The sequence below is a fragment of the Vombatus ursinus genome, unplaced genomic scaffold (genome assembly GCF_900497805.2).
Source record: "Vombatus ursinus unplaced genomic scaffold, bare-nosed wombat genome assembly UNPS02005459.1, whole genome shotgun sequence".
NCBI classification, from domain to species: domain Eukaryota; kingdom Metazoa; phylum Chordata; class Mammalia; order Diprotodontia; family Vombatidae; genus Vombatus; species Vombatus ursinus.
The window spans coordinates 3,579,089-3,723,267 of record NW_020945237.1 but is presented as its reverse complement, the minus strand read 5'-3'; the positions used below and the strand labels follow the sequence as shown (position 1 = coordinate 3,723,267).

General features: G+C 38.8%; 2 protein-coding genes across 5 annotated transcripts; both read left to right on the top strand.

Moving 5' to 3' along the window:
* Nucleotides 1-17,444: 17,444 nt before the first annotated feature.
* STEAP2 (STEAP2 metalloreductase) lies at nt 17,445-57,617 on the top strand. Of its 4 annotated transcripts, XM_027847985.1 has the most exons (7): nt 17,445-17,745; nt 21,004-21,093; nt 24,658-24,738; nt 38,944-39,461; nt 48,727-49,254; nt 50,287-50,451; nt 53,280-57,617. In XM_027847985.1, exons 4-7 carry the CDS (start codon nt 38,970-38,972, stop codon nt 53,562-53,564), a joined length of 1,470 nt encoding a protein of 489 aa, XP_027703786.1. In that variant the 5' UTR covers nt 17,445-17,745; nt 21,004-21,093; nt 24,658-24,738; nt 38,944-38,969; the 3' UTR covers nt 53,565-57,617. The 4 variants fall into 4 exon arrangements, with proteins under 4 accessions (XP_027703786.1, XP_027703784.1, XP_027703788.1 ...); XM_027847983.1 differs by lacking the exon at nt 24,658-24,738; XM_027847987.1 differs by lacking the exons at nt 21,004-21,093; nt 24,658-24,738.
* Nucleotides 57,618-63,106: 5,489 nt separating this feature from the next.
* On the top strand, nt 63,107-136,052 carry CFAP69 (cilia and flagella associated protein 69). The gene is made up of 23 exons (XM_027847918.1): nt 63,107-63,400; nt 70,086-70,148; nt 71,942-72,007; nt 74,996-75,105; nt 78,008-78,084; nt 87,234-87,332; nt 91,451-91,600; nt 91,728-91,905; nt 96,499-96,622; nt 98,744-98,792; nt 98,922-99,043; nt 101,216-101,432; nt 102,785-102,949; nt 105,955-106,067; nt 106,766-106,884; nt 108,296-108,377; nt 109,306-109,498; nt 113,369-113,506; nt 117,459-117,535; nt 120,204-120,401; nt 122,215-122,301; nt 123,721-123,825; nt 135,561-136,052. Exons 1-23 carry the CDS (start codon nt 63,107-63,109, stop codon nt 135,729-135,731), a joined length of 2,997 nt encoding a protein of 998 aa, XP_027703719.1. The 3' UTR covers nt 135,732-136,052.
* Nucleotides 136,053-144,179: the final 8,127 nt, after the last annotated feature.

Sequence of the window (144,179 nt, the reverse complement as noted above, 5' to 3'; positions counted from 1 at the left end):
TTTCCCCCATGGTGGAATATGTGTAACATCCATTTGCCATAGAGAATTAGGAAAAAGTCCTCTAGGATTGATACCAGAGCGAAGTGATGGTGAATTGAAAGGGACACATTGAGTGCACCTTTTCACTATATCTCTGGCTTGTTCTCTGGTTATGCCATAAAGGCGACATAGAGACCTGGCTGACATATGATACTTACCATGTCCTTGTTGTGCTTCTTGACAATTGCCTATAAGCATAGAATCCACAATATTATTCCCTGAAAATATGGGACCTAAACCGTCTGTATGGGATCTTACATGCATTACATACAGAGGATGTTGTCTTGATCTGATGCATGATTGAAGTTCATAAAACAATTCTGTTATTGGTGAGCCTTCAGGTTGGATATATGCTGTTTTGATGTGAGAAAGCACACCAGCAGCATAATGACTGTCTGTAATAATGTTAATAGGTTGAGGTATTCTGCAAGCATGTAGAAGAGCATATAGCTCATTCTTTTGAGTGGAAGTGTATGGAGTCTGTATAACTGTATGAATGTCTAAGTCAGGACAATATATAGCAGCTTTCTTTTCTTTAGTAGCATCAGTATAGACATTATAGCCATCAACAGGTGTATTCCTGACAATCTTGGGAAATATCCATTGCCAGTTATTAAACCATTTTGCAAAGGAGTATTTTTGTCCTGCTTGAATATTACCTAGAGTCAATAACAGAGTCCAATTGTCATCACAATATAAAAGGGTCTCAAGTCTTTCTTTTGTAACAGGGACCCACAAAATGCCTTTCTGTCCACTAAAATGTAAAATGCGAAGAAGTGCCTTTTTAACCAACATAGAGGCTTCTTCTAGATAACTAGTTAAAACTCTTTTATTACTGGTTTTGCTGTATAACCATTCTATAATGTTTTCTTCTTGGTGAAGTATAATGTGTGGATGTTGCTGGGCCATTATCAATGTGGCTTCAATCTCCTTCTGTGGAGATACCCAATGGGTGTGATTTCCTAACTTCCTAATGATTTGTTTTAAGCTTTGTTCAGCCTCAGGGGTCCATTTTCTAGGAGAATTTAAGTGAGGATCCCCTTTTAAGATAGAATATAAGGGTTGCATCTCCTCATTAGTAATGCCTGTCTTTGGTCGTATCCATTGAATATCTCCTATCTATTTTTGGAAATCATTTAAAGTTTGTACCTTGTCTTATCTAAGCTCAGGAGGTTGTAAAGAGACTTCCTCCAAGTCAAGCTGAAATCCCAGATATTGAAAGGGAGGTTGTTTTTGCACTTTCTCTGGTGCTATCTGAAGCCCTTTGTTTGTCAAAATAGATACTGTTTCTTGGACCATTTGCTCAAGGACTTCTAAATTGGCATGACTACAAAGAATATCATCCATACAGTGCACTAAATAGGCTCCTTTATATTTGATTCTTAAAGGCTCTAGTAAGTCTGCTATATATCTTTGGCAAATAGTAGGACTATTTTTCATTCCTTGTGGTAAAACTTTCCATTGATATCTCTGAGCAGGAGCACAGTGATTTAGTGTAGGTATAGAAAATGCAAAATATTTACAATCATCAGGGTGCAAGGGAATGGAATAAAAACAATCCTGAATATCAAGGATTCACAAGGGTTGATGTCCAGGGATCATATTAGGTGAGGGTAGTCCTGTTTGCAAAGGACCCACATTTTCCATTCTTTTATTTACTTCCCTTAAATCTATTAACATTCTCCATTTTCCTGATTTTTTCTTAATGACAAATACAGGAGAATTCCATGGACTAGAGCTTTTCTCTATGTGTCCTTGCTGTAATTGCTCTTGTACTAAAGAATGTAAAGCAGTGAGTTTCTCTTGTGTCAGGGGCCACTGATCAATCCACACTGGCTCTTTTGAAAGCCAAACTAATTTATGTGCTGTTAATGAAACATCAGTGGCCCTTATGAAAAATCCGTGCTGATTGTAACACCCATGTCTGTAAGAACATCACGTCCCCATAAAATAAGAGGTAATCCTGCTGTGATATATGGACGGAACGTGCCACTTTTATTGTCCTTTTCCCATGTGAGAGGACGTGTAGAGATTTCTGTTTCTTGATTGCCTCCTATACCTCGTAAAAAGGTATAAGCCAATTCCTTAGGCCACCAAGGTGGCGACTGGTCTGCAGGGAATACTGATTTATCAGCCCCAGTATCAATTAACCCTGTAAATTTCTGTTTTTCTACACTTATAGTACATAGGGGACGGTCCATAGAGACAGCTTGTGTAAAAAATGCTCCTGACCTCCAGCCTGTCTGTGGGCTTTTTATTATGGTGGGATCTTCTATGTGGAATTCTGCAGTGATGGCGATGGCTTGAGCCACGCACTGCCCCCTTTCAATATAGGTATCATCATTGTTAGTGTTAATCAAGGTGAGGTGAAGGAGGGAGCCTTTATACATTTGAATAACTGGAACTGCATGTGAGTAGTGCTGATTTGGGGGTGATATGGTAATTAAGGAAAATTCTGGCCCCAATTCCTGTTGGTCCATGAGTGGGACGTTACAGACAGCATGGGGTGGCAGTCTAAAATTATCTAAGCTTCTCAGTTTCAATACTCGAATTGTTTTTCTTGGGCAGCTAGAGTCATGTACTTCTTTCCCCATTCGTTTGTGAGAGGGTTTGATTCCTGTACTGTCATCCCCATGGGATGAGTATTCGGGGCTCCCGCAGAGCCCCTGCGCCGTTTCCCAACTTGCATTCAGAAGCCCAATGCCCTAGCGTTTTACATTTCAGACAGGGAGTGGCAGGGCGTCTTTTGTTTGACTTGCAGTCTTTATTAAAGTGCCCTTCTCTCCCACATTGATAGCATGTTTTCCCTGTTTTTTCCCCTGACTTATGCTCTGCTAAAAATTGATTCATCAACTCAAAGTGAAAACACTGAGTCCCTACCTTTTCACATCTCCTTATCATTTCCTGTAAGGTCACGTCCCATGGCTTTCTTACAGTCTTCATTGCAGTTTTCTCTAAGTAGTGATTTTATGACTATTTCATTCCCTTCTACTTCTCCCATTGTTCGTGCGACTAGTTCTTGAATTCTAGCCACGAAATCAACAAAAGTCTGAGTAGGTTTCTGCCGGGCAGTGGTCATAGACACCTTTGCCTGCCCCTTTTCTGGTATCCTAGACCAAGCTTTTCTAGCTTGTACTGCAATTCTATGATAGCCCTCCTCAGCATATCCTAGCTGTTGGGCAGTAGTAGCAAAATCCCGTGCCACTCATCTGTTCAAAGAGTGCTTTTCCTTGGGGTCCAAGTGCCAATTGGTATGAAACCATACGGCACTGATCTACAAATTCAGCCATCCAAAAGACAGCAGCTCCGGGCATCAGAACTGCACAGGCTATTGCTTTCCAATCATTTGGACACAAAATAGAGTTAGAGATAACCTCTAATTGATATATTACAAAAGGTAAAGTAGGTCCATATTGGGCAACTGCTTGTTTTAGCTGCAGCAAGGTTTTAAAAGGAATACTTTCATGCCTCCTCCATACCTGTCCTGGGTTAAAAGGATCAGGTTCTTGGATGACTGGATAGAGGTCAATATCCCATTCACTAACATCCTCACCCTTTTCTTTTGCTTCTCTGATGCCCTTTTGTAATGGTGATCCCTCACTGCTGGACTTTCTTGTGTGCGCGCCAAGGTGGCCACACCCACTTCCCAAAGTTTGTGGCTCAGCAAAGAATCTCTTATCTGCTCTTGCAGGGGGAGTTGTCGGTGGGAATTCCTCACTATCCTGCTCCCGCAATCCTCGTTTCTTGGGAAGGGTAACTACCAAGTTTTTTAAAGTGTCTTCTAACTCCCCCAAGTTGGGATGCAAGTTTGAATAGTGTCCTGGGGGTGGCCAGGGAGGGAGGTCTGCGGGACCTTCTCTTAGTTTAGGAGAGCAAGGTCTGCTCGCAGAGGGAGAGGGGAGGGAGGAACCTGTCTGAGTACAGACTGGAAAATTCCGGACTTTTGTTTCCTTTTGATTCATCAGAGCTTGTTTTACAAGATTGTAAATGGTAGAGTCTAAGAGCCTAACTTTTCCAGGGCAAGTACCATCATACGAGGTCAGCTGCTCCCCAAAAATCGTCCATCTCCCTGGCTCAAAGCAACCCTGTTCCAGGAGCCAGGGGGATACCTGAAAAGCCAACCTCACAAATTTTCTAAGATCTTTTAAGTGTATCATTATTCCCTCATTCTTTGCTACCTTATATAAAGCTCTGGCGTAATTCTCCTCATCTGTGGGAAGGAGAAGCCCTATATTTTGCCCCATTATGTAAAGTGAAACCTTTACCTTCTCCGCCCCCCAAGGACAGGAAACGTCTCGGGGACCCGATTCCGTCGGGCTGAAAGCTCGAAGCTTGCTGATGCGCTATTCATGGAGTTTTTAGACTCCGCCCGTGGGGTATCTGTCAGGCCTGTCATCGAATCTGCCCCACGTTGGGAGCCAGTTGATGCGGCCGCTGCACTGATGAGCATGAGACCAGCTCAGTGCTCTGTAACCCGGAGATGCATGGATGAGGCGGGAGACAGCAAGGTGGCAGAAGTTCCGTTTATTGAGTGCAGTTAGCTGTCTTTTATGGCCCTAGTGATGCATGTTCAAAGCGTGATCCCCCTGTAATAGCCAATCATCAGGTCTGCTGGAGCTCGTGTCAGGACTCATCTCCCATTGAGAGGAGAGCCAAACCAACCGTGGGAGCTGCATGTCAGCAAAGTAGAGGTCCTGGGAGACTTCCTTATTTTTGCCACGCAACTATGTTGTGACCCTCAGCTTCTACTGATAGAAGCTAGAACTCCCATGGGAAAGTTCCCTCAACAGAGCTCTCATGAGACCGTGAGACATTCACCCTAACATCAATGGTCTGACTGCATACAAATAAGTGATTGGGGAAGATGTGCACATATATATATATATGTGAGATCCATTCTATTTTAGTAGAAAGAAAATGACCAGCTATATATATATATATATATATATATATATATATATATATATATATATGCAATGATCAGTGACTTCACAGGACTTGTGGTGAATGAGGCACACCTCCTACCCCTTGTCAGAGTGGTGATGGACTATCGGTGCCGACATGGTTCACCAAGGCTCACAACCTCGGTTATCCTTGATTCTTCACTCACTCACAGTCCACATCCAGTGAGTTGCCAAGTCTTGTGGATTCTGCCTCCAAGATATCTCTCACCTTCATCAGCTTCTCTCTACTCATCTGGCTATGGCCCTCCTTCAGTCCCTCATTCCTTTTCACCTGTTACATAAGCTTCCTCATTGGTCCCTCTGCCTCAGGTTTCTCTCTTCTATGATCCATCCGTGCAGACTGCCAAAGGTCTGACCCTCTCATTCCCCTGTTCACCCATTAGTTGCCCATTGCTTCCAAGATAAAATACAAACTGCTCTTCTGGTATTTAAATCCCTTCCCAGACTTATTACACAATACTCCCCTTGGTGAACTCTATGTTCCAGCCAAATTGGTCTCCTTGCTATTCTCTATACTTACCTCACATTCCATTCCCTACCTCTTACACCTTTGTACCAGCTGTCTACTCCCCTACATGGAATGCATCCCTTCCTCACCTCTACCTTAAAGGATCTCTAGGGCCTTTCAAAGCCCAGTTCAAGCCATCTCCTAGATTAAGCCTTAGGGATTGCCAGGTGACACCATAGTGCATAGAGCTCGGGGTCTAGAGTCAGGAAGACTCATTATCCCAAGTTCAAATCCAGCCTTGGACACTTACTAGCTGTGTGACCCTGAGCAAATCACTTAACCTCTGTTTGCTCAGTTCCCTCATCTGTAAAATGGAGATAATAACAGCACCTACCTCACAGGGTTTGAGGATCAAATGAGATAACATTTGTAAAACACTTAGGACACTCTGTGGCACATATTATCACAGAATGACACTCTCATAGCTGGAAGAGGCCTTCTTTTCAAAGTTGTGTCTGAACAGGAAGTCATTTTGCAACATCCTGGACAAGCGGTCAGCCAGCCTTTGCTTGATGTCCTTAAATATAGGGAAAACCCACCTGTTCTCAAGGCAACCCATTCCATTTTAGGATGGCTCTAATTGTTAAGTAGATAAACATGGTATTCTTTTTTATACCACAAAATCATGGAATCATAACACCTTAGATCCAGAAAGGATCCGAGATGTCATCAGGTTCAATTCCTCATCTAATGAACAGCTTCCTTGGCCCAAAAATGTCCATTCCTCTCTCATAGTGCTTCTATTAGACCATTTGTTAGGTTTCATTACTACTATTAACCAGAGGATCATAGAATTCGAGCCAGAAGGGACCTTAGTAGCCCTTGAGTCCGTCCCCCTCATTTTATAGATGAAGAAACTGAGGGACACAGAGCTAGTAAATTTCTGAGACAAGATTTGAACTCAGGTCTTCCTGAATCTAATTCCAGGATTCTATCCACTGCACTCATGCCGTCTTTTCACCTTTAATTAGTAAAGGCTATAATACCAGAAGAGTCTCGATATTGTGAAACTCAAGCCTATTACGGGAAGAGTACTGACACTGTTATGGCAGCTATGACCTTCCCTCCTCTTATTAGCATGTAATTAGAACCTTAAGTCAGTTCACAGATGAAACAAAATTGTATTCTTATTCTTTGGCTAATGTTTGAAATGGATTTTTCTATTTTACCTCCTTAGCCAAAAGAGATTATTCTTGATCAATAAAATTCCCTAAAATTCATTCCTCACTTCTGGAGAAAAAGTTAGTCACTGAACATCTGGCCCAGGAAATTCCAGAAGAGCCTATGAACAAAATGTGATGGAAAGACTTTCATCCAAGTCCCAGTCATGTTAAGCACTAAAACAGGCATCAGCAGTCCATGCCATGGAGGAGCAGGTGAGAGATTCTTTTCGGTCGCATGGGGAATGTCTTTGGCACATTCTCATGGCCCTTTCTTCCCCACCCGCTCTTGCATCTCCCTACTTTCTCCCTCTTCTCTCTTTCTGATCTTCTCACTCCCCTCTGATGACTCTCAGAACCCTCCCTTCAGCATTCCACTTAGGTCTATTCTCCCCACCACCACCACCATCCTCAAATGTAACTCTTATTCACCCCATACTCACCCTTCCACCACTACCACCACTCCATCCCTTCTTTAAAGCTCCTGTTCTTATAGAATGGGATCAGCTAAGAGGAAAGTATTATGACCATCTGATTAATTATTATCTCTTGATTCATATTAATTACTTGATCCCTGGCCATTAGGCTGAACCATTCATCCATCTACTTTCAGAGCTGCAGTTTTAAAGCATCATTTATGAATCCAAATCAATTTCTTATTAAATTTGTGGAAAAGACCACAAAGTCCTATTTTGGTGATCCATCATGACATGGCTCTAACTTGGAGTTTTCCCAGGCAAAAGCTCAGGCAGGCTCTCTTGTGATGGAAAAACTTCAAGTATGAATTATGACTGTGTTTTGAGCACCAGCGTAGCTAAGTATAAAAAAATTCATCACTGGCTTGACTAGCTACTTGAAGGCAAATTCTTTGGCCATGACAACCAGGAAACAAAGAAAGATACCAAATGGTTCTTGGTCTCATGTGGTCTTCTTCTGCATTAAATCATTAATTAATAAATGGATGGTCATTTGGCTTTCTCTCATAAACCAAAGATGAGTCTTGGGAACCTCTGAATCCTTAAAAAAAAACCTTTAGAAAAGGGGGTATACCTGAGGGTGGAAATCAATTTTGATTGATTAACAATCAATGGGGGGGTGGACATGTTAATGGGGAGATGGGTAAAAAGTCTTCAGCTCCTCCTGCAGAGATTGTGACCTAATCATGAGACTCAGTGGCCTTCAGCATTCTGGGTAAAAGAATCCATCTCTACCCAGACCTCACTGATTGGTTTTTCCCTTCATAAACTAGGTCATCCTAAATTCTGATGGAAAGTTCCAAGGATAGACAGGGGCTTATTTCCTAAGGGCAAGATCTCACTTAAACTGGATTCTGTTTCTAAGGTCTCTTAGTTGGGCAAAGTCCCATCAGAGATCAAAAAGCATGTACCCAGAGGACTTGAGTGATCTCATCTATCAGCAACATTCTTCCAATGCTGGCTGAATAAACTACAAGGGGCTGATTTCTGAATGAGGAAATAGAAAAGGGAAAATCTTGATCTCAATTAACAATTAATTATTAATATAAGAGAGAAATAGCCATTTCTCTTATTTCCAATATAATTGGCTTCCTTTATGATCCTATATATTTTATTTTGTGCATTTAAAATTCTAAGAAGGAATTCAAAGACTTTGCAAAATTGCCAAAGGGGTCCATGACACAAAAAAAGCTAGGAATTCCTACATGAGAAGAACTGAATCACATAAACTTAGACGTTCTTACTGGAAATAAAACCAAGAGACAAAAAAAAAAAAAAAGATTGCAGTTTCTCCAAGAAAGGCAAAAAAGGAGTTGGTGGAGTTGGTTTTGTGATGTATCCAAGGGCAACATGACATATCATTTCATGGGACATTTGGTCATTGTGTAATGCTGTTATCGTGACATGCATTTGCAAGAAGACCATAAAAATAATGGCAGCTTTTGTAATAACATCTGTTAGAAAGCAAAGGTTAGAGAAATTCAGTAAAGTTGATAAAAAAAACCCTCCAAATTAAATCAACATGACTTAATATGACATAATACTCAGTCATTTCAATACAAAGGTATCCCAGAGGAGAATGGCACAAACATTTTTGGAAAATATGGTTTATGGGCAAAAAAATAAAAAAATAAGAGAAGTTAGAATCTTCAGGCTAAAAAGAAGTTTACCTATACACCATGAATATTTTCTTCAAAAAGAAAGTCAGGAGACTCTGGATATGACAAACACCAAATAATATAATAAAAGTGACATCGATTGTACAAATCTGCATATTTTAGTGTTTTTTTGATCCTCTTTTTTGTCACTCTCCCTTCCCAGTGACTGCCTCCCCCCATTTCCATATACAGAACCCTCTCTTGAACAAAGAAATACGATTATCCAAAACTAGAGGCTTTTTCCTTTCTTTCTTTTTTCCTTCCTTCATTCCCCCCTCTTAGAATCCCTAGTTTTTCTTTCAAAGTTCAGTTCAAACATCATCTTCTACATAAGGTCTTTGCTGTTTATAGTCATATGTACTTATTGTTTGTCATAACAGAAAGTAAGTTCTTTGAAGCTAGGAACTGTTTCTTTTTGTCTTTGTATCCTCAGTGACTAGAACAGCTACTGGCACACAGTAGATAATTAATAAATGTTTATTGATTAACTGGTTGATTAGCAATCATTTGTAAGATCTTATGGAAGAAGATGGTGGAAGATTGTGAATAGCATCACCTCATGAAACAGCAACAAGCAGTGGAGGGAAAATTTATGGAAACCTTGGTAATGCTCACTTCAGCAGCATATACATACAAATGGAAAGTGTGGTGAAAGACCCAAAGTAGAAAAGTCACCCTAAGGGCATTTAAGCACAAACAGAAAAAAAAACCTCAAATGATCTGTAAAGATTTTTATAACAAATTCTTTTCACCATTTATTACAGTGGATCCACCACATTTGGCCTCTAGTAGAATGGTCCTAAATGTGGTACTCAAGGAAGTAGGAATGATACTTGTCTTGTTCAGTCATGTCCAACTCTTCATGACCCTATTTGGGGTTTTCTTGGCAAAGATACTGGCCATTTCCTTCTCCAGCTCATTTTACAGATAAGGAAACTGAGGCAAACAGGGTTAAGTGACTTGTCCAGGGTCACACAGCAAGTAAGTGTCTAAGGCCAGATTAGAATTCAGGAAGATGAGTCTCCCCAACTCTAGCCCCAGCACTCTATACACTTTGCTACCTAGCTGACCCATGTATCCTCCCTGGTGGAATGTAATGTCCTCGAGGGCAGGGAAGTCTTCATTTTTATTTTTGTATCCTCAGCACTAGAATATAGCTGGGATTCAGTAACACAATTCAGCAGTTTGAATTTGAACTAAACTATACTAAAGAAGTGAATTATTGTACATTTCCAACTGGATGTCCCATAATCAACAAGTTAACAAGTATGTAAGTGCCCACAATGTGCCAAGCATTGTGTTAAGCACTGGAGATAGAAAGAAAGGTGAAAAATCTCCAATCTCAAGGAGCTCACAGTCTATTGGGGGAAAACAACATGTAAATTAAATTCTTCATGTCCACATAGAATAAAGTCACATTCTTTCTCCCTCTTCCTAATTTTCCTGATTCTATCAAAGACACCACCATGCTTCTAGGTACCCAGAGTCACAGTCTTGGCCATCCTTAACTCTTCACTTTCCCTTTCCTCATATGTCCAGCCAGTTGCCAATTCTTAGCAAGTCTACCTTCACAATCATGTTTACAAACATCCTCTTTTATCCACTCATCAGCCATCACCCTCATTCAGGCCCTAATCCTCTTTCACCTGGAATATTGCTATAACCTTTTCATTGGTCCCCATGTCTCAAGACTCTCCTTACACTAATCCATCCTCCACAGAGCCACTAAACTGAAAACTCTACATCACAAGTCTAACAATATTGCCCCCTACTAGAGAAGGTTCAGAGGTACCTTTTGCTGGATAGAATGACAGAATAAAGCTCCTCTGCTTGGCATTTGAATCCCTTCACACTCTGGTTCTATCTTGCCTTTCCAGGATAATTACACTTCACATCCTTTTACACACTCTATAGTCTGGCTAGATTGGCCTTCTTACTGTTACTCACCCATAACATTCCATCTGCCTTCTCTATGCCTTTGCAGAGGCCATCATCTAGCTTATGAGCCTGGAATGCACTCTATCCTTGCCTTCGCCTCTTAAACTCTAGTTTCCTCTAAAGCTCAGTTCACATGCCACCTCTTACATGAGATCTTTCCTGATCCTAGCTGCTAGTACTTCCCACCCCTCAAAAAAATTACTCTCTTAATATATATTATATATATATACACACACATACATATATATATATACATATACATATATATGTAATGCACATATTAGTATATACTCATGTAGGTGTGCTCCCTCAGGACAGGGATTATTTCCTTTTTTAAAACATTTTTATTTAAAGTTTTGGCTTCCAAATACTACCCCTTCCCTCCCCACTCCTTGAGATGGTAAGCAATCAGATATAGGTTATACATATGCAATTATGGTAAAACATTTCTATATTAATCATTTTGTATAAGAAAACTAGAACACAAGAAAAATGAAAGAAAGTGAAAAATAGCATGCTTTGGTCTGTATTCAATCAATATGAGTTCTTTCTCTGGAGGCGGATAGTATGCTTCATCATTAGTCCTTTCGGATTGTCTTGGATTGTATGAGTGAGAATAGCTAAGTCATTCACAATTCTTCATCAAACAACATTGTTGTTACTATGTAAAATGTTCTCCTGGTTCTGTTTACCTCACTATGCATCAGCTCATGCAAATCCTTCCAGGTTTTTCTGAAATCATCCTCATTGTCATTTCTTACAGCACAATAATATTCCATTACAATCATATGCCACAGCTTGTTCAGCCATTCCCCAATTGATGGACATCCCCTCAATTTCCAATTCTTTGACACCACAAAAAGAGTTGCTATAAATATTTTTGTACAAATCATCCTTTTCCCTTTTTTTGGATGTCTTTGGGTTATAGACCTAGATTATTTCATTTTTTTTTTCGTATTCCCAGTGCCTAACAAAGGTCCTTACACATAGTAGAAGTTTAATAAATGCTCATTGATAAATGGGTAAAATTATCTGATTAATCCATGGGGAATTAGAAGGACAGCTATAGGGGAAAAGGGGGTTCTGTCCAGTTTTTAGAACCATCTGAAGTGTTAATGTAGTCAAGAAACACAGAACTATGGGAGGAATGAGAGATAGCTACTGCCTTCTGGGAGATGTTAAGAACTGTGAAGGGGAGACAAGAATCACCTGCTGGTAACTATGGAGAAGCCAATAGGAGCCAATCACTAAGACTGAGAAGTAATATTTCCTGGGCATCAGCTGGGTGGCAAAGTGGACAGAGTACAGGGCCTGAACTCAGGAAGACTCAAGTTCCAATCCAGCCTCAGATACTTATTAGCTGTGTGACCCTGGGCAAGTCACTTAGCCCTGTTTGCTTCAATTTTTTCATTTGTAAAATGAGCTGGCGAAGGAAATGACAAACCACTCCAGTATCTTTGCCAAGAAAATTCCCCAAATGGGATCACAGAGTCAAACAGGACTGAAACGACAGAACAACAACAATACTTTCTGGGAGCCCTACATAATGCATGACTATAAACAAGCAAGGCTATCTAGGTATAAAGAAAAAGGTTGCCCACTAGTAGTTGTCCATACTTTCCATGAGATGAAAAAAGCTGTTTTTTTCAATCACTCCAAAAAATTTATTAAGCACCTACTATATGCCAGGCATTGTGTTTGTAGCTTGAAAATATTTTTCCTTGAGTTTTTTGAACTGCATGCTTGCAAGGGGAGTTGGAAGTACTATATTAGATGATTTCATGTAGTTTAAGCTCCCACTTTTTCTGGATGGAGGCAACAAATCAAAGATGTGGGAAATCTCCCAAATTGTACCCTGCGTGTTATAAGAGAGCCTCTACTTCAAGAGCTACTGAAGGAGTTACAGACTTCTTGTGAATTGCTTTTTTTTTTTCAACTTAGAATCATGGATTTAGATCTGGAAGAGACCTTACAGGTCATTCAGTTCAACCTATTCATTCCACAGATGAAGAAACTGAGACCCAGAGATGTGACTTGTTTAGGTCATACAGGTAATAAAACGCCAAAGACAGGACTTCAGAACCAAATTCAGTGCTCTCCACCATACCATTGTGGACTTCCACTATAGTCTTATGTGAATTTCAATGCCCTTTATAAACATGGATAAATGCAATAATTAATTCTTATAATATCTTTGGAGAAGATCCCTAGCTCTCTCCATACCCCAAGACTCTGGCCTGGGCCCTCTTTTCTTTTCTCCCTGTACTCTCTCACTTGGCAACCTGGTCAGGCCCATGGTTTAATTATGCTCTTTATGCAAATGACTCCCAGATCTATGTTTCCCTGCACTAGCCCTGGGCCAAAGGATGTTCCCTCCAGGATCAGATATCAAACACAATCCTGAACTCAAGCACTATCTTCAGCAGGTCTTTCCCAGTCCCTCTAGTTATCAGTGCCTTCCCTCCAAGGTCACCTTGTATCTTCTCCTCATATAATTTGCCTATACCTATACAGGAGCATGCAGGTCCCCCATTAGAATGCAAGATCCTCCTGGAGGGAAGGGGCTGTTTCATTTTTATCTTTGTATCATATAACACAGCGCCAGGCATGTGGTAGGCACTTAATAAATCCCTGTTGATTGGATCAGTGCATGTCCATACCCAACAACTATTTCTACTTGACTTAAATGTATTTTAAGATGTATGTTCCAAGCAGAACTAGATCAAGGAAAGAACCATCTACTTTACCATTGTCCAGGATTCCAGAGGCTTAAATGGCTCTTGCTTTGGCCCGTAATTTCTTCTTTCCAAGTAAGACTCCATTCCCAAAGACTCTGATTCTTTCAGCAGAACTGGAGGTTAAAGGTTTATGTTCAGAGTTGTTCCAGCTGTTGAGTCAGGCCATCTGAAGCCAGTGTCTTTTGTCAGTTATTGACAACAGACCTTGCGCTATTCTGCTGACTCAATTATTCCAGAAATCAGCACACTTATGTTAAAAATATGTGTTTAAAAATAAGAAAATTTTAACCAAAAAAAGATACAAAATTAACTTTTTTGTCATTTTAAAGGAAAACTTCATTTTAAAGAATGTTTTTGAGCACTAATAATTCAGTTTAAAATTGCTTAAGACTTTTAGGATCCCCTATAGAAAACAAAATAAAAGATAAGTACTAGACTGAAAATTATGTGACATGCGTGAGGGCTTTGTTGACATTTTAAAATAATCCCCTAAATACTTTTTCACTGGAGGTACAAAGTTGTTTGGAACAAAACTCAGGATCTCTTGTCCTCTTTTCACCTTTTTGTTCATAAGATGGTACAGCTGGCTCATTAATGCTTCTTTAGGGTTTCCGATTCCCTGAAAATAAAAAAGAAGTTGTAAAGAAAACAGGAATTCTTTCTCTGAGTCTGTAGAGCCAATTCTCAATCATTTCAGGAGCTGATTATTCCTTCTGTCAATTACCCATCTGTCCCTATTTCTATTCTTCCTCCCTCCTACTATTTTAAGCATCTTTATTGCAGTTTCAAACTGACACCAGAGGGTGGGAAAAGATAAGCGCTTGAAGCCAGAGTCTCTCTCTCCTCAGTGCCTAAAGTCACTTAAGAAAAACGTTAAAACTTTAAGAGACATCAAACTCCCTTTTAGTCTGTGAATTCTCATTTATTGTATTATTGCTGTCGTTCTTAAAAGCTTAGAGCTAGAGGAGATCTTGGGGAATCATCTTTCACTTTCCATATGAAGAAATGGAAGAAAATAGAAGTTAAAGGCCTTGTTAAAGGTTAGAGGACCAGACTGCTCAGACACACAGGCTAACAATCTCCCTACTCCTCTCTCAGAGCTGTCTACTTCTCCTAGTTGCCTTTCTCCTACACTGAACAGACCTCCCTTGGCCCCTAACCAGCTGCCAGGCCAAAGGATGTGGCTAAAAGACCTAAGGTATAGATGGCACAGTCAGTTTTTGTTATTCTGGCTAAGTTAGACTGAGAGCTGTAGGGTAGGGTAGGAGCACGGTACAGAGAGGAAAGCTTTTCCTTTGTCTCCCAGAATCCACAATGAAGGCAGCTCTGGGACTAAAACTGGAAAGTGCCTTCCAGGTCGTCTGGTCTAATTCTCTTGTTTCATAGAGAGGGAAGTAGGCTGACCAAGATTAAATGACTTCCCCCAAGCTCATAAAAGTAGCAAGCAGAGGGGCGATAATTCAAACTCACCTCCTCTGATTCCCTAGAACATCACAGGACTAATAAAGCAATGGAATGTAGAAGAAAGTGGAGTGCAAAGGTGTTCAAGTCTCACTTCTGACCATTACTAGCTAGATGACCTCAAGTAAATCACTCTCTGAGCCTCAGTTTCCACATATGTAAAATAGGGTTATATCATATCTATCCTTACAAGGTTATTGTGAAGATCAACAGACTCAGTAAACCATACCGGTTGGTTCAGAAGGGGACTAGCGCAAAATAGCTGGTTAACATCTGCTGGCACTTGGTACATTTTGCCCATCAGCTGGCATTTGGGAACATGGGTCAAAGCTGCTGAGGACAAGTAAAGATGGACAACCACAAAGCCTGCCTTAACTCACATGGGAGACAGTAGGAGTGGCTGTCTCCTTGCTCAAAAGCCCCACAAACATTCTTCACAGTTACAGTCATTTTGAAGACTAACCAGTAAGACAAAACCGTTCAACCTTATGGTAGTATTCTTTCCAAAATGCTGGTTTTTTAGCATATGTATGCCTCTAGACATCCCTAACTTAGGAAAATGTTTATCATATGCTTAAATCTCAGATCATGAAACTATAAACACTGATTGTTTTGATTCCAATGAAATCGAGATAAAAGAACTCATCAGTGAGACAGATATCAATTTAGGACCTTGACTCACTCATTACAAAGTGGCCCAGGTGGCATTAAAAAGATTTAGGGACTTTTCTGAAATATTGATAAAAGATATCCCAACACTTTGGTAAATCTGTGATTTGGGCCACGTGAGTGCCCCCTACACTGGTGTAGATCTGAATTCTTTCATGCCTTCTCATCACATGCAATTCTTGCCTGTGTTGTCCTTGTTAGGAATCTGACCGATATGCTGGGTGCCTTCCTCTGGTTCTGGCATTCTGTAGATACCAGTGCAACAAACACAGGTGCAATCCAAGTGACATTGCGTGGCTATGAGGCACGGTCCACTCAAGCCTTACTCAGGTTGAAGATCACACAACAGGCAATGTGACCACTTTGGGTGGACGTGAACAGTCAGTGACACATTGTCAACAATTAATTATGTAAGATAATCAGTGAAAAATATGTCATAAAAGAAATGTATGGTCAAAAAAGTTAGGCTGGTCTCATTATAAGACCAAGAGATAACCAATGGATGGCCCATGATGAGAGGGCTAACAAGGGTGGTAGCCATTTCTTAGAATACCTAAGTGGCAGGGTTTAAAGAAAGGTCTTTTCAACCGCATTGTCTGACCACCAGCGCTTCCAAAGAGGGGATAATGGGACATTTATAATGGTTAATCTGCAAGTGGTCACCTGGTGAAAACTGCAATGCCTGAGATGATGGAAGAAGACTCCTTTTCATATTCCTGGCCTAATAAACGACCTGGAGAGGTGATTTTAAAAATCTGATCCTTTAAACAGAATGGGACTGATCAATACAAAGAAAGGAGCCAAATCAAAGAAGTACTGATAGATTCTTGTTAGAGGATTGATTTCTGTTCCGTATGGAGGCTTCCTAGTACATAGATGGCAAGGCCACACTAAAGGAACGAAGGGGCAATCAGTAAACCACCTGACAATCTCAAGATCAAAGCGCTCACACAAGAGCTGGAGTCAAGGTCATATCGCCGAGATGCTACTCTTGAGCTGGGCTGCCAGCTTGGGGAACCCCCTGGCCCAGCAGGAGTTCTTGACCATTATCTAGGAAGAGGCAATAGGGCAAAGAGCAGGCCGGGGTGGAGGCTGGGAGGATGGGAGCATGGTGACAGACGAAGCAGGAGGATGGAGGATAAGAACGAAGTGAGAAGATGGAATTATAACAAAGCAATCGAGGCAAGGCAGTAAGGAGAAACCGCACGTCACTGAGAGCCAGGCAGGGCAGAAGAAAGCGCAGCTTTCCAAGGGACCCGGAGTCCCCCCTCCCTGGGCCCGGGAGGCTCGCAGGCAGCACAGGCTTTGGATGGCAGCTCCGAGCTGCTCTGCACAGGGCTCTGCCCCAGCCAGCGCGGCTTCCCCTCGCCTCGCCTCCTGAGGACGGACGGACAGACTGACGGATGGACTGACGGACGGAAAGTCCCCGTCTCCCTCCCTCTAGCACGCACAGCCTCGTCCAGCGCAGCGGCCGCTGTCCCCGTGGGCTGCGCAGCCCAGCCGCTGCGTGGAGGAGCGCGGCCCCCTTCCCCTGCCCACCTCCATCTCCGACCTCCCTCCGGCTCCAGCTCGCCCTCCTCCCCTCCGAGCGCTGCGATCTAGCCGGAGGAAGGGGAAGGAGCCAGGGGCACTGCAGAGCCAGGCCGGGCAGCCACCTGGCTACCAGCGGGCGGTAGGCCCCAGCCGGCCAGGTGCACCCACCGGGAGGCAGAGCACCCGGGGGAGGAGCCTGAGCAGCAGCAGCAGCAGAGGGGGAGGAGGAAGAGGAGGGGGAGGAGGGGGAGGAGGAGGAGGAGGAGGAAGAGAAGGAGGAGTGAGATGCAGCACGACCTCCAGCCTCTGCCGCTGCCGCTACGCCTTGGGGAAGAGAGTGCATCTATCCTGTCTGGGCTTCCACTCCTGGGGAAGGAGCGGGGCCACTAATTTCCTGGTTCATTTGGGGGAGGAGAAGAGGGAATTCCCATCCTACTCCTCTCCAACCGAGGGGACCCTCGGAGAGAAATCACCCAGGTGGAGTGCACCCCCCCCCCCATCACGGACATACAGGTTGCATTCGCCTGCATGATAAATACTGTACTACTTTGTGGGTAAAGCTCCGTTCTTCGGGATATCACTGAGAGTGCTTTGCAAACAAGTAAGTATTCTAGTAAATATTTTCTCTGTTATCCGGTAATGTGAGAATGGTCTTTATGCCATCTTGTGTTATGAAATCATTGGCCAGCCTCTGCACTGACTGCCCTAAATTATCTTTGAGTTCTGTATTCAGGCTAATCCAGGCTTCTTGCAAATTATGCCCTTAAAATAGAGCAGAAAAAAAGAAGTGTTTTCTGAAGGCTGCTCCTTATTATCTCTTCCGATTCCACGGGGAAATAGAAATTGGGGGCAGTTTTTACTCCCTTGGCTCTTTAGTTCCTGTTTGGAAAACTTCTAGGACATGGTTAAGAGGGATGCTAAAGAACTCTGAAGAATGAGGAAAATCTGCTACAGAATAATTCTTTAATATCCTTCTATGTGAAAAAAAATGAATAAATGGTTGAATTCAACTTTTAGGAACAAATCAACTTTGTGAGGTTTTTTCCCCACCCTTGCTTCTTTACATTTCATTCTATTGACCTTCATCTTCCTTCATTTTTTCTTCCTCCATTGGTCATGTGCATACTTCCCCCATCCCTCCATTTATGGTCTCAGACCATAACTGTGGAAAGAACACTGCACCTGGAGTCAGTCAGAGGCCCTGCATTCAAAGCCTACCCAAGTGACCAATTATCTATGTGATTTTAGGCGAGTCACTTAAATTCTCTTATCATCAGCATCTTCATCTTCCAAATGAGGGGGTTGGATTAGATGGTCTTTGAGGTCCCTTCCAACCCTAGGCCCTATAATATAAAGAGAAGTAACCAGCATAAGTGTTTTGCTGCTATGTGACCTCGTGGCTAGCAACTGTAGACTTAAAAGTCTAGTGAGGACCTGAATCAGAATCATCCCTCAGAGGCTTGCTGGTTTGTGTGACCCGAAGCAAGTCACCACTTTTTTTCAGACTCCCATTTTCTCATCTGTAAAATGGGGATAATAATACCACCCACCTCACAGGGTGGTTGTGAGCATTAAATGAAATAATATATTTTAAGTGTTTTCAAACCTTTATAAATGTTAGCTATTGTTATTATTTTGCAGAATCTTTAGCAATTTAAGATCTTCCAAATCAGACATTATTAGTATTTCTACATGTTTCTCCCACCTTTTAGCCAAGGGCAATATCTAATTCCTAAAAGGGAAGGAGGGAGAATTATAATCCAGCCATGATGAGTTTATGCAATATAAATGTTACAGGTGGGCTGGATGGAAGTTTATTTGCTCTTTACTTTTTATCTGTATAGATCACTGGTGTAGTGGGTGGAGAGCTAGCCTTAGAGTGATGAAGACTTGGGTTGCGCTAAGGAACTCTCAGGCTCTAAATGGAAGAGCTCATGCCATTCTCCATTGGTAGAAGCAGCTCCCCACGGTGACGATGTCCTAGGTCCAGCTTAAAAAAAGTCATTTCAACTCAGAAGTGAGGATTTAAACATGCTACAGACATACCCTCACTTCGGATGTCAATTTGTTCTTTGAAAACTCATGGTTAGGCAAAATAATATTACATGGGGCAGTTAGCACTGTAGGAACAATGTTATAAATCTTGGGAATGGTTGGATAATGGCACAGGAGGGTCTTATAGCATGGGAAATGCATTTGTGGCAAAAGATTGACTGGGTTGTCTTGTTTGTTAATGCTGAAAATCCTTTGGCTCAGATAAAATAAAAGTAAGAAATAGGAGAACTTGAGAGAAGCTGGAGAGATGGGGGGAGCAGGACAAAGAACATGGAAAAATAAGTTCTGCCACATTTCTGTGTGATCTGGGAGGTAACCTGGTGTAGTGGGAAGAGGCCTAGCCTGGGAGTCAGGAGTCCTGGGTTTAAGATCTGACTCAGCCATTAGTTGTGTACTCTTCAGTAACTGCTGAGGCCTTCACATGTTCATCTGTAAAATGAAAGTATTCTGCTGGATAATCTCCAAGATTATTTACAAATCTAAAATTCTCACATGCATAAAAGCTCTTCAACCACCCACCTCTTCAGGCTAGCCAATTCCCTGGCCACTCTACGGGGTTCAGAGAAGAGGCCTGTCTGCATTGGTTGAGGAATTTCCCGACCAGGCATTCCCTATACAGAAAAAACCACAAGGTCTGGTCCAAAAAGAGCCAATTATTTGCTGTCCTAGAAGCTCACATGCAAGGGAAAAATTATAGATCACCTTTTGAAGATGATGAAAACACTACAAACTGACAAGCTACCCTTAGAAAGTGAAAAAGAACCCCAAAACAGAATTCAGTTCAATTCGGCAAGCACTCACTAAGTTACAGCTATGTACAAGGCACCATGCTAGGCCCTCGGGATACAAAACCAAAACCAAAAAAATGATCCCTGGGTCCTGCTCTCACGGAGCTTACATTCTACTTGGGGAATATAACATTTAAACAGATGAGTAAATAAAGTATCATAAGGAAATAAAGTAGAACATATTAACAATGAGGGGCATCAGAAAAGACTTGAAATAGCAGCTATAATAGAGGTAAAAAGGAAGCAACGTTTGAGCTTGTAAAAGGCGCAGAGGTAGGAAATCACACAGGATCCCATATTCAGATCTGGCAGGGTGCTTAATGCATCTAGTACAACCCTTTCATTTGACAGGAAAGTGACTTGCCCAAGGTCACACAGGCAGAAAGAAGTAGAGATGGCATTTGAGCCCAGGTCTTCTTAACTATGTGTCCAGTTCTCCAGCCACTGTACCATACTGCCTCAGATGAAATGCTGAGTTAAGAGAAAGGTAAAAGCAAGCTCTCTGGCTGGAGGAGAGACTGGGAGAGGGAAGAGTATGGACTAAGTTTAGAAAGATAGGCTGAAGACAAACTGTCAGGAACTTTAAATGCCAAATGGAGGAGTCTGTATCTTATTCAATAAGGAATCACTAATGATTCTTGAGCAAGGGAGTGGCGTTGTCAGACCAACACTTTAGCAAGATTATTTTGCTAGCCCTGGAGAAGATGTATTTGGAGAGAGGAGAGACTGTAAGTCTAGAGTCTGGACAGGAGACTACCCCAGTTATCCATGTTAGAGGTAATGTGGATGGGGACTAAAGAAGGAACTATGTGAGTGTGAAGAAGCCATTGAAGGGAGAGATGTCTTAGAAGGTGAATTGACAAAACATGGCAACTGACTGGATATGGAATGAAAAGTTAAGGATGACAATGAGATTGCAAACTTAGTTTTCCTTGACGTAGAGGAATTTGGAGGAGGGAAAGCTTTGGAGGGAGAAGTAGAGAAGATGAGTTAATGTCAAACATGTTTTGTTTAAGACAGGTCCGAGACATCCATGTGGAGATATCCAGCAGACAGCTGGTGAAGTGGGCTGGAACTCAAGAGAGATTGGTGCTGGATATATTGAGGTAGGAGTTGTTTCCATAGAGGTGATAACTGAATGTGTAGAAACTGGTAAGATCACCAAGAGAAAGAATACAAAGAGAAAAAAGAGCCCAGGGGACTCCCATGCTTGGATGGTGAGACATGGATCATGAAGAGGAAGGAGAAAAGGAACAAGCATTTATTAAGCACCTGCTGTGTACCAGGAGAGGCAGCTAGATGACTTAGTGGATAGAGTGCTGAGTTTGGAGGAAGACCTGAGTTCAAATCCTGCCTCAGACACTAGCTGTGTGATCTTGGGCAAGCCATTTAACCTCTGTTTGCCTTAATCCACTGGAGAAGATAAGGGCAAACTATTCCAGTATCTTTGCCAAGAAAACCCCATAGACAGTATGGTCCATGGGGTCATGAAGAGTCAGATACGACTGAATAACAACAGTGTGCCAAGTACTCTGCTAAGTGCTTTACAAATATTCTCATTTGATTCTGATGACAACCCTGGGAGTGAGAAAGGGAAGAAACTAAGGGAAACAGAGGTCTGTCCAACGGTCAGACAGCTAGTAAGTCTCTTGAGGTTGGATTTGAACTCAAGTCTTCCTGACTCCAGACCCAGCGCTCCATCCACTGCCCTGCCTAGCTACCCAGTAAAGGAGACTAGGGAGTAATCAGACTGGAAGAGAACCAAAAAGTAAGTGTCTTGAAAGTGGAGGAAAGAAGAAGTGTCTGAGACAAGACAGTGATCGGTTGAGCCGAAAGGCTCTTTGGTTTAGCACTTAAGAGATCACTAGTAACCTTGGCTGAAGTAGTTTCAGTTGGATGGTAAGGAGTGAAGCCAGATCACTAGGGGTTGAGAAATGAGTGGAAAGTGTGAAAGTAGAGGCAATAAGAGTAGCTATTTTTTCCTGGGTGTTTAGCCGTAAAAGGAAAAAAAATATAGTCCAATAAATTGAGAGATTGGGAGGATGCAATGAGGGGGGTGTACAAATGGGGGAAACCCAAACATGGACAGGAGCCAGCAGATATGGAACTGTTCATGAAACCATAGACCTTTATGGGGCAATCATTTCCACTTAACAAGCATACATTCAGCTTTTGCTATGAATAAGGCATTATGCTAGGCACTAGGGAAGCAAAACTGAAAACAGCAGTTCCTGTCCTCAAGGAACTTACATTCTTCTGGAGCAGGGAGATAACAGATGTCTATAGATAATTAAATTCAAAATAAATGACATAGAGTTGAAACTTAATTGAATTATTTAATCTTCTTAGTTCATTCTTAGTTACCTAGATAGATAATGAGTCAAACATCAATTTTAGAAAACCTACAAGATACCGGAGTGGCCATCAGATCATGTGACATCAACCGAGTATTTTGTTTTTAGAGAGAGCCCATCTCTATAGATCAGTGGTCACATCTAACATATGGTATGGGACTTGAGATTTACCGTAGATGAGACATGGAGGTAATAACCATCAGCATTACCTAGGAATTATATTTTTAGCATTCCCTAGAGCATTGAGGTTATGTTTCATACAAGCCAACTCTGCATAAGCTGACACTTGCTCGTGGTTAATTGGAGACCAAAGGCATTGATCAAAGAAATTCCAAAAGGACCCCTTTGAATGCTGACCTTCGTAAAATAGCAAAAGAAGATAAAATTGTCTATACATGAGTGGAGGTGGAATGTCACCTACTAAGTAATGTCCTAGGTAGCGGAGAGAGGTCACAAAATGTAAGTTCTGAAGTCTGACTGTAGTTTCTGAAAACACTGATGTTAGTACACCATCTCTGTGTCCAAGAGTATTCAGTAATACCACCTCGGAATGTAAAGCACCAAAGTCTAGACAGAGGCAGGAGTGAGGTGTTGAGACAAAGGCTCATTCTAAAGCTCATTCCAGGCTTAATCTGGCTCACTTAGTGGATGCTTGTAAAACACGATAGGTGCTGAGATCTAAGTAGGCTGTGCAGTGTAAAAAGTATTGGAATTGCAGTCAGTACCTGAATATGAATCCTGCCTTCATTGTTTATATGTGTCTCCTGGGCAAGTCACTTACCCCCTCCAAGCTTCATTTACTCATCCATGAAATGGAAGCAATAATACTTGAAATACTTACCTCACAGCAACCCTGTGAGGATCAAATAGGGCGCTGTGTGTTAACCAATAAGTGCTATATAAATAAGGGGGAGAGACTGGACCTCTGGTTTAATTGGTATTGGGAACTCCCATATAGGGAAACACCCTTTACCAGTGCAGTTGGCGTTTTCTCTGCAACCTATAGACTCAGAGAGTCTCCCAGACACTGAGCAGGTAACAGGCTAGATGGCCTATGAGAAGGCAGGCTTCTGCCACAGAGGAAAAACTCACGCTTCCCTTGCTGCCGATGCCATTTTCTCCTCCTCAGAGAAATTGTCTGCAGCCCTTCTGTCTATGTGGGGATCCAGCACCCATTGCTCTATCTCAGACCCTATTGAATAGGAGAGGGAATGATCCTGTGCTTCTTCCCCCTTCATAAGGGGCAAAAAGCAATTCTGGGTAATCTTGCATATACATGAAAGGAGAATGACTTGTTTTGGTTTTGATTTTTTTAATCTGTTGAAAGTACAATAAAGCTTTTAACTGGAGCCCTTGGGGAACAGTGTTAACTTTTCTGGTTAAGTCTAGCTTAGCCAGAGAGCTTTCTGTGTAACTCCCCTTCATGTCAAGAGTCTCTTTAAAATATACATATGCACCCTGCATAAAGTGTCAGGTGCCAGAGCATTAGACTTGCAGTCAGAAAGAGCTGAGTTAGAATCCTGATTCAGACAGTAGCTGGGGGGAGTTTGCTTGAGTCACTTAACTTCAGTCTCAATTTCTGCAACTGGAAGGTAGAGAAAATAATGGTACCTCCCTTTACTGGGTTGTTGTGAGGATCCAAGGAATTATTACACATAAAGCACTTTGAAAACCTTAAAGTACTATATAAATGTTAACCATGATCATTATTATTAGAGCATTATCCCAACTAATGTCATAATAATAATGCAGATCTATATAAAACTTCCTCCACAATAACCCTGTGAGATGGATGGTGTAAGGATTATCATCCCCATTTTGCAGATGAGAAAACAGAATATTGTAAAGGTAGTATGACTTGCATGAAGCTTATAAAACTGGTAAGCATAAGAAGCATGATTTAAACCCAGGTCTCCAGTAAAACCCAAGTCCAGCTTGCTTTCCATTAGATCTTGCAATGTCTTTCCCCTTGTCATAACATAACCACGTTCTATCCTAACGTGCTCCTCTCCTCGTCCCATCCCAGCCCCGTCAGACAAGGTTAGGATCATGGATTGAAAGGTTTAGAGCTGGACCTCATTTTACAGGTGAGAAATCTGAGATACTCACCAGTGTGAGAGGTGCCAGTCACCACCTAGGCTCAACTTGGGAACCTACTTTCTGCTTCTCCATGCCCCTCACCTGCCATACGCTGCCAGATGTAGCCTCCATCTAAGATAGATTAAGCCCTGCCAGCTTCCCTCACCCGTCCCTAGTAGCTCAGCCAGTACAGAAAGGATGGTTACTAATTTTATCTCTATTTTGTTTCCTACTTAGCTGTCCCTGCCACCTTAGAACTGTCTCCACCTGGCATCTGATACCCTTATTTCCTCCCAAGTTTAATCTCCACTGGAGAAGGTAGCTCTTATTTTCTTTGTCCCTAATTCTCCCACCCCCATTCTCATCTCCAAAGTGCTCAGTTCTCGTGAAACCTACTGGCCCATATAACATTGTTTCACCTAATATCATGCTTTTGTAGCATCAACTAATGACATTAGACAAGCTATACCAGTATTGGAATGCTTTCACACTTTAAATGTGACATATTAAACATGGTATAATGGGAAGAACACTAGATTTAGAATCAAAAGATTTCAGATCCCAGCTTTGCTATTTATTATCTCTGTAACTTTTGACAAGTCAGTTAACCTTGGGGGTAAGGGGAAGTTTCCGTAAACAAATTATAGGAAATTGGTCTGAATGTATGTATACCAATCCCAGGAAATACACTAAAAGCGGCTTCTCTTGGACAGCTCTAATATTGTTTTCTGGTCATTTGACTTTTTTCTCCTAAAAGATGATTGCTTTAAAAAAAAAAAAAGAATATTTGATAATTGAGCACTCTAGTCGGGTTCAGTTAAGTGGAGTATAACTATAGTATAATTTTATTCTTCCCTTGAGATTATGTATAGAACGAACCAAAGTAATTTTTAAAAGGAGCTAAGGTATATGTATACGAACCATTAAGAAATTTTCATAGAACCATAGATTTATAACTAGAAGGGATCTTAGAGGTCCTCTAGTCCTATCTAGTGCAACCCTTTCGTTTTTCGCCAATGAAAAATTCTTATAATAGTTTGCAATTATAAAAAGTTTAGAAATTGATATTGTTATGATAATGTATTTTCATGTTATTCTTATAATTTATAAATGCTTCACTAGTTCAAATTATTAATGATTTTGTCTGTGTGGCTTGGTATCCGTGTCTCTGATGCAAATCACAACCCTTTTCTGAACCTCACTAGGCCGGGCCTTACGTGACAAACATACTGCTAATAGTCACTGAACCTTCACTGAAATGGAATGCTCCTCTTCATCTCCACCTCTTGGCCTTCCTGGCTTCCTTCATGCTCCAGCTAAAATCCTGCCTTCTGCAGGCTGCCTTTCCTGATCCCCCTTAATTCTAGTGCCTTCCTTTGATTAATTACCTCTAACTTATCCTGCATATAGTTTGTACATATTTGTTTTCATGTTGTCTCCCCCATTAGACTGTGAGATCCCTGGGGGCAGGGACTGTTTTTTGCATTTTTTTTTTTTTTTGGTATCTCTATTGCTTAACCTAGCACCCAGCCCTCGGTAAGTGTTTAATAAATGCTTATTGACCAACTCGAAAGAAACCTTTCCACGTGGTGTAGGGCCCACCAAAGTTTGTGCTGCAGTCACAGAGAGGTTGTGGGAAGACGTCAGAGTAGGACTTGAGTAGAGGAATTTTAAAACTTAAATTTAAGGGAAAATACTTAAAGTGAGGATATGTTGTAAATTACCAAAAAGTGTTGGCAGAGTCAGAGCATTTCGGGGTAGCTAGGTGGCGCAGCGGATAGAGCCCTGGCCCTGAGTTCAAATTCGACCTCAGACACATAACACTCACTACCTGTGTAACTCTGCGCAAGTCACTTAACCCCAAATGCCTCACCAAAAAAACAAAAGCAGAGTCAGAGCATTTCATAATACAACTTTCATAGACTTGAAACTGTAAATAAAAAGCCAAGTAATAGAATCTTGCTTCAGCACATCACATTTCTTATTTCCCAAAATGAAATTCACTGTTGTTCTTGTTTTATGGAAAGTGTCTGTCTTGTTAACAGATTTATTCTCACAGGTCCATAAATCCTTTACTAAGACATTAAGTTAATTTTAAATTAGTTTAATGTCACAGGTGTAAAAACTCACTTCATGTAATGGGTGTAAAAAGGCATTCAGCTCCAGCATAGCCCCAAAATTACAGTGCCCCAAATCACCATCTACCCATAGGGAACTGTATCAGAAAACGATTCTGTCAGTTTGGGATGCATCAACCTTCACTAGAAAATCCCAGAGTACATACCCCCTCAATCTTCCCTAATTACCTGAGGGAAAGCATTCAGAACCCTTGAGTCAAAAGGTGATTCTTTCCTCTTAATTAGAGGCTTTCATTAGAGCAAGTGTAGGAAAACATTGCCGCACACTGAAAGCTTTTTCCAAGGTCTAAGGCATATTTAGCTGAGGCTAACAATAGCTAAAACTCACCGTCCTGGGTTGGATCTTGAAATAAGATTTTAATGGATAGTGAGTGGTATGACTGAGAGCCCACCCCAAGCTTGGGAAATGACATGTAGAAATGCCCAAAGGCAGGAGTGGCAGGACAATACATATTGCTGTGGCGCAATTAAATTTATAAAGTGCTCTCGTCATGAGAATTGTGAAGGAAGAAGTGTGATATGATTATCCTCATGTTACTAATGGTCTTGGGAGATTGGATGGCTTGCCCATGAGCACACAGCTGTGAGACCAGATTTGAAGCCAGGTCTCCTAACTAGAAGTCAAACGTTCTCAGTTACCTCCATGCGGCCTTATGCATCGTCAGGAGAAAACAAGATCAGGGGATGGTGAGTAATCCAGTTTAGCTAAAACAAAGAAGGGAATAGTATGAAATAAGACTGAAAAGGTGGGTCAGAACAAGATTTTAGAGGGCCGTAAGTGCCAAATGAAGGACTTTTATATTTTATATTGTAGCCACTGAGGATTTTTGATGAGGGGAAGTCACCTATAATAAAACATACACTACAGTGGTTATAATGGCAGTGGGTGAAGGAGAGATTGCAGAGGGGAAAATGCAGAGTAAGGGAGCTCAGTTAGGAGGCTGTTAAAAAAGGTCTAGGTGAGAGGTAATAAAGACCTGAGCTAGAAGGGCAGGAAGTGAGCAGAGAAAGGAGGGGATTGGCAGCAAGCTGTATTCTGGAAGTCAGTTACTAGGATTTGGCAACTGGTTTATTGGTAATAAGTAACAGGGAAAGATGAAAGATGACTCAGGTTTCAGGTTTACCTGACTGGAAGCGTGGTGTAATGCCATCAACTGGAAACACCGTAGAAGACAATTAGGAGGAGGGCTGCTTTCCAGGGGAAAGGCAGTGATTTTGAAAGGTCAGCAGATAAAGATGGAGCACCAGGGCGAAGGGGAGAGGTCCGAGCTGGAGGCAGAAAGGAGGAAGAGGAGCCACTGAAGGTGACAGAGAAGAAGTGAAAAGGTAGGAGGAAAACCAGGAGACCAGTATCTCGAGGCAGGCCCAGGAGAAAGCAGGTGTCTAGGAGGCCAGGAAGGATCACACACTGCACATGACTGAGTCTCCGTTATCTTGTCAAAGACAAGGTCCCCATTAGATGTGTTTGGAAAAGTCAAGGAAGTAGATGCCTATAATGCATTTCTCTGCCCCTTCACTTCAAACCCCAATCCCAGACAAAACCAAGAATAACTGGATAGCATATACAGGATTTTTAGAAATGTGAAAAGTTTTTAAAGGCTCTATCAGATATCTCTAGACAGTTGTTGGAGGTAAACATGGTAATTAATTGTGCTTTCCTCTTGTAGTATTACTAAATTTAGTACATGTTGGTTTTAAAATTGAAAATTAATTTACTTATGTTGTAGCTGTAGTTTCTAAGCTAATCTTTTTTTTTTTGGATTGAACTAAAATTCCCTGAGTCAAGATTGAAATTTTAGACACAAGAGGTTAATATTATTTTTTAAGACACGGTAATGACTAACATTTAGAGATGAATTAAATTAAGGTTGCCTTCAATCAATCAATAAGTAAACATTTATTAAAAGCCTGCTATGTGCCAGGCACTGTGCTATGCTTTGGGAATACAAAAAGAAACAAAAGACAGTCCCTGCCCTCAAGAAGCTTACATTCTAATGGGGTAAACAACATACAAGAAAATTAGTTACAAAGCAAGATGTATAATTATGATAAATAGGAAAAAGTTAACAGAGGGAAAGCACTGAAATTAAGAGGGGTTCGGGAAGGCTTCCTGTAGAAGGTGGGATTTTAGTTGGGACTTAAAGGAAGCCCCGGAGGTCGGTAGTGGGAGAGGAGGACAGTTAAGTTCTGCACAAATACTCTGTCTCCCAGATATACAGTGGTTCGCCCCTCCTTGCATGGATAGAGTTACCTTTTTGATAACTTTAACAAAGAAAGGAATTTACTTTCTGTCATTAGTCACAACCACATGGTTATTAACATGATTAAAAGATTCAATTAGAATTTGCTATAAGAAACAATGTAAACAAAACCCAAACAAGTTAAACCATAGTCACTTATTAATACTTATGCATATTATAGTATAATATATACTACAATATGCTAGTGGATGACTATTAGTTGGTCCTAATATAATTTAGCCTGCTTATATAATAATTGCTTACATTTATACATATAACACTTTAAGGTTTGCAAAGTGCTTTATATATTTTTTATTATTTGATCTTTATAAAAACCCTATGAGGACTCAAAAGCTTATGGAAGTGAATGTTGAAAACTAAAAATAAATAAATAAATTTTAAAAAATAATAACCTTGTGAGGAAGGGGCTATTGTTAGCCCCATTTTATAGATGAGGGAATTGAAGCGGAAAGAAGTAAGGTAACTTGCCCAGGGACACATCGCTAAATAAATATGTGTGGTGAAATTTGAACTTGTGTCTTTCTGATTCACACCTACTTCCCATAATTATATTATGATTTACAGAAGGCATTTGAACTTGCTTTGTGAAATATTCAGACTCTTCTCACGACTATTATATAACACAGAAAAGCATTTTTCTGAGACAGCTGGGCAGTACAGTGGATAGAGCGCTGAGCTTGGAGTTAAGAAGACCTGAGTTAAAATTTGGCCTCAAACACTCACTAACTGTGTAACTCTGGGCAAGTCACTTAGCCTCTGTTTGCCTCAGTTTCCTCAAATGTAAAATGGTGATAATAATGGCACCTACCTCCTAGGGTTGTTATGGGAATCAAATGCAATATTTGTAAAGCACAGTGCCTGGAACATAGTAGGTGCTATATAAATGCTAGCTGTTATTATCATCGTCATCAGGACTGGGCCTGGGGTTCTTAGTGTGAGTCCATCATTCTCACTCTGCCAGAAACAGTTTGTCCTATGTCCTAAAATCTGTCCTCACCAAAAAAAAAAAAAAAAGAAAAGAAAAGGAATAACCAGTTTTTGAAGCCCTGAGGGGTGGCCAAGGGGATGAAGAGGGATTTTCCCAACCTGGCTGGTGCCTGTGTTCCTCAGCTTAGGCTTCTGATGTTACCGAGCCAAGGTAAATCTGATCATTGCCAATTCTCTTGGCATAGATATTATGAAAATTGCTTTGTAAGATGAAATTTATACCAAGAAATAGGACAGTAGTAGTCAGCTTTATCCTGTCTAATATACAAGTCATTCCCCCCTCCCCTTCACTGTTCAGCTTGCAGTGAGTTACATCCCTAAAGTAGGATCTTTGTGTGTTTCATTCAGCTCACGAGGTGTAACTGAACCTTGTGGAGATTTGAAAGGAGCAGAACAACAGTAAGCCTTCCTCAGGCCCTTATTCAAAAGTCACTTCCTTAACTTCTTTCAGGCTGTTTCCTTACCTTTAAAATGGGGATAATAATCACTTACCTCACAGTGGTGTCATGAACATCAAATGAGGAAATAGATGACTTTAAAGACTTTACAGCTTAATTTTACTAGTCTTATTAATAACAAGCACTAACTATAGGTATCCTTATCACTAGAACAGGCTGCCTTCTCAAGCTTGTCACTTAATATCAAAGAGTAACATTGACATTAGGGAAAAAAATTACTTCTTAAAGGTGCATTTACTAATCTATTAGATTAATTCTAGAAGGTCAATTTCAAGCATACGGAAATAGACAATTCCTGGCTTTGGTTTCTCAAAGCCAAAAAAAAGGACACATTTCCTAATGTTTCACAATACTCAAACTCTGGTCACGCAATCCATTAATGTGTTGCATCCTTTGGAGTGGGATACATCAGCTATTAGCATTACAAGATATTATGTAACAAGGAAAGCAATGGGGATTTTCATTTGAAAACACAGGTGTTCTTTCTGGGCAGCCTGGCTTATTTTCTTAAGTTGAATTATTAAAAACAGTAAACTTGCACATTCAGATCATCACTCAGAAAGAAAGAAATATATCTGACTTTCCCCCCAAAGAAAACCTCATTGTAATTTTTATATTCAGGAAATGAAAATGAGTGGAGTGTGCATATGTTGTGGCAAAAGAAAGATCTTTGTGTATATTTTAATGTATCATTGCAACTACCTTCCCTGGTAGAACTGTGAGATGTTTTGTTAGCAGCAACAAGACACCAAGTGAACATCTGAAGAATGCTGCAGTATAGATGCCTCTTTATTTTTTAAGAAAATAGGTAATTCCTTAACTAAATTATTCAGTGATGTGTTCTGGAAGCCTTGGCCTTCTCTAGAATTTTTCAGCTATGAAAACACATATCTCCCCATCCTTCATACTCAGATTCTTAGGGCCCTTAGAAGCTAAGCAGTTAGAGAGATACGAGGAGATAGGTGTTTCTCAACTGTAAGAAGAAATCATTATAATAACAACAACAATTACTTTACGTAATTAAGTGAAGAAATTAGTGAATAGAATTTATTAACTGCTTACTTTGTGCCTAGCATTTTGCTAAGCACTAGGGATACAAATGAAAAAGCCAAGCCTTTCTCTCAAGAAGCTTACATTCTTACATTACATTTGGTATATTACATAAATCAAAATAAAGTCAAAATGGGTTCATAATTCAGATGTAAAAGCTGATACTATAAGCAAACTAGGAGAGCAAGGAGTAATTTACCTATCAGATTTATGGAGAACAGAAGAATTCATGACCAAACAAGAGATAGAGAACATTACGAAATGCAAAATGGAGAATTTTGATTACATTAAATTGAAAAGTTTTTGCACAGACAAAGCCAATGCAACCAAGATTAGAAGGAAAGTAGAAAATTGGGAAAGGACTTTTACAACTAGTATCTCTGATAAGGGCTTCATTTCTAAAATATATAGAGAATTAAGTCAAATTTATAAGAATAAAAGTCATTTCCTAATTGAGAAATGGTCAAAGGATATGAACAGGCAGTACTCAGATGAAGAAATTAAAGCCATCTATAGTCATATGAAAAATACTCTAGATCACTATTGATTAGAGAAATGCAAATCAAAACAACTCTGAGGCACCATATCAAACCTATCAGACTGGCCAACATGACAAAACAGGAAAATGAAAATATTGGAGAAGATGTAGGAAAATTGGAACACTACTGCATTGTTGGTAGAGTTGTGAAATGATCCAACCATTCTGGAGAACAATTTGGAACTATGCCCAAAGGGCTATAAAAATGTGCATACCCTTTGACCCAACAATAGCACTTGGAGGGCTGTATCCCAAAGAGATCATACAAATGGGAAAAGGACCCATCTGGCCAAAAATATTTATAGCAGCTCTTTTTGTGGTGGCAAAGAATTGGAAATTGAGAGGATGCCCATCAAGTGGGGAATGGCTGAACAAGTTTTGATATATGAATATAATGGAATACTATTGTGCTGTAAGAAATGATGAGCAGGCAGACTTCAGAAAAACCTGAGAAGACTTGTATGGACTGATAGTGAAGTGAGCAGAACCAGGAGAATGTTGTACACAGTAACAGCCATGTATCAAAGTCCACTGACTGACTTTGATAGACTTAGCCCTTCTCAGCAATGCAAGGATCTAAGACATCTCCAAAGGGCTCGTGATGGAAAATGCTATGCACATCCAAAGAAAGAACTATGGAGTTTGAATGCAGATCGAAGCATACTATTTGCTATTTTTTTTCTTCTGTTTTGTTTTGTTTCCTCTTTCTGGTGGTTTCTCCTATTGGTTCTAATTCTTTCTTACAACATCACTAATGTGAAAATATGTTTAATAGGAATGTATATGTATAGACTATATCAGATTGTGAGCCATCTTGGGGAGGGAGAAGTGGAGGGAGAGGGAGAAAAATTTAAAACTCAAAAGCTTATGGAAGTGATTGTTGATAAATCAAAATAAATAAATAAATAAGAAGCATACATTCTGATAGGGGAGTGGTGGTCAGCGAAGGGAATTATGGTGTGAGAAATCACAAAGATGGTGAGTGGAACAACAAAGTAGTCCATTAGCATACCATTTCCAGAGGCTGTAGTAGTGTTGATTTGATTGCAATTCTCAGACCAAGAGGCTTAATGAGTAAGAGCATCAGCTTAGCATAAAAGCAGAAAATGGTGGGGATGAGAATAGTCCCAGGAGTTCAGAGCCCAGTGACCTTAGCTCCTCCCAGAGGCTTCTGCCTCTGGTTCCGTCGTAGGGCATGAAAATGTTAATTGCCAATTTTATTGCAGTTGTCAATATTGCCAATATTATAGCCCTATTGTCACAAAACAGTGCCATAAATAAAGCCTTACTCCAGAGCCCCTCTGTGCACATATCAAACTGGTCATTTGCCATAGTGATAATCACGAGGGTTAGATCAGAGAGCTACCAGAAAGAAGACACGCCTGAGGAACTCACTCCAAGCAATTGGGGAGGACAGGGGAGAAGTGGCAGAGATTGTGGTCTGATGTTTCTGGAAGTACCAAGTGTATAACAAAAGCATAAGCTGGGGAGATGCATTTCTGCTTCTCAGCTTATCCCAGAGAATGAAGTATTCCAAGAAAGAATGGAAGAGGTGTTCCAAAGGGGGGAGAAACAAAAGAAAAGCAGGATGCAGAGAGATGAGGGAATTGTAAATTGTATCAGAAAAGAAGAATGTGACAGAGAGGGAAGGCCTTACAACCAAACATTTGGAACTAAGCAATAGTTACGTATAAGGCCCTCTCTATGTATAGGGGAGAAGGACTGTCTCAAGAAGAAACTTCTTGTGTTAAAAGAATGATGATGTGAATCCACAGTTCTCATCAGGGAAGATACCATCTTACAATAGACAGCTGACTGGGAGCACTGATACTGAGGAACACCGAGGTAGCTATTCATTGCCTTGACCCAAACCACAGGTGTCTTCCCAAAACTTATCAAACCCAATTACTATTACCCACCCCTGTTTATTCAGGCGGGAACAAATAATACCTTGAAAAAGGACTCAGAAAATATTGCTAAGCCATGGGCAAAAAAAAATGAAGACCTTAATGGAACCGGTGGGATTTTCATCACTACTGACAATAGATAGGAAATTCAGAAGCATAAAGTTGATTTTGGAAGTCAGCTGGTTAAGAAGAAATTGTCTGAAAAGGGGATTGGACTTCTGGACCATGGCTTAGAATATAGATGTTGGGCTCCCAGCCAGAGATAATGTCTTGGTAGGGCTTGTTAAAAAAAAAAAACCTATGTACATACATGCATGCATACATATGTGTGTATATATATACACATATATACATATATGCATATATAATTTTTCCAGAATCTAGTAAGTCAAAAAGACTTTAAACCAAAAAGGGAGAGGAAGAGAGAGGCTGAAAACCACCTGTGTAGATCTGTCAAGCTTGGTAACATAAACAAGTACAACATGTGAAGAATAACAATGAACAGGAGAAAAGGCCTGGCAATTTATGGTAGGTAACATCACAGATGAGAGCATGGCGGTAGGTATCTATTACAAGTTCATAAAGTATACTTAATTAACAGGATAAACCAGAGATCCCAAAGCAAGGAGGCAAATATCATATTGTCACTTAGACTCCGGAGAACGGAATATTTAGAAGGAACAAAATATAAGTGGTGGAGTAGCATCAAATGTTAAGATGCAGAGTCATGCATAGAGTATGGGTTCATGTTCTCTGAATTCTTTTGTCAAGATAATAGGCTAATATGATAAAAGTCCCTGAACCCATGGGCAGTAACATGTCATTGGAGGAGAAAACAGAAGTGATATTGGTCACCAGCTGTGCAGAAGAAGGAAATTGACAAGGAACTAAGGAAACATCACAAAACTGTCATGGAGGGATGATACTGAAGTGATGAGTGATTTCCACTATCAGGACATCTGCTGAAGCTCTCTGTCAAATAAGACATTTGTGATACTTAAAGATATATTTTTTTATTTTTTCAAAGACCTGATTCTGACAAACAAGAAGGTGATGGAAGCTTTACGGCAAATGATTGTGCCATTATGTTAACACAAGTGCCTGGCACGTAGTAAGCACTTAACAAATGTTTATTGATTGATTTGTGAAAGAAAAGAAAATGAAAACTAAAAGTCCGATGTGTGCCCTTGATTATTAAAGAACAGATTTCAGAGCATTCAGAGAAGTGATAGGATCTACCGGCCTGATAGTCTTCAGAGAAGTTGGCCAAAAAGGGATGGGAAGTTCTCAAGAATAAAATTTTGAAGATGCAAACAAATGAATGTAATATTTGCAAAGCATTCAGCACAATGCCTGGCACGTGGTAGGGACTATATAAATGCTTTTTCCTTTCCCCTAATGAGAAGGAAAAGGGGGAGCTTCTGCCTAAAGGCTAATGTGGACACATAGGGAACTCATCAATAAAACTCAGATTTCTTTTTTTAAAGATATGTGTAAAATAGGGGAAAATATTTTCAGGAACTCTAAAGCCCAGAACGACCTGAGGCTGATGATGAATGTTAATACAGTCTAAAAAAACTATTTTGTTGTATGTTTGTATGTGTACATGTGTCTAGGGTAGTTATATTGAGTGAGAAGAGTTCTATGATGGTGAGAGGACTTTCAATCATGCCATATGAGTATTATTTCAAAGAACTAGGTACATTTAGCTCAAAGGGGAAGCATGTATTTGGGAGACTCTCATGTGGAATTGGGAAAAGAGAAATTAGATTTGTTCTACTTGTCCCCAGAAATCCTAGGGCTGGCCGTGTCACTCCCCTCCTCAAGAAGTCTCAGTAGCTCCCTACTGCCTCAGGTATAAAATATAAACCCTTCGATTAGCAGTATTTAAAGCTCTCCACAGTCTAGTTGAAACTATCTTTCCATCTTCTCCCTCACCCATTCCTATTTAACATTATCCGTACACAGCCTCCTCCTCAGTGTTGGTTCTATCATCTCTGTTCTTTTAGACATACTGTCCCTGATTCGAGAACACTCCCCTCCTTACCTACACCTGGTTCCATTCCAGGCTCATCTCACGTGCTACTTCCTACCCAGGACCTTTCCTATTATTAGCACTCCCCTTCCAAAAAGACCTTTGTATTTATTTTGCTTACATTGTACTTATTTCTCTGTGTAATGAATGTCCCACTCATACCCCCAGTGGAATGTGAGCTCCTTGACGACAGGGTCCATTTTCACTTTTGCCTTTATGTCCAGCAATTTATGGTTAGCTTCACACACAAAATAGGCCCTGAATAAATATTTGTTGTATTGAACTAGAGTTAACATTTGGAATTTACAGAGAGGCAGATTTGGAATTGATACAAAGAAAACCTTCCTAAGGTTTAGAACTTTAAGAATTAGAACTTTACAAGTAGGTTCCTTCTCACTGGAGGTCATTAGGCATAGGTTGGTTGATGATTTGTAGATGATGTAGAAGAGATTCTTGTAAACAACTATATGGAGTCTGAGGTTTTGAGATTCTATGATGTTCCTTGCTGTTGGTGATTATTAGAGGTCTGTCACTAAAGCCAGAAAATAAGAAAGGTTCAAATTGTAGCTAGCAGTATCTCACTCAAAATCTTAGATGGAGACGTTTTAGAAAGGAGTGAGTAAAGTCAGGGATTTTTATTAGATCTTGTTGTTTTTAGTTGTGTCCAATGATTTATGACCCCATTTTGGGTTTTCTTGGCAGAGTATACTGGAGTGATTTGCCATTTCCTTCTCCAGCTTATTTTACAGATGAGGAAACTGAGACGAACAGGGTGAAGTGACTTGCCTGGAGTCACACAATTCAATGATGCACCTGTGTGATTTGGCACCCCTAAAAAGCTAATGTAATCTTAAACTGCAGTAAGAGTGGTCTGGGATATTTTAAGACAGGCAAACCTTGCGGGGAATGAAATATAGGTAGGAAAGAAAAAAAATAATAGTTGGCTTGTTGCTGGGAGAGTCCATTTGAAAGTAAATAGCATGTTTGCAGTAGAATCAGGAAAGTTATGTACTCTCCTATACTGTGTAGCATCAAGAGAACAGAAGCAGAGGTGATGGGTGGTTAAGATAATCTGAGGTTGGGTTTTGTAAGGCACCAATGGTGACAGGACTAGCGGGCAAAAAAGTAGGGGAGAGTGTATAGTTGAAGTTGGCCACTTACCAGCAAAGCCAGTGCTACAACTCAGTTCCGACTACTCCATTATATCACACTGCCTAACAAAGTCTTTCCTGATCCCAACTGCCAGTCCCCCCTCCCTAATTACCTTGCATTATTTTGTTATTTATTCTCTTTAGACTTATTTCGCATCTATTTTAAAATGTACATGTCTTCCCTGATAGAATATAATTTCCCTGATAATTGGAATTTTCGTTCTTTGTATGTTTCCCTGGTGCTTAGCACAGTATATGGTATATAGTAGGTGCTTAATAAATGCTAGTTATTGAGTGACACAGATGAAAATTAGAGTGGCAAAAAAATGTGGAGATTAGTGAATATTATGCATGCAAGTAAAATATTTTTGACACTTTTGAGGTTTATTAGCCTATCTACAAAGCCAGTTATTTAGTTACAATTTTTACTCTAGTCACCATCCAAGAACTAGGATTTGTCATACCACTATCCCCATATGTTTGGAAGCTAAACAGACAGATGGGTAAAATGTGAACATGGTATATAAAGAAAGGTGGGAGAGCTCTCTTGAATTTTATCTGTCTGAACATGGACCTTCTCCAAAGCTCCCCTCTCCCAGCCCTCCTTTCCACTCTCATCTTCCCCTCAGTGCATGCCATTTCCCAAGCTTTCCCCTCCTCCCTCAGTTTCCCATGCTGAAATCTTTCTCTACTAGCTCAGGTGCTACCTTCTCCAAGAAGTTTCGCAGGATCTCCTCCCCCAGGTAAAAGTGATCTCTCCATCCTCCAAAAACTTACCATAGCACTTTCTCACCTCTTCTTTGCCCTCATAACACCCTGTCTTGTATTATACCTTTCTGTCAGTATCTCATACCCACTATGTGTTTATACACCCCTCAAGAGCAGAGGCTATTTTATTGTTTCTGTTTATCCCCAGTTTCTAGAATGGCATTTTGTATATAGTACACTTCTGGTAAATGTTGGAAGAATGGTATGATCAAGAAAAGGGGGAAAAACCCAATTATTGTGTGATGTAGCCTATAATGAAACCATATTTTTAAAAGAGCTTGAAGCATATAACTCTCTGTTAAAATAGTGATTTATTTCGTACCAACAGATGTTCAATAGAAGTGAATTTGACATAGATATTAAGTTTACCCATTCAAGAGTAAAACCTTTCATCTATAATCATTTTAAAGGAAATCTTTCTGAAATTTATTTCCTTTTTCTCTACATTCTTAAACAGAGTATACAGGCCATAACTTAATATTTCCTTGATGATGCAGGGTGATTCTTGTTACAACCAATTATTGCAGTGGTCCATAATCCATAGTGTAATACAGAGGTGTCACACTGCCCATGGACCGCATGTGGCTCACAACATTCCCCAGTATGGCCCAAACCAGATTAAAGTGTAATTGGGAAATATTTAACAAAATAAAAATATAACATAGATAAATGTGGTTTTCTAAATCAATATGCATCTTGGAGGGACCTTTATGTATAGTTTAGTGACCCCTGTTTCCATTTGAGATTGACACGGCCAGTGTAGTACATGTAGTAGCTACCAAAGTATATCAGATCATATTATAAATAGCTCTAGTCCACGCACTTTTCATGACTCTCGTATCTGCATTTTATAGTTGTTATTTTCCCCCTGGCTCCTTTCTTGATGTCAGCTGCTAATTCTTGTTTCTGTTAGTTTGCCTGTTTCTCCTAGGCCTTCTCATACACTGACATGATTTTTTGTCGTCTGGGAAATCAGATGATTGTGTTTGTCACAACTATATAAAAATAAGTCAGTAGGCTCATGGCGTCTCCTGCAGTCACAAAGTTTGTGGGTTTCAGTGCATCAACATTGTGACAGCTATTTCAGATATCCAAAGGCCTATTTTATTTCTAGGATCTTGACTTTGTTCCCAGATGATTTAGCGTGGCCTAAATCTAATCTTACTCTGTGTGGTGCTGCTTTAAAGTTTGGCTTTGAGTGACTTTAAAATGTTTCCTTTTCTTTTCTAGGTTAGCACTGTACAAGTCTTCAAATCATGGAATCCATATCAATGATGGGAAGTCCTAAGAGTCTTAATGAAACATTTTTACCTAATGGGATAAATGGTATCAAAGACGCAAGTAAGGTTACCATAGGCATAATTGGAAGTGGAGATTTTGCCAAATCTCTGACTATTAGACTTATCAGATGTGGGTATCACGTAGTTATAGGAAGCAGAAACCCCAAATTTGCTTCAGAATTCTTTCCGCATGTAGTTGATGTCACCCATCATGAAGATGCCCTCACAAAAACAAATATAATTTTTGTCGCAATACATAGAGAACATTATACCTCTTTGTGGGATCTCCGACATCTTCTTGTTGGCAAAATCCTGATTGATGTTAGCAATAACATGAGAGTAAACCAGTACCCAGAGTCCAATGCAGAATATTTGGCTTCATTGTTCCCGGATTCCTTCATTGTGAAAGGATTCAATGTGGTCTCAGCGTGGGCACTCCAGTTAGGACCCAAGGATGCCAGCAGGCAGGTATGTTTTTTTATATTTTTTTTTTTGGAGGAGAGATGTAACATGTGGGTGTATGGACATATGTGTACTAATTTTCAAACAGATTCCTACCAAGTGCTGAGACTCCGCTGAGGCAAAAATGACTACCATAAGCTTTTAACTCTCAGTTTCCTGACTCTGTAAAGGCACGTCTCTACCACCAAAGCAAAGAGCTGAGGCAATTACTTGGCTTTTCCCTGAGGTGTCCAGGTAATTCAAGAAAAGGCAAGTTTTGGGGTCTCAGTTCCCCAACCAGTTGCTTCAGTTCTCCATTTCACTTTGATAGAGATAAATTAGTTTCACAGTGCATCACTCATTACATTGTTTATGGGAGTTCAGTGGGCCTATAAAACATAAGTGTGTACCACCCACCTTTACATATTTTAAAGTGCCCAAACTGGAAACTGCAGATGTTAGGAACCTACCTAAAAGCCAGTTAAGCCTCCTAAGCTCCTTTGAGGCTACTAGTATTATTATTATTGTTATTATCATTATTATCATTATTATTATTATTAAGGAGCCTGTGCCTATGCCCCAGCTCCATACACTTCGAGGAATTTTTATTCCCAGTTCTAGATGTAGTCAGTAGATCTGTTTAGTAGATGTAGTGTTCTGGATGCAGGGTATACTGTGGAGCACAGACAAATAAGGAGAAAAGAATCAATACATAATACAATGAGTTGGTTTTGTCTGGACCCATGATTTCATTGGTATCGAACAGAAGTGTCAAACTCACAGCCCCTGCCCATGTGCCACCAAAATTCCATAGTGCTCTGAGCCAGATTAAAATGTAATTGGCAAATGTTTAACAAAATAAATACAACATGGGTAATGTTAATTTGTAGTTTTCTGAGTCAGTACATGTGCAGGGATCCATTTCTATTGAATTTGATACCACTGGTGTAGACAGTTCCCAGAGAGGAAATTCATTCTACCAGTGCAACTTCTGCTGTTAGCTGTCTAGGGGGTACTGAGAGGTAAGTGATTTGCCCAGGGTCACACAGCCAGAATATGTCAAGAGGCAGGCTTTAAACATAGGCCTTCTAGACTTTGGACCAGCTCTCTATATGCTGCATGTATTGGCTCTCATAATATAGTATAATGCAGAAAAGAATATGTGTAATTCTGGAAAATGCATGTACTTAGGCCAGTATACCTACCATCTGTGTCAGATGGACCCTCCATCTTTGAACAAGGATTGACATCCCATGTTGAGGGGCTTTAGGGATGGTTCTGCATCAGTTATACCATAACAGGTCAACACTGGAGGGCACAGTTTCTTTGTACCATAGCATGATAATTCTGGTGGTCTAACGTGTAGCATGATATCATCTAGTATGTTCAGTCTTGAAAGGGCTGAGACCAATGAAGTACCCCATAGAAAATACCACTTCCCTCCCCACTCCCAACTCTTAAAACTACTACCAAGCACTCAGGAATCCTGGATTATAGTTGGACTACCCTTCATCACACAGCTACTGTCATCCCAAGGGTTTAATTAATTGTAATATGGTAGTGATAGATGAGCTCACAGAACTGGCTTACTTCAGCCTCTATTCCAACTTTGTTAGCACCTGAAGCAGCATGGCTATTCCTCAAAAAGCTATTCTAGCTACATGGTCTCCTCTCCCACATCACGTCATGTGGGTATCCCAAATTTATGCCTTTTAAGCCTGTTTTGTTTATTTTCCTCGGGTTAAGGCTTATCTCTCCACTACCCTTCATTCAAAATCCAGTTGCCTGGCGGAAAGAATCAAATGGCCAGTACAACAGTACTTGCACTCTTAGACTTCTGTCCCCTAAATAGTCAGTGCATCAAACTCTTCTACAGTGAACAATGTCTTGCACTCAAATTTTGTTTTCCACTTTTCATTTTTCCTAAGCTGTCTCCCCACACTATGTTACCAACTGTCAATACCGCCTGAGGGGAGCTGAAGACAGGACAAGCCGCAAGATATATTAAAAATAGCAAGAAGGGTATATTTAAAAAAAAAGGTGAAATAATCAATCACCAAATCTCAGGATAGGCCTCACAAACAGGAGTCTGAGTATGGCTGAGTATCTGGGATCTTGTGGGCAAGTCATCAAAGCAAGAAGATTCGGCTTCAGCACCTTGTCCACTATACAGACAGGAAGCCAGTGGGTACTTTGTCCCACAACTGTCCCACATCAATGTGCCAGACTTTTCACTGGTCCCAGCACACACAGACCTGGATCAGCATAGGCCAGAATCATACTTCTTCCCTTTCCTGGCTTTGGGAGAGGAGCAGGAAGAATTATTCTTGAATTATAAGATTAAATAGAGAATTCCATCCTTAATTGTCCAGGCCATTCCATTTCATCTAGCATTGGTGGGTTTGGAATGGATGTAGGCCAGAAGTACCATCAGCTCCTGCCATTTGTGGTGTTCCATCATTGGCCCCTGAGGGGAGGAGGGGATGGACTGAGAGGGGAATATTTTCTGATGTCATTTAAGAGTCAGCTGTTGACATGTCAAAGAATGAGAGAAACAGTTGCAAAGGTTCTTCAACTGAAGAGAATTCAGAAGAACATGAAGGGCAGGGCCAGGTGCACAAGGTCAGGCATAAAAAACACGCACACACCCCCTGAACAAATGACGAGAACTCTGTCAAGTTCAGCAGCTCGTTGCTTGCTTGCCGGGCTACATGACCACTATGACCCAGTATGGGGACCTTGCCAAGCCTGCTTCTGCTGCACAGGCAATCCCCTTACCACTTCTGGTCCTCCATGTCTACACCCTCTATTCCTCGTTACTGACCTCGTCTCAGTCACACAATAATGCTGTCCCCATCCAACCTGTGCTGCCAGCCATACTGCCTTATATCAATCAACATTCTCCAAACTGAGAAGGCTTTTATTACACATATGGAACCAGTTCAGCAGCAACCCAGGACAGGGCCTGACCTCAACCCCACACAGCGGTGGGGTGGGGGGTTCCATTAAGCATGAGTTGCAAAGGATAAGGATTGGAGGAATTGTGATCTACATAAGGGGCAGAGGTATTCACAATTATAAAATCAAGGATCTTTCAAAGGATTAAAATCAAGTTTTAATATTATTATTTAGGAGTTCATAGGATTTAGAGCTTTAGGGACCCTTTTCAGTCATCTAGTCTAGGGCTTCTTAAACTTTTTCTACTCATGACCCCTTCAGTACTTCTTAAACTGTGGGTTGCAACTCCACAGAGGGTTGAGACCCACTAGTGGAACACCTAATTTTACAGATGAGGACACTGAAGCAAAGAGGATATTGATTTGCTCAGCCACAAAAGTCCTTAGAATTTAAACCCAAAGCCATCTTAGTCCAAATCTAAGGTCAGACCACTCATTATATGAGGAGTAGTTGCAAGTGCTTTGTAGGTTTGTATTTGTAAGTTTCATTAAGCATTTATTAAGCACTTACCATATGCTAGACACGTAGCTATAAATTTCCTTGTAGAGGCTTGGCCTACAATTAGGTGAAGTTGCCACAAACTAGACAGTGATGCATTAATTATAGGTTTGTTGTCAGGACAGCCAGGCACCATAGGACTGGTTAATTGAGTGAAAGGAATAGCATGCTTTTTTATTCAACTGGGCTTTTTTATTCAGATAATATATAATTTTTTAAAAATTAAAATTAGCTAAGAATAAACTTTAAAGAATTCCATATTTAAAAAGGCATTCTATGATGTAATAAAATATCTGATGCACTTCAAATACTTAAGTATGATTAGATGTCATATTATCCTTAACTGGTTATCAGTCACTGTTAACTTAAGCAAGCTTTTCCTCTCCAGTGTTTAAACAGAACATTTGTTTTTTAGCTAATCCTTGGTCAAGTCAAAGCCTTTTTTGAGTCATATTTTTTGAGTGAGTTCATGCTTCAGGGAAACTTGGTGTCAAAAGCTGTTGAAGTAATATTTCTTTAGCCTCTGACCTTCTCTCCAACCTCCATTCCCTTATTTTAGGTTAACTAGTGAGAGGGACAGCTTTATTATTCCTAGCATTCCTGATCAGTTATTTATTAGTTTTTATTTGGTTGCCTTGAATCTTCCTTCATCATGGGGCTAACAGAAGAAATAATTGTATGATGTTAGTTTGTATGAGTCTCCTACAGACTGTTTGACAGTAATTGTTTTCCCCATCAGGTATTTGCTATAAATATACGTGTATTGTTTAAATTGACTCATTAAATATTTCTCTCAGCCCTGTGGTAGTGTAGTCTGATGCTGACACTTACCTCTTTTAAAGAGCCCACATTCCTTCCCATAAAACAAAACACTTAAGACCATATTTGAATACAGTCTCAAAATATCTGGCACAATATCTTGCACATAATAGGTCTTTAATATGTGTTTAACAGTGTTTTCCCACACATCATTTCAAAATTAACTTACTTGAAAATTATCTTAGATGCTATTATCATACAGTATATTTATTCTTCTAAATTTACTAGAAAAAGAATTTCTATGCTTATTCTAGATATATTATAATAAATAATAAATATACTTACAAATAACAAAAGTGAGCAGAAAATAGCTTCTCTTTGTTTTTTTCAAAAACAATAATCTTTGATTATTAATAATTCATTTGGTAAGAAATGTGTCTACTGAATAAGCATTTGGCATGCAGACATTTAATACTAGCATTTTACCTTTAGGTGATAGGGCTCTTAATAAAATTTTTCAAAATTCACACAATCTACTTAGCAAGTACCTTTTCATTTGCAAGAGGATTACGTATTTGCAATTTTTAAAAGTATAGGTTTTCATTTGTCTAGAAGTTAGGACAGTATGTTTACAAAAATATTAATGAAAAAGTTATGAATTTAGTTCTATTCATAGATAAACTTAACTTTATTACTCATAACGGTATCTATCTGTTTGACCACTATATGCAAATGTATACCAAATATCTTATGAGGAAACCAGTTACTAAGAAAACAGTCCATCAGAGACACACTCAGGCATCCGGTACCACTACAAAGTTCTGCAGCCACAGACACTTCTTAGCTGTGTGACCCTGGGCAAGTCACTTAAATTCTGTTTGCCTAAATTTCCCTCTGTGTAAACATGGGGATAATAATAGCATCTAGCTCCCAGGGTGATTGTGAGAATCAAATAAGAAAATATTTGTAAGAAGCACACAGTGCCTAGCACACAGTAGGCATTATGTAAATTCGCATTCATTCTCTCCCTCTCATCCCCACCCCATGTGTACAACTGTTCTTCCCATTCCATTGCCTCTGATTTCTTATTCTTGGTGTGTGACTGCAAAAGAGATTAAGTACTAGCTGAGAATTGAAGGTACCAGATCTGGGAACCTGTGAGAATCTACTTAAATTAAATCCTCATTCAACATTTTGCCATTGCTCAAAATTTTTTAAAGTGGCTAATAAAGCGGTAAAACCAATGATTACAGTCATTTACTGTGAACTACAGAAATGGTCTCACCTGTAATGATTTTATGATAGTTATTCTGGATGACTATCTGAGTTGGTCTGTTCCTTGGAAATCATTATTAAATATATACAATTAACTATTGCAAAACAGGGATTATGAGAGAACCTCTGAATAACTGGCAAAGGTATAGCCAGTGATGTGATGATCTCAGTGGTCATCAACTAGGAAAAGTGTTTTCCTTTCTTCAAATAAATCAAGATTCTACTCCTGTCACAATTAGACTCTAATAGATTAAATCATCAAAGATATTTTCCTGGTTTCTTTGGTATAAAAAGTACTACCAATTGTAGAAAGAGAAGTGTTCTAGGAACCTCACTTTATATACTGTTAATTAGATAAGAATTTTGAAATGCATACTATTTCAGAGCACTTATTTAATTAGTATCAATGGTGGTTGCAAGGGATGTTTGGGGAGCATGATGTGTTTTTAATCTCCTAGATTTGAGGAGTCTAGGATCTTTAAGATCTTTTTGTTGACTTGCAGTTACTTTTCTTTTTTCACATTAGATTAATTCTACTACTAAGCACTTGTACAGTACTGAATACAAAGATGGTTTTACTGTCTCTATTAGTTAAATTTAAAATATCCTGTGAGATATCACCATTAGGAGATAAGAGAAATGAAGACACTGAATGATCATGCCAAAGGTCATCCAAAGAGTTTAAGAAATACTTGTTTTGATGAATCAGTCTTCAACAACATTCATATAAAAAGTAGAAGTCAAGAAACATTAATAAGTGCCTACTATGTGCCAGGCACTATGGGAAGTGCTGGGGATACAAGAAAGGTAACCCCTTCCTTGTCTTCTCCCACCAGTTCAGATTCAACATGCACTAGATTTTATGGAGATTTTCCTTTGCCACTTCATTCTTAGGGGGCAGCACAGATTTCTCCCTGTAATCTTCTTCCCTCTGACTAATCTATATATGTTATCACTGACTTCATCTTTGTTGTTTGTATGATATTTTAACTTCCATAAAAGTCCCACACCAGTGCCTCTTTCTAGTAGATATGTGGCCTTGGGTTCGTAAAAGTCATGGCAACAGAGTACAAGGTCCATTACCGCTTTCTACCAAGCTGTGCCTACTGTCCAAGGACCAGCCCAACAAATTTAAAGATAGCCTTCTCGAAGCAAGGTGGTCATCAGCTAATTAACTCACTGGCTGTGAGGATACTTTAAAAATTAAAAATGACTCTCAGTTCTGTGCAATCTCCTTCACCTTTCAGTGACCATGATGACTTAATGGAAAAGGGGGAAGAGGGTATTAAGAATCATACAGGTTTCAAACAGTCCATAAACATTAATTTAACTCTTAGTATAATGTGTGAGACCACTGTCTCACCCTCTAATGATCTGATATGTTCTTGGAAGAACTGGACCACATCCATATTGACGCTAAATGGCAGAATGACTTACAGTAACTCCTTGGAAATATGCCTTCAGGAGTTTGTGGAACTGGTTTCATGTGTCCAAGGATTAGACAGTTTTATGGAACAGCTGGTCATCTCCCCTCCCAGTGTTCACAGTGAATATAAACAAGGAGGACCATCATGAAGGTTGCTCTAACATATACTCCAACACCCATTGAAGAATATGAAGAAATGGAGAAATTTTACAAAACAGCTAACGAGATCCTCAAACCAAGTAAAAATCTGTACTAATATTTGGTGACTTGAATGCAAAGATAAGCATAGGGAGACTGGAAAAAAAGATAGTTTGGAAAATATAATTAGAAATTAAGAAATTAAAGAGGATAAAGCTGCATAGAATATTTGAAAAACTCAGGCTAATATATCATTAATGTCACTGGATATGGTGAGCAAACTATAAAAAAAGTTGACTTTGTCTTAACAGACAAGAAACAATTAATACTGATGTGGCAGTCATTTTAGAATCAGCTATCAGTCTTCATATCAATGACTGCTTAGAGGAATGGTTAAAATTAATACTACATTAGTATTGGTCAGCAAGAATTTAAGTGCCTACTATGTATCAGGCATCATGCCATACAAAGATAAATATGAAAGAGTCCCTAGCCAAATGAGAGGTGATTACAACAGTTCCAACCTGACCATAAATAAGCTGGTGACTAGGGAATGGATAAAGCAAAAATATTGGTTTTCATAGATTAGTCACACAATTGATTAAGAGATGTAGAGAATAGAAGGTTCTGTTGTAATAATTGTTCATTAAGTACAAAGAAGCATTTGACTTGGTAGAGCAACACACAATCTAAAGAATTCTCTTTCAATAGGTTAAAATCACATAGAATTTCTTGATAGATACAATCATAAAAGTAGACATGCTGTTGACTTGGTGATTCTGATTATCAGCATCAAGGAATAAAATATTCAGACATGTTTTACATTCTGTCCTGGACAATGTCTTATGCAAATCCAAAGAGACAAGGGATTTCCCTCTAGATTCTCCAGATGCTCCTGTTTGTGGAGGGCACGTACCCTTAACTAGTATCAAAGGGCATTTCTAATGAAATTTTCAACTGCTCAACAGAAAATGACCTTGTAATCCACACAAGAAAAAACAAGTAGTTGGAGAGGTTACAGAGGCAGCACAGAGTAGCAGACGAATGAGGAAGCCCTGGATTCAAATCCAACTTTCAATAAGTCCTAGCTGTGTGAAGTAATTTAACTTAGCCTCATTTCCTTCTAAAATGAAGGAGGGGATTGGGGCGGGGCAGAAAAGGGGGCATACTAGATGGCTTCTAAGGTCCCTTCAATTCTTGTTCTTCCATCTTTAGACTTTTCTATGTGGTTAGATGAGCAGTTCACTGAGTAAATCCATCAGTCTGTCTCTCATGAATAGGCACTGCCTATAGGCAATGAGCTGGGCCACAAGTGACCAGCAGGAGAACAGGCAGATTCACATTTTCCACAAATTGTAAAGTGACTTCCTCATTGATTACCAACTTGCCTCCAACTGCAGACCTTGGTTTTTTGATATCAGTATTCTTACAGTAAAGCTATATGGCAGTGAATTATGGAATTTGTTGTTTTATTAATTCATTTCAGTCGTTTCCAAATCTTCATGACCCCATTTGGGATTTTCTTGGCAGAGATGCTGGAATGGTTTGCCATTTCCTTCTCCAGCTCATTTTATATATGAGGAAACTGAGGCAGACTGGTTAAGGAACTTGCCCGGGGTCACACACCTAGTAAGCATCTGTAGCCAGATTTAAACTCAACAAGATGAGGCTTCCTGACGCCAGAACAGGGGCTCGATGCCCTATGGCGCCACCTCGCTGCCTGAATTATGGAATACACTGAATAAAAATGGCAAGTGACCCAAAAGGCAATGGAAAGATACATGGGGGGACATATACTGCAAATGATGACTTGTGCACAAAAAGTGGCATAAAAGACTTGACCAAAAACACAAGTACCTGGAAAACAGAACGGGTCAGTCAGGTAGCAAGAACAAAGGATAGTTCACATGTTGAACTGGTAGGTGCAAAGTATTAGAAGAATCAGAGAAAAGAATATTGGATAGATTCTTTGTAGAATTTATAGAAGGAAATGGACATGAATCACACAGGATGTGAAGGTGTGATCTGCATAAGCAGAGGAAGTACTCTTTTTTTTTTCCTTCCTTCCTATATGACACATATAATAAATGCCTTTGTCCATTACTCTGCAACACATTAGCTTCTTTTGTAATTCACATCTTCCAAAACTATCAGTGCTACTCTGTAGCGTGAACACTCTGGGACAAATTATCTTCACAGAATTTTGTGTTGTCTTTTTTTTTTAACAAAAAATAACAGGTCTATGTGTGTAGCAACAATATTCAAGCTCGACATCAAGTTATTGAACTTGCTCGTCAACTGAACTTCATTCCTATTGACTTGGGATCATTATCATCAGCCAGGGAGATTGAGAACTTACCTTTGCGACTTTTCACCCTGTGGAGAGGGCCAGTAGTAGTAGCAATAAGCCTGGCTACTTTTTTCTTCCTTTATTCCTTTGTCAGAGATGTGATACATCCATATGCAAGAAACCAACAGAGTGACTTTTACAAGATTCCTATTGAAATTGTGAACAAGACATTACCCATTGTTGCCATCACTTTGCTGTCTCTGGTTTACCTGGCAGGACTCTTGGCTGCTGCTTATCAGCTATATTATGGCACCAAATATAGACGATTTCCTCCATGGCTAGAGACTTGGTTACAGTGTAGAAAACAGCTTGGATTACTAAGCTTTTTCTTTGCTACAGTCCATGTTGCTTACAGCCTTTGCTTACCAATGAGAAGATCAGAGCGCTACTTGTTTCTCAATATGGCTTATCAGCAGGTAAGGAACATGCTTTTTATTTGTCTAATTTAAGCAAAATGCTGTATCAGGGTTACTTATGTAATATAAGATCTTAAATGATCTAAAGGTCACCTGTTTTTAAATTCTGGCCTAATATTTTAATACATTTAATTAACGAGCAACAGTATTGAACAAGAAAAGCAAACATTATTCAAGATCCAAAGTTTGATTATCACTACTTTAGCAGTAACCACAAGCAATAGAGCAATTGATTACACTTAGTCAACACCCCCAAAAAACGTACCAAATATCATGTGTTGTGTGAAAATAATACTCTTTATCAATAAGAGACTTTTTTTTAACCATTACTTTTATAGGGGATATCTTTGCTATGTTAGTATATAAATAACCTAAAGCTAATAAATATGTCACAATAATGATTAATTTTACATCATCTCTAAGGCATTAAGAGAAGCAACATGAGAGTAGTGGATAAAAGGGCCAGCACTGGAATTGGGGGTCCTGGGTACAAGGCTTGCTCTTAATGCAAACTTTCAGAATGACCATGGTTAAGTTACTTAATGGCTTAGAATCCCAGGGTACTCTCTAAAACTATAAAATAGACATGAATTGCCAATATTAATTGGTGAAGGGAGTCCCCAGAGCTAAAGCTCCCTACATGATAAAAGCCTTTAATATACCATATACTTTGACAAAAAAAAAACCTACATCATACATCTACAAATACAATCTAATTCTCCTTCTGAAAGAACCAAAGAGCAGATCAAAAGGAGACTATCATTACAGAATTAATGTTCTGGTTGTTAAAAAAATTCGGGAAGCAATGAAGGATTGATCATGGATCCTGTCTCTTGAAATATAGTACTTACAAAATAATACGCTAAAACAGTCATCCAGTGAGTTATTTTATAATAAATATCAGACACAAATTAGACATTTTTACTAAAATTATGTTTTTATATATACTGCCTCTTATTATACAAAGAATGCCTTGCTGATTCAGTAAATGTTCTACCAAATAAAGAAAATTCAAATTTACTTTCTTGCCAGGTTCATGCAAATATTGAAAACTCCTGGAATGAAGAAGAAGTGTGGAGAATTGAAATGTATATCTCTTTTGGAATAATGAGCCTTGGCTTACTTTCCTTATTAGCAGTAACTTCTATCCCTTCAGTGAGCAATGCCTTAAACTGGAGAGAGTTCAGCTTTATCCAGGTATGTTGTGGGGAAAGAAGAAAAAAATTTAATTCATCAATCACTGTATTTTTTTTTCTTTTTTCTTTTTTTTTTTTTTTTGCAAGGCAGTTGGGATTAAGTGACTTGCCCAGGGTCACACAGCTAGTAACTGTCAAGTGTCTGGTCTGAGACCAGATTTGAATTCAGGTCATCCTGAATCCAGTGCCGGTGCTCTATCCGCTGCGTCATCTAGCTGCCCCCTGTATTTTCATTTTTTTAAAGGATACTCTTTGTTAAAAATAAGTTCCTCTTGAGCTATGATACACAGCTTATTTATGTTTCGTGAGTTGTTAAGTCTAGATCAGCTCAACACCACCTTAAGTGAAATGAAATGAAAAGATGGGATCAGAATATTGATCTTCTGATAACGATTATAATACTAGCTGACATCTATATAGTGCTTTAAAAGGAATAAGCATAATGGACTTGGAGTCAAAAGTCTGAGCACTCTCTATCCCAAGTCAACGTGTCAGAAATAGAACTCCATTATCTTTTCCCTCAAACCCGTTTCTCTTTCAAGCTTCCCGTTCCTATCAAGGGAACCACTACATTATCAGCATCCCCACTCACAACTCTCAGTGTTGTCCTTGGCTTTTCATTTACCACACATATCTAATTGGTCTCCACTCACAAAGCCAACTTCCTTGTTTAGGCCTTCACCACCATCTGTCATCTGGATTGGTCTCCCTGCCTCAAATCTCTCCCAACTTCAATCTGTTCTCTACACAGCGCAGGTCTGATCAGTCTCACTTCTCCCAACCAATTCCAGTGGCTCCCTATGGCCTCTAGGATCAAACAGAAACTCTCCCACTTGGCATCAAAGCTCTCTACAATATGGTCCCTTCCTACCTTTCTAGTCTTACTTGATGTACCTCACATATAAAACTCCATCTCCCAACTCAGTGACATTACACTGATGATCCCTTGTGCTTTCCCTCCTCACCTCTACCTCTGGGAATCCCTGGGTTTCCTCCAAGACAACTCAAGTGCCACTTGTACATAATACTTTTTGTGATCATCCCCCCCCTTCCATCCTCTTCCTTGCCATAGCCACCTTTTGATTATGTCTACCTTTGTAGATATGTATGTTGTATTCTCTGTTACAATACAATTACTTTGAGGGTAGGGAACTGTTTTGCTTTTGTATTTATATCTCCAGCTAGCATTGACCCTGGCACATAAAAAGCATTTAATATCTAGTAATTGATTGATTTTGGGCAGATAGGTGGCACAGTGGATAGAGTGCTCGGCTTGGAGTCAGGAAGACTCATCTTTGTGAATTCAAATCTGACCTCAGACACTTGCTAGCTGTGTGACACTGAGCAAGTCACTTAACTCTTCCTCCATTCTTCATCTGTAAAATGAACAGGAGGAGGAAATGGCAAACTACTCCAAGAAAATCCCCAAAATGAGGTCATGGAGAATCTGACATGACTGAAAAACAACCGAACAACAACAAAAATTGATTGCCACTTATCAACATAAACCCCCTTTTTCTTACTTTCTTACTAGCTCTGTAATTTCATTTCCTTAGGTCTGCTACCTCTTCTGTAAAAATGAAGGGTTGGAATATGTGATCTAAAATTACTTCCAACTCTAATATTCTCTAAAGTGTTCACAAGGAGCTATCCTTAAGGATCTGGTTTATTAGCATATGTAATTCACTTATCAGTTATATACATAGGATCTTAGATTTTGAGCTGAAAAGGACCTCAGAGGCCAATCCAATTCCTTCATTTTACAAATGAGGCAGCTGAGTCTCAAGAAGGTTAAGTAGGGGCAGCTAGGTGGCACAGTGGATAGACTACCAGCCCTGGAGTCAGGAGGACCTAAGTTCAAATCCAGCCCCTGACACATAATACTTCCTAGCTGTGTGACTGTGGGCAAGTCATTTAACCCCAAATGCCTCACTTTAAAAAAAAAAAAGGTTAAATGACTCGCTGAGAATCAAATAGGTAATGAGTGCCAGAACTAAGACTCAAACCTGGGTCCTCTGTCTTTAAATACAATGTTCATTTCACTCTACAATACTACTGCCACCAATTAGAATTTTAGAAATAGATTAATATGGTAAGACATCTTTGAATTTAGTGTGCAGAGTGAAAGGTAGACATTAGCTTGTATCCTATTTAAATTTGCACAAATTCTGAATTAGATGAGGCCAAATGAATTTTTACAATAGGGTGTAAAAAGTTGTGACTAATCGTTTTGCATAGCACCAAGTTCATTCGTGTCTGCATACCCTCTTGTAACTCTACCCAAATTGAAGGCATGGTACTTGTCCAAATTAATTTTCTAGCTGAGGGTAGGGAAACAGAAATATTTGCACAGCTGAGATTTTCATCACACCTGGAAAGTGTTGGAGGCCTTTGAATAAAAGGTGGTAGACAGGTGCAAAATATTTTAAATTTAGATAAGTAATTGAAAACAAGAGAGTCTGTTCTGCTTAAGGGGCTAGCATAGCCTTGGTCAGTAAGAGTTAGTTGTTACATCAACATCTTGGTACAATATTACTTTTCATATGATAAATGCAATGACCCAAAGTATAGTAATCCTAATCATACTTAAGAATTCTGACCTGTAGATTTTGAAACTGTAAACGGCCAAAGCAATCATCACAATGTAGATATATTTGTATACTTTATAATGTTCTTAAATGATGCAAGGCTTTCAAAATGAAGTTTTAAATAAAGTACAATTTCAATATAGTTGAATTAAACCAGAAGTTAGAAGCAGCCCAACTGATAGTCCCTGTAAGAGAATCAAGAAGGTTAATTTCTTTGTCTTCTTTTTTTTCTCTCCCAAAGTCTACACTCGGATACGTGGCCCTGCTCATAAGTACTTTCCATGTTCTAATTTACGGGTGGAAAAGAGCTTTTGAAGAAGAATACTACCGGTTTTATACGCCACCAAACTTTGTTCTTGCTCTTGTTTTGCCCTCTGTTGTCATTCTGGGAAAAATCATTTTACTCTTTCCATGTATAAGCAGGAAACTGAAAAGAATTAAAAAAGGCTGGGAAAAGAGTCAATTTATTGAAGTAGCCAGTGGAATCATTCCACACCTTTCACCAGAAAGGGTTACAGTAATGTGATGTTAAATGGTACAAAATAGTGTCATCAGGAATTATACTTGAGTTACTATTTCTATTATAACCTTTATTTTCAGAAGTTTATCTAACTGGGCTATAAAACTTGTTAAGGTTGAAATCTAATCAAGAAGGTCAAAGCCCAGTTAGTATTCATTTTTTTTATTAATTTTCATAAAGTCATGTTAGGCAATTTGGAATTTTTTAGAGAGCCAACCATATTTGCTGGAATTTTAAGTGCTCTTTTTGCACAGCTGTAATCACTATTGCTGTTATTTTGTCAAAGCTCTATTTTGTAATCGATCCAAGTATGTGCTATTTACATTTAGTAATGCCAACATATTTATCAGTGTTTTAAAAAAATCTTTTTTCAAGCAACTAGCATATTAGATTTTTAACATAACTCATCATATATGGACATTACATTTGCAACACTGAACAAAAATTGTTAATTATAAAACTTCTGTGATAAGAATTTTAAATTACGTAGAGTAAAAAACTTAATTGGTTAAAAAAAAAAGAAACATTGCATGGGAAACTGGACACAGTTGAGTAGTCACTACCCTCCAATGCTCACCAACACCACACTAGAACATTTAGGAAACATACATATATGGATATAATAATTCCTTCTAAAAGAAAAATTAAGCAAGTAGTTACATTAAAACATATTAAGGATGTGAATTGATAATGGATTTAAGTACTATAGTCATGTAATAAACTAAAAATGTTCACTTCATAATTATATTCAGTTCAAAATATAGCAATTACTTTGGTATATTAATAGACTAGACAGACATTTCAGCAATATGCTACCTCCACAATTGAACATCTCTAACAAAGCCAGGATGAGGCTGTAGGCCAGGTTTGAACATCATGTCCCCTTTGTTCACTCTAACATATGGGATTTGACCTATCATAAAATAAATGATAATATTCCACATAAAGTTATCTTGTCATAAAGCCATTAACTCTATCCCACCATCAACATCAACACAAACCCCCTTTTTCTTCTCACCTTAGCTCCAAGAGATACAGTAGTTACAGGCCTAAATTCTAGAGGCCAACACTACAATAGCTTTGGCAGTAGCCCATCTGTTTTTTCCATTTTTGAGTGAGGAAGAAGCAGCAGGATACTATAGAACTCTGCTTGGTAGCCTGCCATCATGGGAGTTTTTTAATATTAATTCGTGGAGAAAATCTGCCTGACAAGGAATGACATTAGACCAGGAAGCTTGAACAACTCATGGTAACTCCCCCCGATTTAATCAAGGTCATACGCCTGTGGACCAAGAACGAGGCCTGCCCCATTAATAGTCTCTTCCAAAAGGCTCTATGTTAAGAAGATAGCCCAAGATGTATTTTGTCCTTTTTTTTCAAGCCTTTGAAAATCGTTACAAAGCTGGGCCATCTATTTCCTTCCCAGGCATTGATCCAGGAAGTTTACCTGCATGTAAAAGATGTATAGAAACAATTATTTATGTTTCTGTAAATTGTTTCCAAAATTTTTTTCAGTTTTGACTTTCTATTACACTCACTTATTTCAAAACTTGATTAATGTCTTATTTGTACACTTCCCTCATTCCTATTGAAAAGGAAGGTTAAGGTTACTGCTAGTAGATCCTTTGTAGATTTTCAAAGTCATTGAGGAATCTTTGCTCAGTATAGGCTTCATACAAAAAGAGGTTCCCCCCCACCTTTGGGATAACTCTTCCTCATGCCACTTTCCCAACTACTGCTTCTATACATATTGGGTAAATTATTAATATATTACCTTTTCTTCCTTCTTCAGCTTTTGTCCCTGTTATAATGTGAGCTCCTACAGAGCAAGGGCTGGATTGTTTAGTGTAGTGCTTTGCAAGTGATAAAATGGCTTATTTTCAATGCCTTTTCATTCATTTATCATATCCATCTATCACATCCATTCATCACATCCATCTGTCTTTCCTTGGTGAGTTTCAATGTTTTCTAATAGATCTTCATTTTATTTTTAAGTTATTTCATTCTCCCCTCTTGGTAGTTATTTATTACTTGGTAGTTGTGGGGAAAATTCTGAAGGCAAAACCTTAAGAATTACTTTAGAATAACAAAAATTTCAAATAATTATACTTGTTCATTCCATGCACTAGACCCCTTTGGTCTTCATCATTAGAATCCTAATATGAGGAAGTTTCCCTCCCTCAGAACCCAAATCCTGTGGTTATTAATGGAATGTTAAAATACCAAGTGGCTAATAGTACAGATAGACTCATCACTAAGATATACTAATGAAGTCTTTGAAGGTTTTTTAAGCTATTCAGGGGGAAAAATACAAAAGAATGAATGTTTAAATAGTGTTTCAGATGCTAATAAATCTGAGTTTGCACAATACATCTGTTAATATACTGTTGAGTATCACAAAGCAAAAACAGTTTGATATTACAATGTAAGTGTATTATTCACAATACAATATTATGAATTCTATCTAAAAGGAATTTTATAGAGTGCTTTAATATTTCTTACTAACTAGATTGATTTCATGATTTTCTACTGTTCTCAAAAATTATACTAAATTCTGTCATTACCATCTTGCCACATGTAAAAGAAATACAGCTATTTGTTATGGCAAAATTAGGATGTTGGATTGAATATGGGTGATACCTTTTTTTTTTCTGATCTGGCTGACATAAAACTTGAGCAAAGTCCCTAAGCATCAAAATGCTCTATTAACAAAAGAATGGCAATACAAGTGATGAAGATTAAAGTACTGATAATAAAAATAAGATATCTTTATTTCAATTTTTGAAAGTTTAAAATTTTTAGACTTATAATAATAATTTTGCCTAAGTATTTTTCAGTGAATATCAATACTTGTTTTCTGTTCAAAAAGCTATCATTTCAGGTATGCATGTAGTCCATATTTTGGGGTAACCTGTGTTTGGACTAAGAGGATATATGGTAATGGAAAGTGAGCATTGGAGACTTTGTCCATGGATCTGTACTTTGTAGTTATGTCCCTAAACCTGAACCAAAATGGAACACTGAGAAATCCATCAATTCTTATTCCTATGCAATAAGTAATTTTATTCTAAAAGGAAAATAACCATGATATATCATGCTGCTTAACTTCTGTATATGAAGATTTCTTAATTCTTTCAATATTTAGAACCATGCTGAATAGGAATATATTAATATGCTATCATATATTTTTCAAAGTATGTGTGGAAATTAAGTCCTTTGGTTAAATGTAAAATTTTTATTTAAAATAGGAATAGATTATATTTGTAGGTATTGATCAGATATAATTATTTTGTGCTACATATGGGATTTTGTAATGAGTTCCATTATTAAAATAAATGATTAACTTCTTACAAATTAACATATCAACTTAAATTTTTTATGTTAAAGATTATATTTAATAATATTCACTTAATGCCTAACGTAAGATATTACTTTCACTATAATCAAGTTATTGAAATTCTTTGTACACAAGGGCTGCAGGAATGTGGGCCATATATTGTTTTATGCATCATAATCATACTTTTTATCGGCTATATTTTATGTAATACAAAGACTGCCTTCCCCTTTATATTGCATTTTTTCCATGAAAATAATGAATTGCCTGTATAATGTAATACTGCAAACATCCTATCAGACAATACATATTTCTATGCATATGTCCATTTAAAAAGAGGCTGTGTAGCCTAGTAGAAAGACAGGGCTGAACTCAGGAGTGTGGAAGACTTGGGTTCAAGCCTGACCTTTCACACATACTGGCTGTGGAACCCTGAGAAGTCACATCACCTCTCGAGGCCTCAGAAACCTAGCTCTTTAAGGCTGTGAGCTCTAGAACAGTAGTAGATGGGCATTGGGAGAGAGTGTGCCTCATCCTGATGAAATCACACTCTGGATTCCCCCCACACACACAACGTCTCTCCTCTCCCAACCAAATAGAAAAATATGTTTTTGTTTTTTGTTAAGGCACTGAAAGTATTGTTTTTCTTCTGGCATTTTAACTAAAGTGCCATAAATGTAATCCATACAAGTTTAAGAATAAACATTGAGTTCGTTACATCTGTATCCAGTCTAAAATCTCTACTTTTGAAATGTGAATTTTAAAACTTGTAAATGTCTTAGTTGGTAACAATGTTCATCAATATACTGTATCATGTTACAAAATTCAGTTCAACATTTGTATTTGTGATGTGTTGTTGCAACATGAAATTTTAAAGCCAGTTTCATCTGTTCACAAATACAAAAAGAAACCTGATATATGCTTAATGGTTATAAATAGAACAACAATTTTCATGGAGATATTTTGTCTGCATGCTGGAATAGTGATACATAGGACAAGTAACTAAGTACTGAGATCTTTTCTTAAAAATAAGAGTACTTTTGAACATATATTAATAAGAAAATGAAAATAGACATCTTAAATAACGACTATGTCTATATGACAGTAAAAACCACCAGTCGAGTCAATCAATCAAATTTTATTTGTTGAGCACCTACTATATAATATAAAGAGTCAGACCAGTTTGTTTAGGAGTCTTGTGAACAAAAAGGCTGACATTTATTTTTTCACTTTCCAGCTCTATGTGTATGCATTGTTTGGACAAAGCCAAAATTAATGCCCCATCTATAAATCATCCAAAGGGAATTTTCATAGCTGTGCACTGCAGAAGCAAGCAAGTTGTGTTGTTTTATAAAATGTTTTTTCAAAGATGTTATCTTCAAAGAAGCCTATTCCTTACTTTGTAAAGTTTTCTTTAAATATGATGAGTTAATCCTGCAGACAAACAGCAGTACTGTGTCATAACATGACACTACAAGAATGAACTGGACTAGGATAATTCTTACCTTTAAAAGCCAATACTTTGAAGAGGTGAGGTGTGATTTGCAAAAGAATTGACTTTTCAGTTAATTATATACCGTTTCCATGCCTCATGTAGTCTGATTGTGGTCTGTTTGTCTACCATGGATGTATTACTTATTTCTTCTGTATGGAACTATGTACGTGACATTAGCCAGTTCCTCTTGTCATCTCTCTAAATAGGGATATCAAATTAAAAGTAGTGCTTTTATGTCATTTCCATAGATCTGCCTTACGTGAAACTAAATAAAAAGTAACAAACCAAATATTTGGACTTTTCATTTGAAGTACTCCCCTATTCCTTTTTCTCTTTACAATAATTCTAACCAATCTGAAAGATTTCACATATTTTTTTCTGATTTCTTTGGATCTAAAAGCTTCCACTGCACTACATATTAATATACATATTTTCTACAACAGGGTGGTCATTAACAAATATTTCACTAAAATTGCCATTTATTTATTAAAATTAAAACTACAAATACTTTTGAAATGTAAAGTTTATGAATTAACAATGATGATAAGTTATGCAGTACTGTCAGAAAATGGAAACATTTCAGTTTGGTAAGTGGGATTCATTTATTCATTTACTGTTAATACTTTTTTTCCCAATAGCTGTTCCTTTATCACACCAACAAAAATTATATTCCATTTTGTTCCACCCCCTTATAAAACATTTCCTGTGTTCTTTAGTATACTTGGTCCTGTATGGTTTTTATATTTATACCTCAAACTCACTAAAATGTTTTTTTGAAGCTATAAACACCTGACTGCCACACTTTGAAAGTAACTGGTAACTGTGTACTTATTAAATTGTGTTAGCAGCATTTTGCAAAAATGGGTAATATTTCAACTCCTAGAAACAAATGCATAATGATGAGATCTGAAAGTGAACTTTCAGGTATCTACAGCAATGGATACTGCAAACAGGGAATGTGAAACATTTTCATTCTCTTCCCACCTTTTTGAGTGGATATGCCAAAAAACCAACCCCTGCAACAAATCAAAAGGGACAGAAAATCCATAAATGAGAAGAGTAATCCTCAACAGTAGTAAACTAGGTTTATAGGGTTGACAAAACTCTAAAGCATACACCCACATACTACTTAAAAATTGAATCCAGTCACGTACTCCAGCTCATTTATGAACTACCTAAATGTGACTCAAAAAGAAGAATTTAAGTTACAAGCCAGAGTGGTCCAGTAGAAAAAGCTCAGGAATCTAGGTTCAAATCCTAGAACCTGCACTTACTCTTTATGTGCTATTGTGGTCAAATCATTTGTGCTCTCTGGGCCTCACCAATAAAAAGGGCTTGGACCAGACATCCCCTATGTCTTCCTTTGATGTCTAAATGATATGGTGCTATGGATACCCAGACAAAGTATTATGTTTGAACCAAACACCCAACTTTGGCTTTTGAGACAATTCTATGTTTTTTTCTTAAAGTCTTGTCTAATTTATTAAAGATCCCTTAAAATTTCTAACCAGATCTTAGATATTAGAAAATAATACTTTTTTAAAGTTATATCGTCTCCTCATATCCATCTGCTTCTTTAGAAAGAGGTTTAATAATTCCAAACCATCCTTTACATTCTTCCTTCTCTGTAAGGCCATTACTTCCTTTCTATTTCAGTGGATTTGTTATCTCACCGATGTAGGTACAGATCAGAACACATCCATGCTTTCCCATTCTATTCAATTCTTGCTCAAATTGAGTTCCCCAAAGATGATTTACTGAACATGTTGGAACCCTCGATGTTTAACACTGTAGGTTCTAGCACAACACTGAAATAGCATGTTATCCCTTGCTCTCCTGGCCCATCTTTTTCTAACCATACATTTGTTGCATAGTATCTTGTACACTATGTCTCGAGTGCATATCATCATTGGTAACAAGCTATAACCTATTTACTCCCACAGTGTATTTCCACTGCTCTTTGGCCTGCCCATAATTTTGATTCTTTGGAGACAGTGATTCTCCATAATTGTCAGCCAAGTAGCATCAACAGGAGAATTAGAGGATTTTCTTTGTGTTGGGAACAGCTTGGGAATTATTGAAAGTACCACACACCACAAAGCTTACTCTCTTATACTCCTGTTCAGTTCTCATACCTAGATATAATATGTTCTAATGGGTTCTCAGGGGTGGGGAACCTGCAGCCTTGAGGCCACGCCTGGCCATCTAGGTCCTTGGGTTTCTGACTGAGTCCAAGTTTTATAAAATAAATTCTTTTATTAGGGGGATTTGTTCCGTGAACTTTGGATTTAGTCAAAGAACTGCACTTGAGGACCTAGAGAGCCACATGAGGCATTGAGGCCACAGGTTCCCCACCCCTGGGCTAACTCAGTGGGTTGCTCTGCCAAGGGCATATCATAGTATAGGCAATAGGAATTCTATAGTTATTGATTGTTCCTGGATAAGTTATTTTGTATTTTTTTTGTGTTATCATGATTCTCACTGAGTATTTTGGGTCTGAATGCAATTAGCACAATGTGATCCTCAAACAGGTTTATGGGGAAGATGTTCCCAGGGATAGGGGATACTTCTACTAACTCCTACTTGGTAGAAATGGAAACAAGGGATGAAACAGAGTCAAACTCATTTCCTTTATCCATTTCCTACTTTTCAGTATCAATAGTTTATTTGAATAGATCAAGTTGAAGTCATAATTATACAGTGAACATCTTCTCACTTATGTTCTTTTTAAAAGTTTACTGCTGATTTTGGCCTTTGCTTTAACTAGTCAACAGTTCAACAGCAGATGGGACTTCATCAGGAGCCAGTCATTTCCTATCTGATGTGATAAAAGCCAATTACACTTTTTTGGTTGTTTAGTATTTGTTTATTATCTGCAGCACCTTTTTTTGGACTGGACCTTCAATTTCATTGGCGTAAGAAGCTCCAAGTAAGCTCTCAACTTCTCTGCAACCTGATTTACCCAAGGCACAGAAAGATTATAAGTGACTTGTATATGTCAAAGGGCCAGGTTGTGTCAGATACAGAACTTCCTTATTCCTTCCAGAAATAATGTTCAAGTTGTAACTTGTATATGACACCAAATTCAACATTCTTAGAGGGAGCTAAGATCCCTCCTTCACAATAGGGTGTGCCAGGAAATGGCTTAGGGAATTTGTCTTTATTCTGTAGACCTTGTGGAGTCCCTGAAGACTTTGAGAACAGGGAGTGCTGTGATGAGAGATCTGCTTTACAAAGATTAACCTGGCATTAGTAGAGACAACAGATTGAAGGGAGGAAATTTGGTTACAAAGAGACTAGTTAAAATCTTATTGCAATAGTCCCAGGAAATGGTAAAGACAGTGGGAACCAGGGCATAATACTGCCACAGAAAAGGGAGAAAGGAAGCATGAGAAACCTTAGAGTTGGAATGGACAGGATAAGGCAGCAAGTATAGTGGAAAGAGCCCTTACGTTTGAATCCTGGCTCTGCTCCTGTTGAGAGGTGACCTTAGTCCCTTCATCTCTTGGCCTCAGTTCCATCATCTGAAAATGAACAAATAAACAAGATGGTAGATGAGGCACCTTCCAGCTCTCAGTATCATGAAGTATAGTCTGTATTTTCTATGTTCCTTTCCTGTGTCTCTGTCACAAAGAAGGTCCCCAGGGGGATGAGACCTAGGATTGTGAGGGGCTCCAGACAAAATGTTTTCAGGGAAGACCTCTTGGTGTGGGAATTCTTTCCACCAGTGCACTGCAGAAACTCATCTATAATATCATTTTAGAGAGCTGTCGGGGCAGCTAGGTGGCGCAGTGGATAGAGCACCTTCCCTGGACTCAAGAGGAACTGAGTTCAAATCCAGTCTCAGACCAGACACTTGACACTTACTAGCTGCGTGACCCTGGGCAAGTCACTTAACCCCAATTGCCTCACCAAAAAAAAAAAAGAGAGAGAGTTGTCTTTCACTTATTTTAGAGAGCTGTCGGGGGCATTTAAGTGACTTGCTCATGATTACACTGCTAGGATGTGTCAAAAGCAAGACTTGTAATCTTCCTGGGTAATCAAGATAGCCCTCCCTCACATAACAATAATAGCCAACATTTACATAGTGGATACTATATATAGCGATGCCAGGTACTGTGCTAAGTAGTGTACAATTATCTCATTTGATCCTCACAACCATCCTTGGAGGTAGGTTCTGTTATTATTCCCATTTTACAGAGGGGAAACTGAGACAGAGGTTGAGTGACTTGCCCAGAGTCGAATAAAAAGTGGGTGAGGCTTGGTGCCCTATGAACTGCACCACCTGACTGTGCCATAACCCTTCTGATTATTAGCAGAGGATTTAAAATTTGGGGCCTCCCTTTCAATCGAGAGACATTTATTAAGCGCCTACTATGTGCCACAAGGAGACGCTCGCCTCCCAGACACGGCAGCTCCCATCCCTCGGCCGGGCCGGGCATGCGCAGGGACAGCTGCGTGTGTGCTCCCCACCCACTTTCGGGGCGGGGGGGGGCGCAGCCCTTGCTGCGCGCGCAGCCCAGACAAGCGCCTGTTGGATGGCGGGGGTCTCTAGGGTTTCCGTAGAAGCCTCGCTTCCCTCTGGCCCCGCCCCTTCCCGTCCTGCCCCCTAGCAACGCGGCGGCTTGTATTGGCAACGCCGGGCTCCCCGGCAGCCGCGGCTTGGAGGTGGACGGCGGCGGCAGCCACCCTATCTATGGAAGAGCCCCTGCTGCCCCGATGGTCGCGGCCCGGCCCCCGCCCCCCGGGGGCCCCGTGAGCTCGGCCACGATGCATCCTAACGCGTTCACAGTCGACGCTGCCCAGCGCAGGAGGGAGTCGAAGACCCCGAGCAGCGGCAGCAGTCACAGGCGAGGCCGGCTGAGATCCAGCCTGGGCATGTCCTCGTCTGAGGGCACCCTTCCCGTCCGGAGCCCCGAGGCCAGCGGCAGGCTCAAGTCCAGCGTCGGCCCCTCCCACATCCCCGTGGTCAGGCTCAAGGTGGTCACCGACACCGACTTGGGGTTAGCCCAGGTGAGGCCGAGGCTCGGCCGGCCGGGGGCGGGGGAGGCCGGGGTCCTGGCCAGAGAAGCCCTCGGGTGTGAGCGGCCGCAGTGAGAGGCTGTGCGGCATAACAACAACAACAACAGCTATTATTATTTTAACTTCCACTGTGAACCTTAACCCAGGGAAATCGGAGCTATTTTCACCCCCATTTTACAGATTAAGAAAAAAATAGACTGAGGGGCAGCTAGGTGGCGCAGTGGATAGAGCAGCCGCCCTGGAGTCAGGAGGACCCGAGTTCAAAATTCAGCCTCAGACACTTACTAGCAGTGTGACCATGGGCAAGTCACTTAACCCCGATTGCCTCACCAAAAAAAAAAAAAAAAAAAAAAATTTAAAAAAATAGACTGAGATAAAAAGATACATGCATCTGCATACGGGTAGTAAGGGCTTGTGTCTGGATTTGAACCCAGGTCTTCATCCTTCCCGGTCAGCACGTGGTTGTGAGTAGAGCCGGTGTTCTTAATTCTAAGTGCTTCACAGATCCTTCTGGCCGGCTGGGAAGCCTATGGCACCTTTCTCACAATCGTGTTTCAAAGGGGCATAACTGTTAAGTTCTTAAGTTTTTTGTGTGTCGTGGGTACACACACTCACACATGTACACACACACACCTACCACAGTTTATTTATCAGAGTAAAGTTTCATTGCCTATATTCATAATTAAAGGAAATGCAACATTTCGTTTAGTAAAAATTAAGGATGTAGGGGTTTTTTTTTCCTCTTCAAGGTCACAGACTCCTTGAAATCTATCTAAGGAGCTCGCTCCCGCAAGGGTTCTGTGGAACCCAGGTTAAAAATGCTTGGCGTAGAGGATCAGCATTGGAACCTACATGCTTTGGGAGACCTACCTTTGTTACATACTAGTGGTGTGAGGGACAAGGCAAAAAACCTCACTCAGCCTCAGTTTCCCTATTTGAAAATGAGGATAATAATAGCACCTACCTCATGAGATAATACATGTAAAACACATTGCAAAATGTTATACAAATATTAGTTGCTCCTAGTATTACTTTCCATTTCACATAAGACTCTAAAAGACAAGCGAGAGAACCTGATAAACTTTGGAGGAGGGATTTTCCTTACCAGGAGTTACCTTCACTGATGAAATCACAGCCCAGTACCAAGATCTTAGGAAAATGCAGCCAAATTCAATACTTATTGTTTTGGTGTAGGGAGGGCAAAGAGAGAATAGCTTCCATCCAACTAGACCTGGGATAATGCTTTTCTGATCTTTAATGACTATTCAGTAGGGTGAGAATCTTTACCTGGGTGCTGCTGTTTATTTGCTTCCTTGTTTTTGTTCCTGGTTTGCAAAAGAGATAAAAAGCAGACACATCAAGAAGGGGGGAATATTGCGTTCATCCTAAGTCTTAAACTTGAAAAGGTCTCTAAGACAAAGAAGAAGATGAAAGAGAGAAAGGTAGGAGGCCAGCCACTAAGTTGATCTAGTAGAAATCTTTTTTAGAGGAAAAGCTGACATGATTAGGTTGAACTGATCAGTGGAATGTTTTGGTTATGTTGGACATTTACATACAGATCTCTGTTTTGAAATGATGTTTTTTATCCATTGATCTCCCTCTGACTCAACTTTTGACTGCTAGAAGTTAGGGAGCTGAGAAATAGCATCAAAACTCTGGAGAGTTCACATCTTTTAATATTTCTTGTTACTTTTACTTTGATTTTTAACAGAGTATGAAGCATGGAGCATGAAGTAGATTTTTTTTTTTCTTCATCTATAAATTCAGCTAATTGCTGCAAATTGATATGTGAGAGTCATTTCACTTTAGAACCCTCCACTATCCCTGGTTTGAACTTTTATATTTATTTTTTTTTCCCTGAAAGTGCAGGCGTCTCAGCTTCTCAAATGACCCTTATCACATATCCCCAAACCCAGAATTCTTTGGGGGATCCAGGCCCTGCACCCTCACCCTAGCACTATGGAACTACTGTGAGAACTCCCTCTGAGGCTTCTTCAGTCTCAAGATGCGTCAGGAGCTTGGCATTCTGTGTCCACATCACAAAACCCCAGGGAGGGCTGAAGGTAGACAAGGGACATCCTTCTGTTTCAGAGAATTTACCGTATGCCATAGAGCAATCAGGAATTTACCCAGTAGCTGGCACTTTTTTACGTATGGAGGAGTAAGCATCATGGGAATTTGGCCTAGATTGTAGAGATAGTGCAACCCAATGGGGACAGAACCTTTGATGGCCCAGAATTTTCCATTCCCAATGTGCTTCCTCCTCATATGACAGGGTAGGGTCTGCGTAAGTGGAAGTGGAAAGTGACTGCAGGAAGGAGGTGATACTGACGCAGAAAGGAGCCACTCCGGGTTGTTGTTTCTCAAGTGAGAGAACCTGATGAGAAGCCAGAGAGGGGGACATTTTTTAACTTGGGGCATATCCAGTCAGCACCACATGGACTCCTGAGCCTGCTCAGCCTCTGCTGCTGGTCAGTCCTGATTCTCAGGAGTTATTGGAAATTCTGTGCAGGTTCTTGACATAAATTGGGTCCTAAAATTAGGGCAATTTATAAGATTCCTGAAAGCATTCCCATATCATTCCAAAGTGTGGGTGCCTTTGACAGAATAGTCCTTGGATTACGGTATGAATTAGCACACCCAAAGCCTTTGGAGTCAGCAGAGGTCCTTGAGCTGGGCTGGCACTCAGCCCAGTTACTGGAAGTGTGATCTCTGGCTGGATGGCCTTTTACATAGTTCTCCAATATTGTTTCTGTTATTGCTGTCCTTATTTGGTTACATATATGTCAGATCTGCAGTTGAGAGAGCTAGTTTGCCTCAGTTGCTTCATCTGTAAAGTGGGTTTAATAATAGCACCTTCCTCAAAGGGTTGTTTTAAGGACCAAATGAGATAGTAATTGTAAAGTGTGTAGCATAGTTCCTGGCACATGGTAAGCACCATATGAATGCTATTATTATTGTTGTTGTTGTTATCTATGTTAAAAACCTGCGCTGCCCAGAGCCTGCCTTGAGTTAGGAGGTTTGAAGAGAAACTCCAAGGTTGGTAAACGTGACCAGATGTGAGTGTGAAGCAGTAAGTAAACAAGTAGTGCCATTTTCTTCTGTTTTGCCACTACTCTTCTCCCACAATAATTGGTGCTGTTCATTTTTTGAGTTTTCAAATAAAGGCCCTGTTATCTTTTAAAAGTAAAACTGATAAGGAAAATAAATACTGTAAGTCTTTTCTAACATATTGAGTAATCAAGTTTCAGAAATTGTTTTTTAATAGTTGTAGACTTTAAAATTGTATTTTTAGTATGGAATTTTAGAAAATGCAAGTGTTATTTATAGGGTTTATGCTTATGGAATAATTATTGGCATGTATCTAAGACTAGTCTTCCAAAAAAAGTATTTTTCAAAAAGCAGTATCCTGGGAATCTGAAGTCTATTATTCCATCTCTTGTTATATCACAACTAATGATTCATGGAAAGAAAGTCTGCTTGAGCTTCCTTTTCCACCTATTAAATGATTATTATACTTAGTTATATTATACTCAGTTATATTATATTATACTTATATTATATTATACTCAGTTATATAGGCGGTGTGATGTTTTATAAGTTAAGGTTTCTCAAAGAACCGTTTTCCTTTTTATGTGGCTTTTGGGTTGCCAATATCTGTGAAAGTACCTTAATGATTCTTGTCTTGATGGCTATTTTTAAACAAAATTATTTTATGTGATACTTGTATCAGGATGTTGACAAATGTTAAGAAGGTCACTTGATAGATAAGAAATAAGAAAACAAATTTCAATCCTAAAAGAATAGGGAATCAAACTGAGAGTAGTGAGAAGAGCCAAAGAGACAACCAAGAATACCTAAGAGAATGGCTTTTTCAAGCACGTGTACGACTGGGTGGCCCTAACGCCCCTCGCACTCAGAAAGTTTAAGAGATTTTACTGTGTGAAGGACGGCTTAGCCAGTGTGATGGGAGCCAGGGGCACAGTTTGGAAAGAGACAAGAACAGAGGCATGCACACCTTTAAACTGAAGAAAGTGCTTGAATTTACGGAGAACATGGATTTTAGATGCCACTGTCATCAAAGCTAAGTGTAGAACGTAGTTTACCAAGGAGCATCCTCATTTCTAACGTGAGAAGTGTGTGTCTGGCCCCTTGGAATGGTTTAGAGCAGTGGTTCTCAGACATGTGGTCCAGAACCCTGAAGGTCCCTGAAACCCTTTCAAAGAGTCTGCCGGGTCAAAAACTGTTTTCATACTAAGGCATTGTAATTTCCGATACGGTAAATATCAATGGATATAACCCATATGAACAAAAGCTCTTTGGAGAAGAGGAGTTCTTAGTAATTTTTAAGTGTGTAACTGGGTCCTGACACCAAAAGGTTTGAGAACTGCTGGTCTAGGTCATGAACCATAGTTTCAGAAGTGCTGAATGGGTCTCAAGTGGAAAAAGTTTAAGAAGCTCTGGTCTAGGGTAAGCATATTATGACTTCCATATATCTGTGTATGGCACCCTGTTTGTCTGTGTGTGCTATTGGGGGCTTGAGCAAATTGAAACTTCATCTGGGCTAGCAGAACAATCACGGTCCTGGGCTGAGAATTGGTTCTTAGGCCATACCGTTTGTAGGCTCCTGTCTGATACACATTACTCTGAGACCCAGTAGTAAAAGGAGTGAAACAGGAAAGGGGATGCCTAGAAGACAATTCTCTTGCCAGACAGGAATAGCTCACCTTACCCAAGACCTGACCCCGATTTCCTCCAGATACATCCACTTCGTCAATAAGCATTTATCTTTACACGCTTACTATGTCCTAGGCACATTAACCAGCAGGCTTCACCCTGCTCACTCAGCACGGCACTCAGAAGATAGCATTTGCCTCCCCAAGATCATTGCTAGAGCCAGGACACACACAACTCACTCCAGAAATGAGACAGCAGAGAACCAGTCACTGCGAGAACAAGGCGTCTCCATGAGTCAGATTCTACAAATACATACCCTTCACCTGCTCACTCAGCATCTTCTTGTCCATGGGTTAAACTAGTGAAATAATAACACTTGCTGACTCTTCAGGGCTGCTCAGCTCAGTGACCCTAGGGCACTGACGGATTGCTTTTGTCCACATACCTGAACATTTTCTTTCCATTTGTTTATTTAAATTTTTAAAAAATTCTAAATTTACCGAACACCACCCCTCCCCTCAGATGAGCATTTTTATATACAGGTGCCTGAAAATTGAATGGACTGGCTATGTTAACCCCATCATGTCGCATTCTGGACCACCAGTCAGTACTGTGAGTACTGACCAAATAAAATAAAAATTAGACGTAGAATTTTGGAGCTTCTGAATCACCATCACGTCCTGAGGCTCCAATGGGCAGTCTGTTTTGCTTCCACCTAACCTGAGCCCAGATATCTCTATGATGTCATCTTCTTCAACCTATGGTTTCTACGTTAGGCTGTTATAAACATACAGATGCACATTTTCATGGTGGTTACCATAAATGTAGGATAGTTCAGCTTCCTGTCCTAAAGGAAGTGCTAAATGTAAGGTTCTTGCCCTTCACCACAGAGATTTCATGGAAGTAGATGATGGCCGTGGAAACTCTCCACCTGAAGGAAATTTCCGAGTCTGGCCTAAGACTCATGCTCATTGAACTGGGCACTTGGGACAAACTGAGATCACCAATTCTTTGCCTTGCCTGACACTGAACCCTTGCAGCCTAAATCTAACTGGAGCCTAAAGTTAACTCAATAATAAAGCCAAATTAAGTGTTTATTTTCAAAGATACAAAAATGTTAAGGAACTTAAATTATATTTCTCACATCAAGGTACTTAACAAAAAATTTTTAAATCTAGAAATTTAGGGATTAGAACAAAGATGAAGAGATGAATGTGAAACTGACTGAGGATGTGTCAGTGTTACATAAGAGTGACATGTGTCAAGACACATAAGAGTGTCAGTAGGAAATATAACCACCCTCCCTCACCTGACCAAACCTAAATCTCAGCCACGGACGTTGTCCTCCCACCAGCCCTATCTTGGGCCTCCAGGAATTGCTGGTTCTGATCCTACTTCAACTCAGATACCACTTCCCATTTCTGGCTATTCTGCCTGTTCAGGTGCTTTGCCTCATTCATGTTTACATGTTTGCTCTGCATTCCTGACTCCTGCCTTCATTTGAACTGCTTAGTTCTTCCTTCCTCTCTTCATCAAAATGGGGAGGGAGGGTTCAGTTAGCACATTAGTTTCAAAAAATGCATCTTTGTACCCTACCCAGAGAGGGAGAACAGAGCTAATGATGTTTTTAAGACTTAAAAAAAAAATCAGCTACTTTGAACAATTAAGGAGTTTCTTACTCCATCATACATTGAACCTACAGATTGTATCACATCTGCTTTCCATCCTCTCACAATATCACTTAGGTATAAAACACATTTTTTAAAATTACTCTGAACAACAAATATTTATTGAACGTCCGTATGTGAAAGATTATGCTAAATGTCTCATCAAAGATGAAGAAAATATGGCAACTCTCCTTAAGGAACTTTCTATTAGAGATTTTCATAAATCAAACATAAGTTTTTCTAGTGAAATTAATGCATCTGCTATGATCTACTGAAACATGGCATTTAATAAATTTTAGAATTGTGGGAAACTAAAATTGGTATTTTTGTAGGGTGTGCAGTTCAAGACCATGGATCTTAACAGCATAATCCAACTACTTCAGGAACAACCCAGAGTAAGTATTCCCTGAGAAAAGAAATTATTCCATCACATCATAAAATTGTGTGGTCCTGGAGGGTTATGTTGTATTTTGCCAAATAAAAGTCAGATTTCTCCCTTTTTATTTAAAGGACAAGAATTTTATTCTAAATCCAAGGACACCTTAAATACAATATATGCACATGCAGCCAAATGCTAAATGGTGTAGAGTTAGGAATCAGATTAAAGTGGGAAAGGGCTAGAGGGAGAAAGTAATAGTAAAGTAACATAATTGGAAAGAATCAGCTTCTAAAAGGAAAACCTCCTCGCAGGACGAGTTCGCTGCCCCCGGATAAAGAGCAAATATTAGACAAATGATTCATTTTAGATTTCCCTGCTTCAGAAGCAAGATGCAAACTATGTTAACAGAAGAATTCTTTTGGATGACCCTTTACATAAAGTTTCATGGCAACAATATACAATACATATTGTGGCCATTGGTCAGTATCATCTTATACACTGGGCATAGTGCATTTTAAAACAGTGGTCAGTCTATCAGTGAAAAAATAATTTAGATTTAACTGGGGCATTTTTGCCAAAACTCATGAATGACCTGGAATATCTTTTAGAAATGTCTTAGTAGAGAATATAATCATGGGTATTAAATTTTCTTAGTGTATAAATTTCAAAAGAGAGACTTAACAATCATTTACTAAGATAGCATCAGAGATTTGTATTAGGGGAAGGAAGACCCTTAAAGCTCTAGTGGTCTCATGGGACCAAAATGACTTGCTTAATAAGGAAGCTATTACACTTAACAGAGGAAATTGTTTGAGATGAACACATAACTTTTATTTCCAATGAAATGGTTCACATATTAGTATGATATTAAAATGAAATTATATACAAATTGGAATATATATTTTATATCTAAAATAAAAAATAAAATTTATATATGTTAAATAATTTCTTCTTTTAAAATCTATTATAGGCATAGTCTATAGTCCAGACTAACAATCTTTTACTCTCTTTTTGTTGTGCTTTATCATAGTAATTTTAGCAACTAATTTATCCTAGAATTTAATGTGAAAAAAGTCTTTAAAATAAAGTCATTATTAAAATTGTCATTTAGGGACTATTTACTTAGCTGTTGACCTTAAGCTCTGCAAACTTTAAAGCATTACATAAATGAGCTTAATTATTACTAGCTCTAATTTTACTGATCAAATTGTGTAGCATTTTCAAATTTAAAGAAATATGCCTACAGGAAAAAAAATTAAAACAAAGGCTGGATGAGTATGGACAGTGACAGCTTGACTCCGGGTTTCCTTCCAGAAGAAGATTCTGATTGCTGTTTAAAATGATGGCCTAATTGTGGGCCCCTATTTCAGAGATTATAGTTATACTAGTAAAATGGCAAATTTGAGGAGAAAAGGGGAAACTCAGTCATTTTTCAGGCAGTGTTAGGAAAAGATAATTTGGTCATTAAAACTGTACTGCAGACTGTCTCAATCAAGTTTTAGCATATAGAAATGCTGAGTTTGCTCTATGTAAGGAGGATTTTATTTTTAATGTAATATAGTTTTAACATGTTACATTAAGTTGCATTTCTCGTTAGCATGGTTTCTGTCACTGATTTCATAAAACAACGTGAATAGACTATTTCAAAACTACAATGTCATAAAGTTGTGAAAAGCCTTTTGTTTAGCAGCACAGTATATTTGACACCATGATTTATAAATGCTTGTAGTTTTTTTAACTTTAAATAACAAAAGAACATTTCCAATACCTTATCAGCACAGAAGAATTACCCCTTATTATTTGTTGTAGGATGGTTTAGAAGAAAAGCAACTACAGTCTGTTAAGATGATGGTGCAGTGTTATCAGAATGGATTTGTATCCTTTACAAATTAATTGTTAATTTCCTTATCCAAAGACGGATCAATGATAACCGAAAATAATTTACATTATGTCCTTTTACAAAATGTTTTCATTTTTTGTTCTCCAAATGAAAAGCCTAAGTTAAACTGTGATGCATTTAGAAACAAGTCCTACCAATTTCCATGTAATCAAAAGGATCTAAGATATCTTCCTTAGTCATAGAGTCAGTCATTTGGTCCAACAGGCATTTATTAAGCACTTACTGTATGCTAGGCACTGTGCTATAAGAACTGGAGATGGGCAAAAAGTAGTCCCTATTCTCAAGGAGCTCTTGGTTTAACGGGAGAGACAGCCTGCAAACAGCTGCGTGGACAAGATGTGTGCAAGATAAATTGGAGATAATCAGCACAGGGAAAGGACTAATATTAAGCAGGGTCAGGTAAGACTTCTTGCTTAAGGTCAGGCTTTAGCTGGGACTTAAGGGAAGCCGGGGTGCCGGGAGATAGAGATGGGGAGGAAGAGCATCACATTCATGGCAGACAGCCAGTGAGAGGACCCAGAACTGGGTGATGAAGGAACGGCAAAGAGGCAAGTATCTCTTCTGGATCACAGATTTTGTGGAGGGGAGTGAGGTGTGAGATAACTGGACAGGTGGGAGGGGGCCAGACCAGGAGAGGATCTGAGCTCCAAAGCAGTATTTTATATTTTATGCTGGAGGTGTATAGGAAGTCACTGGAATTTATTCAGTAGAGGAGTGATGTGGTCAGTCCTGCAGTTTAGGAAGATCATTAATAGCTGATTGGAGAGTCAGCCTGAGTGAGGAGAGACTTGAGGCAGGGTGGCCAACCAGCCAGCTGTTGCAGTAATCCAAGCATGAGGGGATGAGGGCCTGCACACAGTGGTGGTGATGTCAGTGGAGAGCAAGGAGGGGATGTGTAAGAGACCTGTGGCGAAGGTAAAATTGACAGGACTTGGCAGCAGTCAAGTGACCAGACACCTCCTCTTTGTAATGAAAAGCAGAAATCTCAGTTCTAGCCCATTCTCTGTCAACTAGTTCATAGTTGATAGGTCACATCCTCAGTGGGTCTCAGTTTTCTAGTTTGTGAAATGGGGACATCAACCTAAGTCATTTTTAAGCTCTCTTCAGCTCTTAAAAGTGAATAAAATTCAATGATATTAGTCTATATACAAGCACAGCTTTTATAACAAAGTGGCAGGGTTCTTTTTTTATTCAAAGGCCAATGAAATCTGCATTTCCTGAACACTTTTATAAGGCATAAGATTTTTCTTCTGTTTCCAGCCTGCCTTCACAGACTGATTTCGCATCCTTCCCCTTCACGCACTATAGGTTAAGAGCCTCCTTGCTGGTTTTCAGTCTTGGCGTTCCTTTTCTCACTCTGTGGCCAGCCCGCATGCCTGGAGTGCACTCCCTCCTCACCTCAGCTTACCTCAGGGCTCAGCTCTGGTGACACTACAGGAGAAGCCTTTCCTCATCCCCGTAGGTATACGCTCTCCTTCCTTAAGTTATCTTGTACGTAGTTACACGTCTCTATATTACATCTGCAAAGATCTCAACTCCTTGACAGCAGGAACTGGCTTTTGTTTTATCTTCCTGTGTCTAATGCCTAGCACATAAGTGCATAATAAATGCTTGTTAGGTGAATGAATGAAAAAAAGGTGTGATATCACAATTAGTTTAAGCCTTGACTATAAGGTAAAGTCATCTAAAATTAATTTTAATAAACTAAATATATTTTACTAAGACAGTTCAGAATTTACGTCGCTTCATTCATCCCAAAGGCCTAATATCATACTAAAAACCGTCTAGGCAGCTAGGAGGGTGGTCTTTCTAACAATTAGACCAAAGAACATCACAGGTGACTCCCAAGGTGTTCTGTCGCTGTAGGTGTTCAGTGTATGCCAGAGACTCCTTTCTTGGGGGTATTGGAGAAGAGGTTCATCTGTTAAGGATTGAACCAATGGCCTCGAGGTCCCTTTGCAGCAATAGTTCTATGAAAAATTAAATTAACAAAGCAATAAATAATCTAGCTGCAGAGCATAGGTGCTCTGGAGCAGATATGACCAATTCTCAATTTGAGTAAGAAATATGAAACAAAATTAAGTATCATGCAAATATAAGTATCTATTTTCAATTCCTCCTATTCAATTCAACAAACATTCACTAAGCATCTACTGTGTGCCCAGTACTATGCTAGGCACTGAGGATACAAAGACAAAAATGAAAACAGCCCCACTTTCCAAAAGTGTGCATTCTTTCTCCTGTGATGGCTATACAGTAAATGTAAGAATCATAGGAATTATTTGGAAATACACTTTTCATCAGTCTTCAGTCGGTCAAATCCGCAAGCATATTTAAGCACCAAGACAACCTGAAACAGTTCCTGCCCTCGAGGAGCTTCCATACTATTGAGGGAAACAACATGTGCATAAATAATTATCAAATATATGCCAAGCAAATACAAGGTTCTTATAGTTATTTTTCCAATGAAATCGCATCTAATTTGATATGATTTGAGAATCAAGGAGAGGCAACCCAGGGGGATCAAGAAAGGCCTTGTGGTTGGAGCTGTTAGTGAACTGAGCTTTGAATACTCAGAAATGGACGTGAGGAGGGAGAGCTTCCCAGGCACGAGGTACAGTCTGTGCAAAGCCATGGAGGTGGGGTAACAAAGGCTGGGAAGGGGAGCAGGAGTGAGGGAGTGAAGAGCTCTGAGTTCCCAACAGAGCCTAGGTTAGGGAGCTTCCTGGCCAGGAGAGTGGAACAGTCACCGGTGATGGACAAATGTTACTTTGGCAACAACTACATAGATTGATGTTTTTCGGAGCAGTAACCAAGGTAAAGATAAAAAGAATCCTATTACAAATGTGTAGCATGTTTAAGGACTTCTTATCTTCTTCCTTCAACAAAAGTGCTGTTAGAACAGGAATTGCTGTCATTGTCATTCTAAAGATGTGTATTTTCTTAATGAAAACTAATAAAAGCCTCTCAGGGATTTGGTGCAAATATTTAAAGTCATGAGTCTTTGTTCAGAAAAGATTGAAGAGCAGCCCGGTTTTTTGGATAGTGTATGTGAAATTCTGAAACTATGCCGGTAAGTTCTTTTTCCTGAGTTTTATTTCACATTAGCAGTGTATTTTATCGCATCTAATTTTTTGCTGAGGCAAATAGACTGTGCATCATGGTGCTTTGATGAAGTAAGGAGCAGCTTGGTACAACACTGAGAAAACTTTAATTGATCCCTTGATTCCAGTAACTGGGATTCTCAGGGGCAGTCAGTTACCTGCAGTTGATTGGTCTGAGACTTCCAACACCAAGGGATTAAACAATAAGTATTGTTAAGGTGTGTTTTCTTGTTACCAATGGCTCTCAGGTGAGGCATAAACTTTAGATGAAGCCAAGGAACCATAATATCCTTAGAGAATTTTTGTGGGACAACATACGTGGGCGGATTGATTGGCAAGATTTAGAATGTAATTTTAAGGATAGTATTTTTGAAAGAAGGCTTTTTTTCTCTTCATTTAGAAAAAGAAAAATTAATTCAGGAATTTAATAAGGTTTTTGTTATCTTAAATTTTGCTTAAATTTATAATTAAATATCATTCTTATTACAATAAAAATAATTCATGTAATTCTGCTTGCATTTTTCAGAATAAAATTAAGTTGGCATATATCTTGAAAGATTCAAGTTGAATGACAAGTTGAACTTGACATGCATGTTTTTTCTTATTAACAAGACTCTTTAGCCAAAAGAATGAGTTTCTTCACTGATTTCTCTCTCAGTAGATAGCTGAGAACTGATTATGCTTCCTTGCTGCCACAGTGGCAAATGAAAGCCTATGTTTCAAAATTCTTTCTCATTTGTTCCACAATCCAGTATAAAATAATCTTCTTGAAGTTAGAATAAATCTTTAAATATTCATTTAGAATCAGAAGTGTAGATTCATTTCACTATTTGATGCTTACTCTAAAACTTTATGCAATCTATACATTTAATACTTTTTCGATATAGTTAAGAAAGCAACAACGATTGAATGAGCACCACATTTGAGAAATGAAAAAAATATATGACATGACCCCTTCAAGACTTTACAATCTGGTTGAGGATTGTACGACAAAATAATTTACTGTTTTTTTAGCAGAATCCCCCTCATTCTAAAATCCTTTATATTTGTGAGAATGTCCAAGTGTAGGAAGAGCATGTAAATAGGGTGTTTTTTCCACGCTAATGTTGGTATAGCATCCTACCAACCTAATACATTGATCTGACTGATGCTTTTGGTTTTCATTTTCCTCATTCTTACATATAAATCTTCTAAGCACTTTTATTTTTTTCAGATGTTACATCACTTTATTTTTTTTTATTTATTTTTTGTCCTTCTCTCCCTCCCTCTACTGTGCATTACAGAAGACCACCATTTGACACAGATGGATAGATAGATAGATAAACAGACAGACAGATAGATAGATAGATAGATAGATAGATAGATAGATAGATAGATAGATAGATAGATAGATAGATACATATATATTCATACATTTGTAAAACTATACCATGCATACTTCTGTTTGTCAGTTCTTTCTCTGGAGGTGTATAACTCCTTCCTTCATAAAGTCCTTTATATGACATTTGAATATTTATAATACTCAAAATAACTTAGTCATTCACAGTTGTTCTTTGAAGAACGTTACTATTACTGTGAATGACATTCTCTTGGTTCTGCTCATTTCACTTTTCCTTATTTCATGCTTTTCTAAAATCAGTCAGCTCATCATTCCTACAGCATGGTAATGTGCCATCACAGTAATCACTTTTATCCCTTTTCTTTCTTTTTTCTTAATTTCTACTGATGTGTGGCATTTGCCCCCTAAGAGTCTCTTCTTTCAGGTCATTTTGGTCACAGATAAACTATTTTTAAAAACTTCCATTTTGACTCTGGAAGAGTGAGCTTGTCCCACTTTATCCACACTATAACACTGACTTTTTTTTTTCCATTTTCCTGTTTAGTTGCAGACTATTTCATACCAAGTCTGTTTTGCAACTTTGTCTTCCAGTAAAAAAAAAAAAAGATGAAAAGTTGGGACAAGAAATTGTTCCTTGCACTTTTTATGAGTTGAATTGGATATATTATAAACTTCTCAAATAATAAATGCTAGTAAATATATCATAAAATTTGCAGGATTTTCCTTTTCTTGATTAATAAGTATTTTTCATTTTAGTTAGCTCATATGCCATATTCTTGTAAGTTCTATATATTATTTGTTTTTCTCTAATAGATTTATTTGTTAAGTACTATTTAATAGTTCCTTTTTTTAACCTCAGCCTAAAATGTTTTTTTTTTCTTCTAAGACTTCTAAGACTTGAAACTGGACTGTTTTCAAAGACCCATGTACTAAAAACTTTAGGTAGACAGGCTATGCCATGTGACTTTGATATTTGTTTGTTAACTTGGAGTTGCAAAAGACGTTCATTCATCTATCCAGTGTAGGGATGGATAACTTGTCCAAATGATAAAGGAAAGGATACTGACCTTTCAAGAACAAACAAGGCATTGATCCATTCACCAAAGTATGCAATACTTTGAGGAAAAAGTTTTTGATGAGTTTTTAAGTTATAAATAATCCAGAATCAGTTTCATATCAGATAACCCAAGGTCTCCCTGACCTACAGTTATAGGCTTTTTTAACAGATTAATCTACCTAAGTATATTCTATAATGTATTAAGTAAAATGCTTTTTTTCCCAATCTATGCCTTCCATTTAAATATCTTTATTCTTTTAAATAAACCTAGTTAATATCCCTACAATAAAGTTGGCATAACCCCATTTTATGGGGTTATGTAATTGTTTTCAAAATTCCAGTGCCAAAGAATAGTATACTGAGCTCATTCCCTATTGATTGAAAAGGAAAGATTTTTTTCCCTACTTTACAAATATTCCTAAGATCAAGATACAGATTAAAAACTTGCTCTTATATTCTTCATTTTGTATTTCAGTTTACCATTTCTGAAAAAAAAAACATCAGATGAAAACATCTATGCAAAAGAAATCTCAAAGGCAGTTGCACTTCTAGGTAAGTCTAAGTTTCATTGAGGCTGTGATGTGTAATCCATGGAACAGGCCACACAAAGAGGAAATAATCAATATAATGTAGCTTCATTTCCCTAAGGCTTTTGATGCAACCTCATAAGATGTCCTCTTTGGCAATTTAGGAGAACACGTGTAAGTAGCTGGGCAAATAACATGCTAGAAGGTTGAACTTTTAAAGTAATGAGCAAAACCTTTGATAGCAGTTTACCAAAGGCATGGGTTAAGGGACCTTTTTAAATTCGATATTATTATCAATGACTTACTAGACTATAGACTCAAAAATGTAAGTGTAGAGTTTGTTAAACATTGGAAAGATTCAAAATGGTAAAATGGTGTTAGGAAATTAGAAGAATAGTAACACACTAAACAGAATGAAGCAGGAAGCTAAGATAGTATGCTTCAAGGAAAAAAAAATATATATATATATATTGGATTAAGATTGGCCAGGCACAGTTATGATGGGGGAGGAAAAAATCTAGTGCCTATACTTAATCATGCTTCTTATTACCTGATACTGTACCATTGTAGAAATGTAGAATTTCAGAGTTGGAAGGGATGGCCTCAGCTATCTAAATTTTCTAAACCAAAGAATATCTGAGGAGTTCCTTTTCCAATATCCCCAAGAAGTGCTCATCCAGCATTTTTTTTTTTTTTTTTGCTTTTTGTTGAGGCAGTCAGGGTTAAGTGACTTGCCCAGGGTCACACAGCTAGTAAGTGTCAAGTGTCTGAGGTCAGATTTGAACTCTGGTCCTCCTGACTCCACGGCCAGAGCTCTATTCACTGCGTCATCTAGCTGCCCCATCCAGCATTTTTTGAAGGGCTCTAATGATGGGGATCCACTCCCCCCTGCAGCCCATTCCATTTTGTACTAGCTCTGTTTGTTAAAAAGATTTTCCTTCTATGGGTCCTAAATCGTTTCTTTGCATGATCCAACCCTTGTTCCTAGTTCTTTCCTCTAGGGCCAAACAGAACAAGTTGAATCTCTCCTACCTGTGACATTCCTTCAAATACTGAAATCTGACCAGAGTGTCCTCCTCCCTGTCCCCCACATCTTCTCTTCTCCAGGCTAACCATTCCCACTACCTTCAGCCAGCCCTGGTCTGACCTTGTCACTCCTCTTCCCAATAAGCTTCAGATTTCCCCATTCCCTCTAGGATCACATATAAACTCCTCTGGTTAGCATCTAAAAAGCCCTTCACAACCTGATCCCAACCTCAATATGGGTTATTTCTTTTCCCACACTCTACAATCCAGTCAAACTGGCCTTGCTATTCCTCACACACAACCCTCCTCCTCCCATCTCCTTGCCTTTGTCCTGGCCCTCCTCTATGCCCAGGATCCACTGTTTCCTCACTTTTGACTCTTAAAATCCTTTGTATCCTTTGAATCTCAGCACAAGCCCTACAATCTACATGAAGTCTTTACCCAAACCCCTAGCTGCTAGTGCCTTCCTCCCCAAATCCTCCTATTCTGATTCTGTGTATCTGTTGTTAAGGGGCGATGTTGAGGAACGGATAGAAAGCCAGCCTCCAAGCTCAGCAGACCTGGGTTCAGATCCTGCGTCTGACACATATTGGCTATGTGTCCCTGGGCAAGTCACTTTGTAGCTTAGTGCTCTGAGCAAGTCTAAGACTATAAGCTGCTTACTAGGTTCTGACCTACATTGGTGTTGAGTTGTTTAATAGGTATTAGGAAGCCATTTAAGAAGTTTGGGTAAAATAGTGAATAATCCAAGGGGTGTGGGGTGGGGGTGATGTTTAAGATTATTCTGCTAGTGGCTGTTACTTAGTGTGGATTAGAATAGGCAAAGGAAGACTTCTTTCTACTCATCTTTTCCAATCTGCCCTCCACTACCAGCCCAGGCCCTGAGATGACCCTTAGCTGCTTTCTGCTTCTCCTTGTCCCTGCCCAGCTCTAATAATACTGTCCAATCTCCTTCACTCTGTTCTACAGAGATTCTGACATAAATATAGCTACAACAGGAAACACACACTGAACTAAATCAATAAAATGTTTGCTAAATAGAGTGATTGCGGACAGGAAACCTGTCAAGTCATCTGATTGACAGGGTTTTTGACACGATGGCCCAACCCATGGGACATGGAGCCCTCCATAAAATATATTTCTTCCAAGAATTTTACCTATAATAGAGAAATTAAGAAGTGTCTGCCCACTAAACAGGAAAGCGGTGAATCGATAAGATTCTAAGTGCCTTTCTCCTTAGCATTGTACATATGAATGCTATATTTATTGTTTAGCGGTTTTCAGTCGTGTCTGACTCTCCATGACCCCATTTGGGGGTTTTCTTGGTAAAGATACTGGAGTGGTTTGCCATTTTCTTTTCCAGCTCATTTTACAGATGGGGAATTTGAGGCAAATAGGGTCACACAGCTAGTGTCTGAGGTTATATTTGAACTCAGGTTTTCCTGAATCCAGGCCCAGAACTCTGTGCACTGCGCCACCTAGCTGCCCTATGAATGCTATATAGAGTAAAACAAGTAAGTAATGTGACTGTTCTTTAAAAATAATTATAATAATAAACATACAGAATTTTTATGTGCAAAAGTGCTTTATCCTTTTTAAACTAGCCACCTGGAATATATGGTTGGTCCAACAGTGCTGCTATTGCTAAAAATATATTTTGAACTTCTCTTTTGGAGACCTTTCTGAAAATAAGTCACAATTCTTTTGAATATCTGTTAGAGCAACAGTAGTGGTAATTGTGCTACTATTCCAAGGCACAAATTCCTCATTCAGAACTCTTAGTGATTATCTTAGCAGAGAGGTGGGGATTGAAGGGACAGAACATTTAGTACTTTTCGTACATTGTCAAGTGCAGTCATTATAGTAATTGTTTTTCTTAACTAGTTTTCTTTGTTATAAGGTGGAGGTGCATACACCCTGATAGGTCTGTGGTATACAAACAAAAGGAACTGATAAATCATGCTTGGTTTTTTTTTTAATGTAGCATTTAACTAAGGTATTTAAGAAGAGAAGACAATTACCATCGCAGGCAGCCATAACACCAGATATATAACCTTTTGGCCTTTAATCAGAATTAGCCTAATAGTAAGAGAGAAACTGACCCAGGTAAATCTTTGGTGTATGGGGAAAGACACAGCTGGCATTCTGACCCACTGTGAAGAGAACTGGGGCAGGGGACAACGATTATGAGGTATCTGGGTGCTACCTCCCATGCCAGATGTATTAATCAGTCTGTGATGAGATGACCATTATGATATAGTCCTGCCTGCATGTATGATAAAGGGAGCTGAGACTTGAACCTTTACCAATCAGAAGCACATCTGAGAACCCCAACATCACAGTATTCTCACAATTTTGTATTCTGAGGAGAGATTTGGTTTTTTCAAACAACCAAAAGTCTTTTGGAACCAAATATGATGAAATAGGCAGATGCTAGCTGAAGAGCAGTGTTGAAATTGTTTGCATTTGGTTGTAATTATACAGTACTGAAACTTACTTTTTTTGTGTTCATCAACTCTCTTTGCTGGTAATTCCAATAATAGTTAAATTATGGGAGCATCACTAAAATAAATGTATACAAAGCCTTCTGAAGTGACTACTCTGAGGGATAATTTGAATATAAAAGTTCACATATATTTTTGTACAATCAGCCTTATTATCCATAGGACATTCATTCTTACCAGACATTCTAATAAAGCAATATGGTCTCTGCTCTCAGAGCCAGAAGTCTAACTGAGGAAACAGACTGAGCTCTTGGAGGAGGTCCAGTCATAACACTTTATATCAAAAAGCTCTGCACCTTTGTGAAAATCTAAGAACCTAAAAAATCACGGTAGAGAAACTTTGGGTGAGAATAAAAGAAAAGGCAAAGGGAAATGAGATCATTATGTAACTAGACAACATGACCCCATGGAAGACATGAATGATGAGTTCTTGATGTAAATCACAGAAAGGGAAGATAATTATTGATAAAGAACTTCAGCTCTTAAACTCATTCTGACATATAGTAAGAGAATGACAGGTTAGTGGCTAGCTGCTGCAGTCATATGTGAAAAGTAGAAAATGAGATTAGAGATATGTCAGAGCCAAGGGGGCACATGAAAGGAGAGCCATTTTAAAATCTAGAGAGGAGTAAAAGTAGCCTAATATGAAAGAGAAAGATGGGGGGAAAGAGAGAGAGAGAGAGAGAGAGAGAGAGAGAGAGAGGAACTCCAAAAACTATAAAGCTGGTGAGTTTGATGTCAATATCCCCAGTGTAAGTCTAGGATATGTTATTAAGAAAATTCATTTATGAACCGTTAGAAAAGGAAAAAGTGATGACAAGTATATGTTTACTAAAAACATCATGCCAGACTAGTTTCATTTCCTTTTTGGATTGGCCTAGGAGGTCAATGGAATGCCAAACCCTTCCATAAAGAGTTCTTTGATCTCTGCCCCTCCGTTAGTCTGTAATAATCTGCTTTTCATCTGGACTTATGACACTTTGTGCCTTTCTGCTTAACTTGTTATTCTCTAATTTGTATTATAATTATTTGTGTGCATGACTTCCTCCACTAACGTCCTACTCCAGTGCCTCATTGTGGCATGAAGATGAGGCTGGGTTTCTGCAGTCAGCAGAATGAAAGCAGTTCCTACCAAACTGGAAAGACTTTGAGTGTGATCCTAGTGATGGACTCTGTCCGTTTTCTCAGGCCTAGGCTAGCTAAGTTCAGAGAGGCTCATTGCCAGGTTGCCCACATGGTAAGGAATTTTTCAGCCATAAAAATTCTCAAAGACTGTCTACGGAGTCATAGGGAGGGACGGCCCATACCTAACAGATTACCAGTCTTTAAAATACTTAAGTGAGTGAACAGGATTTCCTTCTAGACTATGAACTCCCTGAGGGCAAGTACTTTATATCTTCACCAGTATCTGTTATAATTAATTATAACAGATGCTTAAGAAATATTTGATGAATGAATGGATAAATCCGGCAGAACTCTGATGGATCTGAGATTTTATCTGTGTCACCAGTCAATAAGTATTTATCAAGTGCTTGCTGTGTGCTGAGCTCTGGAGGATACAAAGAAAGGCAAAAATGTCAGCAGCTGTCACTGGGCTTTATTACTTCAGCTAAGACTCCCCTGAGGAAGCCAGGATACAGGTATATATGAGAGGCTAGTCACAACTGACAACATGCAATGTACAGGAGGATCGCATTCCCCCTCCTGAATCTGGCTAGAGCCACAGTCGGGGGTCGGGGAATTCTCTGGCTTCCCAACAAGGTTGTGTGAGAAAGTGCTTGTCCTCTGAGAAGCTCTATCCCCCCAGGGCCTGAAACTCCTTCTTCCACTGACCAGGATGCAGGAGTGTTAGTGACTGCTGCTGATTCAGAGACTCAGGCAGTAGCTTGAGCTCTGTCTTGTGGAATGAACTGGGCTGAGACTTGGTGAGCTTGGAAAGGCTGAAAGAGTAGACTGCCACAGATCTGTTGATGGGTGTCCGTTCCAAAGTGTGTGCGTTGCTGAGTTGGGAGGGCTGGGCCAAGCCTCAAGTCTCTTGCTTAACCTCAGTGGATCAAAGGGAGCCAAGGTCCATCTGTGCGGCTGCTACCAGAGGTGAACTTGGCAGGGAGGGGAGAACGCTTCATGACTGGCAACTGCTTACAGTTTGAGCCCACTCTTCCCAGGGGTCACAGAGGTAGAGCAGAACTATGCTTGTACTTCTGTTCTTGCTCTATCTTCCAAGTCCCCTTTTGGAGAAGAGAGGATAAAGGAGAGAAAATAGAGAAAGAAAGTCTTGTTCTTGTGTCCTCTAAGGCTGCAGGAAATAGTCTGTGTCTCTCTGGGTGAGCCGTTGGCATCAGGCTGCCAGTGCCAGCCTTTTAAACTAGGCTAATTATCAGACTCTGGAAGGAAAGCATGACTCTGGAGCGCTCCTTCCTGTCTCTAATAGGAGTCCATCTCAAGTGGAAGCTAGGGGAATACCCCTTTATCCCTGGATGACGTGTATTGTCACTAAACCCCTCTTGGCCTCAGTTTTTTCATCTTCAGAATGAGGGTGGTGACCTATCCATATTGAAAGCTATGATCCTGTCGTTATGGTGCAAACCCTACAGACATTTCAAAAGAAGAAATTGCAGGACTTATTGTTATAGGGGAGAAAACATTAGGATTAGAAGAAAAGTAGTCCTTTGTGCAGAAAGAAAACATTCTTCAAACCTCTTAGTTAACACTCAGTGGTAGAGGAAGGATGAGTTGCTTGAAGGGCAGAGTCTAGGAATGATTTAGACCTTGTTTTCGATCTGGTTCCATGGAACTGGGTCTGTCACATGAACGAGCTTACAAAGAGAAACCAGAAGGGGTATTAGACAATCTAAGGAGTTTGTAGAGCATAGATTTTCTTTTTCATTAAAATTCTGGACATGCTCATTGCCCCTTTCTAGAAATATCACTTGTGACAATGTAGCTGGTCATTTATTAGGAAGATTAAATGCCTTGATCTGTTGAGCATATAGCCAGCTTATTCTTCAGGTAAGAGCTGTGGTTAGCAACTATGATAGATGTTACGGTCTTCTGTCGTAGGTGATGGGAACCTCCTTCCTAACTAACCTCACTGAAGACTGAATATTTCTTTTCTTGCTCCCAAGTAGTCAGTGGCCATGCCTTATTGATTTCAAGTGCCAGAGATGTACAATCAAACTAAAACAACCATGGTGTGAGATGTAGAGGTAATACTAATTATTTGCTGACTAATAATTTCCAGTTCTTCAGTGTGAATTGGTCTTAGCCTAAAGAATTAATTAAATAGACTTCCTCAAAATCAAGAAAGGATACTTCTAACTCTGGAGCCAACTCATCATATTGCATATATAGTGGGTATTAAATGCAATAAATGGTGGGCCTACAGAGATGTCTCATCTGTGATGAGAATAGCTTAAACTTTAGGGGAACTGAAAGGAAAAAATAAGAGTTTCCTTTGACTTCCATATTTGTTTATTTTATTGAAAACATTCCTGATACTTTTCATTTGCCAAAATGCAAGCAAATTTGCAAGTCTTGGACATTATCAAGATGAGACCTGACTCCAGAGTTGAAGAAGCTTTTATAGGATTTAGAGTTCAGCGAGAGCTTTGAGGCTACAGTCCAGCACTCTGATAGTTCAGCTGAGGAAGCTCTGATTCTTAGGGAGTAAAGGCACTTGCCCAAGGTTCCACAAAGTCCTCTGACCCCCAACCCTTTGTTCTTGCCCCTACCTTAGGCTACTTCATATGATTAAGGACAGAAGGGATAACATGGACTCACTTTGTGAAGGGCTTTACATGCCAAATAGAGGAATTTCTATTGATCCTGGGGTCAAGGAAATGCTGCTAAAGCTTCTCAGGCAGGGAAAGGACCTAGTCCAACCAGGGCTTTAGGAATAACCTTTTGGCAGCTGTGTGGAAGATACGTTGGAAAGGGGACACGTTAGCAGCAGAAAGGACAAACAGGTTATTGCAGTAGTTCAAGTGAGAGGTGAGGAGGAGGGGGAAGAAGGGGGAAGGCGGTTAAGGGAAATTGGTGGAAGGGAGCAGATATGAGAAAGGCCTCAGAGATAGACTCCATCAGACCTCGCATGAAGCCTCTTAGAATTAAAAGACTGAAATGATACTAGGGCTTTGTTGTTTTAGCCCATTAGGATATCCATTAGGATATACGCAGATTCTCCTAAGACCAGTGCATGCTGAGGCCCTGGAGAACACAAAATACCTTTTCATAATTTCTCTTTGTTCCCGAGGCCTCTGAGCTAGGCTCTTCTTCTCTCTATATATTCTCTTGGTGATTTCATTAGCCCCCAAGGATCCGACCCTCATCTGTGTACTGATGACTCCCAAACCTACATGACCAGCCCTCATTTCTCTCTGGGTCTTCAGTCTCACGTCTCCAGCTATCTGCTGGACCCTTCCAAATAGGTGTCCCACAGGCATGCAAAACTCAACATGTCCAAAACCAAACACCCCCTCCTTTCCCACCAAGGTGTACTTCTCCCTAAAGTCCCTATTTCTGTCCAGAGTACCATTGTTATTTGAAACACCTATTTCACAAATCTTCACACTCACTTATACCTCCATAACCAGTCACCTGCCTGGTCTGCTCCATTCTGCCTCTACAGCCTGTCTCAGACCTATCCCTTTTGCTCTATTCCCACAACCATCCTCCTCCTCCTACTCACCTTTCACCTGGACTGTTGCAATTACCTCCTCTTTGTTCAGCCAGCCTTGAGTAAGTCACTGTCCTGCTCACAAAGCTTTAGTAGCTTTTCCTTGTCGCTAAGATAAAGCAGAAGCTCCTCTTTGGGCACTGAAAGCCCTTCACAGTGTAAAAGTCTAAGTCCAAAATAGCTTTTCAGGCTGGTTCACACTCCTCCTTGTCATATATTCTACCTTCCAAGCAAACTGGCCCACTCGCTCTTCCCCATGTATGACAGTTCTCTCTCCTGTCATCAGATCTTTGCACAGGCTGACCTTCTTGCCTGTAATGCTATCCTTCCTTACCTCTATTTCTTAAAACCTTTGGTTTAGCCACCTCCAAGGTGAAGGTCAAACACTACCTCCTTCACAAGTCTTCCAGTGGCTACTACCCCACCAAATACTTTATATTTATATATGCATGTGTTTACATATGTGTATATTTGTATATGTTCATCTATACATATAAAAAATATAAAGACACATATGTATATAAGGTATATATATGTGTATGTGTGTACATCTAGATAAACATGTATATGGGCACTCACATACATATACACACATAGTATTCTAAAAGCCTTAGTTCAATTTTAAGTTACTAAACCTTAAAACTGCACAGAGACTTTTAGGATACCCTGTATATAGTCTGAATCTACCACTCTAAGAATATGCTGGATCCTACCCCACCATCACCCCCACCCCCAGTAGCATGTAAGCTCCCTGAGGACAGAGGCTATCTCACTTGGATATTTCTATCCCCAATGCCTAACACATAGGAGATACTTAAGAAATGCTTGATGATTGAAAGTGACTGAATTTGCACTTGTGATGATCACAAAAATGGTGACTGGGAAGGTTGATCATATCACTGGAAGCTAAATATTATTTAAGATTTGTAATGATTATATTTTTGAATGCTGCTTTTCTCTTTCTGACAGGTGACTTAATAAAGGTACCAAATTCTGAGTTGAGGATACAGCTTTGTAAGTGTATTGTTGACTTTTACCATGCAGAACCACTGAAAAAGCAAATTGCAGGTGAAGTATGTCATTTGTATTTACCACTTGGCACTCTCTATCCACTGCAGTCCCTTTGAGTGGAGGAAGGCTTTTCATTATGGTATATACAAATCAAATCATTTTCTAGAGCCTTGAGATCTTTTCTGATTCTAAACAAAAACTAACTTTCTATGTACCTTTTATTTTAAAATGTTTTAGGTACTTAACACAATTTGTAAATGGTCTACCATTTATACATCTCCTTACAATTGATAGTATCTGAGTATGTAGGACATGTTTTTTTTTTATCATATAAGATACTTTACAATCATCCATAATATTTTTATCACTTTTTTTGACTAATGTGTTCACATCATCTAATTCAAGCCTTATTCTCAGATATTTTTAGAATAGAAATAATTCTTTATGCTCTTTTGGGAGGAGATCAGTGGAGGAAGATGGGATGGGTTATACCAGGTTATGAGTGGCAAGCAGAACAGGGATCATTATGTAAAAGCAGGACTGGTAACCCGGGCAAAGCTTAAGACCTGGCAGGCCTTGACGTCAGTAGGTCAGTCAACAAGCATTTATTGAGCACTTTCTGTATGCCAGACTGTACTAAGCGCTGGGGGGGGATCAAAATAAAACAAAGGAAGAAACAATCCCTACCCTTAAGGACCCCATATCCTAATATAAGACACATATACAAATAACAGGAAACATATACAAGACAGACAGCGAGTAGATAGAAGGTTATCCCAGAGAGGAAAGCATTAGCTGTAGAGGCACTGGGAAGGGACTCCTACAGAAAATGAGATTTGAGCTGAGTCTTGAACGAAGGTGGAGAAGTTGGGAGGGAAAAGATTCCAAGCATGCGAACAAGAACCAATGAAAAGGCAAGGAGAAGAATTGTCGGTCGGCCCATGTTGCTGGAGCATAGAGGGCATGTAAGAAGACCAGAAGAGTAGGAAGGAGCCAGTTAGTTCAGGGCTTTAAATGCCAAACAGGAATGTGTATTTGATCTTGGTAGAGATCCACTGGAATTTGTTGAGTAAGGAAATGATATGGTCAGAAACACCCCTTAGGAAAATCCTGTAGGGGCTCAATGAAAGATAGATTGGAGTGGGGAGAGCCTTGAGGCCCAGAGGCCAAGTAGAAGGCTGTTATGATAGTCTAAGTGGGAAATGACCAAATCCTGGGCCAAGAGAGCGTCTTTGTGAGTATAAAGAAGGGATTGTACAGAGGAGAGGTTGTGAGGGTTGATACTGTCAAGATTTGGCAGTTGTTTGGATATGTAAGGTGAGTGTGAGGTGTGGAGAATGACATCAAGACTGCAAAACTTCTAGGTGACTAAAAGGATAGTGTTGCCTTCAACAGTAATAGAGAAGATCAGAAAAGGGAAGGGTTCTAGTGGGGGAAAATGAGTTTTGTACATGTCGTCTATGAAGTCTATGGGAAATCCAGTTTGAGGTGTCCAAAAGACAATTGGTGAAATGGGACTGACCTCAGGAGAGGAATTAGGACTGTAGATCTGAGAATGATCTTCATCAATTGATCATTAATCCACAGGAACGTGAGATAGAATGATAGGTGGAAAAGAGAAGACAGCTCAGGACAGGCTTATAGAATACCCACAGTTAAGGGGTATGAAATCTAGTAAAAGAAAATAAGAATTATCTGATGCTGCAGAGGTCAAGAAAGATGAAGACCAAGAAAAAGCCGCTCGATGTGGCATTGAAGAGATTACCAGTAGCTTTGAAGAAGGCAGTTTCAGTTGAGTAATGAGGTTGGAAGCCAGATAGCAGAGGGCTTAGGAAAGAGTGAGTGGAGAGGAAGTGGAGGCAGCTGGAAGAGATAACTTCCTCCAAGAGTTAAACCAGGAAAGGGAGAAGAGATTTAGGACCATGGCTAGTGGGGATGGGTGAAGTAAGGGAGGAGAGATGGGCATGTTTGTGAGTATTAGGGAAGGAGTGAGGAGTTAAGGTAAGGTTGAAGATTAGAGAAAGAAGGGAGTCGGGGGATAGTAGGGAATTGCTCTCTGGACCCTGAGTACTTCCTGCTGAGCGTCATCAGTTTTAGACCTACTAGTGTTCACAAGAGGCAGTGACCATCAGAGACTGAGTCTTTCAGGTACTCTCTGATTCTGGCTCAAAGTGAAAGTAGACAAAATTTTCTAGAGGCCCTTATAAAAGTATAAATTTGAAATCTAAATTAAATCTCCATTTAAAAATCTAGCATCAGTGGACTCAATTTCTGCTTAGCATTGTCATCTACAGCCTGGGTTGGGGCTTTCCCAGAAAAGACATCCCTGTTCTGGGTTCAAATGGACCTGGGTTCAGTCCTGGGAGAATCTAACTTCAAAGAGAAAGGATCTGGATTTACTACCCGCCCTTTTCCTCCCCCCACCCATACTCTCTTTCTCTTTATGACCTCACCCTGGTGTCCTAGGGAACATCTCTTACATATATTTACTTATGGCTCATTCCCAAGGTCTCCCTAAAAAGGAATAAGAGGGTCTCTTCTAGAAATGTTCTCAGAGCACAAAGTGAAAACGTGTAGGAGAGCTATTTTATTTCCTCCAACATACAATAAATGTTTAAAACACAAAAGTTCATTGGCATGCATTAACACATGGTCACAACATAATGTATCATCTCTGTTTTACTCTCCTGTGAGGTAAGAAAGACTCCTGGGAATTTAGGCACCTGCTGAACACATTTTATATTCACCACAGATCTGTACTGTCAGTGACTCATGGTCCATATTGTCTGGTGAGCCAGCCATTCGTGGCTCCAGGTCATCATCTCCAAGATCCTACATTGAGACAAATCGAATGATTGTTCATGGGTAAGCAGGGGATCAGAAGAGTCCCCTCATTTCACTAGAATGGGGCATCTTCCACAAACCAGATGAAACCATCCCTCATTGGTTCCTGTGGACTTGCACTTTGGGACGATGCAGTAATTCCTCATCAGTTTCCACGATGGGGGGGGCTATGCTAAAGATGTCCAACAACCAAGCCAGGAAGAGTCTTTGCATTGGATTTGTCTCAATGTAGGATCCTGCAAATTAGGTAATACACTGCCACCTCCACACAGATGTCGGACCTTGAATGATTTCTAGTCATATATCTAACTCAGTAGGAAAACTACTAAACTCTATTTCAAGTGCAAATTGAGAATTAACAAAAGGATTTTTTTTCTTTTTATTCCTAAAATTTTAGGAAATTTGGGAATTATCTGTTAGAATAAGATTTGTTGATTTTTAAATTTTACTATTTTCCAGTCCCTCCCTTTTTTTTTTAAAAAAAAAAGGCTTTATGTATTGGCCAACTGCCTGTAACTCTGTGTGTGTATATATATGTGTGTGTGTGTATGTATATGTGTGTATATGTGTATGTATGTGATGAGGTTGGGATCTGGACCCCAGAAAGGAAAAACCCTGGACTTCCTTTCCCACATGACCAAATCTCTGGCATTCGCCTGAGGCTATATCCCATCAACTAGCCTTTCATTGTGGCTACACCCAATCTCCCTTCCATTGTCTTACCTCCCTATGGCACCTGGCCATTTCCCACCCTTAATCCTAGCTAGGCTCCATCCTCCCTTGGCCACGAGGTCCAGGTCCCAGGAGATCTGTTCACCCCAGCTTACTGGCCACTCCTAGGTCTCTCCCACAGTCTTTCAGTATATAAGGTCCATCTTGTCTCCATTAAGATGCTTAGATTCTTAAAATCTAGCCACTGCTGAGATTCTTATAATCTAGCCAACAGCTCACGCTAATGTTCAGACTCCTTAAGAGTCTGCCCAATATGACTGATGTTCTAATAAACCTTGTGTTTGGCTGAAAGAAGGCTTGGGTCGAATTCTTTTGGGCAGGACCTGTGTGTTGTGATATTGGAGTCCCAGCACCCCTGAACCCCTAAACTGCATCATTTGTATGTATATATGTGTGTATATATGTATGTATATGTGTATATATGTATGTGTATGTATATATGCGTATGTATATACACATATGTATGTGTTTCTGTATATATATACCCGTATGTATATGTATATATGTGTGCCTGTATATATACATATACATATACATATACATATGTATATATATACTGCTGTTATACATAATAACTGCCCATTTCCTCACTTTCATAGGTTATCAGCAAGTCACTTCAGCTTACAAGATCCAGATGATTGAATCAGGGGCTTTGGCAGAAACTTTAGTTCTTTCATGGGACCTCCTTCAAGCTGAACTTCTTGAAAAGTTATGGTTACTTAAAACTTTGCAGCATCTCTCTACTTCTGGTTTGTATTTATCATTAAAAATAACCAACTTTCATGCATCACTTTAGATGTTTCTGACTAACAAGCGAAGATTTCACAATACAAATAATTCATGCAGTTTTTGTGTGTGTGTTTTGTATGTTTTCAGAAGTTAATTGTAATTTAATGATAAAAGCACAAGCAGCCAACAAAATTTGCTCCTGCCTAAATAACCCAGATCCTTCTGGACAACTTCTGTTCCGTTCATCAGAAATCCTATGGAATTTATTAGAAAAGTCTTCAAAAGAGGAAATCATCAAACAGCTTAGTAACTTCGAATGTTTATTGTAAGTCTTTTGTGATAACATAAGAAAGCCTAGAGATCTCAGAGGTAGTACAGTATAGTGGGAAGACCGCTGGACTTGGAATCAGAAGACCAAAGTTGTAATTCAGGCTCCAACAGTTATTAGTCATGTCAGTGAGGCCCGATGACCTTTCTCAGCCTCACCTTCCTCAGCTATAAAACTGGAAGAAATACAGAACTCTCCAGGCTGTTATGAGGAAAACACTGTCTACCTTAAAGCATTATCTATCCGTCTATCTCTATTATGTATGTATGTATATATACCAGTTACTATTTTTATATACATTTGATAGGCCCATTGATTTTAGAGCTGGAAGTAACCTTAGAGGTCATTGAATGTCCTCATTTTACAGATAAGGTCACTGAGGCCCAGATTGCCTAGAGTGCAGTTAGAGAGTTAAAGTCTCTCAAGTACCTTCTAATTCTGCTAGTTCATTATCCATGTTCCTCCACCAAACCTCACATGTACCCCAAGTGGTGGGCCCTCTTCTCTTTTCTCGCTGCACTTTGTCTCAGTGATTTCATCTATTCCTATCTTTATGCAGGTAATTCTTATCTCCATTTCTAGCCCTAGTCTCTTTTTTGATTTTCTCTCCTTTCTGGATCTTCACACACTGCTCACTCCTGCTTCTCCTCCTACCTATCTGACCACTCTTTCTCTTTCTCCTTTGCTGGATCTCCATCCCTGTCATCCTCTGGCGAGTGGTCCCCAAGGCTCTGTACTTTGCCCTCATTTCTTTTCTCTGGCCTATCTCTCTTGGCAACCTCATCCTTACCCATGGTTTCAGTTATCAATTCCATGCAAAGGACTTCCAGGTCTCTATTTCTAGCCTTAACCTCCCTCTGGACCTCCAGTCTTCCATTTCCAGCTATCCCCAACTGTCCAGTAGATATCTGAGGCTTACCATGTACAAAACAACTCCTTGTCTCTCTCCCAAGCCCTCCCCTCTTCCAAACTTCCCTATTACTGTTAAAGGCAACATGACTCTTCCAGTCACTTTTCTCCACATATCTAGTCTGTTATCAAATCTTGCTTTAGTTTATGAGATTTATTTGGCTGAATAAGGGAGTCTGGTCCTACTTTCACATTTCTCTCCTTCTCACTACTCACACTGCTACCAATTTAGTTCACACCCTTATCATCCCTTTCTTGGACTAATGCAATAACCTTCTAAGGGGTCTCCTTACCTCATCTCCCTACTCCAATCCAGCATCCTTTCAACTGCCAAAATGATTTTCCTAAAATGTAGTTCACTCCCTTACCTTCTTCAGTAAGCTCTGTTTTATCTCCAGGATCAAATAGAAAGTCCTCTGCTTGGCATTTAAGACTTTTCACAAACATCTTCTCATACCTTTATGTACTCTGTGATCTGGCAATACCAGCTTACTTACAGTTCCTCACATGTGAGAACTCCATCGCTCATCTCTTTGACTTTTCCTTTTTTTCAACTAACAAACTCTTTTTTTCCTTTCCCACCCACCTCCTCCCACCCAGAAAAAATAAAAAGGAATTTGTGACAAATTTACATAATCAGGCAAAACAAATTCTCATATCTAAAAACATGCATCTCATTCTGCATGTTTAATCCATCACCTCTCTGTCAGTAGGTAGGCAACACTCTTCATCATCAGACCTCTGGAATCATTGGAATCATGGTCGATCATTCTATTGATCAGAGCTCTTAAGTCCTTAAAAGTTATGCATTTTCACAGCGTTACCATGGTGTAAGTTGTCCTCCCGGCTCTGCTCACTTCACCCTGCATTAGTACATACAGTCCTTCCCAGGTCTCTCTGAAATAATCTCTCTCAGCCTTTTTTGCAGCTCAGTCACATTGTTACATTCACATAGCACAGTTTGTTCAACCATTCGGTAATGGATGGGCTGCCCCTTAGTGTCCAGTTCTTTGTCACTGCAAAAAGAGCTAGAGTATAGGGTGGAATTGATGATATCACAAGAGGTCTAGGAATGCAAGAGAGGAGGACAGTGTGGAGTTAAATTGGTTTACCAAGAGGTCAAGATGAAGAAAAGAGGAGAGAGTGGCTAGTGTAGTGGAGTTGGCCTTGGAGAAAATTGAGGGGTTAAGGGATTGGAGGTCACAGTGCAAACAAAGAAGAGAGTTTGGTAAGGGAAGGCAGAGAAAGAGGTGTAAAACCAATAGGTTTTGGTCAGATAAGGTGATTTTGGAATTCTTGAAAATGGAAGTGGTATGGCACTAAATAAGCAAATTAATTTGGGTAATATTTATTCATATAGTTAATATACATATATGTATATATATGGGTAGTTAGACTCAAGTATTTTGCACATTATATAGAATGGAATGTATTTTTCTACCTCTTCCTGCTTTTTTTGTGTATAATATATAGAAATGCTGATGATTTGTGTGGCTTTAACCTTTGGCTTTTCAATGACTGCCCCCCCATCCCTGTTGTGCCTTCCCTAAGCTTTCACCACCTCTCTGTTAGGAAGGTATCCAACCACATAACTGACAATGAAAAAGAGAATAATATGCAGTGGGCCCAAAGTAAAATGAAAAAGGTGCCTATAGGGGGTAAAAGAGACTAAATTTGAATAAACATCTAAGTCACGCTGAGCCATTTGGAAAAGGGGACATGTAGGATGAGGGGGTTGGCTGAAAGTAGAATTAAATGGTTAACACATAAATTAAAATGCCATAAGGGGCCTCAGTTTCCTCATGTATAAAATGACTTCTGATGTACTTTCCAGTTCTAAATACATCATCTTATGAACATATATTATATAGTAGTAGTAGTAGTAGTAGTAGTAGTAGTAGTAGTAGTAGTAGAGTTTAATGATCCTATGTCATAAGGGCAAGAGCTACTTAAGGAAAGTATCTATTGAAGTAAAAATTGACATTGTTCAAAATATAAATGAAAGAGTCATAAAATGACCCCCAAATTATTAGATTTCCTGTGTTACTTTGCTATCGTTACTGCAATCCAGGAGGCAGAGCCATTGTCTTGGCAGAGAGATGGCAGCTACTCCCGATGGCCTGTTCTGACCGTCAACCCCTCTCCTGCTGACAGGCTGCCTAGAATGAAAGAAAATAACCCAAATGGTGATGAAGGGGTTTTCATTCTTTGCCACTTTTAAAAAATCAGGTGCATTATCTTAACCTTGAAGGGAAGTAAATGAACGTCATGGCGAGGTCACTAAAGTAGGTTGGCCTTTTCTCTGTGTGCGTTGTGAAGGCTGGTTGTTCCATGAGATTTGTATTGGCTGTTTGCTGTCAGCAGGTGGCAGTGGAAACACGGGTAGTGTAAGGCTCACAAAGAGTCTCTCCTGGCCTGACCAGAGAAGCTCAGTCTAGCAGTCATCTATCAGTCTCTCCATCTACCTTTTTACATTAAAAAATCTATATTATATAACAGCATGAATATTTATGAAACACTTGAGTTCTTGAATTTAAATAGTTACTCTGATAAAAGACTACTTAAAGACAAAGGACTGCTTAGCCTTGATAACCTGACAGACAACTTAAATCTAGTTTTTGTTATTATTTAATTTTATTGTCCCTTCTGGCCTAATTAGAATTCCTACTAGAATATTCAGACTTTGAAAAATAATCTCATAGCCCCTGCAAATTCATGAGAATCCCTCCCAGGCCTGCTTTAGCCATTGGACCTTATCAAAACTAATCCTTGTTTCCCGGTTGGAACTTTGAAGAGCAAGACTTAAGAAGTCCATTTGCTCCAAAATCTAACTTACCTAGCCCATACCTGCCTCCTCAGCTCCTAGCTCTGATTTCATAAGCTCATACAATTGGAACTAAAAGAGACTTAAAATATCACATCCAATTCAGAGAGTTGCATGGTGCGCAAAGAGTCAAGGGACTTGCCTGAGGTCCCGCAAAGGCAGGACTTGCACCCAGGTCTTCCTGCCAAGGCCAGCTTTTCATCCATTATGTCATCTCGCATTTGAACCTGGGATTAGACTTTGGAGTTGAAAAATATACCATTGAAAAGGAAATTGTTACTAAAGTGGTATTTTAAAATTAAATAATATTTTTATTTTCCTCTAGCTATATGTAAATATAATATTTAACATTCATTTAAATAATATTTTATTTTTCCTAATTACATATAAAAACAATTTTAATATTCTTTTTTTTAAGTTTTAATTCCAAATTCTATACCTCCCTCCCTCCACTTCTCCCTCCCTGAGATGATAAGCAATCTGATATAGGTTATACATTTTCAATCATGTAAAACATGTTACCATTATTAGTCATGTTATGAAAGAAGACAGACCTAAAGGGAAAAAAACACACCCAGAAAATACATAAAGTGAAAAACAGTATGTTTCGATCTGCATTTAAACTCCAGTTCTTTCTCTGGAGATGGGTAGCATTTTTCCTCATGAGTCCTTCAGAATTGTACCAGATCTTTGTATTGCTGAGAATAGCTGAGTCACTCACAGTGGATCATCCATCATACAGTAGTGCTGTTACTGTGTACAAGGTTCTCCTGGTTCTGCTCACTTCACTTTCAATCAGTTCATGTAAGTAAAAGTGATACTTTCGTAGAATATAAAAATACTTTTTTCCCCCCTAGGGCTTTGAAAGAAGTATTTAAGAATCTGTTTACTAAAGGTTATCGTCATTATGATCGTCAGCTTAGGAATGACATCTTAGTAATCACCACAATTATAGCACAAAACCCTGGAGCACCAATGATTGTAAGTATTAATGAGTCCAATGCCCTTTGTTTTGCTTCCATAGAGCTTTCGGTAGAGTTGTCAGTATGCCAAACAGTCCACTTTTTTGTCTTCCACATGACATTTTTGCACTCTTCCATAGATTGTACAATGAAATCATCTTTGTGAGATTCGCCATAGGTGGCACAGTGTTTAGCAGTTATGTCCTAGAACTGACATTCTGGCAGCTTTCCAGCCTCTCTCTCTTTGCTCTCTTGTTTCTTCCTCTCCTGAAAGTCTTCCTCTGTTACGTTCTGTTGATCCTGCAAATGGTCCTTCTTCTAAGACTTCTTGTGATAGCATGTGATCTCCTCCTTCAGAAATCCACATAGCTCTTAGTTTCTATCTCTGTGTCAATCAACACACTCCACAATGTAATGTGATTATTTGTTTGATTGGGATATCTCCCTTTTAGAATGTAAGCTCCTTGAGAGCAGGAACTATCCCTTATGCATCTTTATATTACTTGCAGCCCTGGGAGCAGTTTCTTATATGTGCAGCTGTAGTCATTTCAAGACATAGTTGTTGAAGTTAATTTAATCCATGAGTTTAATAATTACTTCAAAAAAAGAGTATAATAGCTAGCATTTTCATAGTGCTTTTAAGGTTTGCAAAGTACTTTACATATATATTCTTTTCTGATTTTAAACTTACAAGAACCCTCTGGGGAGGTAGGTTCTGTTCTTATTCCCACTGAGAAAACTGAGACTGATAAAACTTAAGTGACTTGCCCAGAGTCACATAACCAGTAAGTATCTGGGGCCACATTTGAACTCAAGTTTTTCTGACTACCAAGTCTAGCATTCTATCCATCCACTGTGCTGCTACCTGCCTCAGGCTAACATTTCTGGGCAGCACATTGAAGAAGCAAAGAGTTATGTATGTAATCTACCTTACTTTAATAGGCTATTGCTCTAGCAGCTGGGTGGCCCAGTGGATCAAGCACTGGGCTTAGAAACAGGAAGACTTATTTTTGTGAGTTCAAATCCAGCTGTGTGATCCTGAGCAAGTCACTTAACCCTGTTTGCCTTAGATTTATCACCTGTAAAATGAGCTGGAGAAGGAAATGACAAACTACTCCAGTGTCTTTTCCAAGAAAACCTCAAAATGGGGTCATGAAGAATTGAATGCAACTGAAAGACTCAAAAACAACAACAGTATTCTAGGTAAACTCTTTATGTGACTGGAAGCCCCAGGCCAACTTAGGAAGCTCTAGCCCCCAATGTTGAGGTCAGGGACTATTCATTTTTGTCTTCATATCCCTAGTGCCTACCACATAAATGCTTGTTGACTGATTGTTTGCTTCTTTTAACCAGGGCCTCAATGGTTTTCCATAGGTGTTTGAGATAAGGAAAGATAATCTTAGTACTCAGGACTACAACCTCTTAAAGTGGTTTATGCTCCATAGACTTATAGAGGCTCCGGGGTGAGCATGGACTAATTCTGGCTTTGTCATGCTTCCACAGCCCTCATTTAAATTAGAGTTGAGAGAACTCACAAAGTGCTACTAGAAAAAACTAGGCAAGTGTTTGTTACCCTAGGACTAAAGTACTATTTCATATCTTCTTCCATTGTCAAGTATTTGCATGCTAGTAGTCAATTTCTGGGGCTTTCTTATTTAAGAATTTGGTAGTGGAAAAAGCACTAGTAATGGGAATAGTTCTTTCAATGACAAAAACAATAGTAATAATAATAATAACAACAACCAGGAAGAATAGAACTAGCTTGAGGCTACCCTGCTTTTCTTCCTTCTTGTTCCCCTCAGGTGATACAGATATGGATAAAGTAGAACATAAGTCAGTACCTCTCTAGGTTGAACACATTTTGGATAGTCAGAAAATTTTGAAAAATAGCTCATAAAACACTCATATCCTAAAATAGCCTAGAAAAAGTCTGAAAAGTAAGAAGTGAAATTTTGAAAATGATCAAAAATCATAACTTCAAAAAAAATCACAAGAGTATTTGACCACTTGCCATGCATTTCCTACTTGTAAATGGACAAACTATAGGTACATTTAAGAGAGTATGCCAGGGGTTTTATTTCTCAAGTATTTATGTCCATATTTATGATTTAATATTCTATGTGTCTTATCAATTTGTTAGGAAAGTGGATTTACCCGAGATTTGATACTATTTGCAACATTTAATGAAGGTAAGACCTTGAATTATTTTCAGTTATTTATTGTAATGTCAGTGCTTTGTATCTGTGCCTAGTTCTTTAACCTGATCGTGATTATTTTGATAGGATTTGGTTGTAATGTTGTCATAATTTTGTTTTCAGTTAAAAGTCAAGATCCTTTGGTAAAAGGACTTAAACTTTCTAATAGCTATGAAGATTTTGAGCTGAAGAAATTGCTGTTTAATATCATTGTGGTTTTGTGTAGAGATTTGCCAACTGTACAGGTGAGGAGTGAGCAAGCAAATAAGTAAAATATGCATGAAAATTGTCCAACTTTCTTTGAAGTCTGGAGCTACAGACTTTGTCCCATTCTCAATTTTCTGCCTTTGTATCCTGGAGTAGTAGTAAGTGCTTAATAAATGCTTCTTGATGGATTGGTTTTTACCATAGGAAGTAGAAAAATTAACTGATGTAAATTTCTTCTTTTTAAAATTTTCTCAGGTAACTGCTGAATAAAGAATGTTAGGTAGCATAAACCAAGGAAAAGAGAAAACCAAGATCCTGATGGGTTCATAAATAATTCCAAGTGCTCTATTTAGACGAGTGGTCAATTCAGCTTACTCATACTCTGACACTGGGAACAGATGGTGCTTTGTAAGTAGGCTTGGTTATATGACATGACCACTGTCTTGAAAACCATTATGAATTTGCCACATCATTGGCCACCAAATTTATTTTTACAACTTCTTTTTTCTTTCTATTTGTCCTAAAGGCCCTTCTTTCAAATTTTATGAGATAACTTCCTAGTTCTAATACTCAGGCACTGTAAGTCTGTGTTTACCCTATCCACATTCTTAATGACTCTGTAAACTTCCATCAGGCTACCTCTTGGCCTTCATATTTCCACACTGAAGAATCCATCTCAGCTGTTTCCTATGAACTACCCATGGTATTTCAAGTGAAAATGCTTCCTATTTTTTGTACAAACCTTGGACCATGTTTTCTGTTTTGTTTCAGATATTATTCTTAACAGCAGACTAATAATCATTTGACAAGACAGCAGCTTTTCCCCTGCATATTTTTAAACCTTTATTTGAAAATACTAGGATAAAAAAATTTTTAAAACTTGACTATAAATTTTCATGATGGTTACATAAAGACACATCTAAGATATCCCCCAGTACCCAGTACACCCTTTACACACTCATACAGAATTAATAACAGTGAAATACAACATATTAAAACAAATTTTGGCTATCTTTTATATCCTAAACTTCTTTATTGTATATGAGGTATAACAAATAAGCAACCATAATTTTCTAGGACAGTTCAGTTTCAAGGGAGGGAAAAGCACATTTTTAAGAAGACTTTGCAAAATTGATATTTATTTATCAGACCATTTGTCCCAATTCTGATGAATACAATATGATCTCTATATGTAAATTTGTATTATATCTGTATAGTCATATACATATTTAGAATAATGATATTTTTAACTGATGCATCAGAATTTACATATTCAAATGAGCATCTCCTCCAAAACAGTCACTATGGGAGGCAATGTAAATATGCCAACAATTCTAACAATTTCTTGAAATGTTTTTAGAGTTCCTATTTGGAATTACCTTCAGGGTGTTGCATCATATTATTTTAAATATCCTGCTAAATGGTAAATGCTTGTCCCCTAAAGGTAGATTTGAATTTCTAAAGTAGCCAAAAGACATTCAGAGCAGTCTGTTATATTCTTAATTAAACTCTGGGGTCAAAAAGTAAGTGTATAAAGTGTGTGTGTGTGTTTAATCCCTGTTCAGGGCATCAAACCTGCTCTGTTATTTTTTTCTATCTCATGCCTGTTCTCTTCCACAATATCAAGTTTTGCAGCTTATCTGTTTTGTAGCTTATCTGGACATTTTTATCTCCTTTAAATTTCCCTCGAAAAAGTTCTATAAAGTAATGAGACTGGGTTTCTTGGCACAGAAACTGTCTCTGAAGGCAGTGGCATTGAAATTAATATAGCCACTCTGGTCTGTTTATCTCAAATATCACATTACTTTATAGTAACACTTCATAGAGTACTATGATTTTCTTCATTTGTTCAGAGCACACAGCACCAGAAAAGTTCTCAGGTTGGATATTCATTTTGATAAATTTTTATTTGATTCCCTGGAATTTCTTCTTCCTATTGATTTGTTATTAAAGGAGAGACCTAATGCATGGGGACAGACTGCACCAAAATCTCTTTGATATTTGTTTATTATGTACTGTTTTCATTTCAGGATAAACCACATGGTTTGTAGTCAATTTACTTTGTGTATCTATACCTGGAGGCTTTTGAAAGCAGTCTGCTCAAAAAACACAGAATAAAGATTAATGGGAAGAGGAAAGAAAAAAGGTTAATCTTTCTCCAAAGATAATGCTTTTAAACTTACATGTACCTCACTTTTTTTTAATTGTAGATATTAATTGAAGGCAAAACAGTGGAAGCTTTGTTTACCTATGTTAAAAAAACTGAAAGACACAAAGTGATTGAATGGTCTGCAGCTCAGCATGAAGAATTACAGCTCCATGCAATTGCGACTTTAGCATCAGTGGCCCCTTTGTTGATAGATGATTACCTGGCTTGCAATGGAAATGTTCGGATTCTGATGTTTTTAGAATGGTGTGTAAATGAAGGTGCGTGGATTTTGAAAAGCCTACTATGGTTTGATGTTCTAATAGAGAGCGTAGGACTGACCTTTCTCATGTACAAGATAGAAAATGGAAGAGTACTGATCAAACGAATGCATTGCTGGCTATAGATCATATATCATCTTAGAGCTGGGGGTAGTTTCCAGGTCTCTAGCACAAGCTTCCCACCTTAAAGATGAGGGGCCTGAGACCTAGAAAGGGATGAAGTCAGTTACTCTATGTCACACAGCAAGTTAGTGACCCAACTGGAACTAGAATCCAGGGCCCTTAATGGGCAAGTCAGTGCTTTTCTCACACTACCACACTATCTCTTTAATGGGCAAACAACTAGTTTGTTTTCCTTTGATTTTATCTTTTTAAAAATCTTTTTAAATGATTCAGAACTCAAAGATTGGACCAGAGATTGACAAATATTGGGCCATAACTGCAGGTGATACAAGTGAATTAAATTTTACAATAATAGCTCAGTCATTTTTAAATATTAGATATATCATCTAATTTAATTATCTTATCACACCTTATCCAGAAACAATACTAGATACTAGCTATTGTTCTAAATTATGGCCTGGTGAACTGAAGACATCTACATGTATTCTAGACTTGTACTGACCTTTTTCCTCAGGCCAGTGTGGTTTTACAAATGAGATTCTTCTCACTGAGGACTCAGGGCTTACTTTGATTCTTCATAGTGACATGGAGGGAGATGACCTTTGCATCTCTAGTGCTCATGTTAGTAGAGTATATGTTCTCCGTGACACCAGCAAGCCAGAAAGACTTTAAGCATGGACCTGATAATGTGTCAGCCATCCAAGGCCCTCCCTGGAGAAGTTAATGCTTTTAGATCCACCGTGATGATAAGCTGCAAGTAGAAGGAATGTGGGATCTGGAATCAAAGGTTCAAATCCTAGCTCTGCCACTCAGTCCCACTGGGCCTCAGTTTCCTTTTCTGTAAAACGGGGGTGGGGGGTGGGGAAGAGTTGGGTAATGACCTAGTTCCTTTTAGCACTAAATCTATGATCCTATGGTTAAGACATTTTCTTCTGCGTGGGTATCTTCCAGCAATGAAATGACAGGTCATAAGCATTGAAACTGAAAGCAGTCAAATCACAGTCTGTTTCCATTTATAGGCTGGTGGTTACTATGCTGCTAGGCTGCCTAATGAAATCTCATTAAAATTCCATGGACTCTTCAATTTGGAAATCATTCGCATTATAAAATTCTCTATGCTTAAAGTATTGATTTTTAGTTTTAAACACACAGCTTCTTTCCAATTACAGCTTTTCAGAGAATGCATGGTATATAGCAAAATAAAATTTCTGTTTTTTGTGTCTCCTTAGAGACCTTCTTTAGTCAAGGTAACAGTTTCCATGGCACGGGTGGCCGTGGCAACAAATTTGCACAGATGCGCTACACTGTGAGGCTTTTGAGAGCTATGGTATCCCTTGGTAATGATACTATAAACCAGGATCTCTGTAGTCATGGAGCAATTAAGCAACTGATAGGTAAGGTATAATAGTGAAAATTATTTTTTAAAATGTAGTACCATGCTTGCTACTATACATGTATATGTGTATATATACGTACATACATACACACACACACATACATTTTTTTCCTACATACACACACACACACACACACACACACACATGCACACACACACACATATATCCATCTGGTATTTTTTGCTTTGATAGCTAGAAAACTTGTACAATTTTTGCAGTATTTGGTATTGCTTCATGAATATTAGATAACTATTGACTATACTAGGTTATAGAAACTGATAACTCTCAGTCTTCTAAATTATTTCAAGTCATAATATATTTATATATCTATGTATACATATAAATTTAGGTTCTTTTATCTCATTTGTTGATATTTTTACTGTCTACTATAGTTAAGGCCCATTTTTCTAACAATATGACTGCCACCTCTAACTATGCTATTTAGATTTTTTTTTTTACTAATTGAGAAAATATACATTTTCTTGAAACATAGGGCATCCCAGATAGTTAGACTATTAGTATTAGGTGGATCCAGAACAGATTAAATGTACCCAAGAATGACAATTAATGGATTAATGTCAGTATGAGTCAAAGCCTCTATTAGAGTGTCCCTGGATTCTTTGATAACCTATTACTTCTTTTGTTTTGGACACCATGTTCTATTAATGTAATTTAAGATTACTTCTGTAACTGTGATCATGTCATTTACTTCCAAATCACCCTCAGCCTTGGAGAAATCTAGACAAAGGCTCTAAATTTCCCACCCAAGCCTGAGTAGAACACAATGGGCCTTAGATTAAATTCCTTGTAGGGTTGAGTGGGGTAGCAACACCTAGATTGAGGAGAATGTTAATCCTATCGGCTGTCATTAGTCCTGCCCTTCAGAGGCTGAGCCTTGAAATGAGGACTTTAAGTCACAAGTTTCAAAACCTTGTATAATGTCACTATTTAGGATCTGCTGTTTAACTTGGACTAGTGTAATTCATCCATGTTATAAACTTGAGAAGAGCCATTAAAAAAAAAAAAGGTTACTGAGACTATCCTCGGACTTCATTGGCTCCAGAGACTACAGGCAAAGGCTGTTAACTACATCTCCTTATCACCTGAGTATAAAACAACCCCAAGGCCCTCCATCTACTCTCTCTGATATTTGGCAGACCATGTCCAGAAACTCAGGAAAGGTAGTGTTGCCCAGCTGAATCTCATTGCTCATTTCTCCTGTTATAGCCAAGTAAATCTCATTTTGGTAACCATTGAAAAAACAAGAGCAAAAAAAAGAAAGAAAGAAAAGAAATGAGGACTTTAGAAAAAGGGGGAGAACTCTGGATGTCCCCAAATCATTGGTTATTAGTCATCATTTCTCTCATTCTGCTGTCTCACACTGCCTCACAATTCAAATGGGGAGAGAAAACTAACTTAATAAATGTTAATCTCAATGTGAGTCAATCCTGTCATGTGGCAGCCCCCAAAATGCTCATTTTTTTAAACATAGAGTTTGAAATATGGGAGATTGAAGTCCCATTCTACCTTGACCATGTCAGATTATATTTTAAGTACTGTTTTCACTTTAGAGGAGCACATTTTAGGAAGAATATTGTTGATAAGCTAGAGCAAGGGTTTTTAACCTGGGACTCATGAACTATTTTTTAAAATATTTTGCTGGGGCAGCTAGGTGACGCAGTGGATAGAGCACCAGCCCTAGAGTCAGGAGGACCTGAGTTCAAATCCAGCCTCAGACACTTAACACTTACTAGCTGTGTGACCTTGGGCAAGTCAATTAACCCCATTGTCTAGCCAAACCCCCCCCCAAAAAAACACACAAAAAAAAATAAAATATTTTGCTAACTTTCTTAATAGAATTGGTTTCATTTTTGTTCCTATAATTTATTTTGTGCATTTAAAAACATTGTTCTGAAAAGAGGTCCACAGGCTTCACCAGCCTGCCAAAAGGGGTCCATACCAACACAAAAAGATTGAAGAATCCCTGAGTTAGAGCAAACAAAGAGAACAACAGGTATTGACTGGTGAGGCTGAACCCATGCTGCATGATGATCAGTTCAATCAGTAACTCAGTCACCAGCTGTTTATTAAGTACCTACTAGAAATGTTTAGCCTGGAAAAGAGAAATCTGCATTCACATGTTTGATAGACTATGCTGAGACAGAGTCAACATCGTTTTGCTCATTCCAGAGGGGAGAGCCAGGGGTGGAGGGCAAAAGCTGCTGATGTGGATTGAACAGAAGCAAGAATTCCTCAACAACTAGGACTGTCTAGAAGTGTAATGGGTTGATTTAGGAGGGGAATGTCTTCCTCATTATGTGATTTAGTTTCAGATTAAACTGTGCAGTTTTATCCTGAGGTAAACAAAGGGAACTGGCTCCTGCCCCCTAAAGGACACAAGTTCCAGCCACTTTTGACTATACCAACAATAAGGTCAGATGAAGCTAACCACATGGGATGGTTAGAACTCCTTGGAGAAAGGGGTTGTACTCTTGCTTGCTTTTCAGTCACACTAGCTGTCTTGCCTCATCTGACTGAGGAGCTCTGATCTAAATGGGCTACATCAGGAAAACTTCATGTAGATGCTGGATCACTACTTACCTGGAAGGTTATAGAGGGCATTCCTGCCCAGGAACGAGTTGTACTAGCTGATGTCCAAAGTCCCTTTCATTTGTATAATTCCATGAGTGGACTACTTGGACCTCAACAGGGTAAGGGAATAGTCAGAGATGGAGTAGGAGAGATGGGCTGAAGTCATTTTATGGAGAACTTTTAACTGGAAGAGACAAAAAGAAACTATGCACTGAAGTACTATTGCTTCATAGCTCTGTTTCAAAGCATTTAGAAAGGATGGATTGTTCATTTTGTCCTTTACTTTGGATAGCGTCATATAAAAGAGCTTCAGTCTCAGGAAATGTGTTACTCAAGTAAAGGTCTTGTTAGTTCTGTGCTAATTCAAGTAACATCTAAAAATTTCAACCTTTTATATTTTATCCTACCAGGAATCTTAAAAATCGCAGTAAGCAAGCTTAAGGAAGAGGCCATTGTTTTGGAAATTAAGTCAGATATATTACTTATCTTGTCTGGTATTTGTGAAAATCATAATCAAAGGAAGGTATGTATTCACCTGAATTAATAAACTATATGTTATATGCCTCTTAATTATCTAAAATAATGGAGGACAGTATTAGTACAGTACAGAATTAGTATTGCCCACTCTCGCAGAGAAGTATAAATCCCAAAGATAAAAAATACAGTCTTAATCAATTAGCAACAATAGTGGAGACCATGGAAGCAAGATATAGTAGAAGGTGACAGGTTGCAAAATGAATGGTGTAGGGAGAGGCAGCCCTGTGGCAAGCTGATAATCCATGCTACAGAAGATAGCTGTATCAATGATCAAAGATTGGTTCTGTCATCAGATTTGTATTTAACAGTTATTACAAAACAAAAACAAAAAAGCCTCCCAAGGTTGTAGAATTTTAATCTTAGAAGTCAGTTGTACTCAGCAAAGGACTGGCCTTTTGTCTGTAATGGGAAGAGAGGGAAAGAAACAGGGACAAACAGGAATTAAATGTTTTATTCCAGAAACATTGTCATGTAGTTTAATCCCATCTCTTTAAGCTATTCATTTGAAAGAACTAAGTACAATATCTAAGATTGAATAGGTACAAATAAAAAAAAAGCAACATTAAAAATGTGTTATTTTCTCAACAATGTTTTGTTGAGGGTAGAAAAGTAGGATGAAGAAAAATAATGAACACAATATATGTTAATTTCAAGAAGTGATTTTAATAAACCTTTCATAAATAGGAAACATTTGGAACTGAAGGAGTGGATATAATTCTTCATCTAATGAGAGTAGACCCTAAAAAGTTTCAGAGTGGATTAGGTCATAACCGACTTCTTTTTAGTACATTGGACTGCTTGTGGTAAGTATTTTGCAGTAACTATGGCTTGGTCCTGTAGAACAATGGAGGTAGAAATTATCCGTAGTCAATTCTTCACTATTTAAACCATGCCAGAAAGTTGACTCTACCACTTTTTTTTTTTAAATCCCAAAGAACTAAAAGCTTCTTCCTTATGCCTATGGTAAAGCAGTTTAGTCTCTCTTGATCTTAATTTCAGAAAATTCTTTCCATATCTATCCTAACTCCCTTCACATCCCAAGAGAAACAAAGCTATTTAACATTACTCATACTTCATGTACTTGATGTCTGTTAAGTCCATTATCAATCTTCTCTTCAGCAGACTAAAGAAATTCCTTTAACCTCTCTTCATAAGTGCTGTTTCTCAAACATTTTGATGATATTTTTGTTCTTAAACAACTTCACCCATTACTTCTCTAAACAGTAATCTTCTAGATGGAGAAAATGACTTAATGCTTATTATTTAAGACTTAACCTTTCCTTTTTGATTCTTTCTTCAGCGTAGTAAATTCACACGAGCTACATGGCAGTAAACTACACATGGCAAGCTAATTCTCATCGTACCCTTTCAAATACACTGTATACAGTAGTTTGTAGGACTACTGAACTCATTTACAAATATACAGGGGCAAGGGGCAGGTCTGCCAGCAATCCCTCAACTGTAGAGAAGAGAGAGCATGAGTTCCTTGAGAGCCGATTCTTTTTCCTCTAAATTTGGTCTGTAACCCAGTGCCTGTCATAATACTCTGTGCGGAATTGGGTTTTGTGAGTGTTTGTTATATTGTGTTGGTGAAATGAGTCTCTATATAGGATTTCCAATTAGATTTAGAAGAGAGTACAAATCACATCTTTGTGGCTTACGCAATGTTTTCATGAAGGATAGTATGTCTTATGGCCTGTTAATATAGACTGCATAGATTGTACAGTCCTCTCTTGGGTGTAAAGGTTAGCTTCACTGACAAAGGTGGGGTGCCCTTTTCTGTCAATTGACTCCCTAGTGGCACGTAAAAGTCCCGGACTCTATCAGACTAAGTACTTAGCCCACAGATTCACTCTAAAATATATCTCTTTTAAAACCTTTTGAAACAAGAACAGGCATTTTTTTTTAAACTCATAGGTATGTAATTATGCTCTCCTTCCAATAAGTTGTGACAGCAAGTCTGGGTTCATTCCTTATGTGCCTACATTCATTGTTATTAACATATCTTGAGAATGTAAATATTGATTTTTAAGAAGATAAATATACTTATCATTTTTAATAAATTAAAAACACCCTTTGCATCACCTATATCCAAATTTTATTTTTATATCTTGAGAGCAACAATTCTTTGGCTTAAGGGAATGGCTTAGATTTCTTTTGGAATGCCTATGAAATGAACAAAATGTACCATAAATTGTGTTCATGTCTATTTAGGTGCTGTATTTTGGGATGTTATTCCTTAGAAGACTACTTTCTTGAGAAAGAAGGTATTTTTCTACTTTTGGATCTGCTAGCTGTAAGTATTGCAACAATAATAATAGCAAATAACAATAACTAACATTTATATGGTACTTACTATGTATCAGGCACTGTGCTAAAGTGCTTTATAATTATCTCATTTGATCCTCACAACAGCCCTGGGAGGTAGTTACTATTCTTATCCCCATTCTTCAGATGAGGAAACTGAGGCAAACAGAGGGTAAGTGATTTGCCCAGAGTCCCAGATAGTTAGTGTCTGAGGTCAAATTTGTTCTCTAATCTTCCTGACTGCAGACATAGCTCTATCCATTGTACCTCCCAACTGTAAGAAATACAAAACAAAAAAATGTGTATAGGTATTCTCAAAAAGTATAGCTCATGGGATATACATATACATACATACATATATCTATATATACATCAAAAGCAATTGAATTTTCATATTGGCTAGTCATCTCCTCTCAGTAAGAAAATCTACTTAGAAACCAAATTAATAGTCTTAAGTTTTCTAATAACAGAGTTTCAATAGGTAGGTATATTCCAACAATAGTCAAAGTACCTAATTTTTGCTCCTAGTCATAACATTTATCATAGGATCATAGGATTTAAAAGTAGAAGGGACCTTAGAGATCACCTAATATAACCCTTTTTATTTTAGAGATGAGAAAATTGAAATCCCAGAAGTGAAATGCCTTGCCCAAAACCACACAAGACTATCCAAAAGTTTTATTTGAATTATGATTTGTTCTCTCCAATTTTTACATGTTCAGAGATATTTCCCATTGTACTACATACATGATTTCTTTCCATTTAAACAGATTATCCCAAATATTATTTAATTGGATTTTTTTATCTGTAAGAAAATCATTTAGAAAAAACATACAGAAACATTTCACTTTGGTTCTAAAGATAGTATTTCTTTGAATTTCTTTCAACTTTTTCCTTCTCTCTTTTTCTTTATAAAGTTAAACCAAAAAAACTTCTGTAATCTAATTCTTGGCATAATGGTTGAATTCTGTGACAATCCCAAAACCTCTGTTCATGTCAATACTTGGCGAGGGAAGAAAGACCAGACAGCTGCCAATCTCTTAATTAAGTTGTGGAGAGAAGAAGAAAAAGACTTAGGAGTAAAGCGTGATAACGATGGGAAGATAATTGGTAAATATAAGCATATTTTAAAAATATTTATATTTTATTTTTCCCCAATTGTATGTTAAAACAATTTTTAACATTTTTTAAAAGTTTTGAGTTCCAAATACTGTCCCTTCCCTCCATGCTCCCTCCCTGAGACAGTAAGCAATCAGATATAGGTTATACGTGTACAATCATGTGAAATATTTAGTTTTAGTCAAATTAGTCATTTTGTACAAGAAGACTCAAAAGAAAAAGAATGAAAGAAAGAAAGTGAAAAACAGCATGCTTTAGTCTGTATTCAAACAATATCATTTCTTTCTCTGGAGGCAGATAGTATGCTTCATCATTAGTTCTTTGGTATTGTCCTAGATCATCGTATTGCTAAGAATAGCTGAGTCATTTACAATTCTTTATCCTGCAGTGTTGCTGTTACTATGTACAATGTTCTCCTCATTCAGTTCACTTCACTATGCATCAGTTCATGTAAGTCTTTCCAGGTTTTTCTGAAATCAGCCTGCTTGTCTTTTCTTATAGCACAATCATATTCTATTACAATTGTATACCACAGCTTGTTCAGCCGTTCCCCAATTGATGGGCATCCCCTCAATTTCCAATTCTTAGCCACCACAAAAAAAAGCTACTATAAACATTTTGTACAAAAAGGTTATTTTCCCTTTTTTTATGTCTTTAGGATACAGATGTAGCAGTAGTATTACTGGATCAAAGGATATGCAGTTTTATAGCCCTTTGAGGATATTTCCAAATTGCTGTCCAGAATGGTTAGATCAGTTCACAACTCCACCAACAATGTATTAGTGTCCCAGTTTTCCCACATCCCCTCCAACATCCATCATTTTCCCTTTTTGTCATATTAGCCAATCTGATAGGTATGAGGTGGTACCTCAGAGTTGTTTGAATTTGCATTTCTCTTATCAGTGGTGATCTAGAGCATTTTTTCCTGTCACTATAGATAGCTTTGATTTCTTTGTCTGAAAACTGCCTGTTCATATTCTCTGGCCATTTATTAATTGGGGAATGACTTGTTAAATATAAGCATATTAATAACAGTGAATAGATTAAAGGAAAAATAAACAAAATATACGTTTTATGAAAGAGGTATTACAAGGTATCAGAAAAGCATGAAGGAGCTTCATCCTCATTTAGGATGAGTTGAAAATACAGTAAATCTTTCCGCCAAAGTGTTGGCAGAAGCCCCCAGTTATTGGCAAATCACTTGTGTTGGCCCCTTGCATAGGTATTTGTTTCTTTTGCTTTGTTTTCTCTCTGTGACAAAATTATATCACCCTTGGACGGGCTGTTAATTTTAGGATGATGTTCATTCTCCCTGTCAAAGTGGAATTTTAGAAATGGCAAGGATCTGAAATATAGTCCAATGCCCTCAGTATGTAGATGAGTTCAAACCTGTGTCTTCTGACTCGGAAGTCCTGTATACTCTCCACGATACTGCCCCACCGAATGAAAAGCCATTGTTGTTCTGAGTGTTTACCCTAAATAACACCTGGTGAATGTGTAAATAGATCCCCCAGAATCCCCTTTGTCCTAGCTGTCATGTGCTCAAGATTTATATTGGGGCCCACTGCGCAAGAGACTGAGCTGCAGGGCACCAGCCCCAAGGGACAGTCAACTGGACCCCAGAGATGGACTCCACAGCAGACTCCTTTGCTTTTAAGCTCTCAGTCTCCCATGTTTACACTGCAAGAGATCAGGAAAAGGCTCATTGCCTTTGTGAATTTTCTAACTCTTACAAAGTAAAATGGACCTTTCAGATATCCAGGGGCCGAGCCAAGATGGCAAAGTAAAAGCAGTGACTTGCTTGAGCTCTCCCCCAAACCCCTCCAAATACCTATAAAAAAAATGACTCTAAACAAATATCTTTACAAAGTGAAATGTGGATCACTAAAAATCTGAAAGACTTTGTGCCACTTTTGTACTATAAAACCTGTCAAGAGAATTGGGTCTTTGTATGTAAATACTTTTTAGGGGCACCTCACTTTACTAAATAAATGTGTTCTTAAAAGTTTGCATAAATTATTTTTTGTAAATTGAATCAGGCTTTCCTATTGACTTACATTATTGTTTCAGATGTGCTTTATCATCATTTTAACTGATTTTTTTTCATTTGTCATTGAATCCTAATATTATGACTTTAGATTTTTCTCTTCCCTCTATCCCCCTGAAAACTACTCCATGTCTTTAACTTGTATGCCGTGTAATTAATGATAAGTAAGTCAATATATCAATTCATTAAGAAATGTTGAACTCTTTAAGGAATCTTTTGGGAAATGATGAATCTTTTCACAAAAATCTCTTGCTTGATTTGTTTTGTAAGTTTAATAAATGAATTTATATTACATTCTAGTAACATAGTAACCCAAACTCTATTCTTACAAAGTAAAACTAGAACTAATAAGTGTTGCCTTGATAGGAAAGTACCTTGCATATAGTTGGCACTAAATAAATGTTGAATGTAATTGAATAAAAATGATTTTTATTTAACATAAAAATTTTTATAAGTGAATAAATGCTTCAAAGGAACATGAGCTTAAAACATTTTTTTTTCTCTGTAGTTTACTATTCCCTCTGAAGCAATGCTTCCATAGCTAATTTATGCATGTAGAGGTTTGAATCACACAATCTTAGGGTTGTCAGTTTCCTCAGAAGTCATCTTGTGCAAGCCCAACCTCAATTACCAGTGACTTCTGCAATATCTCCAACAATCCTCCAATTGTTAGAAAGTGTTTCTTACATTAGGTTGGCATTTACTCCTGTGTAGCTTTCACTCAGTGCTCCCAAATCCCTTCTCCAATTCCAGGTCAAGAAGGTTTACTCTCTTTCCCCATTGGTAGTCCTTCACACTTTGAAGATGGCTGTCATCTCCTTCCCACATCTTTTTTCTCTCTCTAAACATCACCAGTTCCTTCCACAGATCCCTAACAACAGTCCTTAGTCCTGTATAACCTCAGGACCCCTGGGCCTTACCACCCACCCAACACTGAGCCTGCTAGGTTTCTGGGCCTTTCCATCTGCCCTGTAGCTGACCTCTCTGTTTTGTGTTGTCCACCCCATTCAAGTGTGAGCTCCTTGAGAACAAGGGATTCTCCAGATTTCTATTTTTGTATTCCCAGTACTTAGCACAGCTGGCTGGGTACACAGTAAACAGTTGATGGGTACCTTCTCACCCATCTGTCCATTAATTCCTGTCACTATCCACATTGTCCCTCCTTGGGTGAATTCATACTTTGTAAAGCAAACTATACTTTGCCCCCATTCCTCAATTACCACAAATCCCACATTAATAAAGTACAGATTAATGACATGTAATATTTATAGAGTTCATTAATGATATCATACTACAAATGTATATTTTTTCCTAACAATCTTTTTGTTCTTATTGTAATTTTGTTTAAACCCTAATTGCTCTGTTTATTCATTTTTAAGTGGAAGTTATTTCCCTTTAACAAACTTTGAGTTCCTCCTCTTAAAATAGCAAGTTAGTCATCTTTATTAGTACTCATTATTGAATCATAAAATAATTTTTATTTATATTATAACACATAATAAACAAAGGAAGAGATATCGTTCTTAACCTGATATTATTTAATAAGTATCAAAATTAGAATAGATAGTTCTATGGAAGTGCCCTTTTAAATAAAATAATTTTGAAATCAATTTCATGTTTTAAAGAATGAAAATGAAAATTCTCAGATTTTCTCCTGAATAATGGAAAAAAAACCAAGAATATAGACTTAACATTTTCTTTTCTTCATGGTGTATATTATTAATCTATTAAATATATTTCATAAAAAAGAAGATAATTGCTCTAATAACTGTAACTCTTTCTCTTGTTTTATTTTCCATGATTTCAACAATTAGATGCAAAGAAACCTCTAATTACTAAGTTTCAAGAAGACCAAAAAGTCATTCCAATGCCTGCCAGCTGTCCTACTACTTCAATCATGGAGGTCTCTGAAAATATCAGAGCAAAAATTTATGCTGTATTAGGCAAACTAGGTAAGAAGTTAGCCAGACTCATTGAAATGACCAAGTGGTAAAAGACATTGCATAAGGTCACAATCCTTGGAACTCATATTTTGGCCCAGTAACTTGTTACTGTTCAGCCTTTGCCTCTGTCCATTGCCATCCCCACAGCTACAATGGTTCCTCACATTTGCGCGATCATTTGCTTTCACTTCTGTATGTGTTCCTCTCTCTTTCTCCCTCTCTCTCTCTCTCTTTTCCTTTTCTCTTTCTTCCTCATTTCACTCTCTGCCTCCCCCTACCTCCTACTCACATCCCACCAAGATCTCACCTAACAGTTATGGGCCTAGGCCCCTTTAAGTCCCTGTTGGGGTGAATGTGGCCCTTCCAACTAATTTCTATCTATTCTGATTTATCTCCCCCAATTAGAATGCAAAGTCTTTGAAAGCAAGCACTATTTCACTTTACCCTTAGCACAGTGCTTGGAAAATTGTTAAGTTCTTGTTAAGTGCTTTTCCATCCCATCTCCTTTTATCTAATTGTATTGTAATCTAACCCACATCTCTACATCTTTTCCAATGAGCAGAATTTGAGATATTGTCACATGCTTTGATAATACTGTCTGCAACTTTCCTCACTCTGCCAGTCTGCCAAATATAGTTAAAATAAAGAAAATGAGATTATTCTGTAGGTCTGTTTTTCTTCAAAGTTATACAGGTTTGTTTTGTGATCATTGCTTCCTTTTCTAGATGTTTGTTAACCATCCCTTTAGTGATACCCATTAGAATTTTGCCAGGAACCAAAATCAGGCTCATTAACATATAGTTTGTGACTCCATTTTCTCTTCCCTTTTATGAAGTTCAGCATATTTGCCCTTCTCCATTCCTGGAGTCTGTCTCTGTCTCTGTCTCTGTCTCTCTCTCTCTCTCTCTGTCTCTCTCTCTCTCTCTCTCTCTCCCTCTGTCCTTTCAAAGATCACTAATAATAGATCAGCAAACACCTGCCACTTCTTTCAGTAGTCTAGGATACATCTGTGCGAGTTGACTTGACTTTGTCAAGAGCATCTAGGTTCCCTTTTACTTTTTTCTTGCTTATCTTGGATATCAACTCTATTTTAGCCATTTTGGACCTTGCCAGTCCAAAGATCATCCTCCTTGGTAGAGAAAACAGACGTAAAGTTAAAAGAGTGGAATAGCTCTGCCTTCCTTCCAACATTAGTTTGTTTAACCATTCTACCTACCCAGATCAGCAGATTTATTCGTTGTCTTTTCCTTTCCCATGATAGAAAATTGCATCACCACCACAAACCACTTTTTTGTTCTCCTCTCCTTTTCTTCACCAGCTTCAGATAATTATGAGCTTTAATACTTTTGTCACTATGCTTACAGGACCGTGCCATTCTTATCATTGTTTCCATCTTCTGTACATTTTTTTTTAATCTAAATTTCTGAGTGAGTGGCCCACTTGTGTGGACCATCCACAGTCGTCTCTTTAGACAACTCTCCCTTTTCCTTATTGTCAGAATTGTTTCTCTTTGCATCTTGGGATTTTCAGTTATGAGAGCTTCCTGGGCTAACTTTCTCTATAGACTTTTTATCTATGGAATTCTACCTATCTTTTCTCTGAATTCTTTGAAATCTGTTCTCCCAAAATCTAAGATGCATGCCAAACTCTTGAGTTTCCTTTTCTTCTCTATAGCAAATTGTAATGTACAGTGGTCTCTTCCCCCCAAAGTTAACCACTGTTTTCATCCCAGCAATAGTTCCTCCTTGTTGGAAAATCAGATCCAGAATAGACTTTCTCCTTCTTGGTTCCTGCACTTTTTGTCCTCTTTTTTTTTTTTTAAAGGCAATTGGGGTTAAGTGACTTGCCCAGAGTCACACAGCTAGTGAGTGTGAAGTGTTTGGTCTGAGGCTGGATTTGAATTCAGGTCCTCCTGACTTCAGGGCCGTTGCTCTATCCACTGAGCCACCTAGCTGCCCATTTCCTGCACCTTTCGAAACTAACAGTAAGGCTACTTCAGAAAATTATTAGCTGTTTTGCCTATGGCAGCAAGGGAGCTTCAGCAGATGTCCGGATACTTGAAAGCCGCCTCACAACTCCATAAAGTCTCTGTGCCAGGCCGGCACTGTCCTTCCCAAACTCCTCATTTAGTCCCTCTTTTTGGTGCAGGCCATCTGTATTTGGCTCCCAACACAATACTGTCTCTTGTTCTCCTTCCACTGATCTTTACCGTGCTTGTCCCCTCTGGTTCCTCACATTCCTCCGAGCGGGCAGTCCCCCCTGGCTCGGGGGCCTTCCTCTTTGCGCAGTCCCCCAAACATGAGGACCGAGGGACCAGCTAATCACACATGCCCTGAGCAAGCAGTCAGAAGACCGATTGTGGAGGAGAAACTACACAAGGATTTCTTCTTAATCTAGAATACTCTATCCCACCACAACTCTGAACTGTTTTGCTTCTTTTAAATAAACAGGATACTTTCCAAGCCTCATGAGAAGCATGAATCTCATCCCAAGTCTCAGTGATATATAGGAGATCAAATCTGTCCCATATGGGAGGATTTCTAATTCATCTTCATTTTTCAGGGAACAGGATAAGGAAGAAAGGACTCTTCCTTGAGCCTGCCTGGGCACACCTGCTGCTTACAATGTTACTCTACCTCTTAGATGTCAAGTTTATTTCCCACATCCTCAACAATTTTCTTCTTGTGTTTGCTCTCATTCTACAATATCTATGAAGTAGGCTCTTTACTTTCACCATTGCTTCTCTACCCATGATATTCTAATCCATAGTTTCCTACTATACTTTAACCATCACCCTAGACTTCCTTTCTTTATATGTTCAGCTGCTGTAACCATTCCTAACCCTGGATATCACCCACTGTCCTTTCTGTTCTCTTGCCCTTCAGTTGCAGAATACTATTAAAGAGCTATGCAGATGTGGCCCACTACAAAGTAATGCAGTCCATTTTCCAGTGCAGTACCTACCCAACCAACTGATAATGTACGTGTAAAGCACCTAGCAAATCTAGCCAGGCCACATCTTCATCTGACCAAACCATATACAGCCTTATGTTGTTTTACTATGTCTCCCAAAATAGATTGTACCCTCCTTGAGAGCAGGGACTCTTTACTTTATTCCACTCATGCACTCAGTAGCCAGCAAGCATTCAATTGAATATGTGAAATAAATCAATGATGCACATTTAATTCATTGTATTGAGTTACAGAAGCTAAACTGGGGCAGCCTTCTTCTGTAGGGAAATTCCCAGAATAGGCCCTGCACTCAAGGATCTCCCATTCTATTAGGGAGAATTTTTCAATTCTGAAAAAATAATAGTGAGGATCAACTTAGCAGTCATAATAGGGAATAGTAGTACCATGCCACTGAAGATTCCTTACCACCTACAGAGCTTGTTCATCCCGTTTGGAATCACAATCATGGACTAAGTCTATGAAGTTAGAGATGGAAGGAGCAGGAGAGGTCATCTGATCCAACTCCTTCATTTTTTCTATGAAGAAGCTGAGACCCAGAGTGGTTAAGTAAGCGCCCCAGGGTCACACAGGTATTAAGTTACGGAACAGCTATTCCAATGTGGCTTTTCCCATCCCAAAGTCAGCACTCCTAGAGTCCCTGGACTAATATATTGGTCAACAAAGTCTTTTTGGTACTGGGAGGCTACAGCAAAGCCACAACACCCTCTTCCTCTTCTAAAATAGCCCAGAAATATTCTCTTATTTTCAAAATTGAACCACTGAGCAGAAGGAGTACTTCTTCTCTCCACAGCTACTGTTTAATAAGAAATTATGGGTAGTTAATCAGCACAGATTCATGGGCAGAAAGCGATCAGTCACAGGAGTGAGGTGTTACATTGCGTTGAGACCAAAAGTGGCTAGCTACCAGCATTAATTTCCGTGAAAAGTATGTATTTTCTCATGTCTCTCATGCTGTTAAAGTAATTCTTGTTTTATAAACTTCATTTAGATTTTGAAAATCTACCAGGCTTGTCTGCTGAAGATTTTGTCACACTCTGTATCATACATAGATATCTTGATTTTAAAGTGAGTATCCTCTTAAATGATCGTACAATTGATATGCTGCATAAAAACCAGCACTATCAGAAACCTACTGGTAGCTGTGAGTGCTAGATGCTGGCAATATGGGTGCACCACATAATTATTAGCTTCCATAGAATATTTGATATTGTTGTAGAAATACATCTATACTTATTTACATCCTCTTCACAGGACCTTAGTTCTTTTTTATTCAGATTAGTGGTTTGTGTAAGGATGTAGAGAATTAACATATAAAAAGTCAAATAACAATTATAGACTGGGCTTAGTTAAGTTTTTTTAATTAGTTTTTTATTGATATGTTGGATTTTTTACATCACCATAATTTCCTAAAATATCCCTCCCCATCCCTCCCAGTAGTTAAGTTTTTTTAAATTAGTTTTTTTATTGATATGTTGGGTTTTTTACATCACCATAATTTTGTGAAATATCCCTCCCCACCCCTCCCAGAGAGCCATCTCATAAAACAAGTAATATTTTTAATGACAAAAATAAAAGAGAACAAAGAGGGAACAAGTCAGCCTGGCTGATCAGTATGTCAGAGAAGTCTGAATGTTTGCAGTGTGTAGCACTTATATCACCCCTTCTTCCAAGCCAGGCTGGCTTGTTATGAGTAATTTTGCAATGTTCACTTTGGACTTTTTTTTTCTGGTGGTTCTTACTGTTTCTGTTGTTGTAGTCCTTGAATGTATTGTTTTCTTAGTTCTGCTTACATTACACTGGGTTGGTTCGTAGAGATCTCTGTGTGCTTTTCTGTATTCATCACTGTCGTCATTTCTTACAGCATAGTAATATCTCCTTACATTCATATACCATAGTTTGTTTAGCCGTTCTCTAATTCTTTACTATCACATAAAAGTGTTGCTGTAAATATTGTGGTATATCCATGGGGACTTTTCTGTTGTCAGTGGCCATCCTGGGGTATAAGGCTAGTGTTGGAATATTTAGAGGTAGTCACAGTGTGGCACAGTGGATAGAGTGCCAGACCTGGAGTTAGAAAGACTCATCCTCCTGAGTTCAAATCTGGCCTCAGATGCTTACTAGCCATGTGACGCTGGGCAAGTCACTTCTCCCTGTTAGCCTCAGTTCCTCATCTGTAAAATGAGCTGGAGCAGAAAATGACAAACCACTCCAGTATCTCTGCCAAGAAAACCCTAAATGGTGTCATGAAGAATTGGACATGATTGAAATGACAGCTCTAAAAGTAAAATACTATATATGGTTCCTGACTTCCCACAACCCCTCCAACATTGACTATTCCCATCTTTTGTCATCTTTGCCAATCTGCAAGGTGTGAGGTGTATCCCCAGTGTTGCTTGGACTTTGTTGATATTCAGTCATTTTCAGTCATGTCCAACTGTTCATGACCCCATTTGGGGTTTTCTTGGCAGAATATTGGAGTGGTTTGCCATTTCCTTCTCCAGCTCATTTTGCAAGTGAGGAATCTGAGGCAAACAGGATTGAGTGACTTGCCCAGGGTCACACAGCAAGTGTCTGAAGCCAGATTTGAACTCAGGTCTTTCTGATGCTAGGTTTGGCACTCTATCCACTACACCTATTTGGATTCGGAGGAGAAGGAAGAAAAAAAAGAGGAGGAGAAATGGGGCATGATTTTGTTTAGTGACAGGTAGTGATTTAGAGCATTCTTTCAAGTGACTTATTAGTTTACAAATCTTCTTTTGAGAACTGTTTGTTCTAATCTTTTGACACATATATTGGAAAGTGACTTTTGGTCATATATCCCTATACTTGGGTGTTTTTTTTTCTTTTTAATGCTTTTAATCAGTCAGTAGTTGGAATTAAGCTCTAAAAAGTTTTCTACAGTTATACATTCATTATTTTATGAATAGATAAAAATAATATATTTCATTATTTTACTATCACTTCAGAGCACTAACTAGAGACTTTGCCTTCTCTGCCTTATTTTTTCCCCTTTCTCACTATGTAGTTTTTTGTAAAGTACCCCTAAGGTACTAGAGAGTTGTTTGGTTCCTGTAAATATTCTCTTTCTTTCCTAAGCAAATCTAAGCAGCGTCTTCCCTATCCATTCTCCTTCAATTTTAGAAAAATTAAAATTAGATTTCTTTCCTTTCCTGAATTAATGTGATTTGATCTTAATTTAAGTAAATTTTCCAATATTCAGCAAGTGCAATGTAAGGGATTTAATCTGTTTTATGAATAATTTACTTTCCCACCTGGTATAAGCACATTTCTCCTTAGCACAGAAGGAAGCAAGTGCTAAGCACCCTCTAAGAGTCATTTTAGAGGTCCGGTCTCATTTGTGACTTGGGGAGTAGAAACAAGGTAGCAGAAGCCAAGGCAATGTTTCACTGCTACTACAACTCAGAAAATAGTGGGGGCCGTGAAACAGAAGGCAATAGCAAAAATGTTGCAGTAAGAGTTGTGAGGCTGTGGTTAAATTGGCTATTCACTTGACCCTATGCAAACTATTTAATATGTAGCACCCCCTTCTGTTACAAATAGATTCCTACTAATCTGTAACTGCCCTAAAAACATTCCCAAGAAGTAACAGAAGAAAATCTGACTAAGAACATAGTATTGCTAAGGAGTCGATTCCCTAACAAAGACTGGGATCAAATGGGATAAAATCCAACATTTATTTGTACTCATCATAAGGCTTAATTTCTTATAAAAGACTGGAGAAATATGGAATGAAATAAATGAAGAAGTAAAAGCTGAACAATTCAGACCCATCAGTGCCGATAAAGAAATACTGGAAGCTGTTACGGTAGCTTCAGAAAACATTGGGAAAATGGTGGCTGCGCTGCAGAACGAGATGGTTGAAAGCCAGCGGAACCAGGACATGCACAGTGAACAGAAAGCATATATAAAGGTGAGCTAGAGAGGATGTAGGTAAAAGGCCATACTCCTCTCAAACATGACCAATCCGTACAAACCTGCTTTATTTAAGATGTATAAGAATATTCTTTTTCTTTTTTTCTTACTTGTTTCTAAGTCATCTCTCAGGTTTTAAGGTAAAGATTTGGAGTTAAAAACTCTAGTTTCAATATTTCAAATCAATTTCATTTTCTGATGAAATCATAACCTATATTAAGCTCTTCAACTTTCCATTTTCTTTATTTATAAAAAGAAATAGAATTAATGAGTGCAGTATTACCTCAGAACTCAAAGGAGCTTCTGCTTTTCATAAACCAAAGAGACAAGACTGGAGAATATACATGCAGCAGGACCTACTATAAATGAATGATGGACCACGTTGGCAATAAGGCCTCAGATATTTCTGGAATACTATTGATATTCTGGACTTCACTGGATTTGCCTAAGATTCATACGCTTTGAGTTCTTTTTTTTGTTTGTTTCTTAAGGCAATTGGGGTTAAGTGACTTGCCCAGGGTCACACAGCTAGTTAAGTGTCAAGTGTTTGGTCTGAGGCCGGATTTGAACTCAGGTCCTCCTGACTTCAGGGCCGGTGCTCTATCTACTTTGCCACCTAACTGCCCCCTTACTTTGGGTTCTTTTATCAAATGCATCACTGCATGACCTGAAAATCACTTTAACTTCATACACTTTGATTCTTTTGAGGATAACAATGTTCGTCATGTACCAACAGTCCCAGAAATATAAGAATCAGAGAAATATGTAAAACACTTCAACTGAGTAGTTAAGGAACACTTTCATTCTAAGATAAAACTAGTCAAATGGGTCTTCTGTGATTATACTACCACTAGTTTTATGAATTGTCCAACTGGTGAGTCTTTTGCTGTGCTCACTGGTTTTGCTTTGATGTCCTTTAGTTTAATAAATATGGCATGAATGAATGAATTTCCATGCCCCTGAATAGTGGGTATCCAGAACTATCTTTAAGGAGTGGAGTTATAAGAAGGGAATCAGTCGTGTGTGTATAAACAGTTATAATGCAAATTAAAGTATGTGTCCAAAGTGCTGTGAGAAATTCAAAAGGAGGTGATGTGGCACACTAAAAAGAGCACATGATTTGGAATCAAGAGAACTAGGTTCAAATCCTGACCCCAACACTTATTAACTTGGTGGCCCTAGGAAGGCCATTTTTACCTTTGACTTTCTTCTGAAGAAACTAAGAAACTCTCAGTTTCTTCTATGCAGTGGGGATAATAATTGTACTACATGGCTCACAATGTTGTTATGAGGAAAGTGCTTGAAAGCCTGAAAGTGTTACATAAAAGTGATATTATTTTCATTCAATAAGAATTTATTGAGCACATCGACAATGTGACAGGCCCTGGGAATACAAAGACAGAAGTGGAAGAGAAAAATAAATTCCATCCTGAGTAATCAGACTTGCTTTAGAAGATCATGGTTGTTATGAAAATAATAATGTCATTTTATATCACTGTTCCTTTAATTGGCAATTCAAAGAGTAAACTGCTCAAAGCTTGGCCATACAGAAAAAAAAGGAATTTTTTCATGGCAAACTTAATTCTATCTTTTGTGTTGAGCTGTATAGTTCCTTTAGCCAGTTTATGAACTGCTGAAAATTCACTTTGGTGAAAAAGAATTGAATCCTTCAAAATCTAGGGCTTTCTAAATAAATACCACAACACCAATTCAGATACCAAGAACCATATTCCTTTACCACATACAGAAATCTTTTAAAATAAAAAAGTATGTGTACGTCTTTAATCTTTTAAAAATATTTCTCATTACAGATACATGCCACTAATAAGCAAAAGGATATGGCTAATAAATCTTGGGCAAAATTCTTGACTAGAACATCAAATGCTAAAGCTTTAAAGGTAAGGTTTTGAAAGAATTGTGCTAGGCTAACATGCAGTTATGTCCATTCGAAGACTAATTAGACTTCAAAAGCAATTTTTGTTCATATTGCTGGTAGTATTTCTGTACAATAACAGTATAGCCAGAACATAACAGGTTTATAGCAATGGCTTACAAAATGTAATTTTCCTCTTTCACCAGAAAGTTCCATGAGTTTCATGGAATGTATTTATTAGAGAGAAATACAGATGGCCTGAGTGGCCCTGAGAGGACCAGAAGGCAGGACATGATAAAAGCATTAAGTGAGAGGGGGCATGAGGGATAGAAAGAGTGTATTTCTGTTTCAGCCTTGTCATACTCCTGCATCCATCATCAGTGGGCTGATTTTTCTGCAAAAAACATTGAGGTGAGGGGTAGAAATTAGGGAACAGTTCTTCCATCTTACCCTGCCTCCTCAACTGTTGGTTACTTCTGTGATCACAAAAAGAAGGTGTTCAATGAAACACAGTAAAGAGAGCTAGGGGAAAAGCTGATGCATATGCTGTATAAGACTGGCAAAGCTTTGCTTCCCTTCTGCTGTTTGAAAACTAAGCACAAGTGGGACAATTCAGACAAATGGCATATATTTTTTCAGTTAGGGAGGCAGAAATCCCAATTTCATAAATGTGAATTCTTTCTTTTCTTTTACACCTTTTCCATTCAATTTTTAGAAATACTTTATTAAGCATTGCAAATCTGTCTCCTACTGTGAGATTGCAAGCATCAAATCCCTGCCTCAAAGCAACAGGCCTAGTCCAGATTCTGGCATTTTAAAAAAAGGTAGTAAGGTAACACAGAGCTACCAGGTGTACCTGTTTTGGGGAGCAGCCCTTCCAACCTTAGTCACAAATCATCCCCAGCTGTTCTTTCAGTTTTAACAAACAATCTAGAGGAGCTGGTCCTCGGCTCTGCAGATCAGTCTTTAACTTCCCCCTCCCTCACTTCCTCCAGTGAATGTTGAGTTCTAATATGACCACAGCAAATTATATTGACTTTTTACTGTTTAATTAACTTTAGGCAAATCATCTAAATTTATGCAAAATAGCATAAAAATCTATACTAATAGATTTAATCCAAAACCTCACATAGCCATATTCCATGAATCAAGCCAGATTCCCCTTGGCCTAGCCTACCCCTTGATTTTTAAGTCAATTATCTTTACAAATGGCATTAACTTTTCCAGATTGCTGCATCTTTATTTAATACGCTGAAGATAAAACTTTCTAATAAAATCCTAATGCCTTTAGAAAGTAAATAAAACTTCCAGATGTGCCTAATGAACAGCCAGAGAATAAATTTGACCCATATAAAATATAGTCTCTCATTCTGAACACATGCTAAAGTGATTGCTGTTGTAGCAATTTGTCTGATTTTCTTTTTTAACTTTTCCATATCTTCAGAAAGCAAAGAAGCTTCAGGAAAAGGCTATTGAGTCTTCCAGACCCAACGAATACCCACAGAATGCCATAATTCACTCAACGGACATCAAAGGCCTGAATATAACAGTAAGATTTTTCTCCCTTAATGCAATTGTCTCTTTTTTTACATAGATTTAGGCAAACAAGTTAGCAGTTACTTCTGAACAGCTTCACACTTTGCCAATGTTTCTCTTTTAATCTTACAAAGGGTCAGGTTTGTTCTTCTCTGGAGCACCACCCCAAATTCAAATTGCAAGAGTAGCCAGTAGTGGTCTCATAGAACTGAAAGTGGAATCCATCTGTATGACTTTTTTTCTTCTATTATAACACATCTGTTAATATCATATGTGGGCCCATGAGAACATAAATCTGTTTTGATGATACAGAAGCAAAAGTTTCAATCAGCACATCATCCTAACAATGGTGTTAGCAGTACTTTTCCCCCCCAGATAATCCCTTCTTAGGCCATGTTATTTTCTTTTGAAAACACAACTGTCATGTGCTGTAACCATAGTAACCTCAATAGCTTGCACTTACGTGATGCTTTACATTCACTAGCTGATTTTATCCTCATCTCAATCCTGTCCAATGCATCCGTCTCACCGCTGCCAAATTGACATTCCTAAAGCCAACGTGTGACCGCTCATCAGCCTGAGGCCTCCCTTCTTGCCTCTCACGTGAAAAACACGCTCCACTGTTTGGCCTTTAAAGTGTTTCTCAGAGCTAGAGCCCCAGTCTCCACTCAAGCACCCTTTCCTGGGGTTCCTGCCTTCAAGCAGTATTTCCTATTAGTAATTGTGAGATACTTAAAATGTCAGCTGATCTTTGCAACTCAAAGATTCAGCGAAGTGTTTATTTAGTGCTTGATGTTATCTTTTTAATTGCATTTTTTTATCATGTCTACCTCAAACTGTGCCAGAGTATTTAGAATACTTGTGACTGATTAAAGTACTGAACTAAATACATTTAAAAAATAAAAAAAAATTTACAAGTATAAGCAGGAAAACATTTAGAAAAATACCCATGCTTGTAGGACAGTAGAAAGTTGCCAAGCCAAAAGCTTTGTGCCTAAAACCTTGTGTACACATTTTAAAACAGGAAAACAGTGATGGGAAACTCTTTGCAACAAAGATAGAACAAAAACCAAATGGGCGAAGCGCTTTAAAGAAGGCCTTAAAAGACCCACCTCCTCAACAGGATGTTTCTGTGAAACATGTCAACCAGGAAAACTTGACACAGAATTCTCTCACGGATACATTGGAAGCTCAGACCAAAAAACTAAAAAAAAAGACAACAAAAGATAATCAAATCACAACAAAAAATGCTAAAAGCACTTGAAACCACAACCACTTAAAATTGAACAATTCTGTCATAGTTAGAAACAAAAGCTGCCAGTGATGAGTGGATCTACAAAGTAAAATGCATGTGTACATATTTAGTGTGTGTGTGTGTGTATACATATGTATATACATACATTCATATCTACAGAGAAAGCGTTCAGTGTAAGAAGAATCACATAATCGATGTCAGAAAAATCATCTATAGTCTAATATCACATGGCAAGAAGAGGTTTAATGGATACAAAACTTTAGGAATAGTACCCTGGATTTAGTCCCAGTAGAGCTTTTGTCTTCCAGGCTTCCACACGTCGGCGGTTATCCCCAACACTTCAAAGATCTATGGTTTCATTATTATGAGTTCTTCCACAACGTCGATTTGAACACTTCTGTAATTTGAAACAACTCTTCCAAAATTGCTGTGGTCAAAAAAATTCATCACCCTAGAGCCAACCTGATAAACCCAACCTAGGTGAATCCTCTGCCAGCAGACATAGAGTCCATCACTAGGCCCTTCCTCAAAGGCTTTCAAGCTTGACAGGCCCTACCAAAGCATGTAATGCTGGCATGGTCTTTAAGAACCTGGGGCATTGCCTAGGTCCCCACAGAAGACTATGTAGGTTAGCAGACATCCCCACCACCATCAAGGACTTTTTAAAAACATTTGAAAATTTGTGAAAACATAAAACATGCAACTTTCAGTTTTTTAAATTCCAGCTTATGCTGTCAGTAGCCTGGGTCATATCCAGAGATTCATCTTCATATTCACCCCTTCTTCATATTGAATCCAAGTTGGAAAAGCATTCTGTTGCTGGAGTACAGCTGAATACTTGCGTCGCATATACATATATGTGTGTGTATGTATATTTGTATGTATGTATGTATATGGTGCACAGAGCAAAACAAATGCCTATTTGGGAAGACTATTCAGCTAATCCAGTGTGGGTAGATGCTAGATTTTATCAGTCTGCACCACCTACCTTCCCCTTCACTCCACACACACTCTTACCCTACCTGCCATTGGCCTCAGCAAGGTATCATTTCTGGCATGACTTCTCTTTCCAATTTATCCTACAAATGCCAATTGTTTGGATCCAGACTCAGACCCCTATCTCCCATTTCCTCTGGCATAAACTGATTCAAGTTTTCTTCAAGACCTTGACTTCACCCAGTGTACTTCCTGTCTCTCCAGCTTTGGGCTATACTTCTCAGGATCCCGCTAAGGGATTCCTAGCCTTTTGCTATTACTGTGATAATATGTAAATCTTCCAAGCTACATTTCCCAACATCCCTCTTCTGCTGATTGTTAAGTACAGAAAGGCTTCTCTCCAAGCCTGTGGGCAGAATCACTAGAAGGGAAAATGTTTTTGCTTAGTATTTAAATGGATCTATAGGCATTTTATTGCAAGGAGTTCAGATTTCAACCCATTCTTGATTTCTTATCTTGTCTGACTCTTATTCATATCCTTCCTTCATAGGGAGAATAATACAACCCAATGTTCCAAGAGATTTTTTCTTGGTCCTTTAATATTACCTTGGTACAAATGCAGCCCACAAGCCCTCCTTATTTTATCTTTGACTCATTGCATGAGTGACTCACCTCATTTTCTGATCATACATCTCAAATAATATCTTTTATAACATTTGCAGATAATTCCCCCTTGGTAATATTCTGCAGCCTGTTTATACTGACATATTTCTCTCTGTTGCCTTTTGTTTGACCTGGAATTTGGATTCTTTGGAGATTGCTGCATTCTGTGACTGATATATAGAGAGCAGGGACCCCAGGAGATTTTTTTTTGTCTGGTTCTATGACTGAATCAGTATAGGGAGCTCACAGGAAGTAAATCTCACTTACCAACACAGATCAGCAACTTTTCTTAAACTTAGGCTTGCAAAATTACCTTAACTAGAAGAATTTGGGTTTTTGTTTTAGGAAAAAACTTGGGCTTATTAAAACTACTGTGCAGTTTTTCCCAAGTGAAGTTCGTTTGCTTTCTTTCCTCTATTCAATATGGCACCCTGTTCAAATACTTGTGCTGATGAACCAGTTCCATGAACTGTCCATCCAGCTGTTGTCTGGACAAATAGGCATTCATCATCCACTTGGTATTTTCTGCATAGATGTTTAGATCAAACTCATTTGAATGGCAATAAATCTCATTTATGTACAGTAGCATTTGCAGACATACGCGCATGGAATTCTTCTGTTTGGATTAAGTACCAAACATCCTCCATGATAGAAGCAAACACATTGGCAAGGATGTAACTCACTTTTTTGGGCATTGCTTCATGTTAGTAATTAGAGAATTGTGGATCATATTTATATCCCACGTGTCTATCGAGGAATCTAGTCTCATCTTAACCTATGCGTGGGTGTTGTAGGAAGACTACATGTGGCTAGCTACATTTTGCTCTAATGTATCTAATGTATCAATGTATCTAATGTTTCAAATAATTTTTAATAATCAACAAACAATATTACCTATACTTTTCTGGAAATTTATGAAAGTATAGTCTATTATAGAAAATTATTTGCAAAATTCTATCATATCATTATTTTTTACCAAGGATATCCTCAGTAATTGTGTAACAGTCCTTTCAAAGATATTGAAGAAATGAAAAATAGGGATAGGCATCAGTAGGTATTGTTTTCTTGATTGCTTTTTTTAGTAATAATATTTGAGAAAACACACATCCAAAAAGTTACTAGTAGCAATAACAGTAGGAGTAATGTTTGGCATAAAGATATTTATTATAGATTAATAAAAGTAGAAGAGCCCTCCATCAATCATCAAATTTATTCTCCTACCACTAAATGGGACTGTGTCCAAATCATCCCAAATAGTCCAGGACCATTATACAACATTGTAGCATGATCGATCTCATTCTATCTCTTGTGTCAATCAAGGATTTTCCTTCTTTGAGGAGTCAAACAATTCATTCCACTTCTTTCATTGTACTGCCCAGCACTTCACAACATTTTTTTTTAAGTAAAAAGACTTGCCTCTTCAATATAGCTTTCACCTTCTTCATTTTGAATCAAAGTTAGAAAAGAATGCAGATTAATCTCATTTCCTTTTATAGTTTCATATGCTAATTAAAGATACTGCCATTGAACTCCCCCTACACACACATACACACACACACACACACACACACACACACACACACCTTTGAGTTAAATAATTTTTGGAAAATTGCAAAATGCTTTTCAGTGGTCGTAAGATACTTACTTCCTAAAAAAAAGGCCTGTGTCTTTAACAGTATTCTTCCAGTGATTCTTTATGACTGTGACAAACAAAACACTAGGAACTTGGAAAAAATCCAAATTTTAGGTGATCCAGAGTTTGAAAGGGGTGCTTCTGTATGCCACAGCAAATTAACAATGATGACTCTCACACAGGGAGTGACATAATAGATGTCATCAAGTACATATATGCAAAGAAGAAGGGCGAACCAAAGAGTAAGACCATGAAACAATATATCAACAGTCAAAATGCTGCATTTGTACGTTTGGTGTATTAAAAGATTCAAAACACTGGCTACATCCTTTATGGAGGATGTACATGAAAAGCACAAGAAACACAAGACGAGGAAGGATTGTGTTGTGCAGCAGTGGAAACAGTACCCAGGCCATTGGCATCAAAGACTCAACTCTATGTATGTCACTGAAAATTGATGCTCAGAAACAATCGGTATCAGAACCAATATAATAGCTAGTTGTCACAGTGGATGGTTCACTGAGCTTGGAGTCAGGAAGACCCAAATTCAAATCTAGCTTCAGATACTTACTATTTGTGTGACCCTGGACAAGTCACTTAACCTCTGTTTGCCTCAAGGTTTCCTTATCTATAAAATGGAGTTGATAATAGCATCTCACTCCCAGGTTTGTTGTAAAGATAAAATGAGACAATATTCGTAAAGCACTTTATGAGTGTTAGCTATTATTATCCACAAGGAACAATGGTGTTGATTGCATGTGAACACTGAAAAGAGAGTCAGCAATGCTGTACTTAGCAGAAACGAAGCCACATAGAAGAAGCAGTGTTTGGCAATTATCTGGGGGAAAAAATCGTTGAGTATAGTCGCATATCTTTATAACCATTACTTGCCAATTTTCAACTGAAATCCATGAAAAATTATGAAAGATATGTTTATATGAAAATTTTACCTACTGTCATTTTATTTCAGGATAGCACACATTGAACCAAAGGTATACATTTATATCCTTAATAATGAAACAGTTTTGGTCAAACTTCATTCCTTCGGAAGTTATTATGGAACAAACATACAGGCAAATTGATGAGCTTGATTTAAAACAGAGAAGTCATTTGACTTGGTCAGTGAGTCTAAAGGGAACTTAAAATATTATTTTCAGCAGCCAGAAACACAATGATATCAATAATAACAGAGAAGTTAGGGAAACATCAGGATTTCTGCCTTTTCTCTTCATGACTTATGATGCAGTGAAGCATCCCAAAACAATGCCAGCCTGAGGCAGCCTTGAAAAAGAAAAAACTGGAGGAGATTTGAGGATCACCTATATGGAAGTAATAATTGATGCAGAAGAGGAGTGGGGAAAGTGGCCAACCCTGCAGTGAATCCCTCAAAGAATGGGGGGAAGTGAAGTGGAAGGCCCACCAAAAGGGGTTGCCAAAAGATACAAGTGTAGAAGAGCCAAGAGCATCATAAATCTAGAAAATGAAAAGCATCTTGAGGAATGGGCATTGCGTATTAAAGGTAATCAGGCAGGTAGAATGAGGCTCAGTTAGAGGGAATCAATCCCTTGATCCTGTCTTTTTGGTAGATTGGGAAAGCAAACTAATTATGAGAACAATTAGGGAGTGAGAGGAGAGAACTTAAAGTATCAGTACTACACACAGACAAGGATTGTATATGTGAACAATGGGAATGTAACGAAGGGTTTCTTGGGGAGGGAGAACTAAGGTGATCATTGGTGTCACATGGGGAAAGACAAAATTTTTTCCCCTGAATGTATTTTACATAGACAAGTAATCAAGCATCATAAATAATAACAAGCAGGTGATCAGATACCTGACAATACTTATTTTTCTAGCAACTGCTCTAGATGTCTAATAGGGAATTGTTTAAAGGCCAGCTGAGGTCCTGGGATACTAACAGACAAAATGTGGAGTCAACATGACATTCAGCTCTAGACCAAATTAAAGGCCTCCAGAAGAATAGGATGTTTCATACCACCTCCATGAGACAGGAACTTGATTTCTTTACGCACATATGACAGTGAAACATAAAAACCTAGGCAAACAGTCCTGAGAAAGTCCAGGATCACTGAGACCAATGTGCGTAGCCACCAAACCTTCTGGTCTCTCTGGATGTCATGTCTGTAGTCTTTATAGCGTCTTTTCTGATGCCCTTTGATCATGTGGTTCAAGTACCGCCTTTGTTAAGCCTACAGAAAGTCAGTGTTTTATGTAATGAAAGAGTACATCGTAGGAACTGCCCACCAAGAAGTACTCCCTTTCAGTCACTAGCCAGGTGTCTCTTCAGAAACTCTCTGTCACAAGTGTGAGGTAGACTTCCAAGAAAGCAGTATTCCCACTGGCTTCCAGGGAGCAATTAGCCCATAGACTTCTATACTGCTTTCCTCAAAAGTCTGTGTCTTTTGAGGTGGTGCTGGTCAGGTTTGGAATTCAGCTAAAAGATGAAATAGAATATTACTCGAAATATGAAGCAGCTCTGTGCCCTTAACTTCTGTGTACTCCCAGCCCATCTCTCTGGGATCTCCTGTCATCAGGACTCACCCATATCCCAAGGCCTTGATGCACTGTGATTGGACATTGTGAAAAAACAAAAAGAAGTCAAGCGCTTCTGTGGATCCATCTGCCTCTGGCCTTCTTGAAACCCTGCCCCTGCTTGCCTTCTGAAGTCTTCTGGGGCACTGGCAGGAAGCTCTGAAACACCTGTGTCCTTAGCTCATGAAAAGAAGTAAAGAAGGAGGTGGGTGAATTCAGGACCCTGTCTCTGAATCAAACAGGGAAAATATCTTTGGAAATCAGCCTTCCCTTCTCAGCTCACCAGCCCAACTCTATTCCCAATAGCCAGCAGTCTCAGCACTTTGGATCTCCTTTTGTAGTGGTTCCTGACCACTCTGCACCAGGACCAGAATCTCCTTCACCTCACCAGTCCCAAGAAATCTTAGTCGCTGGTCATTCTAGATGTGGGCTGCAGCAGTAGTGGCCTCTACAACATCCCAGCTCCTCTTGTCTACATCATGGAAGCCCAGCAATTTCAATCCCAATCCAGTGGTGGCTCATTCCTAGTCACCCTCCTGGCAAAGAAATCTCATTCCTTTCTTTACTGTATTGTGGCCTCCTGCCCATAGCAAGTATGGCCCCAATGCCTACGATGAGGGAAGAAGGGCAGTCAGCCTCTTGTGTGTGCTTGGATCAACCGACACCATTTTGCCAGTCTCTCTCTCCCCAAAACATCACCCAGACCCAGAGGAAAATGATATTTCAGAGTGGTAAGAAGGACAGGTATGGGCATTGTTTATACAGAATAGTTTTTATCTTAAGAAAATGTTCTTTTAACAAAGAACCTGTATCACACCATATGTCCTGATTTGAGATTTAGAAATTCAGTATACCTTAATTGATCACCTACTATATTTAAAGATTGTACTAGACCTTGGGGGAGGTATAAATAGAAATGACTCAATCCCTGCCCTTCTAGAGTTCCCAGTCCAATGTAAGACATATACAAAGACTTCATCCTAGCCCTTGTCAACTTCATCCCTTCCCACAGCTCCAGCTATCACATATATAAATGATCCCAAATCAATATTTCTGTCTTGACCTCATGTCTGTGCTCCAAAACTACATCTCCAACCACCTAGAGAACACCTCCACCTAGATATCTCACCTGCACTTCAAATTCACTATATTCAAAACTGAATTCATTATCTTTCTACTACATTTTCCCTTATGGTCACCCTGTTTCTTTTTATCTTTTCAACCGATATTCCTTTTATTTTAATTTCCTTTCTCATTATGAACTTAACAAACAATATTTAAATAAAGAACAGAAAAGAGGATTATATATGAACCTGGGAACTTCAGTTACATAAATTTTGGGACGTTTTGATGTCTTATCTCCTTTTGAACTTCATTCTTTGTGTTTTTTCTTTTCTGTGTGTTTTTGTAATATTTGGTTGATACTGTTTTCTTTCTTGTATTCCTCTCACTACCCACCAATCCCGCACCTCAAAAAGAAGCCCACCCTCATAACAAATAACTAGAGGCCAACAAAACAAATCAACACTTTGGCTCTGTCTAAAAATGTATGCCTCATTCTTCACCTTTTGTCTGTCCTCTGTCTACAAAGAAATGAGAAGCATGCTTCTTCTTAGTCTTCTGAAGTCATGATTGACCACTGCATTGATCCAAGTTCTGAGGTCTTTTAGATGTTTTTCCTTTGCACTCTTGTGGTCAGTATGTAAATTGTGGTTCTGCTCACCTCGTTCTACATCAGTATGGATCTTGCCAGGGTTCTTTGAATCCCTTTATTATGAACACACCATTTCCCAAGACCCATCCCTCTGGAGAACTTTGCTCTATCACCTTCTTCTGTTAATGGGGTTGGCTAGAATGCATAGAACAGTTTTAGGCAGTAGAATGGCAGGGAACGAAAGCCTAAACTTAGTCACAAGATGGCCATAATCTCATGGCTAAAAGCCTTGTGTTCTCTGGGGCTGTCATATTTAATTTTTGACCAATTTCACAAATGAAATTCATGAACCACATATATTTAGCATCAAAAACCCACGAAAAAAATAAAGTCCTGAATGACAGCCCCAGAGGGATGCAGAAGGCAGGACCCCTCGTTGTGTTTTGCTGGAAGACACACAGAATAGCCAGCCTTCTCTTCCGTGATGAATTGAGTGAACAGAGTGACTGTGGGCAGAGTGGACAGTGCTAGGAAAGTGCTGTGGTTAGTAAAGTAGGTGAGGTGCCCTGTCCAGAGTCAGGGAAGCCAGGTTCAAGTACCGGCCCTGCCTATCGAAATGCTTTTCTTCCCCCAAGGCCCAGCTGAGTGTCCACTCAACCTCAGCTGGTATCATTCCCTCACTCCTCAGACTTTTCACAGGGTGCTCCATCTGAACCTTTTCTTTGCCTTTATCTCCCCTGGGTCCCACTTAATCATATTGTCATTACTTTACTATTAGAGTCTAAGTTCCTTGAGGACAAGGATTATCCTTATTCCTCTTCATATGCCCAATGCCTCACACAGTGCCTTGCTTTTATAAATGGTTGTTTTTATTAAAGCAATGAAGCACAACAACCACAATTTGTCCGAGGTAAAATTTAAACCAGGAAGAAGAGGCTCAGACAGTGGGGGGGGGGGTGCACACCTGTAGCCCCAAGTCTCAGGGAAGGCAAAGCAGGTGAATCTTTCCATCTCAGGAGTTCTGACCAGTCAGGTGTGTGCATTAACTTTGGCATCAGTTTGGTGAGCTGCTAGGAACAGGGGACCACCAGGTTGCCTAGGGAGGAAAGAAACTGGCACAGGTTAAAAATGGAGGGAATCAAAGCCCCCATGTAGATCAGTAGTGGGACCAGGCCCAGAGTAACCCCTTTGCTTCTAGCCTGGGCAAGATGAGGAGACTCAGTCCTTTAAAAAAAAAAAGGCTCTGAGTAGAATCTGCCCCACACAAAATAGTAAAAGGAACAGCCTCAGGATTATGAAATCGTAAAACACAAGGGCAGGGCATCCTGAAATGGTAGCCAGTAAAGTACCAAGCATGAGCTGTATGCTCAGTAAATGCTGGCTGATAGAGTGACCGTGGCCAAATAACACGCTCCCTAAACACCAGACGCACTGTTCTACAGGCCTCGCTGGGTTATTGTGGGAAAAATGCTTTGTAAACCATGAAACGATGCGTTAATTTATTGTTAGTCACGTAAGGACTTCACCATGAAGCACCAAGGCCGGCTTATGTCCTGCTCGTCAGAGTTGAGGTTCAGCCCGTGTTCAAGAGGCCGAGGCAGTCAGCAAGAGACTCCACACAAAATGGTGGAACTCTCTGGTTCCTCAAACCCTTCCCCCTATTCTGTCCAGCACTCCCATGCTGCCCCTTTCCATCTTTGAGGAAGGAAAGCACTCTAACATAACTCATTCATATTAAGGCAGTAGTTCTTACATGGAAGTAATAAATACATTTGAAGTAAATACACTGAAGAAAAAAACAAAGCCACCCCCTCACACAGTCATCAGATGGAAAACAAGTGATTCAAGGAAACATGGGCAAAATAAGAAATCATTCCTGGAGGCATTCACTGAGTGTTCCACTTTTTAATCACCCTTTATTTATCGGTTGCCCATGGATACAATAAAAACCCAATAAATGTTTAGTGGATTAATGAATACACAAGGATTATTGGCTAAGGCCTACAGATAAAAAATGTTAATCTATCTCATCTCTAGCTGAGTCACCTCTGCTTCTCCAAAGGAAACTGGGTAGAAATTGTTCCCTGAGGAAAATATTCTAAAAAAAAATCTATGGGCGGTGGTTGCCATCCACTATGACTCCCTACTATATGTATACATCTTTCTTTCTTTTCCTTTCCTTTTACTAGTCTTGTCATTTTTCTCATATTATTTTCTTTTACTTCCTTTCTTTTACATAACCATTTTTCTGTTGTGTTTACAATACCCTGTGGAACATAGAGGTATTTCTTCTCCTCTCCCATCAGTGCACACTAAACATAGTGACAAGGGTTTCTGGTGCCAGCTGACCTATTTACACGGTGACCCTGTGCAAGTCACTTAATGTCTCCGAGGCTTCATGTACTTCATCTGTAAATTAGGGCTAATACTAGCCACCCCCAGTGTGAACAATGCTGAAAAAAATAAGAATGGGGAACCACCTTAGGTCCACAAAGAAATATGACTTTCAAAACGATGTTAGTAACATATATTGCATACTTTTAAGAAATACTCAATTCTTCTCCAACTCTGAAATCTGTTATTAGATTAAAAGAATTATGACCCATTTGAACTGAGAGTTGCTTCTGACTAAATTTGATCCTCTGTCTTTACTTTTGACTAACTAAACTCTAACTTCATTGGATGTCAAATAGTGCTGGGCCCCACTTTTCACGGGGCCTAGAGCTCAAGCGATGCTGTCCTCACTGATACTTGCATTGTTTCTTAATCTACCATATCTTTCTAGACACCAAAACTCCTCTCCGCATCCCACTCACACATCCAGCCTGCCGCCCTCCCATGATGAGATTCCTTACATGCTAAACATTAATCGGTATGTCCCCATGGGACAGTCATTTACCTTCCACTATACACTATGACATCAGGTATCCAACTGGGGAATCTCGAAGAAAATCTGAATACATATATTTTGGGGATAATCTTCAAAGTTGGACTGAAGGATGTTGGGCTTTATCCTGTAATTTTGAAAGATTAAAATGAATTTCCTTTTTCTAGGTTCCCACTGGTCAAGTGATAACTGTGGAAAGTACTCCTGTATACTTAATAGGGGGACCACTAGCAGACACAGACATTGCCCTGAAAAGGCTGCCTATTCAAGGAGGAGCTTTACAAAGAGTCAAAGGAATTAAAATAGAAGATAAGCCAAAAAATTATCACGGTCTCTAGCATCACACTCACTTTAAAAAAAAACTGCTTCTAGTTTTCTAGTGAATAAATATATTTTTATGCAAAATGTTTATGGCAGACATTTAGAATATATTATTATGGTTTTGACAAAGTACTGTGTGGGGCTTGGGGGGAAATGTGTAATTAACCATGTTCTATGAATGTATTTTGTGATTGAACATTTCGATAACATGTAGCATCAGAAATTTAAGGAACTTATTGACAGTCTTTTAAAAGTTCTAGCTGAATAAATTTTTATGTTCTCTCAAACTAAATGACAGAAATATGGTAGTTAATTATTCTTGCCATAATAAAGAAATATTTGTCATTACCTAAACAATTTAAAATAAAGAAAATATTTTAAAAATAGCTTGTTTGTCATCTTAAACTACATACGAAGCCTGGTTTTCCTGGGGCAGGGCTCGTAGACTCACATTTCCCCTTCTTTGGAAAGCACCAAACACAACGTTCGTGCAGAGATGAATCAAATGGTCAAAAGAAGGGGTATGGCAGAGCCATGACCAGATGAGGTTGCCAGCTGCCTAGTAGCACAAGTTTTCTGCCAACCACATCCAGGGCGTTCACCCTCAGAATCAGAGTGAGATACATCTCACATCTTTCCTCTTCATCCTCTCCCCTTTCTTGGTGCAAGCAAGGTTCTGATTTCCTGTTTGGATCCTAGCAATCTTCTGCTTGAGCACACCTGTGGGTCTAGTGGGGAATGAGGTCAGCAGTTCATCCACATTTGGAGATTGGGTTACATGAGAACTACTGCAAGAAAAATGTGTTTCTAGTGCCACAACACAGTATGTAGGGATATAAATTCATTTGTTAAACTAGAGTTTATCAAGAATTTAATAGACCCATGACATTGCATTCAATAGTTTTAGTCATTTTTCAGTCATGTCCAACTCTTCATGACTCCTTTTTGGGTTTTGTGGGCAGATTGGTTTGCCATTTCCTTCTCCATCTCATTTTACAGATGAGGAAACTGAGGCAAACAGGATTAAGAGCCTTGCCCAGGGTCACATTTGAACTCATGAAGATGAGTCTTTCCGACTCCAGGACAAGTATTCTATCCACTGAGCTACCTACCTGCCCCATTTCATTAGATACTGGGATACAAAGACAAAATTAAAAAAAAAAAAAACAACACAGTTCCTAATCAAAAGGAACTTACATTCTGCTAGAACAAGGGAGGGGAACCTTTGGCTTTGAGGCCACATGTGACCCTCTAGGTCCTTAAGTGTGGCCCTTTGACTGAACCCAAGCTTCACAGAACAAATTCATAGATGAAACTTGGATAGAAGCTAGAAGAATATATAGCATTTATGCAGATAAGGAAGTGCAAGTTGATCATGGAGTAAGGGGATACTAACAGCTAGGTATACCAGGAAAGGTTCCCTGTACAAGGTGACATGAGTGAATGTGTCCCAGGCATGTGGGACACCTTGTGTGAGAGCATGGATGTGGGAGATGGAATATACCAAATTCCAAGGAACCAGTTTGGAATAACACAGTGTAAAGGACAGCAACATGAAACTAAATCTGGAAAAATCAACTATAATCAGACTGTGAAGGACTTTTAAGTGCCAGTCTGAGCAATGTGGAGTCGCTGAAAGTTTCTAACCTGGGGAATGACATGGCAAACTTATTCTTATGGTTGTGTGAAGGGCAGATTGAAGGCAGTAGAGAGCTGAAGCAGGCACTTCAGGAGGCTGGTGCAGGAGACCAGGTGAGAGGCATGATGAATGGCCTAACCAAGGATGATGCATATTTGAGTGATGAGAAAGGGAGAGAGAAGGAATGTGGTAGTGAGAGACTAGGCTAGACTTGGCAGTTGATTATGGGGGGGAGGGTGAATCCACTTTACATTTGTCATCTGCCTCCTCTCAAGTGATTGTAATATTCCATAAGATTACTTCTTTTATGACACTAGAATAATTATTTGTTCAATATTTTTGTCATATATATACATATAAACATACTTAGTGAAATATAAATATACAAATCTACTTAGATTGATCAAGACCAATCAGTTACCTATAGATAAAAATCAAAGTATCCTGGGAAACCTGACATACTGTTACTTCTCCAGTATTGATAGAGATCGAAATATACATATTCACATGCATAGATAGATAGATAGATAGATGAATGGATGGATAGACAGACACACACATATGCATGTATAGACTGTCTCAGAAGTCAGTTGAAGAAGACATCAAAGTATATCTTGCCCTCCAACTTATGCTTAAGCAGAAGCCTCCATACAACATCCCCTAAAAGTGGTTTTCCAGCCTTTGTTATGTGACTTCCAATGACAAGCCCATTGGCTTTCAATTCCAGAGAGAGCTGGCATCGCTCTCGGCATTCTTTGACAGCTCCTCATTTCAATGACCAATTCCTTAGTATGAAAAAATTTCTAACTATTACATTGTAAATGAAAAGGGCTACATTCATGTCTCTACCCATTTTCTGCTAATATGCTAAAACTAGGGTGGAGTTTCTCAGAGGGTGGTTCAGACCACACCATTGGAGGTCATAGCCATCATGTGAACTATATTCTGTAGAATTCCTTTGGAGCAAGAAGACTTGACATCCTTTTCCTGAAGACTTTTGCTTTCTGATGATATGGAAAGTTAAGAAAATAAGACAATGTCATCCAGTGTATGACCAAGCAGAACCCTTTTACAACATCCCGCCAAAATGGTTACCCAGACTTTGTTTTATGGCCTCCAATGATGATGATTGAACTACCTTATGAGAAGGCCCACTCTACTTCTCGACATCTCTATTAGAAAGTTTTCCTTATACCAAGCCAGAAATCTGCTTTCAACAACTTCCATAGTGCTATTCTTCTCTCTGATGAAAAACCAATCTAATGCATCTAAGATCTGGCCTCTCTTCCATGATAGCCTTTCAAATATGTGAAGAAAATGAGTATGCCCCTGCTTCTTTAAATACACTTCAGACTCAACATCCCAAGTCCCTTTAATTTAGCTGTGTTTGGACATGCACTGGCTTGCCAACATCCTCCCTAAAATATGCTACCCAAAAATGAATATAGTATTCCTGATACTGTCAAAACAGGTCAAAATACAGAGGGAATATTACTACCTTCATTTGGTACACTCTTTTATAAAGGTACCTAGAATCATAATATCCCAGATTTGAAAGAGTTGAAAGTTATCCAGTCAGGTAGAGATTCATAGATTTACATCTTGTCAACATGAAAAATATGGGTGGGGCAGGGAGAAGGAATGGAAGAAACAGAGGTGGAAGCATGCAAAGTGTCTATTTCACGATTTTGTATGGAACAGACCCCAATTTGGCTATACATACACATACACATACACACACACTACATATGCATTTTTGTGCATATATGTATATGTGTGTGTGCACATGTCTGTGTGTATTACAATATGCATGTGTGTATGTGCACACACATATATGTACACATGTGTGTACAGAGTATATATAAACATACACACTACATATGCATATATATTTGTGCATGCATATATTTGTGTCTGTATATATAACATGCATATATGTATATATACACACATATGCATGTACAGCCTATATGTGTGTATATATATAAACACACACCATACATATGTATATATTTCATAGACAGGCTCATAAAATCTACATATCTAGGTAGTGTGGTCCATTCATTTATAACAAACACTCAAGAGTGCAATAAAAATCAGCTTATCTTTATCTGGAGACAAACGCCATTTTAAAATTTCAAACAGTAAATAAACAAGATATAAAGAGCAGGAAACTCCCAAAGGTAAGTGAGGCCAGTTTGCCAGGCATTGATGAGGCAGAAGCCAGGGGCATGATGAGGAATGAGTGGTGGGGGTGGGACGTAAGTGGAGGAGGGGTAAATTACCAGATCCCAATGCAGAAGCAAATACTGACCAGATCATTAAGCTGGTTAGTGAGCCAAACAAGGTTCTAACAGATCATTACTGTGTTCAGTTCAAGGAAGCAGTGCCCTTCCCTCACAATGCACTGACCCCTGGCCTGATACCCTAGGGCTTCAGAGTCCCCAGGCTTCCTCCCTCCACCACCAGGAGAGCTTCTGCCTCTTACGATCTCTAGCTCTCACATCCTTAATTCCCTTTACCAACATGGCAAATGTCATCTAGCCCCCGCTTGACAACCTCTAAGGAGGGGGACCCCCACCATCTCTCCAGGCAACCCCTTCCCCCTTCTGGACAGCTCCAATTTTCGGAAAGTTTTTTTCTTCACATTAAGATAAAATCGGCCTCTTAGCAACCATCGATTTTTTTTTTTGCCTGCTGGAGCCAGACAGAACAGATCATATCCCTCTTCCTGATGTCAGCCCATCAAATACTAAAAGAAAATTATCATGTCCCCTTGCATTTTCTCTAGGCTACACATCTCCAGCACCTCCAAATAATCCTCATATGATGATTTAGGACAGAACCCTGGGGGACACCTGAATTTAAGGGATTGGAAGAGTGTTAGGACTCAGCAGAGAAGCCAAAGAAAAATCAAAGAAGTAGGAGACTGTGAGATTGCAGTGTCATGGAAGTCAAAGGAGACAGTATTCATAAGGCAGTAATATTCCATGTTCTCAAACGCCAAAGAGAGATGTAGGAGGATAAGGACAGGAGAAAAAAAAAGAGCAGTGGATTTTCTAATAAAGAGGCTATTAGTAACCATGGAGATAGCTATTTCAACAGAATGGTGAGTATGGAAGCCATATTGTAAGGGCTTGAGCAGAGAAGCAGAGGCAGAAATACAAGACACTCTTTGGCATTTTAGCAGAAAAGGCTACAGATTAAAAGGATAAGGAATTTACAGATGGAGGAGGGAGGTTTTTAACCTTTACTGCATTATTCATTTGCAGTTTGGAGGAAGGAAAGGTGATGTTGAACAAGTACTATACTGGAGACAAATCAATAAGCAGACTTTCTAGCTTATATTATTTTTACTTCAAATGTCATTTAGTTCTTTTAAGAATGTATAAAAGGTATTGAGCTTTGCATCTCAACTAGAAAATGAAGCAGTAGGATCCAGGTGCAGAGAATCTTTTAACAGCATCTAGGGCTGGCCTGCCCAAAGGATGTGAGAGCCAGGACAATTCACAATGGGGTGCCTTGTCCTACCCAGATACTGGTATATAGGAAATCAGGTAAAAATGAACATGGAGAGTAGATGACCTGAAGACAAGAAAGAAAAGAGGTGTCACAAAATGTTTAAAGTGGGCGTCAAAGGCAATATGGTATAGTGGAAAGAGAATTTGATTTTAAATCCCAGGAACTGAGCTCTGCTACTTGTAACTGTGTGACTTTGAGCAATGTCACTGAGCCTCAGTTTCCTGACCTGTGAAATGGAGGTGGGAGGTTGGATTAGATAAGCCTTAAACATCCCTTCTAGTGTTGTACCTTTCATCTTGAAAGTGTTAACAGAAGGAGCCAAGATGGCAAATTAAAAACAACCCATCTGAACTCTCATCATCTCCCTGCAAAAAAAAAACAAAACTTTAAAATAATACCTCAAATTGAATTTTGGAGCAGCAGAACCAATAAAATGTCAGGATGAAGTATTTTTTCTGCCCAAGAAAACTTAAGAGGTCTGTGTCTATGACACTAGTGTGGAGCCCACTCACACAGCAGAAGCAGCCTCTGGAGCTCTCAGCCCACAGATGGTAAGGAGATCAGACAACTGGTCTGGTCATAAACAGGTTATAGGGGGCCCTTTGCTGGCACTGGGTACAGTGGGCACTGATTGGCAATTCTATTGCCCATACGTAGTTCTGGATCACAGTTCCAGACTGGAGAGAAGCACTAGGGATCAGTCACAAGGGATCAAGGGCCCTGGGTGTAGTTCCAAGGCAAAGATGAACACTAGCACTTGTGGCTGCAGGGGATCAGGGGCCTCTTCTTGGTAAAGACCAGAATTCAGACAAGGAGAGCACTACCCATAGCTCTCCTAGAATCACACCACCTTGAGAGCTCCAAAAACTTACAGACCCCCAGAACTAGGTCTGAAAACAGTAGCATGAAAACGCCTGAAGCTTGGGACAGTGCCTCCCCACCCCCAAGTGAGCAGAGCCCAATTTTAATATAAAGTTCAAAGTCAAGAGATAGGCTGTAAACAACAAAAAAGAGAATTTGACCATGAAAAGCTACTATGGTGGCAGGGAAGGCCAAGACATAAACTCAGAAGAAGACAACAATGTAAAAACAGTTTCAAAAAAAATCCTCAATGAAAAATGCTAATTGGATCCAAATCTGACAAACATTCCTGGAAGAGTTAAAGAAAGAGATGAGTAGTAGAGGAAAAATCAGGAAAAAGAAATGAGAGTGATGCAAGAAAATTATGAAAAGAGAATATACAACTTGGTAAAAGAGGCACAAAAAATACTGAAGAACAGGACACCTAAAAAACCAGAACTAGCCTAATACTAAAAGAGGCACAAAAATTCACTGAATAAAAGAATTCCTTAAAAAGCAGAATAGACCAAATTGAAAAAGAGCTATGAAATCTCACTGAAGAAAATAATTCCTTAAAAATTAGAATTGGGCAAGTGGAAGCCAATGACTCTATGAGACATTAAGAAACAAAAAACAGAGTCAAAAAAAATTAGAAGAAAATGTGAAATATCTCATTGGAAAAACAACCGACCTGGAAAATAGATCGAGAGATAATTTAAGAATTATTGAACTACATGAAAGACAGGATTAAAAGAGCCTAGGCATCATATTTCAAGAAATTATAAAGGAAAACTGTCCCAATATCTTCGATCCAGAAGTTAAAATAGACATCGAAAGAATCCACCAATCACCTCTTGAAAGAGATCCCAAAATGAAAACTCCCAGGAATACTATAGCCAAATTCCAGATCTCCCAGGTTAAAGAGAAAACACTTCAAGCAGTCAGAAAGAAACAATTTAATATCATGGAGACACAGTCAAGATTACACAAGATTTAGTGACTTCCACATTAAAGGAGTGGAAGACTTGAATGTGATATTCTAGAAAGCAAAGGAGTTAGGATTACAACTAAGAATAATCTACCTAGCAAACCGAGTATGATTCTTCATAGGGAAAAAGGGATATTTAATGAAATAGAGGACTTTTAAGCATTCCTTATGAAAAGACCAGAGCTGAATAGAAAGTCTGACATTCAAACAGCACCCAAGAGAAGTATAAAAAGGTAAACATGAAAGAGAAATCATGAGGGTCTCAGTAAATTTAGACTGTTTACCTGCCTATATAGGAATATGATACATGTAACTCCTAAGAACTTTATCATTATTAGGACAGTTAAAAGGAGTTTACATAGACAGAGGGCATAGAAATGAGTTAATTCTGTTGGGAAAAGTGAAGGAGGAGGAAAAAGGGATGCATTGGGAGAAGAGGGAAGGGAGAGGTAGAATGGGAAAAGTTTTCAGCCAAGGAAAGCTTTTATAGTAAAAGGGAAAATGGAAAGCGAGTAGGGGTGGTGGCAGGCAATTCTTGAACTTCACTCTCATCAGAATTGATTCAAAGAGGAAAGAATATATATATATATATATAGGTGCTCAGTTGTGTATAGAAATATAACTTACCCAATAGGGAAATAGGAAAGGAAAGGGATAAGAGAAGCAGGGGGTGGGGGAGAGGAAGGGACAGGAAATAATAAAAAAGAGGACTGATTAAGGGAGGTAGTGGTTAGAAGCAAAATAGACTTTTGAGCAGGGACAGGATAAAAAGAGAGAGAGAAAGAAATAAAAGAAAATGAGATGGAGAGAAATACAGTGTTAGTAATCATAACTGTGAATGTGAATGGGATGAGCTCACCCATAAAACGAAAGTAGAGAGCAGAATGGATTAGAAACCAGAATCCAACAATATGTTGCTTACAAGAGACATTCTTGAAACAGAAAGATACACACAGAGTTAAAATAAAGGGCTGGAGCAAAATCTAATATGCTTTAGCTGAACTAAAAAAACTCAAGGGTAGCAATCATGATCTCAAACAAAGCAAAGGCAAAAATAGACCTAATTAAAAGAGATAATCAGGGAAACTACATTTTGCTCTAAAAGGTACCATAGACAATGAAGTAATATGTAAAAAAAAATTTACAAGTTTCCTTGAAAATGGCCTAATTTCTCAAATGTATACTGAATATAAAAGAACCAAATTTATAAAAAATAAGAGCCATTCCCCAATTGATGAATGGTAAAAGGATATAAAAAGACTTTTCAGAAGAAGAAATCAAAGCTATCTATAGTCATATGAAATTCACTATTGATTCAAGAAGGGCAAATTAAAACAACTCTGAGTTACTACCTCACACCTATCAAAAATGACAAGTGCTAGAGGAGATGAAGGAAAAACAGGTACACTAATGAACGTTGGTGGAGTAGTGAACTGTTCCAACCATTGCAGAGGACAATTCGAAAGTATGCCCTTA

Excerpts from the sequence above, each read along its gene's own strand:
- STEAP2 (XM_027847987.1), top strand. The coding sequence starts at position 38,970 with ATGGAATCCATATCAATGATGGGAAGTCCTAAGAGTCTTAATGAAACA. Across the intron at positions 39,462-48,726 it reads CCAAGGATGCCAGCAGGCAG|GTCTATGTGTGTAGCAACAA; the intron begins GTATGTTTTTTT and ends AAAAAATAACAG. Across the intron at positions 50,452-53,279 it reads GAGAGTTCAGCTTTATCCAG|TCTACACTCGGATACGTGGC; the intron begins GTATGTTGTGGG and ends TCTCTCCCAAAG.
- CFAP69 (XM_027847918.1), top strand. The coding sequence starts at position 63,107 with ATGGTCGCGGCCCGGCCCCCGCCCCCCGGGGGCCCCGTGAGCTCGGCC. Across the intron at positions 75,106-78,007 it reads GAAATTCTGAAACTATGCCG|TTTACCATTTCTGAAAAAAA; the intron begins GTAAGTTCTTTT and ends TTTGTATTTCAG. Across the intron at positions 123,826-135,560 it reads TCAAAGGCCTGAATATAACA|GTTCCCACTGGTCAAGTGAT; the intron begins GTAAGATTTTTC and ends TCCTTTTTCTAG.